This window comes from Mercenaria mercenaria, chromosome 16, assembly GCF_021730395.1.
Source record: "Mercenaria mercenaria strain notata chromosome 16, MADL_Memer_1, whole genome shotgun sequence".
Taxonomy (NCBI): domain Eukaryota; kingdom Metazoa; phylum Mollusca; class Bivalvia; order Venerida; family Veneridae; genus Mercenaria; species Mercenaria mercenaria.
In genome coordinates, this window is record NC_069376.1 from 55,541,879 (window position 1) to 55,673,947 (window position 132,069).

At 35.7% G+C, this 132,069-nt stretch overlaps 4 protein-coding genes and 1 long non-coding RNA gene across 14 annotated transcripts in view; 2 read left to right on the forward strand and 3 right to left on the reverse strand.

The window, feature by feature from the left end:
• The first annotated feature begins 4,964 nt into the window (after positions 1-4,964).
• On the forward strand, positions 4,965-5,678 carry LOC128549346 (uncharacterized). The gene has a single exon (XM_053525953.1). The coding sequence runs from the start codon at positions 4,965-4,967 to the stop codon at positions 5,676-5,678; it is 714 nt and encodes a 237-aa protein (XP_053381928.1).
• Positions 5,679-16,734: 11,056 nt separating this feature from the next.
• LOC123539727 (uncharacterized) lies at positions 16,735-19,031 on the reverse strand. Its single transcript, XR_006684062.2, has 4 exons — positions 18,928-19,031; positions 17,604-17,729; positions 17,257-17,338; positions 16,735-16,810 (listed from the first exon to the last, which is right to left on the reverse strand). It is a non-coding gene; the product is annotated as an uncharacterized LOC123539727 (long non-coding RNA).
• A 6,978-nt stretch (positions 19,032-26,009) lies between these two features.
• On the forward strand, positions 26,010-80,281 carry LOC123540479 (solute carrier organic anion transporter family member 4C1-like). Of its 5 annotated transcripts, none has more exons than XM_053527146.1 (15): positions 26,010-26,120; positions 30,509-30,569; positions 53,530-53,730; positions 54,023-54,152; positions 54,716-54,997; positions 55,396-55,557; positions 56,918-57,020; positions 57,927-58,048; positions 59,747-59,926; positions 63,110-63,199; positions 69,553-69,748; positions 70,264-70,414; positions 74,609-74,781; positions 75,682-75,746; positions 78,232-80,281. In XM_053527146.1, the coding sequence occupies exons 3-15, from the start codon at positions 53,623-53,625 to the stop codon at positions 78,534-78,536; spliced, it is 2,067 nt and encodes a 688-aa protein (XP_053383121.1). In that variant the 5' UTR covers positions 26,010-26,120; positions 30,509-30,569; positions 53,530-53,622; the 3' UTR covers positions 78,537-80,281. The 5 variants fall into 5 exon arrangements, with proteins under 5 accessions (XP_053383121.1, XP_053383122.1, XP_053383120.1 ...); XM_053527147.1 differs by lacking the exon at positions 26,010-26,120 and adding an exon at positions 26,827-26,877; XM_053527145.1 differs by lacking the exon at positions 26,010-26,120 and having other exon boundaries at positions 30,293-30,569.
• A 1,357-nt stretch (positions 80,282-81,638) lies between these two features.
• Positions 81,639-114,510, reverse strand: LOC123540476 (myb-like protein X). 5 transcript variants are annotated; one of them, XM_053527142.1, is made up of 14 exons: positions 114,194-114,510; positions 104,234-104,369; positions 102,272-102,316; positions 98,881-100,068; positions 95,602-95,698; positions 93,779-93,857; positions 93,284-93,346; positions 92,386-92,543; positions 90,190-90,228; positions 89,224-89,256; positions 84,210-84,338; positions 83,797-83,895; positions 82,884-83,053; positions 81,639-82,847 (listed from the first exon to the last, which is right to left on the reverse strand). In XM_053527142.1, the coding sequence occupies exons 1-13, from the start codon at positions 114,206-114,208 to the stop codon at positions 82,894-82,896; spliced, it is 2,241 nt and encodes a 746-aa protein (XP_053383117.1). In that variant the 5' UTR covers positions 114,209-114,510; the 3' UTR covers positions 81,639-82,847; positions 82,884-82,893. The 5 variants fall into 5 exon arrangements, with proteins under 5 accessions (XP_053383117.1, XP_045181490.2, XP_045181492.2 ...); XM_045325555.2 differs by having other exon boundaries at positions 81,639-83,053; XM_045325557.2 differs by lacking the exon at positions 102,272-102,316 and having other exon boundaries at positions 81,639-83,053; positions 114,194-114,509.
• Positions 114,511-122,226: 7,716 nt separating this feature from the next.
• LOC123540304 (splicing factor 3B subunit 6-like) overlaps positions 122,227-132,069 on the reverse strand; it is a 10,327-nt gene continuing 484 nt past the window's right edge. Inside the window, exons 1-4 of one of the 2 annotated variants that reach the window (XM_053527148.1) lie at positions 131,218-131,286; positions 126,037-126,155; positions 124,945-125,083; positions 122,227-123,581 (exon numbers count right to left, since the gene is read on the reverse strand). In XM_053527148.1, coding sequence (XP_053383123.1) covers positions 123,474-123,581; positions 124,945-125,083; positions 126,037-126,155; positions 131,218-131,271 — 420 coding nt within the window. In that variant the 5' untranslated portion in view covers positions 131,272-131,286 and the 3' untranslated portion in view covers positions 122,227-123,473. Of the gene's footprint in view, positions 123,582-124,944; positions 125,084-126,036; positions 126,156-131,217; positions 131,287-132,069 lie in introns of those variants that run through there. The other variant, XM_045325206.2, reaches the window with a different exon arrangement.

Genomic DNA, 132,069 nt, shown 5'->3' on the forward strand with positions numbered 1-132,069 from the left:
ATTATTGAAATTACCATAAAAACTTGACACCAAGATGGCTAAAATCATCTACTATATCTAGTTTAGAATTATTAAAATAGAAAGAAGGAATATCTTTTCATTTCCTATTTGAAAACACAATGACTTTTGCTTTCGCCGTGTTAACTTCTAATTTCCATAATTCACAATATGAATACATTGCATAAGCTAATCGAAAGTCATCTTCAGACTCTGCAAATACAATATCCATTGGTAACTTGTTTTTACCATCAGTATGGCGGCCATATTGATTTTTAAAATTTGTGACCTATATGACAGGTATTCTAACACGAGTTTATAGGTAAACTAATACGAGTTTATAAGATTTCTCTGATTATCAATACGCACTAAGTTTAAGAATTACTAAATGTGTGACAGACAGCCAATGCTTTGGATAAATCCATTAGTGTTGCTCTGACATATTGATTTCCAACGATGTCCTTTCCCGACTTCAATACAGTTATTTGGCAGTCAAATGAAGTCCTGAAGGTGGAAACTATTTTTAAAGAATTTTGTTAATTAATCGCTCAGAAATCTTTCGTAGATTTTGTCGGTAGGATGCTCAAAGGCCTTTATACTCTTCAATAAATAGGTAATCATTTAGTACGAGGGTCCTGCAATGATAATAATAATAATAATAATAATTATTATTATTATTATTATTATTATTATCTCAAATGCAAATTCAACTCTATGATTTACACCGAAATCGAAATAAATAGTCTACTTTTTAAATACTTCAAAATAAAAGCTAGTAGTTACTAAATTTTGTAAACTTGGATAATAAATAATGTATCTCTAAAATGGAACTAATTCTATGTAATCGGTCTTTTCATTTCTTAAATAAATCTCTAACAGAATTTACGAAAGCTGAAAATATCATCAATGATTGCTTAAATGTGATTGACAAACCTTAAACTTCTCACCAAGAAGCAATTCATAATGGATAAATGGCTTTTAAAGGAAGGGCATGTCTATTAACAATCTTTATTCAGTGAAAATGGTCGCAATCACTGTTATTAATTTTAAAAAAAAGAATGAATGTTGATGTACTAGCAAAACTTAGCTGATGTCAGATACCTGTCTTTTCATGTTTAATGAAATATTAGTGTCGGGAATTCGTATTTCAGTTGAGAGACAAGATATTAATTACTTCTTTTACGAGCGTATAACCATATAACCCCTGCGGGGAACACCAAAGAACAAGCAAATCTGTTTAAAGCAAGTTATTAGGAACTGAAAAAAGAAAATGTTAAGACGTCATTTACCGTTTTATGTGAACTATGTACGGAAACAAGTGATATTTGTTAGTAATTGAAAAGTTGAGATAAAGGGCAATGTGCATCTATGGTCTCTATACATTAAACTACTTAACATGTATGTTTTGGTATTATTAATGTACAGTAATGACTTGTACGACTGAGTTAGTTTCTAAGGCATTGACCATAGAAAACTCTTTTAATTATTTATCAGATGAGAATACATGAAAGTTTTATCTCTCTAATACCTCTTATTTGATATTCAATTAAAACTAGAAAAAAAAAACTGTTTTATAAGTAAGCGCCAATTGTTAAATATGAATTTTCAAACTTTCTTCATATTAATGAAGCATGTGTTACTGTGATATGTATAGTCTCTAAGGGAGGATTTCTTATCCAATTCCTTTTAAATGTAATTTAACATTTTATTAAATGGTTCTTTTATGTCTTACATCATTTATATGAGTTCTGTAAGTTATCTGTCTTTGGTTAAATCTTATCGATCTCTTCATTTAAGAAATGAAATGATTTTTTCGGTGTTCATGCGGAATGAACGACAGAATAGGATCGTACTAAATACATTTCAGAGACCATAACCCAGCGATATGTGAAAAAAACGATTCAGATATAATAGGATAAACAAAAAATGAACTGTGCAGACGGATAACACGTACTATACAGATCATATTCAATAGAATATATACACAGGTTAGACCTCTTGAAGAGATCATAGATCCCTATATTAACGGTGTATGGGATATAATAATGCATAATTATATTTATTGATAGAGCTTCAAGCGCCTGTGCACAGACAACAACCACTGTCCGTTATCTTATAGAACGAGTTAAATGTACGCGAACCTAGCTGTGCATATATATCGCCTTTGCGTTCTGTTCGCTTAATTAATTTTTGTTGCAGTCATGCTACTATTTCTGCTGCAACTTTTAATTGTTAAATTATTTGCTTTATTTCCAACTAGTTTCATCATGGAAATGTTCCGAGTGGGGTTCAAACCTACATCCTTTAACCGAAAGTCCACTGCCTTAAGCCGCACTCGGCCCAGCCGCCATGAAATGATAAACATTAGAAACTCATTTCAGGGATTAAATAAATCACTATGTGACCTTGACATTGATCGAAAGCGGGCGAAGCACATCACCTTTATACAACTGAATATTTGTACTAAGTTTAAAATAGAACTCCTCGTTTCCAAGTTACAGCCTAGACATCAAATCCAAAACACACGAACATACCGTAGTTACAATTCATTTTGGCACTAACCAGATTCTAACCGTCACCGCTACGGCGACAACTGACAACAACAAAGCCGGATACGCCACCATCTGCGCTACCGCAATGACTCCAAAAAGTATTTGACGGGTCTGTTCCAAGCGAAACAAGCCTAACAGTAGAAGATTTACGGTAAATACATTTCAGAGTTCATAACCCAGCAATATGTGAAAAAAATGCGATTCAGATGTAAAAATGCACATTTTGATATTGAAATATGAAGAATGTGATTTCATGCCACATCAAATACCTGCATCGATCAAAACTTTCATAGGAAATGTTAAATTAATTACTGGTTATCTCATTCTTCGCAGCTGTGACAGATATGATACCATTCTTCAAACGTGAAAAGAAAACTGTTGAAAATGGGCAAGGAGTTAGCCTAAGGTTTGTGCACTCTGATATTTGTTGCATGAACAGACTCAATCAAATCGAGTCTGTAACTAATTTGCTTGGTTGCATTCTGTGCTCCCAATTGATCTTTTCGCAGATTTTATTCCATATCAGGTTTTCACAAAATTTACTTTCCTTGTTGCCATCAGCGACATGGTGTCCTTGTTGCCATCAGCGACATGGCGTCCTTTTGCCATTAGCGACATGCTGTCGAGACAAATAAGAACATTTAAAGGTCCATTACTAAGGGAAATTGAGTTGGCAATTTTTTTCATAGCCAGTGCATAGACTTCTGCAAGACACTAAATAATGAAGATTGGCAGGTCAAATTTTACAGAAGGTCTTTGGAACTCAAAGAAATGTATGTGTATTATGTTGAAATTTCAATGAATCGACAGAATGACCCCCCAGGTCTTTTTAACTTTCTTCATACTTCATAGAAAAATAATTGTACATATACTGCGATTTATTTCGAATTTCTACATACCAACTTTCATTTTCCAATAAAATAAAATAGTTTCTGTGCTTTTTAAAAGAAATTAAAATGTTCACTTTCCTTAGTATTGGACCTTTAACCGATTAGGCGTAAAATGCCTTAACAATTTTAATGGTAATGAACGTTTGATTCCCGTGTTGTGTTTAAGAACCCTACTGTAAGAAAAGAGAAACAACATAATTATAATGCACAGAAAATTTTATTACCTATTTATTAAAAGAATGTACTTGGAAATATAACTTTGTTATACAGTGTGTAGTTGATCTAATATGGAATATAGATCTAAGCTGCCAGCATATTCCAGATAAGGTGAGAGCGAAGCTCGAGTCCCCATAAGGAATTTACTGGCAGCTTATGTTCCATATTAGGTAAACTACACATTGTGTAACTAATATTTTTACATTCTACATTGATTTACAATGTAATTTTTCTACATTGACTAGTAAGTTATATAACGGATGTGCGACGTCATACTTGGCATGACTCCTCATCAGTAATCAAGGTGTTTTTTCGCGCTTAAATTACCACGGTTAAAAATCTAGATGTGCAGTGACTGAACCCCCAGAGCGTCAGCCCGAGCGGTTAAGTAACTAGGCATCTGTGCGATCATTCTCGCAATACAGATATTCCCTCATTCGTCTCGGGATTTTGACGAGGAATGCCACACGCCTTCTCATAAAGTACCATTACTGGTTTTACCAGGAAGCGCACTCGAGAGTGGTTCAAAGAAACTTTAAACTTTAATCACTGTCGAGCTAAAATAGATAAGTACAAAGTACAATGATAAACCACAAGGTCTCATTCTTACATGCTCGTTGAAATATCTTTAAAAAATCATGCTGGACGTTATTTAAGGCGAATTTAATTAAACGTCAGACGTCATGCGGAAATTATACGCTATAATTGGAAAAACAGCATCACTTCTTTTCTTTACCTTGTAAGTATTTTTTCCAGTACTTAACATTTGTCTAATATCGAGTTTCAATTTAGAGAGACTACACCCTTGTCATATCATTGGTTAAGAACTCAATACGGATGTCTTGAATTCATACACAACTTCTATAATTGTGCATTAAACAAGAAGGGACTAATATTGCATACTGCGTGTTGAGACCTACCGGACAGAATGCCAGTCTTAACTTTTGATAATCTTATTTATGTAAACTGTGACCAGACTGGATATATTGAGTGTCATCTTGCATACTGGATTTGGAGAATTATACCCATTGTTCTGATTGCTATTGGTGTCACAGGAAATATTTTGAACGTAGCAGTCTTGTCCAGGAAAAACCTGCGCAATAATTCAACATGCATATATTTCCTGTTTCTAGCTGTGTCCGATACATTCGTGCTATGTACGGGGCCTCTTGTTCATGTAGCAAGAATTATGTCAGGAGTTAATATTTATACTTTGTCTGCATTCGTTTGCAGCCTTTCGGAGTGGATCATTTTTACTTCAGGTACAATTTCCTGTTGGCTCATTGTTCTTATTACAGCCGAAAGAACTATGGTAACGCTGTTCCCCATTAAAGCGAAGCTAAAGATGACACCTCAAAATGCAGTTCTTGCCTCAGTTGCTGTAGTAATGTTCGCTGCATTTCTCAACGGACATTTGCTTTACGCTAATGTCCTAACTGATATAAATATTAACAGAACAGTGATCAACGAAACAAAGTGGAAAGTTGTGAAATCTTGCGTTCTACGACCAGGTAAATACACCGATTTCTACAACGCTACATGGGGCATCATTCTTGTTATAACTAGCTCAGTGGTACCCATAAGCCTTATCGTGACCGGAAACGCAATAGTTGGAATTTCTTTGATTAAACGCAAACGAGCACTTCTGGGTATCGCACAGACAGACCGGAAAAGTAGTAACCTTCCTCATCAGCAGTCTCGAAAAGTGTTTAGTACAAAGATATTCTTTATCTTATGTGCTGTCTTCGTCGTCTCAACCGTGCCTTACGGTATATACATAATATTACTCGAGTACAATAAAGAAGTTGACGAACATACATTTGCAAGGTACCAGTTGACAAATATCCTAGTAAGGAGCCTGCTGTGGTGTAACTTCAGCTTCAACTTTCTCCTTTACTTCATGGCTGGGTCGTTGTTCAAGAAGGAATTCAAAACTATGATTGACAGTGTACGTGGATTCTTACAGTCACTCATAGGGAGACGCTCGGCCAGTCCATGGACAGGAACTGAAGAACGTTACTAAATGTCGAAATCACATTCAGAGAAATCATCTCTAGTGGAAGTCAGCTTATCCCAGACTTTATGTATATTACTGTTTTTCTTTTAGTAAATACGTGTTGTTGAATATAATTTGATTTTAGATCGAATGCAAATTAAACGAGATCATAAACGTACACAAATTATGTCAACGATACTGAAGAGCAGGCAAAACTTCAAGATGCTGATTATATATGGGCCGTTTCATGAGAAAACCTGCACGTATTAGTGACATAAAGATCAAAATTGGGATAACAAAATATTCATGGGGAACATCCTTTGTCCTTTCAAATTTGAAAATTTGAAGTAATTATCTTCACTATTTCGAGAGTTACAGTGCTTTAAAGTGAGACACCAACGGTATTTTAAGACGTGACGTTGAGAACGTCACAAAGACAGTATGACGTCGCTATGCATGTTGTGTATTTTTCAAGTCATTAATGCAACATATTATACGAATCGCATATTAAACATCATACATTTGAATATTTAGGAACAGTTTAAAATGATTTTTCTGAAGAATAACTAATCCGTATGTTTTTGGTTACATGACGGACCTTTTATCTATACACCTCCATATTTTCGTGATGCATACATGCTTTGAAATTATTGTTGCCATGGCAATACAAATGATATTTATTTGTTAAATATGGTAGAATTTAATTTGCCTTTGATAACTTTATTACAATAAAGTTGTTTCTAGATTTTTTATGAACATAAGAAAAACAGTGATTTTCCAGTATTTTAAACAACTTACTATACAATAATTATATCATGTTACTAATACAGGTTTTCTCATGGAACGGCCCATATATTATAACTGAGCCGCACCATGAGAAAACCAACACAGTGCGTTTGCGACCAGCATGGATCCAGACCAGCCTGCGCATCCGCGCGGTCTGATCAGGATTCATGCTGCTCGCTTTCAAAACCTATTGCAATTAGAGAAACCGTTTGCGAACAGCATGGATCCTGATGCGCAGGCTGGTCCGGATCCATGCTGGTCGGAAAAGCATTATGATGGTTTTCTCACGGCATGGCTCATATATAATTATAGATGTAATGATAAACATTCATTGTCCATTTTACTATTAACATAAGAAATCGGCCTTGCAAAATATTTGTACATTCCAAGTAAAAATACAAGTAAAACATTTTCATCAAGGGCAGCATTTTTATCAAATTTACGGATGGTGTTGTTTCATTAGTAGAGCAGTAGCTGCACAAATAAATATCAGCTGATACGTAGACTGAAGATACAGAGCAAGTGTTACAAGATTCTCTCGTTAATGAAATGAAAATCGCTCAATATCTTGTAACACAGTTTGAACGAGTACCGAGAATGGGTGATAGGCATGGCGGTAGGGGTAGGAAAGTTGTTGCAAAGTTTAACTTGTGTAAAGAATGGTGCGTAAGTCTGGGAAATCACTGGATAAGACAAAATATCACTTGCATGAGCAGTTTCCAAAGGGAGTTGTTACGAAGCAAAACGCGTTGATCCATAAGATATAAGAAGTAAGGAATAAGGGACAGAGGCCTTAGTTGTCATACGACATTTTATTCATTGATGGAAAAGCACATCGAGAAAACGGAAATAGGGATTTGGAGTGCCTATCGTGGAATGTCAACGGATTGACTGATAACAAAAAGCAAAGGTAAAGGATTTGTTAGCATACCAAATTGTTGTGACACAATATTTTTATACAGAATTTGGGCTAAGCAAGGCTGTAAAATCGATGTAAGTGGCTTTGTTTTTCATAATAACTATAGTAAATCTCAGCATAGTAATTCAAAAGTATGTAGTGGTGGGTTGCATTACTTTATAAAGATGCAATAAATGTGACATTGAAATTATACGAAATCATAACGATACGATAATTTGGTAGAGAAAATATATATATTTGAGAATGATGTCTATATATGTGGATTTCATTTGTGGTGAGAAGATTCACCAGCATATACTGTGTGTAATGTTGACCTGTTTGATACTGTCCAAAATGATGTATACTCAGTAGAAAATACTAGTGAAATTACTTGATTGGTGACCAGAACAGTCGTGTTGGAAAAAGAAGTGAATTTGTTGTTTGTGATACGTTCAACAATGATATTGATTATGATGACTGTGAACCAGATTAACTATGGTTTGATTATGAATTTGAATTAGCGAGAAATCTATATTTTTGCTTTACGAGATTTTAACACTTTTAGAAACAATGATACTAGGGAGCAATTATGTTTATTGAAAGGCAAATATAAACATGTTGTTAAGGTTAAACTTAATCGTTACCAGGCTTCTAAAATTATGGAGATGGAAAAGCTACGGTTCCCACAACGTAAAAAGGTCTGGAAATATTTTAAATAGAGACAAGCTGTTAAGAACAATGTTTTTGTTGACTCAATTTTTATTTTTTTCCGAACTTTGTATCAAACAATATGTTTCAGTGTACTAACGTTAAAGAATTTAAACAAAGAGTAATTGACCTTTTGTACAAAGGTGGTATGCAGATAAGCAAACAAGTTCTGTTTTAAATTTATATAACAATATAAAGAATATTTTGTGTATGTAATTTATCTAGATTTGATACCTGTAATTTTAGAACATATATTAGCAGAATACGGATGTCCTCACATTCATAATCTGGTTCCCTGTCCAACATTGGTTCCCATTCAAAATGGCTTCCAATTACTTTTTTGAAGCTCGCAGGGGACCAGTCTATCACATTCATTACTTGTACAGACTGGTCGTTATAGTGTAAATAGAATTGCTTGAAATGAAAGATATTATTATATTTCAAGCTGTATTTTTATTGAGGATGAATATTACTATTTATTTTGATATGTCCACTCTACAATGATATACGCAAAAATATATTTAAAAAATGCTACTACGTAAGGCCAAGTGTGTTAAACTTTGTTGAAATGTTGGCATGTGATAACAAGTGATCTTTCTGAATCTAGCTTATCATATTCAAGCAGCAGCAATGTCTCATAGAACTTGTATGACTCATCGTTAATTTTGGTTAATTCTCTTTGTACTACTGTACAGCCTTAGTATTAATATTTGATTTGTAAACCATGCTTTATATTGTTTCTTATGCTCATACAATATGTATATTTCATATACCTTAATAGGGCGTGGACGGTAGCTTGCATAAAAGTTTCACTATCGTCCATGAACAGGCTCAATTAATCAAACCGACCTTGCAGCATTTTCGTTTATGTCGTGTTGTGCGACCTGTGGTTTTCCACTTTTCTATTTTATTTATGTATGTTTACTGTATGGAAATACTGAATGTTCGAATGATGATGTACTATGTACAAGTTTATAATAAAATTTCTGTTAGGTTCTGTTCGGTTCTGATGCTGTAACAGAATCGATAAGAAGTAGGTTGCGATTCTATTAATTTAAACAAAACAATTTGAAATAGTATTTGTTTCACTTTCAATTTATATGTATGACTTAATGCTAAACGATTTAAACTGACTGTATCATTTATTTAAATACATAAATTTTATAGTTTATTTATGTCTCAATCATTTACAAACATAAAAATTTGCATACATATAAAACAATTGTAAGTGACCGTTCTAACTAGAACAACGAGAGACAATATACAGACTCCAGTTAAAAACATACATATTCAGGTACATTTTATTGGATTTCATTTGTGAAATATGTTTGTTTATCCTTTTTGTCAGAGTGAAACATGCTATTAAGTTCTTTCAGTACTGACTGAGGATGTTTGAAATGTTCAATTACAACAGAAGAAACGCGTCACAAGTCATTTTATTCCACCATAGAGTTGACACACCCAATTTAGTCTTTATACGAACAATAAATTTTTATAGACATTTTTGTATTTGATAAGCCTTAAAGACCCACTACAGAATAATTATATTCTTCTGTAGTTTCATGATAATAATTATGCAAGATTTGCATTGAAAAATTGTGTGTTCCCATGGCGAGTTACTTTTGAGCTGACCGGCATCGCAAAAATCCTGCATAATTGATTTAAATTACCGCAAATGGTTTGAAAGTCAATTTCCTTATTTTTGATCAGGTAACTGAAATTAACTTATTTATCATATATAAGTTCATACTGCTTTGATTAGAATAAGGAACGATACAGAGACGTGACTGCCTTGTTACAACGCACTGCTCATGACGTATGAGCGGCAGTAAGCCATAGTTTATATTGCTTAGTGCTGCAGCAAAGCTTATTGCTTGGCTGTGTGTAGCACAGTGCTTCATAATTATATGTATTTCGTATGGCTTAATGCAGCAGTTGTGTTGATATTTTCATAGTTGTTTTAACAAAACAATGCTGTCAAATCACAAATTTACGGTGATCTGACAGTAGTTATATTAAGAAAATCATTGACTGTTGAGTAAAACATAATTCCAGTTATTTGGAATTTTACCTAAATATAACTTTAAAATAATTTTTCAAACTTTGATTCAGTATACAGCTTTATTTTTTATCTAAAATGATAACAAAGTATATTATACACCCTTCTCAAATGCGCTCATTTGATTGGTCGAAACGAGTGCACGCGCGGGTCCGCAAAAGCGATATTGACCTGCAAATGTTATAATGACTCTTGTGATATCACTTTTTCCTATATGTATGAAATATGGGCCAGTCAAATGAATGCATGTGAGAAGGGCATATAATATAACAATTACAGACTTATGTTGAGGTCAATATGTGTATTTATTGACCTGTAAAAATGATATTGACCTCGGATTCGTCCTCGGTCAATATTACTTTTACAGGTCCGTAAAGACACATATTGACCTCAACATAAGTCAATAACTGTATAATATCTCGTCGATTTGTTATATCATTTTGCCTCGGGTATGTGAGCTCACTTACTGACGCAACAAGCTATACGAAATTTTTATTGGAACTTTTCATATGCTTTACTTTGTTGGGTACTTTGTACTTTCATGGTTTACTGTACTGCGTTGATTTTCGACATTAAAAAATCGTTGAGGTATTACTATAAATCAAACTTTATGACTGTAAAATTTGGTTTGTTATTAAAATGTATATTTTTTCAAATGTGCATATAGTGTAAATAACTGAGTAATTAAAACGATACTGGAAAAACTTAAGTGTTGTGTTAGATTTGTTTAGTGTACAGTTTTGATTAAATAGTTTGAATTCTTCACAGGCCAGTGTTCACTTAGACCGTCAGTGAATTAAAATATATATACATCTGCATGTAATATATGAAATTCTCTAGCTCGATTATTGGTGTCCATTTTTCAAATTATGAAATGGTCCTTTTTCGCCATTGCAGTCTATAAAGTCATTGAAAGTAGGGCTCATACACCTTTCAAAAATACAAATGTACGGTATTTGCATACAATGCATGGCCGTAAAGAAACTATGTATTGTATGTATAGTAACTAGATTACCGGCGGCAGGCTTCGAGCGGTGTCCAAAAATTGTTCAGCAATTATTTGCCAGTATTCAACAAACACGGTCAGAATGTTTAAAGGCATTATATATCGACAAATTGTGACCGGCTAGACACGCGAGAGGTATGACATTTAATTGTCAAAGGCCAAATTAGCATTGTACGCTCTTTAAATTGGAACACTTGTTTAAAGCCTTTATCTGATCTTCATCAAACTGGGTCAGAATGTATATAGACAATATCTCGGCCAACATCGTTAACCAACCAGATTGCCCACGTCACTTCGTAGTTATGGTTGTTTATTCGCTCCATAAAGTGTTTTCAGTACCATAGTTTTGACGAATGTAATGTGTGACAATTTGTCACTATAGTTTATTCTTGCATAAAAACTACTTTTTTCACTGGCTCCGCCCATGTATTAACAGGAGAAAAATCGTGTGCAAACAAGGCAATTCACGTGCTGTTAATGCATGATTTTTATCTTTAAAATGCTTTCCCAGTGAGTACATGTATTTCTCCGCAGATTGACATCTGTTATATGTGTCTTGTTTCTTCCATTATAACCTCTTTTTGTAGCATAAAAGATGCAATTTAAACCATAGAATGTTTTGTTGTATCAGTTACCAACGCCAAATTCACTGCCCCCAACAATGTTCGTACTCGCTTTTCCCCTTGTTTACTCCCCTTTTAGAACACGGCGTCGTTTCAGTTTTTGTAGATGACTGAATATTTAAGAATCGCGTGTAACTTGTGCGATAGTTTGTTTTAAGGAATCATATTGATGATTTTGGTAAGTATCAGCCGGTATGTTTTTATCTAATTTCTGGAAAAATTTGTATAAACAGCTTGAAAGCTTGACACTACGGCCGTACTCATCCGTACTCCAACTGCGTCCATGTCCGTACTCAATATAACTCGAATGTAAAGTTATTATTCGCTCCAGTTCACCAAATTGTGAAGTTAAATGAACAGTTATTGGTAATTTAATGTTTGCAATAACGAGAGATAAAACTCCATGATGTGCTTTTGATAGTGTTGTTTATTTCTGGGCCCTGGATACGGATATTTAAAACATGTTTACCGCAGAATGGTAATTAAAACATGTACCGGAATCGTCAAGTCATCACATATGAAAACAATACATTAAGTCGTCGTGTAATGTTTTTTATGCAAGAATAGCGACAATACACGTTTGTTTTGTGTATTAACGTCTGCAGAAGCCCTTAGGATCTGTTTGTGACCGAGACCGCTTCTGCAGACGTTAATACACAAAAAATCGTGTGTTATCCCTACATTATATCAGTTCTATTATTTCCGTATTTACAAATCGAAGCTTAATGCGAAATGAGTACATATATATCCTCCTTACAAATCTCCACGTGGAGCAGCAAGCGTAATTCGGATTTTAAGTACGCAACGTGCAACTCCACAGCGTGTGTTATGCGGACAGACGCTTTAGCTACTCTACCAAAACCTTCCTGCCGTTTATCTACTACTAGTATATGACATACTCACAAACGAAACTTCCAAAATACATGTAGTTTCTGTCAGCCTTATGGGTAACTGTAGAAACATAAGAGTTATTAAAGTAAACCATTACAGATGAAAGCAAACATTAAAGGAACTAGATCGAGTGTATTTCTGTAGCAAATATATGAAACAATCTCCACCCGACATATTCGAGCAATTAGCTACAATTGAAATAGCAGTCATTAAAATCATACATGGCGTTTTATAGAAGAAGCCGGAACAAACGAACTCTAAAAAAAGAACGCGGACCGAACTGTGCCGCGAATATGCACAGTAAGGCCTGATACCAATCCCTGCTGGGAAGATTCATCAAAATCAGGCAAAGTCAATGTACAATATGTGTGTAAAATATGGAGGGTCATAACTCCTTATTTAAAAATCACCCTACCGGAACATGTTGACGATATGTACAGCTAAACTTAGTACAAATCACTTCAAACTCCAGCAAGAGGATTTGGAGATGAAGTCCAAACAAGGATCTCAATATACAATATGAATAATAGGGCCAGCATGACATTTTCTTTAAAAGTATTCTAAATAGATTAACAAAAATATCAAAGATATGAAAATGTAAATATGTAATCTTTAAATCCTTTGTATCAGTGCATCAAAGCCACATGCCGAAAAAAGAATTCTGCAAACATCATATTATTTTCAGATAAAATAGAAAACATCCATTAATAGAGAACAGTTTTAGACACGTATTTTGTACTTTTATATACATGAGTACAGTTTTTCATGTACTGGACTGTACTCAGTATTAAGCCAAAATTACAAGCACTAGTCCTTATACTTCCAGTATTGGGTTTAGCATTCAAGTTACAAAATGGAAAAGGGTTTATAAAAAGATTGAACAGAACCGTATAGGTCTATCAATGCACTATAGATGTCTACATACATAAATTACTGATACCTGTATATCTGTACTGATTCAAACACTTTTGAACGTGTACATGTGCATGAAAAGAGTGCTATATAAATGTGGTATAATAATAATATCTTGCAAACTAGTTTGATTTGTGTGAATACATTTCCAAGTTCTTTGATCAGATATCGGCTCTATGAGACAGGGTGAGGCGAGTTTTCCTTTACTCTTCATGCTCTCCGGAAATGATATTATGATAGACAACATAAATACATAGATGACAGTTTTCCCTAAATTAATTGAAACCGTTTTCTTTTGTATGCCGTCGATTGCGCAAAAACAAGGATAAATATCAAACAGGGAATGCCACGTTCCAAACACGCAGCCTCCCCAAAACGAAACTCACAGTATGCAGATGTGCACACGCACGCGCGCGCGCACGCACACATTTACGCACGCACGAACACACATACACGCATATACAAAGCAAACACAAGAGGAGAAAAAGAACAAATAAAGGAACACAGTGTGGCAACACCTTGGAACGGTCAGTGGCAAAAACACCACTGGGGAGCTTAAACCGGTTTATGGTGCGCACCCAACCCCACTTTTACCCCCACCATGTTCCAAAGTCGCAGGACAGAGTAAATAAAAGTAATCCCCGCTAAGTTAATATCTAACACACGCAGTGGAATCAAAAGACATGACATGTAAAACACAAACATGCTCCTGTACAATCATATAAAAAGCAAACTTTAAGGACCCAAAACGTATGTACTCGATGCCTTTGCAGATGACAGAGCAACAAGAGAAAAACCCATAAGGACCCGACAAAACAGGCCAGAAGACAGAAATCAAAACAGTTTAGTCCTGTAGTACTACCTATTACAGAGTCCTCCCCCTCCTCCGTTCGACACAATCAAAGAGAGTAGCGTATCGCCCAACTGTAAACGTGTTAAACACTTAACATGCGTGTGTCTCAAAACAGTTAGGACGTAACCCTTTTAATAAAACTTTTTATAATTTTACGAAATACAGTTGGAAAATTACAATGACCTAAAATCTTACGAAGTTTGTAAACCCCCGGGATTTGAAATACCTTCTCGCAGAAGTGTTTTTAAATTACTACTAAATTTTAAAACCAAATCAGAATTACGATAGTAAAATTTAGATAGAAAAATAGTTACGCAATTTGTAATAACGGTAGCCTTGCTGAAGAAGTTTATTTGTAATATATCGATTACATGTACGTTCATTGAAATCCTCAACATGACTACACGCTCAGGCAAACCGAATCAATTGAGAAAATTATATCCCATAAGATGTAACCTGAATAGGGGAAATTTACAATCATCATATTTTCCAAATCCCCAGAAACGCTACAATGCTGATGGATATAGCACATTCCCAAACCAGCTTTAGAATGACCCTATATAACAGCCTGGCTTTTATGTAAATGACTCGGACAAAAATTGAGCGAGATATGTGTTGTTGGTGTGTACGATGTTATATATATTTTCATTTTTAAGTAATGTAAATACATTTCAAACATGTCCTAGATTTTATTTTGACTTCTATGATGATTAACATGTAATAAACTGCCTTCAGATAAGTAGCTTGTTAGGTAAATTATCAGATTTATACTGACTTTTAGATAAAATATACTCAGTTCTATGATATTAGACAAAGAGAATTAATTATGTTCAGTTGGTTTACCAGCAGCTTCCTCAGGACTATCCTTAACCTTTTGACAATGAAGCCCACAGAAATAGTTTTATCACTGCTGAAATTTGAATTTCAGGGGCAAGTGGGCATAGTATTATTTCTTACACTGCTGATGCAACAGGCTTAACAAGTCAAATGGTTTATCACGGCCAGAAATTTGTACAAACCGGACAGAAGTTGCGAAATTGGCATTTGTGCAGGAAAGAAGCGTTTACCATAATGTCCAGTACTGGACAGGTATAGTGACCATGCACGGACACAGCCAATTTTCTCAGAGGGGGTGTGATCCCCTGACCCCCCCCCCCCCCCCCCCCCCTCTGGAAATTTTGAAATTTAGCACTTCATTTTTTGCATTCTGGGGCAGTTTTATGGACTAACCTGTTAAATTTGGGAAAAATGATAAAATCAAGCTTTCTTGAAGGTAAAATTCTTAGTTTCTTTTAGATAAATAATATGAATTATGTCGGGGTCGTATGTAGCAGCAGCCGCATATACTTTACATGCAGTCCTGATGTTGCCTTTTTCGAAAAACAATTTCTTTCCTTCTTGTTTTCTTTCCTTTTTTAAAGATTTTCCAGAGGGGGTCCGGACCCCCGGTTCCCATCCCCCCCCCCCCCCCCCCCCCCCCCCTCTGGATCCGCGCATGGTGACATATCACGCTTTCTGTTTATGCAGGTAAACTTGTGTTTGGTTAAATTTCAACAGAGCACAATTGTCTGAACAGTGTACAAACTCATTACTGTTTTTTCAGGCAAGGGTGGAAAAAAGTGGTAGAAAATGAAAGCAGTAACATTTTTATTAAAAAAAAATAAACAATGAGACAAACATTTCCAACATCTTTGGACGGTTCAAAAATCCCATGTTAAACATACGACAAAGCCCGAAACGCGTGAAAATGTTCCGAATGTAAATCGGGTGAAGTAAGCGCTCTATGTATGCGTCTAGATTGATTAAACTGGGCGAGTCTATTTTATACTTACTTATTACTTGAGGATGAAAAAAACGTGTTTTTTAAATGTTGCTCTTAAACAAGGGTGGCGGTTGAACTACTAAAAGTACAACAACAGTTAATTCACAACAAATCGTATAGTATGTTTTATAATCAGTAGAAGCTAGTCGTATTTACGCTTATGAGACCTGTTTCACCCACAAGTAAAGAATTCACAGGTCCATCATGAAATATTTTCCCCAGCACGTATATACTTGTCCTATTCAAAATGATCGCGGCCGATGATGAGGCCGCGATCAATAATAAGGTAAGGAATTCATGGAAAACAAAAGAAAAAGAATTACATTAAACTGGTTTGCCAGCAGCAACATCAGCATTAACCGTAATGTTTTGACCATAATGCCCGCAGAAATAGTTCTATCACTACTGAAATTTGAATTTCATGGGCAAGTGGGCATAGTTTTATTTCTAACACTGCTGATGCAATAAGTTCAATACTAAGGTTACAAAATAAATAAAAACAAAAGAGAATGAATTACATTTAATTTGATTTGCCAGCAGCTTCCTCATAATTAAGCGTAATCTTTTGACCGTCATGCCCGCAGGAATAGTTCTGTCACTGCTGAAATTTGAATTTCAAGAGCAAGTGGACATGTTCTTATTTCTAACACTGCTGATAATACAAGCGTAACGATTAGGTCAAACATACTTGAAATACAAAGGAGAATGAATAATATTTAACTTGTTTGCCAACAGCAATCTCAGCATTAGCCGTAATCTTTTGACCAGCATGCCCCCAGGAATGGTTCGATCACCGCTGAAATTTGAATTTCAAGGGCAAGTGGGCATAGTCTTGTTTCTAGCACTGCTGATACCACAAGCTCAAAACCAATGTTACAAATTCTTTAACAACAACAGATAATTAATCAATATAACTGATTTGCCAGCAGCAACCTCAGCATTACCCGTAAGCTTTTGACCGACATATGCCCGTAGGAATGGTTCTATCACTGGTGAAAACTAAATAACATAGGCAAGTGGGTTACAAATACTTGTAAAATAAATTACATTTAAATGGTTTGCCAGTAGCAGCCACAGCTTCCTCCGTTATCTTTTGACCATCAAGCTCACAGGAATGGTTCTATCACTGCTGAAATTTGAAAGTTATGTCTATGTGGGTATAGTTTTATTTATAACACTGATGATGCCACAATCTCTATAATAAGGTTAGAAATACTTAAAAAACAAAAGAGAATAAATTTCATTCAATTGGTTTTCCAGAAACAACGTCAGCATTTTGGCATAATATTTTAACCATCAAGCCCACAGGAATAGTTCTGACACTGCTGAAATTACAAATTTTGGGGAATTTGAGCAAATACTTATTTCTAACACTACTTATGCTACAAGCTTACCTGAAGGTTTTATATATACAGTTACATCTTAGCAGTCTTGATGAATTTAAATCTAACTTGGTCTGAAGTATTCTTGCTTGACATCTCTTTTTTCCCCCAATGGTTCCGCTTGGCCCATGTTATGGACTGAAAGGGATAAAAATAGAAAATACGTGTACTCATAATCCACATCTCTCATCTGTAAATTTACAGATAATCTATAAATTTTAGATTTTTCGATCTGTATATTTACAGATTGTGTGTATGAAAACTGTTGAAATTATATTTATTCCCAAAACCGCCGCTTGAAATTAATTGTTTTATTTACAGTATGCATTTATAAAATTAACGTCATTTGTGAGTTTCAGCCATTTTTATTGACTTTAGAGTTTTTGGCATTTTCAAAAAAATCTAAGTCTACAGAAATGACTGAAAGTTACAATTGACCTTTTATTTATGCGTAAATCAATTAATTTCAAGCTGCGATTTTGAGTCCAAGTATAATTTTTGCAGTTTTCAAACATTTGAACTGTAAATTTATAGATCATAGATTATCTGTTAATTTACAGATAATCTGTAAATATACCACTTTTCTAGACCTGTTTAATGATCTCAAAAATAATTGGGGTCATCTGCAGGTCATGGCAATCTAAATATATCAAATTGTATCCTAAAAAATTTAATATCTGTAGTTTATGCAAACTAACTTCACTTTCTTAACCAGAATCCTAACAGAAGTAATGTAAACACATTTCCATTTACTCATCTCTATCAAAGGTTATCAGCTCACTGAACAGCTGATTATTTGTTTACATGTTATGTACGCTGATATTGATGACGTCATACACAACCTGTTTTTTTACAATTTAATATTAAGAAAAAGCATAATTCCACAAATCTCCGATAATCATGGTAATCCTACATCACCAACACATTATAAAATTCTTGTATCTAAGTCAAATGTACCACATGAAAGGCGAAAATTGTAGAAATAAAAATGTAAAAAAAGAATCGTGTGAATTAGGTCACGGTCATCCGAGATGGTTGTAACTTACGGTGTTACGAAGATGGTCGAAACGTGTTACGTGACCCAAGTTTTTTTTCTTATTTAAAAAAAAAATATATATATATATATATATATTATATTGCTATATATAGAATATTTTATCATTTAAATAAAGTATTAGTGTATCACACATCTACGAACAAAAAAATCTGAACAGGATCGAAAACCTGTCACGTGACTTGCTCCATGCCCCACACGCGCAATAAATTTAGCATACCAATACTCTATAAACCCACCGCCTCCTGGCGGCGGGTAACAAAGCGGCGCAACAAAATTTACCTGTGACGCCCTAAAAAGGAGCAAATTATCCGGTTTGATAAATTCTTATGTAAAAAGTCCGAAAGTTAATAAAGTTTTGTTGTATGACTGCTACAATAGTGATGCAATTCAAGTTTCTTCACACTGCAACACATATTTGATTAAGGATGCCGTCGGTGAACGGTTGAGTACTCAATGACCGGAATTTGACCGAAATCAGAAACAAAGTTATATAATGCTTTCAGCGGAAATGTCTTGCCCAGTTGTCACATGTAGAAGGTTAGTGGTGTGGTGCCTATCTGCTCCAGCTATAGCTTTCCTCAACATTCAAAGTTGGAAATATGACCATAACCATTTAGGCAAACATTCTAAATTGTATGCTTCAAATAAACACTGTGGCTACCTGGTCCTCCATAAATCAGAAATGTTGATTTGTAAAATACGAGAATTAAGGATTTACGAGCGTTTTTTTCCCTCAAGATGTCCGCCATTTTGAAAAATGTTTCTTTGAATATTTCTTTGGAACAAAATTCATGCTGATAATAAATGCTAAATCATCAAAATATAGCTAATAATGAACCATTTGATCAAAAAGATTCTACTCGTTGCGATTTTTTACCCTTTTTGTTGGTCGGTATTTGCCTTAATCTGAAAGTCAGCCGGTATCCAAAAAACATAAGCAGATTGGGGAGGGGAGAACTTGCGGTCCTGACCAAATACAGGAAGACGTATATATGTATCAACAAAACATTTACATAAACAATAACTGAAAATGATAACTACAAATTCTTTGATCGATTGTGTCAGGTAGGGTACATGGCGTAGGTCAAGAACACGACATCACGGTGCATGATTATCACTCATAGTGAGAAAACAGGATTCTTGCAATGGATTAAATGCCGTAAACTCCGAAAATAGCATACTTTTCATATTTCCCCATATGGAATTCACCATCACATTTGAGGGTTTTACTGCACAAAGTATTTTGATTACCTCCGTTTCATCCGCTTAACAAAATTGCTGAACAAAACTCTTTTCGTTTATTTGAAAAGTCGTAATACTTAAAAAAAATATATACATTTGGAAACTAAATATACATAATGACTAGTTTAAATAAGATAGACTATCATGCCACAATTCTGTGTATCAAAATTCGGATGAGTTTGGGTCTAACTATTTATCACTAAGGACCCCTAAAGAGACACTAAGGACAATTACGGGTGCACAAAGGACCGCTAAGGAGGAACTAAGGACCACTCTGTGATATTTAGACAGTGTACTACAAGATTACATGGCCATCATCCAGTAGAAACTCGAATGTGGAAGTGTAGTAACGGACCCATACCAGCACGGATATATTGACCGTCCAGAACGAGTCGAACGCACAAAAGCACGTTTCCTCACTAGGGACTTCAACTCCAGACATAAAGGCTGCATCACAGAGATATAACATAGTCTGGACCTACCAACGCTCCAGGCATGAAGACTGCATCACAGAGGTTACACAGTCTGGACCTACAAACGCTCCAGGCATGAAGACTGCATCACAGAGGTTACACAGTCTGGACCTACCAACGCTCCAGGCATGAAGACTGCATCACAGAGGTTACACAGTCTGGACCGACCAACGCTCCAGGCATGAAGACTGCATCACAGAGGTTACACAGTCTGGACCGACCAACACTCCAGGCATGAAGACTGCATCACAGAGGTTACACAGTCTGGACCGACCAACGCTCCAGACATAAAGGCTGCATCACAGAGGTTACACAGTCTGGACCGACCAACACTCCAGACATAAAGGCTGCATCACAGAGATATAACACAGTCTGGACCGACCAACGCTCCAGGCATGAAGGTTGCATCACACAGATGTTACACAGGCTTGAACTACCAACACTCCAAACATGAAAGCTGCATCACAGAGATGTTACACAGTCTCGACCGACCAACACTCCAGACATGGAGGCTGCATCACAGAGATGTTACACAGTCTCGACCGACCAACACTCCAGACATGGAGGCTACCAACATTTCAGACATGGAGGCTGCATCACAGAGATGTTACAGTCTCGATCGACCACCACTCCTGACATGGAGGCTGCATCACAGAGATGTTACACAGTCTCGACCGACCAACACTCCAGACATGAGATGTTACACAGTCTGGACCGACCACCACTACTGACAAAAAGGCTGCATCACAGAGATGTTACAGTCTGGACCGACCACCACTACAGACAAGAAGGCTGCATCACAGAGATGTAAGGCAGTCTGGACCGACCAACACTCCAAACATGAAGGCTGCATCACAGAGATGTTACAAACCAATGTATACAAAAATTGTGATATTTAAAATCTCATTCTTCGTAAATGGTACAAGATGAGTGAAAGTGTCGTGCAATCTGACACCATTGGATGATTTAAAGCTGATCATTTTGAATAACGAATTACTGCACACTCCCACTCGCAGAAGTACCAACAGCAGCGAGGTAAGGGAGATAATGCAGTGTGATTCAATATTTGAATTGTAGGTTTGGCTTCTCGTTATACGTTATAACGTCGTAAAATTGAAATATTTTAATATACGGAAACTGAAATACTTTAATATACGGATGTAGTGTATCATCTAAAGGAGGTATGTTTGCTTTCTTATGAGTTCAGTTTAATCTACAATGTTGTAATAGCTAGCCACATGCTATATATATATATATATATATATATATATATATATATATATATATATATATATATATATATATATAAGCTAGAACAGGTCTTCATGTGATGTCTTACACGGGCGACGAGGATGGGATTCGAACCATCCCATTAAATATGGTCGCATGTAAATATTACTATTATGGACGAAAATTTATCCGCGTATGCAAATTGTACAATTTGTTGACAAGATTATGAATATGGACTATTATGTTAGATACAAAAACAGGGAAGTATTAAGTGAAGACATATCAAGGACAAATTTTCATATTCATTTTAATTCACTTCTTTTTCATGCATTTGAAATATGTAAATAAGAAAATTGCGTTGCTGCGTAATAAACATTGATTATAAATTCTAACACGATCCGCAGCAATTGCTATATAAACATATAGCGAAACATACATGAATCTACGATAAAATATGGATGGCTGTTACATTTCACCCCCCAATGATTGTAACATAAGAGATTCTACTTCAGTTCCATTACATACGAATTATTTCTGGGCCAAACGGTTGAAAACAGCATTTCAAAAACATAAATATAATAAAAGTCATACTGACCTATGTGTAGGTCCGTAAAACACGCTCTGATCTCTACGAGCGAATTCAATTAGCTTAATTATGATTCAGCGGTGACGTCATAAATGTATGACATAAAGTATGACGTCATAATGATGTGACGTCATATAAAAGTTAATCTCGTCACTCCTAATACAGGGTCAACTCGCCTATTTTGGTGATTCTGTTCATAATCAGTTTGCGAGCTGTTAGATTACTAATTTATAAATACTTCTCAAAATTCTGATAAAAAAGAAATAAATATATATACGTTCCATTGGCTATGCAACACTTTCTAACCATATGGGGTAAATTGTTACAGCATATGACCCGAATGACGTATTACGCTGAAAATGTAGTACTGTAAAATGCGAATTATTTGTGTTGTTAGAATCGAAATAATGAATATGTTCCAATAATTTTATCAATTAATAAAACATGGGCAGTCGTTTGGATGCGAATAATTAAATCACTCGTGCTAATCATTCTAATAGAAATAAGCAATATATTTTTCTTATTCTTATTATTGTTCCTTCTCAAGGGAAGGAACACTTATGGTGAACATGTCACACTTGACTGAGCAAGTAATGGATACAAGGGTATCGTCAAAGGAATCCGATTTCCCGTAGGGCGCCGCCATCTTGGACTCATGCATATTCATTACAAATAGCCTCTAGCCCGGTATGTGTTTACGCATAATCAATCTTTATTTCAGTCTTTAGTGCAATACAACAACCTAAAATAACAGAACAACAAGACAAAATAATAAAGTTTAAATCATGTAACTCCTCAATTGAATATATCATGATAAAGAATCGAGATTAATGAAATGAATATGCATCATCTAAAAATAGACTCCCGCCAAAACATTTTTACGTAATGAAATTGTCTATGGTCACGTGATTTTTTAGCTTCTAACGTTTCAGATTTGCAAGTGCTTTCTTATGCGTACTTTTTTTTACCCTTCGGAAGTTCCTGATTTGTTTTTCGACTCGTAATTGCATGTATGATATTTCTTTGTGTTAAGCGTGCAGATACTCGCTGGTGTAGTCGAGACAAATGCTTCCAAATAGCATAATATGTACTGCACTTAAGAAATAATAAATCTGTTCCTATATTTTATCAGTTAATAAAATATGGGCAGGAGTTTGGGTGCGTAATAATTAAATCACGAGTGCATAGCACGAGTGATTTAATTATTCGCATCCAAACGACTGCCCATGTTTTATTAATTGATAAAATTATTGGAACATATTTATTATTTCGATTTTTACAACGCAAATAATTCGCATTTTACAGTACTACATTTTCAGCGTAATACGTCATTCGGGTCATATGCTGTTACAATTTACCCCCTATGGTTAGAAAGTGTTGCATAGCCAATGGAACGTATAGATATTTGTTTCTTTTTTATCAGAATTTTGAGAAGTATTTATAAATTAATAATCTAACAACTCGCAAACTAATTATGAACAAAACCATCAAATTAGGCGAGTTGACCCTGTCTTAGGAGTGACGAGCTTAACTTTTATATGACGTCACATCAATATGACGTCATACTTTATGTCATACATTTATGACGTCACCGCTGAATCATAATTGAGCTAATTGAATTCGGTCGTAGAGATCAAAACGTGTTTTACGGTTCTAACATAAGTCAGTATGACTTTTTATCATATTTATGTCTTCTGAAATGCTGTTTTCAACCGTTTGGCCCTGAAATAATTCGTATGTAATGGAACTGAAGTTGATTCTCTTATGTCACAATCATAGGGGAGTGAAATGTAACAGCCATCCATATTTTATCGTAGATTCATGTATAGGCGATTTCGCTATATGTTTATATAGCAATTGCTGCGGATCGTGTTAGAATTGCTTATATTAAAAACAACAACTTTGGATTATGGTAAAACTGTTAATACTTAGATGAGTTCTTAAATAGTTAAGTTTGCACCAAAAAAGACAGAACATATTATTCTCATTGCATTATTAAACATTTGTAACATTATGCTAAAACAATATCCCTTAAAAAAGAATATTTTATATGTGCTAGAAGGAACCTTTTGGTAAGCTAAATCTTGTAGTTACCTTTCTTTTCATGTTATAAACAGGCACTTGTAGGCACGCCCGCAATAATGACATTGGCGGATGGATATACATCTAATGGGCGCCGTTCAGATAAAATAGTCAGCTATATCAATGAAGTGGGTCGGGCTTTTTATGGTTTGAAACCTTATAGATAACCCCGTTTATCATGTTCGTAACTGTTAAACTACGCATTGGACCCATCTAGTAATTTTTACACCTTCATATTTTACAACTTTCCAGAAAAAAACATGCATTTTTTTCTAAAGAATTTCCTTGCAAAGAATTTATTAATTATTACATGTCGTTGCATTTAGTCGTCCGCCGGGTTCGCCGAATGAATGAGTGCCGTCTTGTTTTCTCACTGGAAGAGGATATTTCTGTGTAGTTTCGGTGGCATGTTAGCAGTGCTCGCGTTCTGATCTTTTCTATACAAGAAATTGGCAACTTCTTGCAATATCTGGAATTCTGTTGTTTTAAAAGCACAATGTAACAGCGGGTGGACTTCAAAATATAACACGTTTTCCCACGTTGTATAGCTTCGGATTTCATAAAGACAAGTATTTGTATATATGCAAGTGTCATTGAGCTGAAATACATGCGTACACAGATAAAGTGTTGTCCTATTTCCACAAGTATCAAGAATATTTTATTTCTTGACATGGGGGTAGCACGAGATGCGTAAGATATAGAGTAGGAGAGAACACCACGGGCAAAACTAAAATGTGGTTGTTTGTCACACACGCACGCACGCATCCCCCGAACCCCACAGTCTCGTCCTAGGACAAAATCGTCTGCGGATGGGTTTTGTCCGCCTATTAAAAAAATGTGTGAAGGCGGTTTTGTCCGTTGGGGATTTTGTCCGGATCCCGGTCCGACCACCACTCCAAGAACGGCGGCGCGACCAGCGGCTGACATTCTTATACAAGGTGGTGTACGTGAAGAAAACGGACACTTAAGGTTAAACATTTCGAATTCGAAAATCATAAATTATAAGGGGGAAAAACATTGTAGGAAACTACCAAGAATGTTTAAAACAAATGTCTGCAAATAATGTGAACTCTTAAATCTCATTCCACGTAAATGGTGCAAGTTGAGCAAAAGTGCCGTGCAATCTTACAGCATTGGATGACTTAAAGCTAACGTTTTGAGTGACTAATTTCTGTATACTTCCACATTGATCTAGCAGTGTTGATTTTTTCCCACAGCAAGGTAATAAGGTGTAAGAGAGATAATTCAATGTGACTCAACATAGTATGTATTTGAATTGTAGGTATGGTTTCCCGTTATACGTTATTACATCTTCTAATTTCACTAGCGAAGATTTCTAATCTTAATTTGTAAATGTAAATCGCTGGCGGAGAACAAAGGTTTTAGTTTTAATCTGTTACATTAAGCATTCATATATTCTAAGCAGTGATTTTCCACAGGCCAGACGAATAATTAACACGGCTAATCGTGTCTCATCAATACGCATATACTAATGTTCCTAATTAATATGTTAAGAAAAACGGAACTACGCGGTCTTTATTTTGTGGCCCAAGGGTATTTTTATTGACACGACACATGGGCGGCCTCAGATGGTAGTATACCAGGCTTGCTTTCTTTTTTTTTTTTTTTTTTTTGCAAAACTAACGATATTCAGAAAAGTTATTTTCATGAACATAGTTTTTATTTTCATCGAATGGCATTAAAATGAAATAAAGAAGTTGTCGGACGTTCTGATTTTGAAACATTTTCTGCATTTCAGAACGCCAAACGATATCCGAGATATCTACAACTGCATAAGTCGGAGTAAGATGTGATTGGGACGGTGCCGAATAAGTATATAGTAGGAAACTAAAGTTTAGGTATGTTTTGCGCGATATATGTTTTGTGCAATGCATGTTTAAAAGAATACATGTCGAAATATCTCTGGCAATATTCAAACACGGGTATACACGTGTCTGAATTCTTCTTTGTATTAATTGTCAGAGAAATACCGACATGTATCCTTTTAAACAATGGAAAATGATACATATAGCGGCATACTCGTTCGAGTTGATTTCCAGAATTTGCATTTAAAGAAAGAACGAAACATACAAAGGAACATGATTCTGATCTGCAGAGAGCAACTTTAAATTAATTACTAAGAAAAGTATTTTAACTGTAAATCAAGGCGTTGACAGGCTCTCCCTCTTTCATACTATATTGCCTCTATCCGCCCTTCAAAATGAGGTCGTATGTAAATATTACAACTATTATGAAAGAAAATGTGCGTGTGCAAAATACAATTTCTTGACAAAATTATGATTATCTGGAACTATTATGTTACATACAAATGGAGAAGTATCAGGTAAAATATATCAAGATTAAATCTTTAAATTTATTTCTTTTATTTCGATTCTTTTCTATTCATTTGGAATGTGCAAAAAAACAAAATTCACGTTGTTGCGGAATGAAAATCAGACCAAATTAACACACATCCAGACTGTTATAAATTATTTGTTGGGAACTAAAGTGCCCCAGTTAATGATTTCAGCGTGTTTTCAAGGAGTACATTAAGAGAGGATTTTAAATTGTTTGTACGCAGATGTATGTAATATGGAAATGTAAGCCGTAAAAAGGGTAAATTGAGTTTCTATGATACATGTATTATTCTAATAGAATTGAGCAATATATTTTTCTTAGTATTATTACAGTTAGCTTTCTTGTCATGTTATAAACAGGCACTTAAATAGGCACGCTCGCAATTATGACATTGGCGGACGGATATACATCTAACGGGCACCGTTCTGATAAAATAGTATCTCGTCAACAATGAACTGGGTCGGACTTTTCTCAAAGATAACCCCGTTTATCATATCCGTAACTGGTAAAGTACGGACTAGACACAACTAATAACTGTTACATTATCATAATTTAGAACTACTATTTCAGAAAAAAACTGGATTTACACAATTTAATAACTTTCATTCAGAATTGTATATTCAGAAACTGATTTTTTCAAACATTCATTGCAGAAATTATTAGTATAAATATCTTGAATCTGGGTCCGGTTCGGCGAATGTATGAGTGCGGCCTTGTTTCTCATTGGAAATTTCTTTCAATGTTTATATCAGTATACTGACACTTGTTTCGTAAAGTAATATACATGTTTTACATGCTGTTCAATTTTCATGTCAAACAACTCTTTCTTTCTATGATTTGGTGTTGTTTGATTTTTGTTTCTCAAGGCCTCCATCAAAACCTTAAGTTAAGCCCATGAACGGATATCTACGGAGTCGGAAGCACGGTAATATGTTGTATTCCCGCCATCTGAGTTGGAATTATTTTTGATCAGTGTTTTATATGCATGCAACGACAATGCCCCGACTGCTAGAAAACAGTAGTTGTTTGAATTTGTCATGCTTAGACAAAATTTAATGCAATCAAGTTTTGTTTTGTACAAAATTAACTATTACTAGTCAAAATTTGCTTAAACAAGAATTTCAGTTTGGCGGGGTAGAATTTCCAATAATGGATGAATTATGTACAGAACAACACGTGACTGGATTTGTCTAAGTATGACACAAGCTATCATTTCCTAGAAGTCGTGGAATTGTCATTGCATCCAGATAAAACATCGATCAAAAATAATTCCAACCCAGATGGCGGGGATTCAACACATTACCGTGCGTCAAACTTCGTAAAACTCCCTTTGTGAGCTTAACTTAACTTATTTGCACTTTTCACTGGAAATAGACCATCTTTCGGTCGGTTGCCATGATCAATTCGACAAAGAAAACGTCCGCTCGTGAACCCGTGTAATACTAGAATATTTCACCTTCCATTACACCAGATGACTCTCGCGCAGGTTCCTTTAAGCATTGTTAGGACTTAAGTCATATATATATCTGTGCGACTATCTAATCTATAAGATTCTACATCCTTGTTACATAATCCACATCCTCATTAGATAGAAAAGGTCGATGACTTCCCTGTAATTGAAAAGTCAAGTATCCATATTGCGATTCAGAATACGAATCGCTATGTGCATGTTATTTTTTTAACTTTACACAAAGTAACAAAAATTAATAAGTTTAAAGTTACATTTTTTTGTTTTTAGTGTCTTTTTAGCAAAAAAATAAATCACGGGAAATAAACTTAAAACGAGTCTTTTTTTTTTGTTTTGTTTGAAACCTTACCATATGCACTCAGGGAGAGGTACGTTCCATCTATATATACATTAGGCAACATTCCACGCAGGAGTCTCCACATACAGTTATAGGGACAGGGAGTAGTTAATTTTAGAATTGCGCAAAATTGTATTGATATCAGTGCGAGAATAAATATAAAATTATATGTTAGAAAAATGTCAGGGGTTAGTAGTGTATACTTAGCACTAACGAGTAAACTATCGGTTTCAACACATTTAATTTTGAGGCAAAATGGCCCAAATTGCGCACCTATATAGTGAGACTTGTCCCGTATTATCTGCAAATGACTGACCTAAAGTGTGTGTATCGCATGAGACAAGACGTAAACATATATCAAATAATCGTTCACCATTTTTCGAAAATTTGAGCTGAATCTAGATCCTGACTTTTTTCATTCCAGTGGTAATATTTTCGACCCGACCGAGCTTTCTAGGAACATTAAAAAGGTATACAATAGTAAATGAATTTGCTATATTTTCTATATTAAAACGTATAGCCAGGCACATTTTTAAAAAGAATTATTAGCCTTATGTTAAATGACCTATAAACCACAAAAAAAAACAGGATGAAAAGTAGGGGTCATATACTCTCTATGACAGATGTTTTGTCCTATGGGTCAACACTATAACTTTAAAACTTACAGCTAAAAAATTTGTTGCATTCCTATAAATGCAAAAAAAGCTTCTTGAAAGTGCCACCAAAATGTCATGTATAGGTCCACAATGAAATAAATACAGGAACAGGTCACCTGTTCTCAGCTTGCCTATGCACACAGAAGCAAGGTAAACAAATCTCAATGAGATTCGATGGCTCGTTGTTTTTAAACAAAAATCCTATCGTTATACCGACCCATCGAGACGGACGGAAATAAGTAGCCAGCTGAATATAATGCCTATAAAATACATTTAACTCTGAACACCAATACGAAACTAACCTCTGTTGATTAAAAGAACCCTCTGCCACCAGGAACATGTTATCAATATTTTTCCATCGTTTGGCATCGAGATAAAATTAAATTTAAGAAAATAATTTTTGAAGTCTTTGCAACGGCTGTGTGATTTTCATAGTCACGTGGTATTTTTGATGTATTGCTAAAATTATAGTAAGTTAAAGAGCGGATGTACAGCGGTAACACTGTCTGAGTACAAAATTAGTGGTCTCAGTTCGAGGCGCTACTCCTCCAGCTAAAATTAAGCGTTGCTTTCATGGCGGCTTTACACCGGTACACTGCAGAACCAAGGCAATTAAAGACTTCGAGAACATTCTGTACCTTCCACTGTTCTCCATCTTTTGAAGGAGTCTTCTATACTGAACAAACATACTCATTTAAACTAATGTACGCTTTTAAAGGCTATTTTGCCATTTATGTCTTGAACGAAATTTCTACCGAAGTTCGGTAAAAGGTAAAGACAGTATTTATCACAAATTATCATCATAAAATATGTTAAGATATATTTGACAGTCGATATCATTTACTGAACTGTCATTTAATACATATCTCACCTGTTTAACGTGTTTCCCTTGGGGCAAATTTGCACGCGTGCGGTCCAATAAGGAAGGCAAACCGAAAGTGACACTAAGTTTACCTTGGACTATTGCTTCACCACATCTTCGAAAGTTAGTTTTTAGGAAAGTATTTCATGTCCGGCACAAATGTAAGAGTTCTACGTAATATATTATCAGGGCCTCAGTGTTCCATTAAACAAAGCAAACACAGCTGGGAAACGTCCGATCTGAACTCGACCAGTTATATGTCAAAGTTTAAGCCTGCTTATGGTGTACATCCGCTGTCAATTGATCATTAGGAGTTTTTTCTTACAGATCTGCATACACTTTGACAAACGACAACAGTACTTATAATAATTAAGACAGAGGTTTTTTTCTCTTAGCTTGTGTTTATCAATTCATATGTGGAAACTAATTGACATATTCAACAACATGATGTGTGAATTAATAAAATCTAATGCCTACTAATTCAAGCTGAATCATTTTATATTAAACTTAAGTGTTTTGTATTCGTTATGCAAACTAGTATTTGATCTTCTTTTGTATTCTATCAGAAAACACAGTACTGGATCTTACTAAGTCGAAAAGTGGAGTAAACTAGTATCTCATTCTAAGGTAAGTTATATTGTTTACTTATTACTTTTAGTGCTTTTGCTGCTGCTGCTTTTAAGTGTTTACATCGATTCTACAAAACAAATGAAAGAAGTTGTATATTTAACCAAGTGGTTTGTTTTAGGATGCAAAATTGTGTTTTTATCAAATCTAGTTTCGTTGCTATATTGATAGTTACTTAATTTGGTGGTAAACTGGTACAGTTATAAAGGAAATCCCATTTCCATCACTAACATTACAACGGCTACTTTAAATTTAAGAGTTAACAGAATTTATTATGACTGGGCATTAGCCGGATAATACAGAATTTATCGCCGCGGAGATACATGGACCATTGCCTCAGTGATACAGTGTAATATAGAATTTATCGCCTCGTTGATACCTGGGTCATTACCTCAGTGTACAATATTTATCGCTACGCTCGATAATACAGGGTAAGGGTTTATCGCCTCGGTTTTACGTGGAATATCGCCTCGGTGATACAAAGTTGATCGCCTCGGTGTTACATGCCATGGTTAGTCGCCTCGGTGATACATGTTTTATCGCCTCAGTGATACAGGGTTTATCACCTCGGTGATACAAGTTTATCGCCTCGATAATACAGAGTAAAGGTTTATCGCCTCGATGATACATGGTTTATCGCCTCGGGGTTACATGGTTTATCGCCTCGGTGATGAAGAGTTTATCGCCTCGGTAATACCTCGATGATAGTTTTTAGTTTTATTTTATTTATTCCATAAGGCTATTAGCCCATCATGGCATAACAAGCATACATACAGATATGACGAACAGTGAAAACATATATATAATTACATACACTTCAATGTGGAGAAGGTCTGACAAATATTTTTTGCAACCTTTTCATTTAACATAAATCATTTAGCATATGTTAATATAATATTTCTTTTAATGTATCAACTACACTTGTATATAAAACAATGATATAGTAGACACATTCATTCTGATAAAATTTCAGGAATTACACAATCTATAAATTCTGCATTTCTTAGTGAGAATTGACGGTTATGCAGTTGCATAACATTTATATTGTCAAACGATAAACACATTAATATACATATGCACACACAAAAATACTAACTGCGGCTAATGATACAACGTCTATCGCCACGGTGATACAGGTTTATCGCCTCGATAATACAGTATTTGTTGCCTCAATGGCAAATGTTTTATCGCCTAGGTGATACGTACTTTATCACCCGGTGACGCAGGGTTTGTCGCCCCAACGGTACATTATTTGTCGCCTAGGTGACGCAGGGTTTACTTTCTCAACAGTATTGTTATGCTGTTTAAGCGTGGTGGTTGACTTTAAGGTGATCAGTCGGTCATTATTTGTTTCAAATTACAATGACCATTTACATATATGTTCAATGAATATTTGATATGATTATGTAACCAAATTGCAGGTATAAATTTAGGATTATAAGAATAATTTCATCACAATTTTAAAGGTTAGAATCGGAAATAATATTTGTGGCATCAATGTAACAGAAATGCAAGATTTTTAATTGCTATTTACATCTTTTAGTATATTTTGCACAGATTGCAAAAGACTAAAAAAAGTTTTTCAAATTTTGAAAATTTCAAGAGTTGTTAAAAACGGAAATCAAAAGAAATACACCATTTTTTTCTCTTTAAACTGAAGTTATTACGGTTATTTAAAACAGGCATTTCTGATATGGATGTGTTTCTTATAAGTAAACCTTCTTATTCATTCGGTGAATCTCAAACTGAACAATAATCTGAAGAAATGTGGCTTAAATTAACGTGAAATTAAAGAGAAAATCATTCCAATTTGAACAGCTTTAGTTAAGTGGGTACTTCAGTTTGTAAGCAGTTAACCTAATCTCATCAAGAAACTGATCATAAGATGTTAAGAATAAGTGCACAAATATCTTTATCAAATAATTGAGGACATTTGTACCATTTCGCATTAGATGGTGGGATAAGAAACAATTTCTAGAGCGTCAAACTTCCTTAAAGGGTTATAATACTAGAAGAATATGCCTGCGGATTAGTAAGCGTATCCATACGAAAAATATAAATTCTATAATATATCAAGATAGAACACTAAAAGTGAATTGAATTAAAAGAAGTTGTCACCATGTGAGACTGTAGTATTGTCTTCTGTCGTAATTAAATTAAGTATAAACGTTGCTCAAAATCGTGAATATTTTTTTCAGGACAACAACCGCCCAAAAATAATGTCATAAGAAATTTAGCTGTATAAGGTACAGTAGGACTAAATAACTTCTGGATAATGGCGGAAAGAAAACAATCCTAATTTCCTCAGTTAAAGTGGCATTTTCATGTTTTATGTAAGCAAGTTCCTGTTTTTATTTCATTGTGGACCTATACTTGACATTTTGGTAGCATTTTTGCATTTAAACCTTATTACCCATGTGTTCATACCCACATTTTAGCTGTCAGTTTGGAAAAAATTTCATGGTGTTGACCTGTCAGACAAGAAATCTCTCTTCTTAAAAGATACATTATCCCTACTTTTCTTGGTGGTTTGTTTGGCGGTTATAGGTCATTTGAGAATATAAGCCTAGTAATTCTTTTTTAAAATGGGCCTGGCTATGTGTTACAGCTCTCAGAAGATAATAAATCTTATATACAACATATAGAAAATTTATTTACACCTGTAAATCCAGTAAGATTTAAGAACGATTTAGCATTTGAAGTGGATCTTACACATAAGTATTATTATAAAGATGATTCAATGGGTGCTACACATAGAAACTTATATGGAGGCTGACACCTTAATTATTTAAGTGGTGGAGAACTAGCCTTGAAATATCCTGGTCTTCGCATAATTACAGTCCTTATCCTAAATGAAAAATTTTAAGTCGCTCCGTTTGCCAATATGGGCGTGTTCACTAGAAGTGTGTAAATCACTGAAGGTATTGGAGGATGGTGCAGGCTTCAGAACATTCTCCACATCTGCTAGTTCTTCAACGTACAACGTGTTAACGTGTAAATAGTATCCTACACAAGACCTCAGTTTAAAGACACATCCGAAAGACTGTTAGTTATTTAAGTTTAAAGGAGTATGTGATAATATCGCGAGACAGATTTCCGTAGCCCTTCGTCTTACCACTACAACCCCTGACACGCGCCACTTTAAATAAGTGCCAATTTACTTGTCAGACCACGAATAGTTGATTTCTACGGACAGCTCTCCGACATTTGTAACTGTTTTTATTCAGTCAGATATTTTATTTCCAGTTTATTGAGTGCATATGTTTCAAGTATGCTCTAATTACTAACAAATGCATGTAGGGCAAGTTTTAGACTAGCCACTAGCCTGATAATAAAGAATTTGTCACAAAATTTCAACTTTTGTATTTTTTTCTCTTACTTTATGTTATAATGACAAATGCAAGTCTATTTTAGAGATTTTTCGCAGAGAACTGTTTGTAATATGAAATTGGACATAGGATATAGACTGGCTACATTCACAATTTTAAAAATAAAAATTAAAGAAACAATATACCGTAGTCTAGGAGCTAGTCTAACCAAGTTTGTAACCATAGTTTAACTATTGTGACATCGAACTTCCTCTAGTTAACGGACATGGCGTATTTTCTAAACTATACATCAACTAGCGTTTGAGCGTGGTTGCTCCAGTTCCAGAATTGCGGAGTAAAACGGGGATGTCGAATTACAGCATTCCCTGTGTTTTGTTCGAATATATTGTTTACTACTATAAAATAATAGCTGAAACAAACGGACATATATGGAGTGTGCCTAAATTAAAAAGAGGTTTTTTTACTGGCACTAAAACCTTTTTTGAGAGAACAGTGCGATAGTATCCGATCATAAGCATGTGCAGAAACACTTCCTATTTCTTACTATTCCATATAAATAACTAGATGATCACAGCAGACCATAATAAATAGGAGTTAACAACGTTGGGGCACTTAAAACCTAAAGTTAGATTGAGTTTTATGATTATAAATAAACTAATGATAAAACAACAAAGGTACACGTGACTTGTCGTGGCAACTATCGGGAACGGTACAGAGTACGTCGAGGCTTAACGTCATTTGTCCAGTAAACTAAAATCGTCTAAAATTATCTTTTTATCTTATATAATTTATGTATTTACGTGAAACATTTAAAATCAGTCACATTTGAGAAACATTTTATGACATTTTTCACTTTGTATATTCCGTTGAGTTTTATTTCAATTTAATTTCTAGTTTTACATTTGCATGTGTTAGATATCGCGTTATTTCAACAATCTGAACCAAAAATGCTGGTTTTAAAACTATGTGAATTCATTCATTTGGTTGTGCAACCAAGATAGGCAAAGGGAGGTAATAATGATTATTCAAAACTATTCAAACTTGAATTATTCACCAATTGCAGTTAAAGCCCTGCTCTGCGGCTATTCAAATTCTTTTGTGTGTATGCAACCCATGATTACAATAGGTAACAGTTAACTGCCATGTGCCACACTGTAGCACGCAAAACCACAGGTATTTCATATAGAATTTTATATAAGATAGACTCTAACTTGACAGGCTTCACAGTTCATAGTCAGGATTTTCATGCTTTTTCAGTGACAATTCAAGGTTAAAAGGTAGAACAGGAGCAGGGCTTTAAATAATTATTATATACGTATTTATGCAAATATTTAACAAATACTAATAAACTTTGATAATGTGACAGTTGAGTCCAATAAGTCCAGGGATGTTCAAAGATAATCCGCCATAGATCTATTGAAAAGCAATTATTGGATTTACCTGTATTGGACAATAAACAGTGTCGATTGTATTCAGGTCAACTGCCACATTATCAAAGTTTATTAGTACTATGCCCCAACGATAACTTGATATTTACAAACATGACTATAAATAGATTAAAATGGAACATAGGGAATTCAGCATTTTTCTAGCATGTTACAAACTAAATATTTCCGGATTTTGTTCAAATTACAAATTAGCTCAATGGTAAAGCATAATGTCCATGGTCAACAGATCTTTTGGCGTGTGGGTTCGAAACTCAGTATTGAGAATTAATTTTTATTTCACTTTTGCATAAAAATTAGGTTTCCATCATGAGCTCTGTGACAATACGACAGAGAGGTATCTAAAGCCGATATGGCCGATCAGAATAGTTTATTATATATCAAAGATGATAGATTAAATGCATGCACTCAAGTCATGCAAATAATGAACATGCTATTGTGTTATATAAAGACATATATATACAAATTCAAACCATCAAAGAAAGAAACAAAAGTAATGAAATAAAAATTAAAACGAATAGAAAAAAAACAAATCTGAAAAAAAAACTCTTATGAAGATTCGAACCCACAAAACGACTTGCTTATATCCAATTGTTGTCTGCAGTTTACCCAACTGAGCTATGTTGCCATATACATAAGAACTATTTAAAATGAAAGAATTGTCAAGTAAATGGGTAACCATTATGAATTATTATTTCGTCAGTTATCATGAAATAGACTCGTCCTCGCGTTTCGGCGGGAATCGCGTTATCATTGGGGATTAGTATGTCACAAAGTTTTCAAATTTATACTTATGCTAAAATAACTCGATCTTGATTGGGAAACCGTTAAAGGCTAATTAAGTTAACATAAATAAGTGTGAATGATCAGAAGTTAAAGGTTAAAACAAAGCCGATACTTGACCAAAATCTGATTAAATGATGCATACTTGTACCGATCCCGTATACAGTATAGGTTCACTTACAACTATGAAAAATCATCGAAATCTGCAGCAAGATTTTGTTCAAATCGCATTTTGGTCTGCCTTGCATGCACTCCCTTTTTTACTATACATGTTGAATAAATGCGTCAATAATAAACTGAACGATAATCGATATTCATTGTTAAAATTAGAAATCGGGTTCAAAAAGACGGACACTTACAAGTTTACACATGCGCGGCCTGTTAAAATCTGTGTTAAATAAAACACTAACTTAAAAGTAATATTTTCCGGTATTAACACTGTTATGCACGCTTGCATGAACGAAGTTACATACCCTGGGCACATGCCGGTATCTTCGTATTGAATTTTATATGATCGCATAATTGTCAATACTGTGTATAAATGATGTCGTCTGCAAACAGACACTGACGCTCAGAAATATTGGAAAGTTCCTCTGATACAAACACAGCAGGAAGAGTCTAAGGAATTTAAAACATGAAGGTAGGCGTCTAGTTCATATTCTCACACATTTTATATTAAACTGCATATATCATGATTAATTGTAACATTTCACGCATCATTCACTTTTGTACAGCTTTATCTGTGTTAACAGAAGTTGATAGAGCTCAGCTAAAAAACTATGTTATGCATTGTAAATATTTACCTCGAAAGGGAGTCGGAAAAAGGGTGTTGGGTTTTATATCACCGGTTTGTTTTTTTATCGGTATTTAATAAGGCCGTCTTAAGTAGTTGAGTTAATATCGAAACTGTAAAGATCACGGAAGTAAACACTCGCGGTCACTGAATATTTTGTTAAAGACAAGTTACAAGCTATTGTGTTTTTAGCGATGAGGTTTTGATAAAACATCTAACATGTGTGAATAGCTTTTTTATTAACTTATCTCCTTGGTAACAAACGAAAATCTAAATAAGTTATGTTGGAACTTGCGTGATTAGTTTTACGAACCCAAGCTACTATATGACATCGAATTTTGGTCTTTAATGTCAAGTTGAAACACAAAAAAAATATGAAAATAGAACTTGCCAAGCAGCAGAAATGCCATTATCTGATCATTAAGATACATTTGAAGCTGATGTAGTTTGTTGGTAATATAATGCCTGCAGAGATAGCGAGATTTCAAATGTCATGATTTAGTTAGTTGATTATTTAATACCTGCAGAGATAGCGAGATTTCACATGTCATGATTTAATCCATTGATAATATATAACCTGCAGAGATAGCGAGATTTCAAATGTCATGATTTAATCCGTTGATATTATAATGCTTGCAGAGATAGCGATATTTCAAATGTCATCATTTAGTTCGTTGATACTATAATGCTTTCAGTGATAACGATATTTCAAAATTTATGATTTAGTCCTTTGATAATATAATGCCTGCAGAGATAGCGATATTTCAAATGTCATGATTTATTTCGCTGATACTATAATGCTTGCAGAGATAGCGGTATTTCAAATGTCATGATTTATTTCGCTGATACTATAATGCTTGCAGAGATAGCGATATTTCAAATGTCATGATTTATTTCGCTGATACTATAATGCTTGCAGAGATAGCGATATTTCAAATGTCTTGATTTATTTCGCTGATACTATAATGCCTGCAGAGATAGCGAGATTTCAAATGTCATGGTTTAGTTAGTTGATTATTTAATACCTGCAGAGATAGCGAGATTTCACATGTCATGATTTAATCCATTGATAATATATAACCTGCAGAGATAGCGAGATTTCAAATGTCATGATTTAATCCGTTGATACTATAATACTTGCAGAGATAGCGATATTTCAAATGTCATGATTTAGTTCGTTGATACTATAATGATTTCAGTGATAACGATATTTCAAAATTTATGATTTAGTCCTTTGATAATGTAATGCCTGCAGAGATAGCGATATTTCAAATGTCATGATTTATTTCGCTGATACTATAATGCCTGCAGAGATAGCGAGATTTCAAATGTCATGATTTATTTTGCTGATACTATAATGCTTGCAGAGATAGCGATATTTCAAATGTCTTGATTTTTTTCGCTGATACTATAATGCCTGCAAAGATAAAGATATTTCAAATGTCATGATTTATTTCGCTGATACTATAATGCCTGCAGAGATAGCGGTATTTCAAATGTCATGATTTATTTCGCTGATACTATAATGCTTGCAGAGATAGCGGTATTTCAAATGTCATGATTTATTTCGCTGATACTATAATGCTTGCAGAGATAGCGATATTTCAAATGACTTGATTTATTTCGCTGATACTATAATGCTTGCAGAGATAGCGATATTTCAAATGTCTCGATTAATTTCGCTGATACTATAATGCCTGCAGAGATAGCGAGATTTCAAATGTCATGATTTAGTTAGTTGATTATTTAATACCTGCAGAGATAGCAAGATTTCACATGTCATGAGTTAATCCATTGATAATATATAACCTGCAGAGATAGCGAGATTTCAAATATCATGATTTAATCCGTTGATACTATAATGCTTGCAGAGATAGCGGTATTTCAAATGTCATGATTTATTTCGCTGATATTATAAGGCTTGCAGAGATAGCGATATTTCAAATGTCTTGATTTATTTCGCTGATACTATAATGCCTGCAAAGATAAAGATATTTCAAATGTCATGATTTATTTCGCTGATACTATAATGCCTGCAGAGATAGCGATATTTCAAATGTCATGATTTATTTCGCTGATACTATAATGCTTGCAGAGATAGCGGTATTTCAAATGTCATGATTTATTTCGCTGATACTATAATGCTTGCAGAGATAGCGATATTTCAAATGTCTTGATTTATTTCGCTGATACTATAATGCCTGCAAAGATAAAGATATTTCAAATGTCATGATTTATTTCGCTGATACTATAATGCCTGCAAATATTAAGATATTTCAAATGTGATAATTTAATCCGTTGATACTATAATGCCTGCAAAGATAACGATATTTCTAATGTCATGATTTAGTTCGTTGATACTATAGTGCTTGCAGAGATAGCGATACTTCCAATGTCATGATTTAGTTCATTGATACTGTAATGCTTGCAGTGACATTGATATTGCAAATGTCATGATTTATTTCGCTGATACTATAATGCCTGCAAAGATAACGATATTTCAAATGTCGTGATTTAATATGTTGATACTATAATGCCTGCAAAGATAGCGATATTTCAAATGTCATGGTTTATTTCGCTGATACTATGATGCCTGCAAAGATAGCGATATCTCAAATGTCATGATTTAATCCGTTGATACTGTAATACCTGCAAAGATAGCGATATCTCAAATGTCATGATTTAATCCCTTGATACTATAATACCTGCAAAGATAGCGATATCTCAAATGTCATGATTTAATCCGTTGATATCCTCGATACTGTAATACCTGCAAAGATAGCGATATCTCAATGTCATGATTTAATCAGTTGATACTGTAATGCCTGCAAAGATAGCGATATCTCAAATGTCATGATTTAATCCGTCGATATCCTCGATACTGTAATACCTGCAAAGATAGCGATATCTCAATGTCATGATTTATCAGTTGATACTATAATACCTGCAAAGATAGCGATATCTCAAATGTCATGATTTAATCCGTTGATATCCTCGATACTGTAATACCTGCAAAGATAGCGATATCTCAATGTCATGATTTAATCAGTTGATACTGTAATACCTGCAAAGATAGAGATATTTCAAATGTCATAATTTAATCCGTTGATACTGTAATACCTGCAAAGATAGCGATATCCGAAATGTCATGATTTAATCCGTTGATATCCTCGATACTGTAATACCTGCAAAGAGAGCGATATCTCAAATGTCATGATTTAATCCGTTGATATCCTTGATACTGTAATACCTGCAAAGATAGCGATATCTTAAATGTCATGATTTAATCCGTTGATATCCTCGATACTGTAATACCTGCAAAGATAGCGATATCTCAAATGTCATGATTTAATCCGTTGATATCCTCGATACTGTAATACCTGCAAAGATAGCGATATCTCAATGTCATGATTTAATCAGTTGATACTGTAATGCCTACAAAGATAGAGATATTTCAAATGTCATGATTTAGTCCGTTGGTATGATAATGCCTGCAGAGATAACGATATTTCAGATGTTGACTATATCCCACCTGTAATGTTATGAAATATATTTTATGTATTGCTCATTTTGAAAAATAAATTGCGTCAGTATTTCGATTTTGATTTGAGAAAAGAATAATCTAACTTAGTGTTTTGGTAGCTTTCTTCTCAATTTATTACATGAATTTTCTTGTTATATTAATGCACTCGTTTCTTTTAAGGCACTTTGTGATAGAAAACGGAAATCTATGCCACTTTTACACGTTCTTGTTGAATATTAATACGAAACGTAGCATTCGTTTCATTATCTATACAACAGTAAATATACGTATGAAGGATGTTTACTACTTTCACGCCCTTGCCAAGGAAGGCATCTGTATTTTGCTCTGGGAAAAAGTTCTGACATTTTGACATATTTGGTCATTTTAGCTTAATTCATCAACCATATTTACTGCTCTCCTGGAATAAACTGATCAATGAAAGGAACTTAGTGAGCACGGATCGTTTAGACAGTCTTTTGTATTGTAAATAGGAATATGGAATGTGCGTCATATTGCAGATCTCATCTAGAGAGAAAATTGAAGATTACCAAACTACGTCATAGCTTTATTGAATGAAAAAGTACAGCAGATTTCAGGCAACTGTACCGAAAAAGCTGAACACTATTATCGTAACCCAACGGACGAAGAGGGAGGGGGGTATATTCAATTCTTTCATCTTACGGTAGGTAGGCTGGTCAATTGGTCGTTCCGTTGCAATAAACTGGGTCGCGAACTTCTTCCGCATATTTTAAGTGATTTTAAAAATGACATTTAATACAATTGGTAAGCATAAAGTATGGATGTGTGTGACATATTTTTATGGTAATTTTAAGCTTTGCAAGGGCACGTGCGCGTTTGGCATGATTGGTTTGTGTGAGTTTCGAGCGCGAACTTCTGGAGTTTAAATGGAATGTAGCTGTGTGCTACTTGTTTTAGAGCCGGTCGAAGTACTGCTGAGTTATGCGCTCTTAAATTTGGACAAAATTTGCAGACAGCAGAGTTTGTTGTGCGAACTTCTTCCAAAGTTACTAATGTATTTTAGTGAAACTTCACACATGATTACCACGAAGAGTATTTATGACATATTTAAAGCGTCGGTCCAAGTTTAGATTTGAGTATGACGTATTCTAGAATGTGTTGCGGTATTGCACAGTCATTGCACCCTTGGAATTTCACAATAAAATCAATATCCTCTAACAAAGCGGATAGTGGGGATAGTGATCAAAGTCACTAGTTTATAAGATGTTACAAGCACCTGTCACAATGTATCAACCGTAGATGTTTTCTTGATTTTAAGTAAAGCCTAACCTTTCTATAAATATCACCCTTGAAAAGCAAGATCTTTGTTCGCAGTTGGTCTCTCAACAGGCGTAAATGTTTTTCATATTTAAATACGAAGGGAAATTAGTGACCTCTATAGGCCACTCTTATAGTGATGGTCTTTATTCGATGGTGGTCTTTGAGCACGGGTTTGACTTATTGTGATAATCACAATGGAATATGTTGGCAATTATGTCTTTGAATCAAATATCGGTTTCATTGTAACAAACCGTTTTAAGATTTTTTGTATGTTAAAGTAATCAATCTCAGAACGTAACTTGATCAAACCTCTAGACGGTCTTTAAGAACAAATTACAAATATCCACTACTTCCATCGATTTTCATGTCAACATTTTCCTAGAAATTCATTTACTAAAAGGATCTGAAAGTTTACGAGTCTAAAGTGTATTTGAGTGGGGATTAGGGTTGAGTGGGGATTAGGTTATGTTATGACAGAGAAGTGTGTTGTTCCCAAGAATACTGTGTAATAAGGGGAGATAATATTATGTCGAAAGGGCTTGGAATATGCAAATGATGATAGTTGGTTATGGTCAGGCTCGAATTAAGTTTTCGGAATGGGATGCGTTCTTTTGATTGTTATATGATATATTAGAGATTATATTACGATCTACAAGCAAGATAATATGCAGTTACGAATAGTTTATGTTTCATATAACTACTAGTATGCAATCTTTATTATGTTAAGCGCTAAAACTTAAAATATGCAATCGGTAGAGATTATGGTAAGGGCAAAGTCTTTTGGGACCATTCAGTGTTATTTCTTTGTAAAGTGTCACTTAAGTTTCTTAAGGCAGTGCTGCTAGGGGATTTGAGGAATAGTACATATTGATTTCTGTTGCCACTTATGAACAGACGGCAATAGTTTTGCTTGGTTGCGTTCTATGTTTGCAGATTATCTTGTAATAACAGAATCCGGTTAGGATCAAATTTCAACTGTCGCATTGCATTGTCGTGTTGAGTTGTGTGTTGCGCTGTGACATACAATGTGGCACTAACCGGGTTCCGTATGTTATAGATTTTACTGAAAAACATGTATGCAAATAGTGTAATTTAAGTTACGCTCGCAGATTTGACTCTGTAACCCAATGTTATATTATTGAGGTAAAGTGCTAGTTCATGTATAAATTAATTTATACATCGTCTTTCCCCGAAATCCATTGACAGTGTACATTTGTAAATGGTGAACTATTGCAGATCTTCTTTTAAATAGAATATAGCCTCATTTCTATAGGGATGGTAACGAAGCCTGGCAACGAATCAAGAGGTCTGTCCACAGAGATTTTTTGTAGAAAAAAACTTAAATGTGTAAAATCGATGCTGCACTAGATTGGAACATTCCCTATCGCATGTTAGTTTTAACATTTTCTTATTTAAAATCGATTCTGCAGACCGTTAGATATTTGAGGTCAATATGATGAAGAATGTTGATATGAATAAAAGACATGTGTTATAATTAGAAACTGTTTCAACTACACTTGAAAACGAGACAGTAAACGCCTGGGTATAAAATTATCCAGATTTTACTACAAGAATTATATACGTTGCATGAAGCATGTGCTCATTTGTCACGTGTGAATATTCTCGACATGCTGTGGTAACAGATTATAGTCATCTACATTTGTCTGCGAGAAAACATCATGAATTATGAATTTCACTACTCAATATCTCCCACGAAACATTTTGTAATTTCTTGTGCCGCGGTCAATACTGAATTCTACTCCCGAGAATAATCATGATTGTTACAAATATCAACGCCTGTACTTCGTATGTTATTAAAGCTTCATGTATTGGTTATTAGTTTCCAGGATAAGAGAGCACTTGGTTATTGGTTCTGCATTAGGAACATGTTCTGTCCATAATAATTTCTAATACGTCAATCAAACTCTTCTCTCCATATACTCGATTACGTAAATTTCTTGCGCGATAAGTTTTGATTGAGCTTTTCTCGCTCCGGGGCTTAAGGATCATCAAGAACATTTCCCCTGCAAACTATGGTTGCTGATTTGTGTCTGACTATGGCATGTCAAACGTTGCTAAATTATATTTGTATGTCATTATTATTGTATGTTTTTTTTTTAATTTCAGCAACCAAAGGTTGCTCATTCATTATCCCCGTCATTGTGGAGAGTGGGGTTATTATTGTATGTTTGTTATTGTTATTCAATGTCTTGTCATTCATATTCTAAAAGTCATTATTGTTATTCTATATTTCGTTATTCTTATTATATCTTTGATATTATTATTCAATGTCGTGTCATTCATATTCTAAGTCTTACCATTGTTATTCTATATGTCGTTATTCGTATTGTATGTTCGATATTCTTACGGTAAACGTCATTATTGTTATTCTATATTTCGTTATTCTTATTGTATCTTTGATATTGTTATTCAATGTCGTGTCATTCATATTCTAAGTATTACCATTGTTATTGTATATGTCGTTATTCTTATTGTATGTTCGATATTCTTATGGTAAAAGTCATCATTGTTGTTCAATATCTGACGATTCTATTTACAAACGTGTCATTCTTTTTCTATGTTATGTGATTGTATTTGTATAGCGTCGCTGTGTAATTTATATCGCGGGAAATCGCACATACAATAAGAATATCAAGCTTACAAAAACAATAATGAATATACAACAATAATAACGTCTTTTACAATAAGAATATCGAACATACAATAAGAATAACGACAAATAAAATAACAATGGTAACACTTAGAATATGAATGACACGACATTGAATAACAGTATCAAAGGTACAATAAGAATAACGAAATGATAGAATAACAATAATGACTTTTACCATAAGAATATCGAACATACAATAAGAATAACGACATATACAATAACAATGGTAAGACTTAGAATATGAATGACACGACATTGAATAACAATATCAAAGATTCAATTACAATAACGAAACATAGAATAACAATAATGACTTTTACCATAAGAATATCGAACATACCATAAGAATAACGACATATACAATAACAATAGCAAATTTTAGAATATGAATGACACGACATTGAATAACAATAACAAACATACAATAATAATAACATACATATATAATTTAGCAACGTTTGACATGCCATATCTGACATCATGTTTCGTTTCTTTCATGGCCGCGGAATTGAACATTACGTACAGATGGTATCTAAAATTTTAAATTATGAAAAACGATTTTTAAGACCGATTATAATATTTTTAAAAGTCTTGATTTTCCAGTTTGACGAATGTTATTTAAGATTTCCAGAAACTCCCTATATAATTTCCATGTAGCCTCCCTTGCAAGTATGTTGTCAGATACATGCATATTGTATGAGACAACTAAAGCCTACTAAAATAAATTCAGATCCACTATTTAAGCTTAAACCATTCAGTTACTTCATTGCTCCTTTAACTTGCAAAGCAACTGAACTATTATCATTCGTTATCATTCAAGATAACGAGTAACGGTTTCTTACAGCTCAGTACTAATAAGTTAATTTTAGAGAATGGCAATGAAATAAAAAGATGTCGCATCCAAGTCCATCTATGCTCCCCCCCCCCCCCCCCCCCCCCCCCCCCCACACACACACAAATGATACCGGAATGTCATTTGGTTCTGCAGAAATCTGTCTATTTGAGTGATTTCTCATTAAGTATGTATGAAACGCCTTGATTTGAAACATAGTCCAACAGCAATTCTGTTGTTGTATAGGTCTATAACATTTTCAGATATTTGATAAACATTTCTTTTGGACGAAAGAAATATTACTTTTCTCTTTTTATATTTCTATAGGTAAATATTCCCCCCCCCCCCCTCCCACACACACACACACACACACACACACACCAGAGCCGGTGATATAAGTTTTAACATTGGAAGAGGAGTTTGAGATATAAGCTCTAACACTCGAACACTAAAAATGTCCGACATATAGGCTCTAAAATTGGAAGAGTTTAAAATATAAATTCTTACACTGTATGAGTTTGGGATAGAAGTTTGAGTATTAAGAGGAGCCTGATGTACAATTTTGAACACGCAAATAACATAATGTAAGGTTTAACACTGGAAGTGCCTGATGTACAAGCTATAACGCTGGAAGAGCCAGAGATACAAGCTGTAACGCTGGAAGAGCCAGGGATAAAGCTTTAAACTAAACGAGCCAGAGATTCAAGCTCTAACATTGGAAGAGCCTGAGATACAAACTCATACACTGGAAGAGCCAGAGATATCAGCTCTAACGCTGGAAGGGCCAGAGATAAAGCTCTAAACCAAACGAACCAGAGATTCAAGCTCTAACGCTGGAAGAGCCGACGATACAAGCTCCAACACTGGAAGAGCCAGAGATAAAGCTCTAAACCAAACGAGCCAGAGATTCCAGCTCTAACGCTGGAAGAGCCAGAGATAAAGCTCTAAACCAAACGAACCAGAGATTCAAGCTCTAACGCTGGAAGAGCCAACGATACAAGCTCCAACACTGGAAGAGCCAGAGATAAAGCTCTAAACCAAACGAGCCAGAGATTCCAGGTCTAATGCTGGAAGAGCCAGAGATACAAGCTCTAACACTTGAAGAGCCAGGGATAAAGCTTTAAACTAAACGAGCCTGAGATACAAACTCATACACTGGGAAAGCCAGAGATACAACCTCTAACACTGGAGCCCGTCCGCTTAGCTCAGTAGGTAGAGCGTTGGTCTACGGATCGCAGGGTCGTGAGTTCGATCCTCGGGCGGGGCGTATGTTCTCCGTGACTATTTGATAAACGACTTTGTGTCTGAAATCACTAGTCCTCCACCTCTGATTCATGTGGGGAAGTTGGCAGTTACTTGCGGAGAACAGGTTTGTACTGGTACAGAATTCAGGAACACTGCTTAGGTTAATTGTCCGCCGTTACATGACTGCAATACTGTAAAAAACGGCGTTAAACCCAAAACAAACAAATCTAACACTTGATGAGCCAGGGATACAAGCTCAAACACTGGAAGAACTAGAGACTCAAGCTCTAACACTGTATGTGCCAAGAGATAAAGCTCTAACACTGGAAGATCCGGAGATAAAGCTTTAAACTAAACGAGCCAGAGATACAACCTCTATCATCGGATGAACCAGTGATACAATTTCTAACACTTGAAGAGCCTGAGATAAAAGCTCTATCACTTGATGAACCAGTGATACAATTTCTAACACTTGAAGAGCCTGAGATAAAAGCTCTATCACTTGATGAACCAGTGTTACAATTTCTAACACTTGAAGAGCCTGACATAAAAGCTCTATCACTTGATGAACCGGTAATACAATTTCTAACACTTGAAGAGCCTGCGATACAACCTCTATCACTGGATGAACCAGTGATACAATTTCTAACACTTGAAGAGCCTGAGATAAAAGCTGTATGTGTCATGAGATACACGCTCTAACGCAGTAAGAGCCAGAAATACAAGCGCTAACGCTGGAAGAGCCAGTGATACAAGCTCTAAACTAAACGAGCCAGAGATACAAATTCATACACTGGAAGAGCCAGAGATACAACCTCTAACACTGGATGAGCCAGGGATACAAGCTCTAACACTATATGAGCCAAGAGACTCAAGCTCTAACACTTAATGTGCCAAGAGATAAAGCTCTAACACTGGAAGATCCAGAGATAAAGCTTTAAACTGAACGAACCAGAGATACAACCTCTAACACTGGATGAGCCAGGGATACAAGCTCTAACACTTAAAGAGCCAGAGATACAAGCTCTAACACTGTATGTGCCAAGAGATACAAGCTCTAACGCAGTAAGAGCCAGAGATACAAGCTTTAGTACTGGAAGAGCCAGACATACAAGCTCAAAACTTGAAGAGCCAGAAATACAAGCTCTACAACTGGAAAAGCGACAGAATAAAGCTCTTACACTCGAAGAGCCAGAGATACAAGCTCTTATACTGGAAGAACCAAAAATACAAGCTCTAACACTGAAAGAGCCAGGGATACAAGCTCTGATACTGGAAGAGCCAGAGATTCAAGCTCTAACACTGGAAAACCAGGGATGCAAGCTCTAACGCAGGAAGAGCCACAGATACAAGCTCGAACAGTGGAAGAACCAGGGATACAAGCTCTAACACTGGAAAGCCAGAGATACAAGCTGTAACACTTGAAGAACCAGAGATGCAAGCTCTAACACTGGAAGAACCAGAGATACAAGCTCTAACACTGGAAGAACCAGAGATGCAAGCTCTAATACTGGAAGAGCCAGAGATACAAGCTCTAACACCGGAAGAACCAGGGGTACAAGCTCTAACACTGGAAGAACCAGAGATGCAAGCTCTAACACCGGAAGAACCAGGGATACAAGCTCTAACACCGGAAGAACCAGAGATGCAAGCTCTAACACCGGAAGAACCAGGGATACAAGCTCTAACACTGGAAGAGCCAGAGATTCAAGCTCTACCACCAGAAGAGCCAGACATACATGCTCTAACATAGGAAGAGCCAGAGATAAAGCTTTAAACTAAACGAACTTGAGATACAAAGTCATACACTTGAAGAGCCAGTGATACAACCTCTAACACTGGATAGGCCAGTGATACATGCTCTAACACTGGATAGGCCAGTGATACAAGCTCTAACACTGGATAGGCCAGGGATGCAAGCGCTAACACTGGATAGGCCAGGGATACAAGCTCTAACACTGGATAGGCCAGTGATATAACCTCTAACACTGGATAGGCCAGTGATACAAGCTCTAACACTGGATAGGCCAGGGATACAACCTCTAACACTGGATAGGCCAGTGATACAAGCTCTAACACTGGATAGGCCAGTGATACAAGCTCTAACACTGGATAGGCCAGTGATACAAGCTCTAACACTGGATAGGCCAGTGATACATGCTCTAACACTGGATAGGCCAGTGATACAAGCTCTAACACTGGATAGGCCAGGGATGCAAGCGCTAACACTGGATAGGCCAGGGATACAAGCTCTAACACTGGATAGGCCAGTGATATAACCTCTAACACTGGATAGGCCAGTGATACAACCTCTAACACTGGATAGGCCAGGGATACAACCTCTAACACTGGATAGGCCAGTGATACAACCTCTAACACTGGATAGGCCAGTGATACAACCTCTAACACTGGATAGGCCAGGGATACAAGCTCTAACACTTGAAGGGCCAGGGATACAACCTCTTGTACTTTGAATAGCCTAAGAAACAAGCGAAATCGAGAATGTTATTATGTGGAGGATTTCTATTGAGTGAAACCGATGAGATTATTCTTGAAAGTGAAAACAAAAAAACAGTCAAAACAGTGGTCACTCTGCATGTTCTCGACATTGTTAAATCATGTGGGCGGTCTAAGTTTGATTTTTGTGCAGTACCGCAGTGGACGGTAAACAAGAATACATTTAGTCTGGCCTTCTTGAATTTGTATGCCGTTTGGAGAAATGTAACACTGAACTGCATGCGAATTGGGTCAGTAAATTTAAGTCACGTAGATAAAATTGAAGAAAATTAAGATAAACGGACGTAGTTTAAAATCCAGAGCGGAAATGGATTAACTTTAGACTTTGTTTAAAAATAAATGTTTAATTTCCACGTGTAAAGCAGAAGGATAAAATTACCATACATAAACCTTTGAAAACGCTATATAGTGATTTCAATGTCAAATGGTTGTCAAACTAACAAGATTACATACCTGGGGAGTGGACAGTAAAAATGTGTACTTTGACCATTGTATAATTATATAATCAGCTAATAGTGTATTGGATTGGTCTATTTCTTCCGAAAACTTGCAAATAAACAAAAGTTAATGGATTATTTCATATGGCCTATTCTTACACATTTTAATGTCACTCTGACTGACTATGAATGCGCAGGTATATACATGAAAACTTGGTTTTATCTTACAACGTGCATTGTTTTACACTAAATGCTGTATGGATATCTAAACGGAGGATTCATTATTGTAATGTACATGCATACTCGGAATTATTGAGGAAAACATGAATTCCTCAAACACGTTGGACACAATGGAGGTACGCTTCTTATTTTGTATTTTCGTACTTTTTACATCATCAACAGTTTGTAACGTATACAGAAAAAAGTAGTAGACGAATATCCGTCCAGCATGTCCAGTAAATGCACGTTTGAATCTCTTTTTTTTTAAACACGTACGCACCGAACCACCAGTAGTAATTCTTTATCGGTTCTTAATTAATTGATTAAATGAAAAAAGCAGTGAAGAATGTAAATATTGGTATATACATGGGCGCATATACATGTACAGACAGAATAACAAGGTAAGATTAACAGGATGATAAAGAATGACAAAAACGTTTTATCTGCTTTATTGACTAAAGGTTTTAATTCAGGTTTGCAAATAGTAAAATGGACAGAGCCAATTTTTTAAGAGTCCATATTTGTTCAGTTTTTCAAATTGGTCGCATTAGTGGTTCTTTTCAGATAAAAAATTATCACTTTACAGAGTTTATAAAAAAAATACAAGGTAAAATAGAGGCAACACAAGAAAGGTAATTGGTTCTGTTTAAATGCCTTCTTAGCTTTTATATTGATAATATTCTCCCTAGGTACAGCGAAAGTGGTGGTATTTACAGATTATCTGTAAATTTATACTTTCTATCTATAAATTTACAGGTTTGGTTAAATGACATTTTTCCTCAAAATCGCAATTTTAAATTAATTGCTTTATTTATATTATGCATAAATAAAGCTCATTTGTGAGTTTCAGCCATTTCTGTTGACTTCGATATTTTTGTTGTTTTTGTTGTTTTCTTTTTCAGAAATGAACATGAAAAAAAATATCAAAAGTGCTTCCTTCTCTGAGTAACGTGTTTAAGATGTAAGATAGTCCAATGTCCCTAGATAACCTTTATCTTCACGGAACATCAAATATTACCGCAAAATTCATTAGAACCCTAGTACATAGTGATATATATTGTAACAAATGCATCAAAACGCACATATACATGTAACAGTTCTTTGAAAGTGGAGCCTGCTTTTACACGTGTCTCTCTATCCAGAATCAGTGTGGTCCCTTCCGAAATTCAAGGCATATATTAGTTAATCGACTGTCGTTTGCGGAATAATAAACAGGTTCTATACGCTGTTCAGTTTTCATGCAAAATAGCGGTTTCTTTCTATAATTTGGTGATTGTCGAAATTCTATTAGAAAATAAGGACCCAGTTCTGCATTCAAGAAAAGCTCCTCATAAATGACGGCCGGACCCACTTCAAAATTCTTTATTGTTATCCTAAAGTTAAACAAAAATGTACTCGCTTAGTTAAATGCGGAATGTTATCATGTACGAAATAATAATAATTTGAGCCGCGCCATGAGAAACCAACATAGTGGCTTTGCGACCAGCAATGATTCACGCATCCTTGCAGTCTGGTCAGGATCCGGCATGATGTTCGCAAACGGTTTCTCTAATTGCAATAAGCTTTGAAAGCGAACAGCATGGATCCTGACCAGACTGCATGGATGCGTAGGCTGGTCTGGACCCATGCTGGTGGCAAAGCCACTATTGATTTTCTGGTGGTGTGGCTCATTTGTCAATTTCCATTTCATAGGCTTACATTAAATTCTGTTTGAAAAATCATCTTAAAATTCATAGGCGGTATCTCTCTTTTAAAATGTCAGAAATACATTATATGCATAACGTATTACGATCGACGTCATTTTGAAATATAGCTCCTGTACAATTATCGGTAATATATCCATTGTGATGAGGCCACCCGTATGAATAGTTTGAAAATATTAAAGGTAAAATACTGAAACTTAAAAAAAAATGGAGAGACTGATCGTTTGTGCCTGGAGGTTGTCCAATTCCCCCCCCCCCCCCCCCCCCCCCCCTCCCCCCACACAAAATTCAACAGCTTCTCCTGGAAATTGTACAAGAAAATGTCTGTCGCTGTCAAGTATCAAGTCTAAATTGTGAGAATTTACATCGAAGGGTCTAGTTTTTAAGTGGTGAACTGTCAGGGCTGTCTGTTTAAGTGTCGGTTAAGCAGGTCAAACATGGTGGTGTTGACGGTAAGGTAATAGTGCTGTTCAGTATAGTTGACAATACCTGGCGATATGTTAAAGACGCGCCACAAAATAATTGTATTCTTTTGTATTTCCATGATGGTAATTATACATGATTTGCATGAAAAATATAAGATATACAAGTTCACAGTGAGATATATTAGGTCAAGACGATGTGTTTAATGTCTTAAAATTTTATTGAATTAATGTAGCAATATGTACATAAATCAGCGTATTTAGTTAAATTTCAATCACATTTTGTTTCTATACAGTGTAAGAGTGTAAGATAGTTATCCATCTATATTCTTAAAGCCATGCTGAAAAGAGATCGACTAAATAAGTTTGCAGATGAAGTTGGGGAACACATTTATTCAGGAAAAGCCTATATTGTCCACCTATAAGAACTTGTAGTATAGCTGTATATTACATGTATTATAAGAATGACTTTCATGAAGTATTTATGGTTGAAAAAAGTAGGTCACTAGGTCGTGGTGGGTCTTTTACGTAGTCGATTAACAATAATATAATTTTATGCTTATTCTCATTTTCAGAAGCTTAAATATTTTTTTCTAAATGATATTATGCAAAGTGTCAGCTTAATGCATGTAGAATTTTAGTTCGCTTGTTAAAAGTCTGGGAACATTCCACGATAAACGAAGAAATGTAATGCATTCCTCGTGTCTGGATGCTTTTAAACAATATTTGTGTGTTTGCAAGTGATGATGTGTGCGATTTCTTACATAAAATATATTGTGCCAGACTCCCTACAGCGAGTATCTCCAACAGCTGCTATAACATAATCACGTTTCGGCGGTAACGGATCACGTTGCTGTTTTAATAAAATAATTGAAATCAAATTGCAAAGTATTTTTGTTAGCATTTTAGCACGTATATTAACATCATTTATTTGGAATAAAAACACACTCAAATCAATGTTAAAAATGTAATAGTTCTGCTTTATAATATCTAGATGTGGGAAAATGTTACGTCTCTGTTGTAACGGGAAAATATGAAACAATACATACACTTGAAGCTGACTATGTAATTAGTCTATCATGTAACTATCTCCACAATAATTTCGCCAAGTTTTCCGTTTTAACTTGCTTCGACCATTTAAAGACATGAACGTACATCAGCCAAACCTTAACGAACTGAGTTTGTCTTTAATGAGTTTCTGTGACATTCGTTGACTTTTATAAAGGATATATATAATGTCCTTACATTCAATCATTTGTATGTATGTATATATAAGACTTAGTGATACAAGCCCTCTTCATGTATTTAGATTTAACTTAACTTCATGGAAAAGTTTTACATCAGCCATTCCTTAACGAACTGAGTTTGTCTTTAATGAGCTTCCGTGACATTCGTTGATTTTTATAAAGGATATATATAATGTCCTTAATTCAGTCATTTGTATGTATATAAGACTTAGTGATACAAGCGCTCTTCAGTATTTAGATTTAACTTAACTTCACGGAAAAGCTTCTCAAATACCATTCAGTGCAATTAACTTGAGAGTGTATTCCGTCCACATCCTTTTAACATTTCAATACAGTTTTAAATTCATGATCTCGTTCTGCTAGAGTAGTTTAAGTAGATTTATATACAGTTGCTTATTTATATATACATGCATGTTCAACCTATCTCTTGCGAGTGAATGCGTAAGAAAACTTTGGAACTGATCTCACCTGCACGAGAATGTCTCATTTCAGGTCGCTAAGCGGCACTTGCAGTTGGGCCGTCGGTCCGAGCCGGCCACGGACGACGAGCTTGTACCTCTTGCCCTGTCTACCGACTCGGACACAATGGAAGATCAAACCATTGATCAGGCACCAGACACATTTCAAACACCGCCGTCATCCCCTCCGCATGAAAATGGATTCCCTAACGGAGACATTTTATATAGGGAAAAGGTATTATAACTTGACACATGATTTTTTAATAAGTCATATTACTCAAGTTGTTTTGATATATTAACCTTTTTAAAGGAAGTTTCGCCAAGTCTTGTACTTTCTATTTTCATGGGTTGATTTTCTTAAAATATCCAATGTCGATCTTTCACTAAAATACTTCAATTTTAAATACTTTCTTCAAATGCAGAAAGAAGAAGTAGCTTGATGTTTGACTGTTTAAGCCGCAGAATATCTCAACAAATCAAGATATTTGAAAGTGTCCGTGTTTTAGTATCTTAATCTGTGTTACTAGGTTAGAGACAAGGTGAAAGATGATCCAGAAACCCGGTGTGGATATTGGTCGTGTCGTCCACAGATTCTCCAGAAGTGCAACAATCCAAAATGCCTGCTTCTCTTTTTATCCTTCTTCTCCATGGCTCAAGGTATATCCTTTCGTTTTGTACGTTTTGAAATATTTGTCACTAATAGACAGATATTCACTTTTTATTCACCCGGTGTCGAAGAGCAGGGAGGCCAATGAACTGTCCACCAGCCCATACGTCCGTCCTTCCGTCCGTCACACTTTCATATGTACTCAACTATCATAGTGTCTGTTCAGCTGAAATAAACATTTCTAATACATATTCAACATGAAGTGGTGTGTATAATATCGGGACGATAATGTCCGCTGTCTTTTTCTTGGGCTATGACCCAGTTATGAGATGGTAATTTTACAACTAACTCAGAACATTGTGCACTCATCTACTTCGATCTACAGTTTCCATCCAATTAAAAACGGATTTTCATGCCCAAAAACTTAAATGGTTCACAGTATTCAAAGGCACACCTAATAATAATATAAGCTTGTATCTCCTAAGAATTCAGAAGCTGAACATTTTTGTACCATCACTGATTTAACATGAACATTAAACAGCAGTGCCTGCGAAATGACGCACCGGTAGTTGTTGAAGAACTCAACTTGTTTCTCCTCTGTCTCTGTTTGCAGGTTTTGTTGTCAATGGTATAAATAATGTGAGTACAACATCAGTCGAAAGAAGATTTCAGTTGCCAAGCAGTCGGGTCGGAATGATTTCAAGTTCTTACGACTTGTCGGCCGCCATCTTGGGCATTTTTATCAGTTTCATGGGTTCCGGGCGTCAGAAAGCGAAATGGTTAGCTTGGGGCTGTCTGTCAATGGCTGTGGGCTCTTTTATCATGGCGATGCCTCATTTTACGTCAGGGAAATACGAATGGGGACAGGATATATCCCTAGCTTGCAGTAAAGAAGGTAATTATTTCAAAACAGGAAATTTGAATTTTCAGCGCCTGTGCGCATGCGTGTAGTAAAACCCGCTTACATCATAATAACACTTGCAGTATTGAACTGCAAATTAGACTTAACAACTTATACGCATTCTGGTAAAACGTTTGACTCTTTGGATGCTTAATGCAATATGAAAAAAATCCTCCACGTACACGTGTCTGTATAATCGTACAAATTTAATATCTCTTATATCAACTTTCACTAGAATACTTTCAACATGTTATGTTATGATATGAGTAAGTATACACTGCACCCTCTTTGTAGCAAACACAGAAAACGTTGATTGTTGGCAGCAGTTTTACAACGGTTGAACGATTCTGTTTTCATGTGCAGTTACTTTACGTTTTGTTGTTATGTTACAGATTCACCGGTTGATTGTAGTAGTGACTCGGAATTGCAACACTATCTGTATGTTCTGATTTTGGGGCAGCTACTTCACGGTCTGGGAGGTACGACACTGTACACAGTCGGTGTTTCCCTTATTGACGACAGTGTTCCGGCCAGTAGTTCACCAATGTATATAGGTAAGGTAAAATACCTTTTCTTGCAGAGGTCTTACCCTGAACAGCATTTGCAGCCTTATTTTTAAAACAATTATTTTGAAGCAAATTTTGTTTATGAAGTTTAGTCTAATTCGATCTGTTTCATTGTGGGAATGGTCAACGAGACCATAGGGCCATAGATGTCAATTGCCTCATTATTGTTGTAGCTCATAGGCTCAAGTACTCAATGATTGTACGCGATAAGTTTGGATGAAAATGCTGTTACAGAAGTAAAAGATAAATTTCTACTGGCGATCTCTTATTTTAAGTATCGCTGACAATGAGTCTTCACATTTCAATCTTATTTCGTAAATGCCAGTTACAAAGTTTATATTTGAAAAGAACCACGGGAACAAATGCTTGTTAGGCCAACACGGTTACGGTCAGAAGCTCATAGGCTCGAACCTCAGGCAAGGCATGTGTTCTCTGTTGTGAATGCCTGACGACGGTACGTGTATGGCCATTCGTTCTCGACAGTTGGTTCATATGGGGAAGTTGCCAGTTATTTGTTGAGCACTGGTAAAAAAATCTTAAAATACACGTATTCATAACAGACAGCTGTATCAGTGGAGTAATGCTGAAAAACACAATAAACAGCACAAAGCATGACATATTATTGAAAATAAATCAAAGAACATGCCCATTGCTTGTCAGTAAAACATATCGATTAAGGATGTTAGAGGACTATGCTGGGAATAATAATTTTCTTTATTCATGAAGTAAGATAGGTTAATGTTACTGCATAAACCAATCTATAAAATAAACGAGATCTGAAAATCTGACATGGTTACTTGAAGAGAAATCTTGATTTCTTTCCCGATATATAGTCAGTCTGTATACACCGCGAATTTGATCTATTTTGATAAACTGTTATAGGTGTTTCAATGAAATTATACCAGGTCAGTTCACGGCCACTATTCGACTAAACACTAAATGTCATAATACAGCCTCGGACAAATAACATTATTTAACAATGTCAGATAGAGTTCCTTTTCGTCAGATAATGTTATAAAACCGTGACTGCTTGCAGAGAAACTGTATCACACTAAATAGCCACAGTTGCATCTTTCGTTTGAAAGAGAAGACGGACCGCTGGATAACTGAACTAAACTTGTCGTTTTAAGTAACATCATCTAATGTCCTGTGGTCACTTGTCCCCTGGACTATCGAGCAAGATCTCGATGCCCTGCTTCCGTGACACCGCTAAAATCATTGGCGTAGGAGCGTTTTCTTGGTGGAGGGGTTGGGGTAGGGGGCCCAAAAATGACAACCAGACTTTGATCTTACATGAATTTAGAGAATATAGATGGACTTATACATGAATTCATGTTTTTTTTTTCAGGTATATTGTACGCATTTGCGACGCTAGGACCAGCAATGGGTTACATCATTGGCGGTCAGCTTCTAGAGATTTATGTAGATTTTGATACAGTGCCTTCGTCAGAGTAAGTCTGATGCTTATATTGAGTAGATTTTGATACTGTGCCTTCGTCAGAGTAAGTCCGCTGCTTATATTGAGTAGATTTTGATACAGTGCCTTCGTCAGAGTAAGTCCGCTGCTTATATTGAGTAGATTTTGATACAGTGCCTTCGTCAGAGTAAGTCCGCTGCTTATATTGAGTAGATTTTGATACTGTGCCTTCGCCAGAGTAAGTCCGCTGCTTATATTGAGTAGATTTTGATACAGTGCCTTCGTCAGAGTAAGTCCGCTGCTTATATTGAGTAGATTTTGATACAGTGCCTTCGTCAGAGTAAGTCCGCTGCTTATATTGAGTAGATTTTGATACAGTGCCTTCGTCAGAGAAAGTCCGCTGCTTATATTGAGTAGATTTTGATACAGTGCCTTCGTCAGAGTAAGTCTGCTGCTTATAGGCTACTGAGTAGATTTTGATACAGTGCCTTCGTCAGACAAAGCCTGCTGCTTGTATTGACTACAAGTTAAAAGACGTGTCCTCAGATTTTCATCAAAACCTGAATATCATTTTATGTTACGTTGTGACAATTTCAGAACTGTTAACAGAAATTACTTCAAAAAATGACCAAGGTCTTGTATGCAGAAATTTGACACGCTTATGTTGACAAAAAATAAACGTTTGCAACTAAAAATAGCTAGATGTATTATAGAATGTATGTTGAATATGAAAAAAATGTCCTGGAAACTTTAAATGTTCTTAACTGTTTATGTGATAATATGCATAAACATACTGAATATTCGTTACTATTTATATATGTATACGTGTCTTTGCCATACTATTTTGTGTTTGTAAATGGCCAAAGGAAACTTGTTTACTTATTTTGCCATAAACTTGTATACTTCTATAAAAAACAGTTTGATTTGTTTATGATTTCAGTGTCCGAATCAAGTCCGACGATCCCCGCTGGGTCGGGGCGTGGTGGATAGGTTTTATTATTGCATCCATGTTATTTATTGTCGCTGCAGTGCCAATTTCACTGTTTGGGGCGGAGCTACCCTGTAAGTATACCGTATTATTATTTTCGCTGCAGTGCCAATTTCACTGTTTGGGGTGGAGCTACCCTGTAAGTACTGTCTTATTTATTGTCGCTGCAGTGCCAATTTCACTGTTTGGGTGGAGCTACCCTGTAAGTATACTGTCTTACTTACTGTCGCTGCAGTGCCAATTTCACTGTTTGAGGCGAAGCTACCCTGTAAGTATACTGTCTTATTTAATGTCGCTGTAGTGCCAATTCAATGTTTGGGGCGAAGCTACCCTGTAAGTATACTGTCTTATTTAATGTCGCTGTAGTGCCAATTCAATGTTTGGGGCGAAGCTACCCTGTAAGTATACTGTCTTATTTAATGTCGCTGTAGTGCCAATTCAATGTTTGGGGCGAAGCTACCCTGTAAGTATACTGTCTTATTTAATGTCGCTGTAGTGCCAATTCAATGTTTGGGGCGAAGCTACCCTGTAAGTGTACTGTCTTATTTAATGTCGCTATAGTGCCAATTTCACTGTTTGAGGCGAAGCTACCCTGGAAGTACTGTCTTATTTATTGTCGCTGCAGTGCCAATTTCACTGTTTGAGGCGAAGCTACCCTGTAAGTACTGTCTTATTTATTGTCGCTGCAGTGCCAATTTCACTGCGTTGGGCGGAGCTACCCTGTAAGTATACATAATACAGTTATTATATTTTGTCGTATATTAAAATGATCATTTGTACTGAGTTAATGCATACAGGTAGACTTTAAAAAAAAGTAAAATATCTCTAGCACATCAGTTGCCGCTCGTTCACAGCTAGACTGGAACGCTTTGAAAGCGCACACTTTCTGAGATTCTACAAAAAAATCCCGGAATGTTCTAACTAAACTGTTTAATAATAAGATTATTCTAGTTGTATTACGTACATTTTCTATTTTTAATTTTAAAATTGGACATAGTTTTTACTTCTTTGAGTGAATCAGTTATGATTTTACAAAACCGTTAGAAAATTCGAAGTACTTCATTCAAAAGAATTAATTTTTTATACATTTTATTTGTTTAAAATGATACAATATGATGTTTCCTTTTTTTAATTCCTGCAATTTAAACCTCATTCTCAAACAGGTGATAAAACGGCTTTAGGAGAGTTTTTGATTAACACATAAAATTCAAACCTAATAGACACGCATATAGACTGGATAAGCAATAAAACTGTTAGGTAGGCATCAACAGCTACTAGAAAAGTTGCTTCGACAGATTTATTCTGTCGATCTTCTTCATGTATAAGGTAAAACATGTTTCTTAACGAATGTTGTTTCAATTTGTGCCATTCACTTTTGACGCGGTTGTTCCGTTATGAATACACATATGTGCGCATGCGTTTCTTTTTTATGAATTTTTACGCAAATAAGTGTGATTTATAGTGCTAGGTCCTCAATCATATATGTAAGACCTATTTTTCTGCAATTATTTAATGAGAAATTTTATAAACATTACACGTGCACGCAAGTGTACGCACGTGTTCGGTATAGACTGGCACTAAAACTGCTGTGCCTAAACATACTTACTTTCTAAAAATGATGCTTTCAGTGTGAAAACGATACCTTTCTCGTGTCTTCCATTATACAAGGGGCCAACGAATTTGTATTTGCAAACTTTTATCTCAAATAAATCTATTTTGTATTCAAATGCTTTTTCAAATAATTCGTACTTTATCATGCATTTCTTTTATAGCTGCAAAGCACGTGCGTGAAACACGTGTATCTGAGATGCACGGGGACGACGGGACAATGATTTCATCAGTGTCGTCTGAGGGGAGAAAACTCCGTGACCTAAAATTCTTACCAAAACAGATATTGCAACTTCTGAAAACGCCACCATTCTTGTTCATAACTTTAGCAGGTGCTACTGAAGGTCGGTTTAAGTGTACTTTTTACGTTATCAAATATCATATTAAGTCATAGTGCGGGCGTTTCTATACTTTAAGATATATATTTCATGTATGGGGTTGGTGTACGGGTGGGCATTTTAATCGTTTGAAGTGATTCACATACTCCGATTTTTATTTCTTTTTTAATTCTTTACACAAAGCTTCCATTTCATATGTACTCGACGCCTTTTTAGCCCACCATCATCAGATGGTGGGCTATTAAAATCACTCTGCGTCCGTGGTCCGTCCGTCCGTCATTCCGTCCGTCCGTCCGTCCGTCCGTCCGTTAACAATTTCTCGTTATCGCATCTCCTCAGAAACTACTGGGGGGATTTTGACCAAACTTTGTCAGAATGATGTATTGGTACCCTAGTTGTGTCCCCCTGAAAATCAGACTGGTTCAACAATTTATGAGTGAGTTATGGCCCTTTGTTTATTTCTATAATTTACATAGATTTATATAAGGAAAAACTTTGAAAACCTTCTTGTCCAAAACCACAGAGCCTAGGGCTTTGATATTTGGTATGAAGCATTATCTAGTGGTCCTCTACCAAGATGATTCAAATTATTTCTCTGGGGTCAAATATGGCCCCGCCCTGGGGGTCACATGGTTTATATAGACTTATATAAGGAAAAACTTTGAAAAAACCTCTTGTCCAAAACCACAGGGCCTAGGGCTTTGATATTTTGTATGTGACATCATCTAGTGGTCTTCAACTAAGATCGTTCAAATTATACCCCTAGGGTCAAATATGGCCCCACCCTGGGGGTCATATGGTTTACATAGACTTATATAGGGAAAAACTTTGAAAATCTTCTTGTCCAAACCACAAAGCCTAGGGCTTTGATACTTGTAATGTAGCATCATCTAGTGGTTCTCTACCAAGTTTTTTCAAATTATCCCCCTAGGGTCAAATATGGCTCTGCCCCGTGGGTCACATGGTTCATATAGACTTATATAGGGAAAAGCTTTTAAGATCTTTTGTCAATAACTACAACATTCAAATTTGGACCACATGTATATTTTTGAGTGGCAAGATGAACCTTGACATGAGTTGACCTTGATTTTGACCTAGTGACCTACTTTCACATTTCTGTAGCTACAACCTTCAAATTTGGACCACATGCATAGTTTTGTGCACTTGAAAAAACTTTGACCTTGATTTTGACCTAGTGACCTACTTTCAGATTTTTGAAGGTACAGGTATCAAATTTGGACCATATGCATAGTTCCGTGTTTCAAAATGAAATTTGACATTGATTTTGACCTAGTGACCTACTTTCACATTTTTGAAGGTACAGTCTTCAAATTTGGACCACATGCATAGTTTTGTGTTCCGAAATTAAATTTGACCTTGATTTTGACCCAGTGACCTACTTTCTCATTTCTCAAGCTACAGCCTTCAAATTTGGACCACATGCATGGTTTTATGTACCGAAACAAACTTTGACCTTTACATTGACCTAGTGACCTACTTTCACATTTTTGAAGGTACAAGCTTCAAATTTGGACCACATGCATAGTTCTGTATTCTGAAATAAAACTACATGGACCACATGCATAGTTTTGTGCACTTGAAAAAACTTTGACCTTGATTTTGACCTAGTGACCTACTTTCAGATTTTTGAAGGTACAGGTATCAAATTTGGACCATATGCATAGTTCCGTGTTTCAAAATGAAATTTGACATTGATTTTGACCTAGTGACCTACTTTCACATTTCTCAAGCTACAGCCTTCAAATTTGGACCACATGCATATTTTTGTGTACCGAATTGAACTTTGACCTTAAGATTGACCTAGTGACCTACTTTCACATTTCTGTAGCTACAGGCCTCAGATTTGGACCACTTGCATAGGATTGTGTACCGAAACAAACTTTGACCTTGACATTGACCTAGTGACCTACTTTCACATTTTTGAAGGTACAGGCTTCAGATTTGGACCACATGCATAGATTTGTGTTCTGAAGTGAAATTTGACCCTTGATTTTGACCTAGTGACCTACTTACACATTTCTCAAGCTAAGCCTTCAAATTCGGACCACTTGCATAGTTTTGTATACCGAATTAACCTTTGACCTTAAGATTGATCTAGTGACCTACTTTCACATTTCTCGAGCTACAGCTTTCGAATTTGGACCACATGCACAGTGTTGTGTACGGAAATGAAATTTGACCTTGAGCTAGTCAGTAAGTCTTGAAATTTGGAACACTCAAAAATGGCACTTGGTGGGCGCCAAGATCACTCTGTGATCTCTTGTCTAGTTCACATTTTTTTTTGTTGAAATGTAACCTTTGTTAGATATTGACATATCTTTGTGAAAATTGGACAAAGTATTCAAATGAAACACAACAACAGTAACAGCTGGGCGTGCCGTGTCAGTTATTATACGGTAACTCTAAAATAAAAAAAGTAATTCAGCTATCTGTGAAAAGTAGTGCCGACAATTTGCGGTGAACCATACACTTGCCGAGGGCTAAAAGACGTCATTATTGGGATCTAGGAAACTTTCGTGCAAGTGCGGATTAGTAGATTATCAGATTTTGTGTAGAGGTATTATGTTAGAGTTTTGCAAGGGGAAATTTCAGCGCCGCAATATTTTTTCCGCGAAAGAAAGATTATGTTTCTCGATGCAAGTCTCTTCTTTTTGCATATTCATTTTTACATGTAAACAGCTAAACTTTTATTATTGTGGCCGAGTAAAATTGAAAGTGGGATAGTTCGGACAGTGAGCCATATGTGCACAAAGTCTAGACTTAAACGCTATGTTGGTGTTATAAGTTACGTCACATACATGGGATGAAATTTACACATTGATTTGAATTTTTTAGGAATGATCCACCGCGTCCATTGCAACTAAATAGAGTTGAAAAAATATATGTGTAGAAAATGAATTTCATCGGTTTCATATAGCGTCGGGGAATTACTGATTATGTGACTTTAAAATTCTATGGTTGACTTTTCTGCAGCCGTTATGGTTAAATGAATTTACGGCCGATTGTTGACGTTGCTACGTTTTATTAGGGGAAAAAAAAATATTTAACATTGTGGCCAGTTTTCATTTAAATCGGAGATAAAAAAAAACATGAATAGAGTTAGAAATATTGTCAAGTATGATGTAGAAAACGGAACTGCTTTAAGTAATATTCCTTTCTCTATTTAAGGGATGATAACGTCTGGGTTTGCAACATTTATGCCAAAGTTTATACAGAACCAGTTTGGTGTAAGTGCTGGCTGGGCTGCCATGCTTACGGGTGAGTATTATTTCTTTTTTGAGAAATTAGTGAAATGTTTCAGAAAAGTTACTAAAATGTGATAACAGACTAACAAATCATAAAAATGCAACCTTGCCATTGGTCGGATTTAAAACGAGGCACAGTAACAACCAACCAGATGCTGAGATTTTGAGACTGGTTTATGTCATAGGACGCTGACATCAAAGCAAAATTCGTATGCCTTAAACAAACAAAGACACTTAAAATTATAAAATCTTTTAGGCGGTACGCTTTTACAAATGGCCAATCGTTGTAGTGTCTTTGCCCTATAAAATATGCACAAATATATAAATATTATACATAAATAATATATAAATATATATATACATTTGTATTTATACATAAATATCCGTGGCCGAGTGGTTAAGGTCGCTGACTTTAAATCACTTGCCCTTCACCGATGTGGGTTCGAGCCTCCCTCGGGGCGTTGAATTCTTCATGTGAGGAAGCCATCCAGCTGGCTTAAGGTGGTTCTACCCAGGTGCCCGCCCGTGATGAAATAATGCCTAGGGTCTTCCTCCACCATCAAAGTTGGAAATTTGCCGCAGGAGTGGAGTGGAGGGGAGAGTATTGTTTTATTACCAATCATGGGCCACATTACATGACATAATAATCACGTAGATAAAGTATTTGAAGGAAATAATAATACTAGTAACACAAATAAGGCATGATTCGTATTGGTGTGAAAACAACTATCTAAGGCTTAATAATTCTAACAGCGCCTACTACAAGGCTTCTCCCCCCACCCGCAAACAAAATACATGTAGTATACCCAATAGGCCTAACACCTATATACATGTATGCAAATACACCACAAAATAATATAAGCTTCAGATGAAACAGTCTGTTGTCACACTCAGGCACTATTCAAAGAATATTTGTCAGACTCCAAAGCATCAAGGGGCTATCTATAGTTTTGCAGACAGCTATCTATAGTTTTGCAGACAGCTATCTATAGTTTTGCAGACAGCTAACTATAGTTTTGCAGACAGCTGTCTATAGTTGAGCAGACAATTAATTTAAATAACATTAGATGTACAGATGAACTAAAATATTTCCTATGGAACTTAAGATAAATAAAATATCAAAACGTGTTTATAAGGCTTGTATAATATCTATGGTATTGCAGATGATGTTACATGTGGAAAAGATTGTGTAACAGTATAGTAAAACTCGAGACTTATCATCAATACTATAAACATAAAGCCTGATAGAGACATCAGACTGTTATGTAACTTATACACGAATATTGGATGTTCTAAAGATCTTGATTATGAGATATTATTTAAATTCCCATTGCAAAAGACCTTGCGCAGTTCGTTCCACAGAAGCCATCCAATAAACGACTCCTCAAAGTTTGCACTAGACCACAGCCAGGCAACGCATGACGATAGTAGGAGAAGCATGTCGAGTGAACCGCCATTTAAGGTAGTTCTGCACGTTTGGATCGAAATTATTTCTACAATGTAGAATTTGATTAAACACTGATTTTTCAAAACTTCAGAATATACCTAGAAAATTAAGCAAATAAAAAAGATAGGATCGTGTGCTTGATTTTTTGCTAGACTGATTTGAAAAATAGGGACCTCATGCAATATTTCATAATGAGAGTCTATGGGAAAATCATAACTTTCTTAACATTTTCGCGAATAGAAATTTTTCTACAATGTAGATTTTGATGAAACTTCTCACAGTTGTAAATAAAGACACGGCCTATAATTTAATGAAATAAAATATATAGGTCCGTGTGCTTATTTTTGAGATATTTGACCATGATTAAAGTAAACCGGACATTTCACGCTAATTTTAGGACGTTATTTTGAATTATTCAACATGTGATATGTTTTAATATCATATTTTGACTTTACAATATAGCAACAGTACCATTGTAATAAATTTACTCACAGGTTGCAATTAATTCATAAAATGATTTTCTGTTCCGTACGCCGAATCCAGTCTTTATTCTACGTTTTCCGGAAAAATGGCGTCACGCCATCACTTCCGGTTTATCAAACGTGCAGAACTACCTTGAAAGAAAAAGATGACCGTTCTCACGCCAGACCACTCCAAACATCCTGCATAGAAAATAGAAAAACGAACAGAGCAAAGCAATATCATTCAATAGTCTTTCTGATGTTATAAATCTTATACAAGAAGTTAGCTAGCAACAAAATAACATTAGCATTTTCTGAACTCATTAATCCTACACATTTTTGATTACAATCCATATCTTTAAAGTGTCTCGAGTACTTATTTATTGCCTCAAAAAATTCAAGTCTACGACAATCATAAGCAGGACAAAACAGAGAAATGAATTTCACCCTCCACACAACCATAATGACAAGTATTACAGATTCTCTGATCACATGGCAAGTTCTTATAACGATCTGTTTCAACATGATGTCTATGAGCACTAATTCTAAACTTAGTAAAGAAAACTCTTACATCCTTTTCATGTAAAATATTAAAGTATGCCTCTCTACAAAATTGCTGTTTAAACTTAGCATTAGTTCTTAATTTACCCATATTGTTATTATTACAAAATGACAATGACTCACTCCACTTTGATTTGTGCATACAAATCAACCTATTCTTGACAACAGACAGTAAATTATTATCATTCAAGTTTGTATGTGATATGTTCAACTGGTTAAAAACATGATAAACACTTGAACACAACTGGGTTTGTTACAGTCATCAGATTTTTACTCTCTATGAAAGTTTCTAACAACAATGAACTGACATTACCAACACTCAGTCGTTGGAAATATTTCACAGTATTACAAATGGCATCTACAGCCATATGACCTATGATTGTGTCGGTGCGACGTTTAACCCAACAAAAACAAAAAGAAAACAAATGCATTGTTTATTTCGAGTGGCTGAATATGGTACTTGTTTGAAGTGAAGCCTACTTATTATTTTTCAAACATTATGACAAAGTTCATGTTTGTTATGACCGATTTGATACTATATTTGATGAAAGTGTTACAAAATGTGTCATCAATTTCATGTCTGCTTAAACCTTGAGCTTTCAACATACTGATGCATATTTTTCTTTCAACTACTTCAACTGCGTTCCTGTAAAATGTTAGGAATTGTGTTTTAAAGATGTACACTTCCATATCGCCATTACAGAATCAAAACATTTAATATAATACATCAACAATCTTGAAATATTATTATTTAAGTTTGTATTTCTGTTTACGTTAGATAGATATTAGATAGATATTATTCTGCTTAACTAGTACAGTAAACAACATTGCTGCATGTATTGTGTGTTTCAGAAAGAAAAAATGACTACATGTCTAGAACACACATAATCATGTGTATTTTATTAGTCCCCTACTGGTGGAACACCGGAAGGGACTGTATAGGAATGTCTCCGTCCGTCCGTCCGCCTGTCCGTCTGCATATCTGGATCCTGCAATTACTCAAAACGTACTGAAGCTAGGTTCACACTTGGTATGTTAATAGAGTATGCATGTACATGACTTATGCTTGTAGGTCAAAGGTCAAGGTCACTATTGAAGGTCAAATAAAAATTGTTTCCGCTCCATAACTTTTATATGCATCGATGGATTATCATAGTGCTACGCAAAAATGTTCCCCATGATGAGACAATGTGTCATCAATTGACCCATGCTTGTCGGTCAATTGTAAAGGTCACTGTTGAAAGTTTTCCACCTGTAGGAAGCTTCTGTATCGCCACTGCAATACTCAGTCACTTGTTTTTCTTGTTTCAAAAGAAAAGACGCACAAAATTACCCTTTAAACCAAACAGTGTTTTATGGTCTTCATATGTACATGATAACTACTTAAAACTGAAAGAAATAGTCATTAAACAAACAAGTTTACATGCAGGTTTAGCAAATAGGTCTGCTTGATTGTTGAATAGAGTATATTAGCCTTGATAAATAGATTGTTATTGTATATTTTTTCTGTGCCTGCAGTTTTATTAGCCCACCATCATCAGATGGTGGGCTATTAAAATCACTCTGCGTCCGTGGTCCGTCCGTCCGTCATTCCGTCCGTCCGTCCGTCCGTCCGTCCGTCCGTCCGTTAACAATTTCTCGTTATCGCATCTCCTCAGAAACTACTGGGGGGATTTTGACCAAACTTTGCCAGAATGATGTATTGGTACCCTAGTTGTGTCCCCCTGAAAATCAGACTGGTTCAACAATTTATGAGTGAGTTATGGCCCTTTGTTTATTTTTATAATTTATATAGATTTATATAGGGAAAAACTTTGAAAACCTTCTTGTCCAAAACCACAGAGCCTAGGGCTTTGATATTTGGTATGAAGCATCATCTAGTGGTCCTCTACCAAGATGATTCAAATTATTTCTCTGGGGTCAAATATGGCTCCGCCCTGGGGGTCACATGGTTTATATAGACTTATATAGGGAAAAACTTTGAATGACCTCTTGTCCAAAACCACAGGGCCTAGGGCTTTGATATTTTGTATGTTACATCATCTAGTGGTCTTCAACTAAGATTGTTCAAATTATACCCCTAGGGTCAAATATGGCCCCGCCCTGGGGGTCATATGGTTTACATAGACTTTTATAGGGAAAAACTTTGAAAATCTTCTTGTCCAAACCGCAAAGCCTAGGGCTTTGATACTTGTAATGTAGCATCATCTAGTGGTTCTCTACCAAGTTTGTTCAAATTATCCTCCTAGGGTTAAATATGGCCCCGCCCCGGGGGTCACATGGTTCATATAGACTTATATAGGGAAAAGCTTTTAAAATGTTCTTGTCAGTAACTACAACATTCAAACTTGGACCACATGTATGGTTTTGAGTGGCAAGATGAACCTTGACATGAGTTGACCTTGATTTTGACCTAGTGACCTACTTTCACATTTCTGTAGCTACAGCCTTCAAATTTGGACCACATGCATAATTTTGTGCACTGGAAAAAACTTTGACCTTATTTTGACCTAGTGACCTACTTTCACATTTTGAAGGTACAGGCATCAAATTTGGACCATATGCATAGTTTTGTGTTTCAAAATGAAATTTGACATTGATTTTGACCTAGTGACCTACTTTCACATTTCTCAAGCTACAGCCTTCAAATTTGGACTACATGCATAGTTTTGTGTACTGAAAAAAACTTTGACCTTGACATTGACCTAGTGACCTACTTTCACATTTTTGAAGGTACAGGCTTCAAATTTGGACCACTTGTATAGTTTTGTATTCTGAAATAAAATTTGACCTTGATTTTGACCTAGTGACCTACTTTTACATTTCTCAAGCTACAGCCTTCAAATTTGGACCACTTGCATAGTTTTGTGTACTGAAATGACCTTTGACCTTTACATTGACCTAGTGACCTACTTCCACATTTTTAAGGTACAGGCTTCAAATTTGGACCACATGCACAGTTTTGTATTCCGAAATAAAATTTGACCTTGATTATGACCTAGTGACCTACTTTTACATTTCTCAAGCTACAGCCTTCAAATTTGGACCACATGCATAGTTTTGTGTACTGAAACAAACTTTGACCTTTACATTGACCTAGTGACCTACTTTTACATTTTTGAAGGTACAGGCTTCAAATTTTGACCACATGCAGAGTTTTGTATTCCGAAGTAAAATTTGACCTGGATTTTGACCTAGTGACCTACTTTTACATTTCTCAAACTACAGCCTTCAAATTTGGACCACTTGCATAGTTTTATGTACCGAAATGAACTTTGACCTTAAGATTGACCTAGTGACCTACTTTCACATTTCTGTAGCTACAGGCTTCAAATTTAGGACCACATGCATAGTTTTGTATACCGAAACAAATTTTGACCTTGACATTGACCTAGTGACCTACTTTCACATTTTTGAAGGTACAGGCTTCAAATTTGGACCACATGCATAGATTTGTGTTGTGTATGGAAATGAAATTTGACCTTGAGCTAGTCAATAAGTCTTGAAATTTGGAACACTCAAAAATGGCACATTGGTGGGTGCCAAGATCACTCTGTGATCTCTTGTTCTTTTTGTGGAGAGGGGAGCAAGGGGCACTTAGATTTGCCTTTATATGTATGTATGTCCGTCCATCCAGATGTCCATTCGTCCGTCCAAATGTGTGTCTTGCGTATCTCAGAACGTATTTTCCCTGGAATCATCAAACGTCATAAGGCTGCTATTTTGCATTATTAAAGCAACATTGGTAATGTTTATTCTCTTTAATATGTTTTATTGCTGTAGTTTTGACGAACAATGTCACTTTTTGCTTGTCATTGGCCCCTATCTGCACTACAGTGGCGGTCATTTTGTTGTTGTTATCGTTTTAGTTGTTTATACTGACATTTCTTTTTGCAGGGTTCATGGCTGTACCTGGAGCTGCCGGGGGACAATTCTTCGGCGGGTATTTATGCAAATGCCTCAAACTAAAGGTGAAAGGATGTATTCGTGTTGCAATCATATGCTCTAGTTGTGCAGTGTTGGTATCGTCTGTCTTGTGGATCAGGTGTAACCCCGGCAACGTTGCCGGAGTATCACGAGAATATTTAAACAGGTGAAATAATATTTCCATATACTGATTAGCATGCTGATATTTTCATGTTAATTTCGGTTGGTCTGTTCCTTGTCTGTAGTTGGTTTCCGGTTTGTCGCCAGCCTTTTTGATTTACGGTTTGTTATTGACTTCCGGTCTATATTCATGGTATAGTTTGAAACAATCATAACTCATATTTCTCCGTAGCCGAGTGGTTAAGGTCGTTGACTTCGAATTACTTGCCCCTCGCCGATTGGTGTTGGAGCCTCATCCGGGACTTTGAGTTCTTCATTAGAGGGAACCATCCAGCTGGCTGAAGGAGGTCGGTGGTTCTACCAAGGTGCACGCCCTTCACAGTATGAAATAATGCACGGGCGGGCACCTAGGGTCTTCCTCCACCATCGAAAGCTGGGAAATCGCCATATGACGTGTAATTGTGTCGGTGAGATGTTAAACAAAAAAAACTAAATTAATCTTTTCCCGAGCTCTACATGAATTAAACATTATGCTGAAAACAACATTCACTTACGTTGCAGTACAAACACGGTGCTACCCGAGTTAATACACACGTGCAATAAAGATTGTCGATGTCATACGGAATTGTACGAGCCGGTGTGTGATTCTAACGGTGTGCAGTATTTCTCACCATGCCATGCCGGATGTTCCATAGAATCATCAAATTCTGAGGTTTGTTTTAGACTTATTTATAAAGTATATAAGGTTACTAAGTATTTTGATTTTTAACAAGGTTGTTTGATAGAAACTATAACCTCGAGCTGTGTCTGTTTTTCATTAAAGATAGTTATCTGGAGATAAGAAGAAGAAGTCTGGGAGTTAGAATTTTTTTGTCAATTATTTTGATTTGGATAGCATTTAACAGACTGCCAACTGGCGAATGAAAGTACCTTCTAAATTTCTCAAACGCAGACATAAATCTGGCGCTGCGCCTGTTTAAACAAATAATTAAAACTTGTTATTCAACTGATGTTAAATGTGCGAATTCAACTGTAAACCTCATCAACAACATTATTCATTTAGCAGTATCAGCTTTACATGCCTCCTTCCTTACGAACAGTGAAAATGCATGTTTAACGTGGTTTACACAACATATGTTAACAGTTTTATACAATTTACATTTTTACCTGTGAACACAAACTTTTTTGAGAAAGTTGTATAAAGATGAACTCACTTCTATCAGAGGATATCAAATTAGCAAATTTTCTTAGAATTTGCAGTGATATTTTTGGCAGATATAGACTAATATTTACGTTTTTCAGTGAATTGTCGACATATTGGAGTAAAATATATCTGGTATTTTCACAGTGAAAGATATCAAATAGATTTTTCAGTGGTAAGAAACTATGAAATGGGTAAATTTTGTCAAATGAAGAAATAAAAAGAAAATTTGTTTTGGTTTACATTTAAAATCAAAATATCTTTCACTCGTGAATACCATATCTTACATTTTCACTCGTGGCTATGTTCACTCGTGAAAGATGTTTAGCCGCACCAAGAGAAAACCAACATAGTGCGTTTGCGACCAGCATGGATCCAGACCAGCCTGCGCATGCGCGCAGTCTGGTCAGGATCCATGCTGTTCGCTATATTGCAATTAGAGAAACTGTTAGCGAACAGCATGGATCCTAAACAGACTGCATGGATGCGCAGGCTGGTCTAGATCCATGCCGGTCGCAAATGCGCTATGTTGGTTTTCTCATGGTGCGGCACACAATATTACACTGATACAAACAAAGTGTCCTCTATATATTTGAAACAAGTAAATACATATTTGATATTCAGATTCAACAACATTTAAGTGGCAATGCAATAAGAAAAGACATATTAAAACAAGAAAATAAATTTATTATGTAAACATAAATCTACTTTGTCAAGATATGAATCTAACGTATATGAATTTTAAAAGCTGGCAAAGTATCTAGGTTTTGCCATTGTTAGTGACATTGCCAAGCAATTTCTGTAGAAACTGGCCCCGTATAATTTGTTTGTTAAATTGAAGGACATAACATTCAGTCCAGTGTTATCATTCTCTCCTAGCCGTTTGAAAAAGCTCAAAAATAAATGTGCGGTAGATACGACATACGAAATTTTATAAGATAATGTTGTAACAACTCTTGCTCGACATAAAAATACATTCATTTCAGTTTAACATTTACTTAAGATACCTCATTTTGTTATTACATTTCATTTCTGTCAAAATTGCAGGCAATTTTCAGATTGAAAATTTATATAACCATAAATTTCTCTGTTACAGTTTAGCTAGTTACAGGAAATATTGATTTCTTAATATAATTTTCAGGAAGAAAAGTTGTTGGTCTACGGATCGCGGGTTCGATCCCCGGGCGGGGCGTATGTTCTCCGTGACGATTTAATAAAAGACATTGTGTCTGAAATCATTCGTCCTCCACCTCTTGTTAATTCATGTGAGGAAGTTGGCAGTTACTTGCGGAGAACAGGTTTGTACTGGTACAGAATCCAGGAACACTGATTCACATTGGTTAGGTTAATTGCCCGCCGTTGCATGACTGAAAAACGGCGTTAAACGGCGTTAAAACCCCCCCAAAAAAAAAAAACAAAAAAACTGCATGTTCTGACCTAGTTTAATCACATTACTGGCGAGCTTAACCGGGAGGCAATGAATCTGTTAAATTCGTATATTGATATACATGCATCGGGACTTCTTTGTTGGCTGTTGAAGAAGAGAAACTTGTACGAAGCAGAACTGTTTGAAATGCGCAGGTGCTTTCATGTGTTGCAGTTTTTTGTCTGTAGCTCAAAGAAATGTTCGTTGATGTAAACAACTGCTAAATTTAGCAGACATAATATTCATGGACTGTGTGTTACAGATGGAAACATGAAATGGTTCGAAAAATTTCCTTAGATTTAATGCAGTTCATCAAGTTCAGTTTTTAGCTCACCTGTCACAAAGTGACAAGGTGAGCTTTTGTGATCGCGCGGTGTCCGTCGTCCGTCGTCCGTTCGTGCGTGCGTCCGTGCGTCCGTAAACTTTTGCTTGTGACCACTCTAGAGGTCACATTTTTCATGGGATCTTTATGAAAATTGGTCAGAATGTTCATCTTGATGATATCTAGGTCAAGTTCGAAACTGGGTCACATGCCTTAAAAAACTAGGTCAGTAGGTCTAAAAAAAGAAAAACCTTGTGACCTCTCTAGAGGCCATATATTTCATAAGATCTTCATGAAAATTGGTCAGGATGTTTAACTTGATGACATCTAGGTCAAGTTCGAAACTGGGTCATGTGCCATCAAAAACTAGGTCAGTAGGTCTAAATATAGAAAAACCTTGTGACCTCTCTAGAGACCATATATTTCATAAGATCTTCATGAAAATTGGTCAGAACGTTCATCTTGATGATATCTAGGTCAAGTTCGAAACTGGGTCACGTGCCGTCAAAACTAGGTCAGTAGGTCAAATAATAGAAAAACCTTGTGACCTCTCTAAAGGCCACATTTTTCTTGGGATCTGTATGAAAGTTGGTCTGAATATTTATCTTGATGATATCTAGGTCAAGTTCGAAACTGGGTCATGTGCGGTCAAAAACTAGGTCAGTAGGTCTAAAAATAGAAAAACCTTGTGACCTCTCTAGAGGCCATATATTTCATGAGATCTTCATGAAAATTGGTCAGAATGTTCACCTTGATGATATCTAGGTCAAGTTAGAAAGTGGGTCACATACCATCAAAAACTAGGTCAGTAGGTCAAATAATAGAAAAACCTTGTGACCTCTCTAGAGGCCATATTTTTCATGGGATCTGTATGAAAATTGGTCTGAATGTTCATCTTGATGATATCTAGGTCAGTTTCGAAAGTGGGTCACGTGCCCTCAAAAACTAGGTCAGTAGGTCAAATAATAGAAAAACCTTGTGACCTCTCTAAAGGCCATATTTTTCATGGGATCTGTATGAAAGTTGGTCTGAATGTTCATCTTGATGATATCTAGGTCAAGTTCGAAACAGGGTCATGTGCGGTCAAAAACTAGGTCAGTAGGTCTAAAAATAGAAAAGCCTTGTGACCTCTCTAGAGGCCATACTTGTGAATGGATCTCCATAAAAATTGGCCAGAATGTTCACCTTGATGATATCCAGGTCAAGTTTGAAACTGGGTCACATGCCTTAAAAAAACTAGGTCAGTAGGTCAAATAATAAAAAAACCTTGTGACCTCTCTAGAGGCCATACTTTTCGTGGGATCTGTATGAAAGTTGGTCTGAATGTTCATCTTGATGATATCTAGGTCAAGTTTGAAACTGGGTCAACTGCGGTCAAAAACTAGGTCGGTAGGTCTAAAATTATTAAAATCTTTTGACCTCTTTAGAGGCCATATTTTTCAATGGATCTTCATGAAAATTGATCTGAATGTTCACCTTGATGATATCTAGGTCAGTTTCGAAACTGGGTCACATGCGGTCAAAAACTAGGCCAGTAGGTTTCAAAATAGGAAAACCTTGTGACCTCTCTAGAGGCCGTATTTTTCATGAGATCTTCTTGAAAATTAGTTAGAATGTTCACCTTGATGATATCTAGGTAAAATTCAAAACAGGGTCACGTACCTTCGAGAACTAGGTCAATAGGTCAAATAATAGAAAAACCTTGTGACCTCTCTAGAGACCATACTTTTCAATGCATCTTCTTGAAAATTGGTCAGAATTTTTATCTTGATAATATCTAGGTCAAGTTCAAAACTGAGTCACATGAGCTCAAAAACTAGGTCACTATGTCAAATAATAGAAAAAACGACGTCATACTCAAAACTGGGTCATGTGGGAAGAGGTGAGCGATTCAGGACCATCATGGTCCTCTTGTTTTCTTTTTATTCAGATTGTAGTTTCATTCGTTTCTTTTCAGTCATACAGCTCATGTTCATGTACTGCGCCTACGCCAGAGACCAACGTATCCATGGTAACCGTTGGAAAATGCGAGGATGATTGTAAGATGTTATATGTGTTCATGCCAATGATATTTGTATCAATATTTCTGCTCTTTGTACCTTCACCACCAGCCGTGGCTGCCACTCTTAGGTAAATATATCTACAGAACTTTAAAAAAGAATGTGATTGTAACGTTCGTGTTACTGTTCCAATGAAATATTTCACAAGCACCTGACTTTGTCTCTTCTGATTGATTTTGAAATTGTTCAGATAGAAGAACGTTTGTTGGCATCCTTTTTGTCAGCGTCAGCGTCACTAAAAGTTTTGTACGCAAGCAGGTTTTTTAAACACTACACTATCAAATGCTTTCAAATTTTACGTGTTTTACAGTGAGATGACCTCACAGGAAAAGTTACACAACCACAGCTTATTTTTTTTGTCAGAATTATGCCCTTTTACCTTAGACGTTTTGAGTTAAGTTTTGGTATATAAGAAAATTTCTCAGAAGTTAATACGCCAAATGCATTCAAACTTCACACCATTTTTTTGTATTGGCATAATGAAATGGTTTCACTTGGCAAGTAAAATAACACTAGCGTTTTTGGTCAAAATTATGTTATGTATTGTCAGAGGTTCGTTCCTGCATATACATGTTTTCATGTTTGTATTTACCTGCTAGATTTTTCAGTACTATCCTTCGTAAAGAATTACCATATACTCATCGACTGCGTCATCAAAATAATACATATGAGCCGCGCCATGAGAAAACCAACATAGTGCATTTGCGACCAGCATGGATCCAGACCAGCCTGTGCATCCGCGCAGTATGGTCAGTATCCATGCTGTTCGCTTTCAAAGCCTATTGCAATTAGAGAAACCGTTAGCGAACAGCATGGATCCTGACCATACTGCGCGGATGCGCAGGCTGGTCTAGAACCATGCTGGTCGCAAATGCACTATGTTGGTTTTCTCATGGCGCGGCTCAATTTATTTTCTGTGCATGTTTATGTAAAAGTCTTACTGCATAATGATTTGTTTCTGTTCTGACAGATGTATCCATGACAGTCACCGGACACTTGGCCTCGGTTTGAAATGGTTCATAGTGAGGCTTCTTGGTAAGTGACAGCCTTACTCTAAATGTTACAATCAATGTCGAGATAAAGTCTGTTTCAGTATTAAAATTTATGATAAATGTTACAACCTTTGCTAATAATAGAAAAGATGATTCAGACAATACCAGTTTTGTAGAGTTTACCCACAAGCTTTATTTAACATAAACGATAGAACTTTAAGATGATATTACGAGAAACCAACAGTAACGGGTAGAGTCATCACGGGCTAATCTAAATATTGCCCAATCAGGGGAAGAAACTTTTACAAAAGTCGATAATCAAAGGAGAGACTACTAGATATTTGCATGAATGACTGGCTGCAAAAGATGCAGCGCAGCATAATATAAGATATGAATAAAAATGAAAAAAAAACATTTACGTGACAACACAACCAGCCTGGAACTGATCAGAAATTTAAGATTATAAACCATTTGATTTTAGGAAATATCTGCCTGAATTATTATACCCCAACAAAACGAAGTTTGGGGGGTGGGGGTGGGTGGCGGGGAGGGTATATAGGAGTGAGCTTGGCTGTCGATCGGTGGGTCGGTCGGTCCGTCCGTTGGTTTTGCATGGTTTCCGGATGATAACTCAAGAAAGGCTTGACCAATTTAAATAATTTTTGGTACACAGGTGTAACATCAGAAAATACAGGTCAAGTTCGAATTTGGGGTCAGTAGGTCAAAGGTCAAGGTCACAGTGACCCTGAACAGTTAAACGGTTTCCGGATGATAACTTGAGAACGCTTGGGCCTAGGATCATAAATTTTGGTACACAGGTGTAACATCATGAAATGCAGGTCAAGTTCGACTTTGAGGTCTGTAGGTCAAAGGTCAAGGTCAGAGGGACTCGTAACAGTTAAATGGTTTCCGGATGATAACTTGAGAACGCTTGGGCCTAGGATCATAAATTTTTGTACACAGGTGTAACATAATGCATGTCAAGTTCGACTTTGAGGTCTGTAGGTCAAAGGTCAAGGTCACAGTGACTCGGAACAGTTAAATGGTTTCCAGATGATAACTGAAGAACGCTTGGGCCTAGGATCATAAATTTTGGTACACAGATGTAACATCATAAAATACAGGTCAAGTTTAACTTTGAGGTCAGTAGGTCAAAGGTCAAGGTCACAGTGACTTGAAACAGTTATCCGGATGATAACTTGAGAATGCTTTAGCCTAGGATCATGAAAATTGATAGGGAGGTTGGTTATGACTAGCAGATGACCCCTAATGATTTTGAGGTCAGTAGGTCACAGGTCAAGGTCACAGTGACCCGGAACATTTAAACAGTTTTCGGACAATATCTTGAGAATGCTTGGGACTAGGATCAGGAAACTTAATCTGGAGGTTTGTCATGTCAAGCAGATGACCCATATTGATTTTGAGTTCCAAAGGTCATTTAAACCTTTTACGGACAATAACTTGAGAACGCTTGGGCGGAGGATCATGAAACTTCATAGGGAGGTTGATCATGACTAGCAGATGGCCTCTATTGCTTTTGTGGTCAGTAGGTCAAAGGTCAAGCAAGTTCGACTTTGACATTGGCTTAGTTCTGTGACAAGGCCATATTGTGGGGGTATAATTCGTCACTCCTGTGACAACTCAGTTTATTTGGCAATGCCGTTAGCGGGGCGGGTGGATGATTTCAGTTCCGTTCGTTTGCGAGTTTGGGTTAAGATATCAAAATGAAACGTGGCCTTAAGCAGTTTATAATAAGACTAAAGTTGGGATTGCATATGTTACCAATAGAAGTTAGGTCACGGTCACTGTTTCCGTGAAAAAAATAAAATTGCTTGGATTGATGTTTTGAAATTTAACTTGGCCTATAGGTAGATTATAGAAAATTCATGGTTGGGATTGCATATTTGGAGTTAATAGATCATGGTCAAGGTCACAATAACTTAAATAATATGCATGTATACTTTGAAAATTCTACCATTGTGAAGAGTTCAAAGGCGATGTTCTGTTGTACGTTTTTGAATGCAGAAATTTTGGATTGTGGTTCTCATCCCTGAAGGTAACAAAAATAGAAAACGATATTTCGTTGGTATCATCAAAAGGTGGTTTCCGGTATGACTGAAATGCTGTCACCGAAGGTGGTGCTTAGAAAGCTTATTATATAACTAGTTTTTAAGCTGTCACTAAAACAGAAACATGAGGTGTTGCAGTGGAACTTGGTATGTAGGCAACTTAGTAGGACAGAAAGGCTGGAATTTGTTTCTGTGACCTCTAGGGTCAAGGTCACATTAAGGTCATTGGCAGTGTTTCTAAAACTAGAAAATATTTGAAAAATTTGGTTTTCATGGATTTTCCACGTCTTTAATTTAATATATAAATTTCCAAAAAGAATTTTTAATAAAATGTAAATTGCAAAAATCCGTGACATATACTTCAGTACATGTACTTCTTTTAATTAATCTTTTAAATTTCTTTTAGCCCTTTATCATCTTATTGGCAAAATACGAATGAACTTTCTTTGTTCATTACAGGAACTGTTCCAGGTCCAATCTTGTTCGGTGCAATTATTGATAATACATGCGTTATATGGCGGGAAAAATGTGGACAGCGTGCCTCGTGTTGGATATACAACAATGACAAACTAAGCCTTAACTTTTTCATATTTGTTGTATGTTTCAAACTAGTTTCAATAACATTTTTTGTGCTGGCTCATCAGATGTACAAACCGCCGTCAGAAAAAAAGGTGAAATATGTAGTAAGTGATAGCGAAAACATAAATTCTGATTCTGTGGTATCAGGCGTAACCATAGTTACTGAGAGTGACGCTGGAATTTAAAAAAAAATAACATAAAATGAATTGGAAAGTCTTTCTTGTGGCGCAAAGTTACACTGCTGTGCGACATAATTAAAAGCGTTTCCGCGGAAGCAGATGTGGTTGTAACATTGATCAGGAAACCACAAAACTAACTTTTTTGGAAACATGCACGTGCCAGATTGTAAATCGATCGTAAGTGTAGGCTATATTGAGCACTTTTTGACATAAGACATGACGGGCTAAAACTGAAATGTCAAGCTGTTAATATAGAATGAGCGGAAATATAAGATCCAAAATAATGCAGCTGTTTTTAAAGGGAGTATATTTTAACCTACTTACAAAATCCCTACAAATTGTGATCCATATAATATGCATGTATGGCAAAGGGCCTATGCACATGCAGATTTATCAATGGCACCATCGACCAAGCTGAAGTTGTATTCATTTTTTAAAAAAAGGAGAGGTTAAATCGAATTTTAAATCTGTGTGAGGGGTATCCCTGCTGTGGGTGGAAAATTTATTGCCAAGAATTCATTTCGTGCAATGACAGTTAATTATGTTAATTAAGGAGCCCGCTTCCAGACTTAGCCAATGTCAGTTTCTTTTCCGAAATTAGAAAGCAGTACATTTATTCATGTGTTCATAAAATCAACTGGACTTGTACTTTTGTATTAAGCAGACATCTCTTTTAAACATTTTTGAGATCATGATCCATTTCTTGAATCGTGTCCCTTTCAGATTGTAGGTTAAACTTTCATTTTTTTCATTGCCGAGTGATGGCCGGCTTATTTATCTACTAACACGTAGACCAGTTGTCTAAGTGCACGGCAGGCATCGCACAGTCATACAATAAGTACATGTACATTCAATCTGGCGACCGCAGCCAGTCGGTCAATTCCATAAACAATTTAGCCCGGAGATAATATACATGTAGCTACTATTTGGATTTCACAGGATATTTCAAATTTTATAATGACTTTTTGTTGACGGATTTAAATATAAACATTTAATAGAGACATCAACAATCAAAGCTACTGATTCCTTAACAAAAACTATATATACTATACAGATTACAGATAACATAACCTTTATAAAATGTTGATAGCGCTTACAATTGAAAAGTGGGTAAGTAGTATACTTGATACAATATAGGGATACCACACTCTAAATATACGTATATTTGTGATGGTTTGTGATTGGAATTACTCGCCACATGAAGTAAACATTCGCCACCTGTATTGCCTGGTAAATATTCGCCACCTGTATTGCCTGGTAAATATTCGCCACCTGTATTGCCTGGTAAATATTCGCCACCTGTATTGCCTGGTAAACATTCGCCACCTGTATTGCCTGGTAAATATTCAATGTAAAAATAATGTTATATTACAGTTTATTTTACAAAAAGCGACCATTACACAAGTAATTTTTTGTTGGTATAGTTGTCCAAAATTTCTTATAGTATGAAAAAAACTTTCAACATTGACACTTTTTAACAAAATACTATTTTTAAAAAAAAAGTCAGGAAAAAATACCAAAAATCTGTGAATGAGTGGCTTAAAATCCGGTTAACCTAAGTATCTTGATTTAGTTGCAAATCAAATGCCAGCAGCATTTCTTAATTTAACTGTGATATATGTTTTTGCACATTTTACGTTCGCTGTTATGTGATATATTTTCTTCTAGAGAGAGATTATATTTTGTAATAAAATTTCTATATTATTTGTAAAGTGAAGAGAGACATTTGAAATAAATAATAATTATGTAAATTCCTTGAGTCATATCTTTTCCCAGCAAAGAAAGAACAGGTGTTATTTTAAGGCCGTGTTTTACTTTAAGATTTAAGCTCACCTGAACTAAAGGTTCAGCGTGAGCTATTGTGATGGGGCTTTCTTCATCATCTGTCGTCCGTCGTCAGCTTTTCCCCTTTAAACGACTTCTTCTCCCGAATGGCTTGACCGAATATCCCCAAATTTGGTCAGTAGCATCATTAGAAGGTCATCTCACGTGTATTAAAATTGTTTCGCTTCACTCTTTTTGAGGGCAGCCTAAGCTAATTACTTCAGGGGCTGCCAGAACTGAAAATTGGAAAACTGTTTTCCACTAAACACAGTCGTCACCATTCATGATTCTGTGTAATCAATATATTCAAGGTCAAATAGTGAGTTTCAGGTGAACGACATAGGACCGCTATGACTTTCTTGTTTAGAACTCAGATCAAAAGGATTTAAAATGACCAAGACAACACATTCTTGACTAGTTTCGACCTTTATGTCTTCGTCAGAAATAACAACGTACAATACAAACGACGTCAGAACTCGTCAGCCGTCACAGCGAAAGCGACCAGTCTAGCACAGAATAATGCATTTTTGATGAAAAGACATGTATCAAAAAGTTAATAAAAGAATACCAACTACACGGCACCGAACGAGTAGCAAGTGATTAAATCGTATTTGATTATAAACAGAAAAAAAACTTTCAGACTGCAAAAGCAATGTCGTTATGAAGTTCATATACCGACAAATCAAGTTTTCTCTGAGTCGATCCATCACAGAGCTATATTGGTGTATTGAGACAGTTTTCAAAAGTTCTTTCCGCTCTTACTGAAGGTTTGTGGTTCCACCGAGGTTCTGATCCTTGCCTGATATTGTGTTAACTTCGAAAGGACGCCAGAAATATCTCTCTACCATGAAACAAAAGTCTCCATATGGCTTCAGCTGCGTGGTCATATAAATCCATTCTCAATAACATGGAAAGCGGCCTCCGTGACCGAGTAGTTTAGGTCGCTCACGTCAAATCACTTGCTCCCCCCCCCCCCACACACACACACTAATGTTGCTTCGAGCCTCACTTGGTGCGTACTATTCTTTATGTGGAAGTCATCCAGCTGGCTTACGGAAGGTGGAGGTCTTCCTCCATGAAAAGCTAGGAAGTCGCCATATGACCTATATCAGTGTCGGTGTGACCTATATCAGTGTCGGTGTGACGTTAAATCCAACAGAACCATGATAACTTTAAATAGCTTAGAGCTGATGATCTGATCGGATATAATGAATACAGTATCGTATGTGTAGGAAAATTGTAAAGTCTACACGTACTGTTGTAAGAAACAAATTAATATAACCATTTAGATATAAAACAGTTTAATAGAAAACTATTGAAGAAAGTACATTTTTCTTATAAAAGAAGTCATTCTTAGCAATACAACTTTCACCAAAGATGTTATGTGTCATTACAGACAAAAGAATACATGAAGGTGAAAATAAATGCTAAACGTAAAACGGTGCATTTTGTAAAATTCACACAAAATGGAAAATGCTGATAGTAAAACTTCCATTTATCAGATAGGTAGATCTAACTTCTGATATATCCTGGTGGAGTTATCCCAAACGTCGAATTCTCAAGCAACCATTTCTCCAATTGGTATTTCTGGTTTCAAGACGTTTTCTTTAGCATTTCTGTGTTTTAATATTATTGTTGTTGTTTTCGACAAAAAATGTTCAGTCAGTTTGTAAAGCTAACAAATTAAGTAGATCTAATGGAAAGTTTTAAAAACATATCTACAAGATGAATGTACGTCAGTAAGATATGAAAACAATATAAACAGTCATAACACTCACATATACAAGTTAATACAATATAATATATCACAGATAGGCCAAAATTATTTATCTATTGTGCTTCGTCACGATATAAGGACCACCATTCTTCTTCTCTTATTGAGAAGTGACCTTGAACGTTCGTCAGTGCAGCTCATTTTTGGGATACTTATTTTATTATTTCCAATTTCGCATACAATTAATCTCCAAACACGTATGAAAATCCCATTGACGGAATTCAGTTAAAGAAGTATGAAAGATACTTAATAGCTAGTCAAAGTTAAAAAAAAATGACTCAATTAGGTGGTCCTTTTTGTCGTGACGACTCACAGTTTAAACACGTCGCAGCGGGGCCAGATTATCAACATATTTATTCCTATGAGATGAACACGGTGACATTAGATATCATATGGGCTACTATACTAATTTGAATTTTGTTTTGAATTACGGAATTGAAACTTTACGCAACTCTCATGGAGAATTTATCAGCTAGACAATTCAAAAGGGAAAATTATAAAATTGAAAATAGAAAGCTGGAAGTTATTATGACAAACAGAATAAAACAAGATCCTTTTACTAGATACTCGTATGTTCAGTTAAAACTAGCGATGGGAAACGTTTTTTTTTCACGAAGTAAGAAATAAAAGCTGTCCGTTTCTTAAAAGAATATAGCCCTATAACTAATAATCCATTCAATGACGTTTTCATTTTCCATTTTCTCAATGTCCTAAGCTTCTTTCAGTTTAGTTTAGTTTAGTTTAGTTTAGTTTAGTTTCAATGCCTCATGCTACTGCCTGTGGCGATTGCTCCTCCTTTTTCTTTGGTGACGTCACTTCCTTCATGCAGTCATATATTGCCTTTCGGGAGCCAGGGGTGTTTTGTAAATAAGCAAAGTAAGCGGCTCTCATATGAGGTCGGGTTGTCTGATGGTATTCATCTAATCTGAAATAAACAAGAACGACGGTTAATGGAGCTAACTTCCAATACTTCATAAACATTGAGGAAGGGTATGAAAGGAACGACAAGTGACTAAAAGATGCAAACGCTCTCCTGGTCGATCTTCACATAGGCCATTTCGACGCCCCAGAATTAGAAGGGCGTAAGTGGAAAATCATAGTTTTCGGCAAAACGAAAAAAAACTGTCTATGACAGATACGCCCTTCTAATTCTAAGGGCGTAAGTGGACTTTTCTGGTACAGCAATTAAGTGCAGATACGCCCTTCTATTACTAGGATTCTGAAAAACTTTTCACTTACGCCCTTTTATTATTGGTGAATTTGGTCAACACAGCAGTTTGTGACGAAATTTTTTTTTACAGAATTATGCCCCTTGGTGTGTAGTTTCAAAAAATGTATGATTCATAAAAGGGCGTAACTAACACTTACGCCCTTCTAATTCTGGGGCGTCGATTTGTCTTGTTTTTTTAAGAAAGTGCAAGATTCATATGCTCTAATTCCAGAAGCGTCCTCCGATTCTTCAACGCGCAAATTGTAAATTATCAAAACTAGGACCTAAATTTAAAGTCACATCCGCTGAAGGACTGCTTTATTTTTTTCGCCGAGGACCGTGCAACCTGAGAATACGTAAAACGTGATATTGCATATAAACTCCATATAATTATGTATCTTTCCGCATCTCATTTGACATCCGAATGTTTAATGCCTTGGATAAATAGTGCTATATACCTATCTAATTCCATTCTGTAGAAATCCTGTTTTGTTCTCTCATAGTCTGATTTCTTTCTGTCGTCACCATAGTGACTGAAGGACTTGGTCATTTCGTCCCTGAAGAAAAGGAAATAATATAAAATTCATTCCCTAGCTGTCACGCTAGGTGCAGTTTAGGCGGTAAACGAGTGCGAAGTTACAACGTAAAGGACGTGTGTGTGTGTGTGGGTGGGGGGGGGGGGGGGGGCAGGGATTAATGATAGGAAAGTAAGATAACAGAGTCAACATCCACTTGCAATTAGCTACTAGCGACTACTGCGAGCATTTTTTGTCTATAAATTTAACCTACTTTTTTGGGGGAATAGGTTCCTAATATCACATTAATCCCAATAGTTTAAGTAAAAAGTCTATAATGCTACAACAGAACCAACCTTAACATAGGGACATCTCCGTAATGTAGTTCCTTAGTTGTAAGTTCGGCGTTAGGTGGCGCTATTACAGGGAATTTTGGCAATCTCGTACTGCCTTGCTTCGCTTCCGGTCTCTTCTGACGTGGGGATCTGAAAACGATTTACAAATATTAGTAACGTATAGGCATATTTCGCTTGAACTGAATACTGAATACTATTTTCGTTTTTCTTTCTAACAACTACTGGTACTAGATGCAGGCATATTGATGCGCCGAGCGTTAAGTTTCATATGTGTTAATTCCATTACCTTATAACACGGGTATGAAACGTTGCCCGCGGCACAAAATGTGCCGCACTGAAATGAAGGCATCGTGCCTCCGGAGGCGCAGGCATTGCGCAGGATGTTTACAAAAATAACGAGCAAGGTGAGTAAAATTGAGTGTTTTTGGTTATTGTCTTTTTACAGTAAAAACTTTTTAGAAATCGGGGAATGCAGCGGGATGAAGTTGTGTCTTGCCGACAAATCCATGCCCAGTTTGTGAAGAAATATGTAATATTGTTATTTTGCGCGTGTTTTTCATTGGATATAGTAACGTGAAAATTACAAAAGCAGTGAATATTCAGAGTCATTTCATATCCTGCTGTAAAAGGAATGATGTATTTCTGTAGTATATTATATAAAGGCATGACATCTGATCGACTGAGATAAGATACATGTGAAGGAAAAGGCATATCCCCACGTTCTGTCGACTTTTCAGTCCAGTGCCGCAGGCATCTCGATGGTGCCGCAGACATCGTGCGAGGCGCAGTCATCTTGACTACTATTTTAGTCGGTAGTACGTGTAATTTCGACCTGAAAGATGTATTTAAGTACAAAAATATCAATAACAATGTTGTTCCTCCAGTTATTGTGTAAGACAAATCTTCTCAATCCGAACTTTGTAATATAAATAGCTATTTTAAGAAGTTTGCAATATTTTTTCTTGCTCTTTTGGGGGATGGGACCAGGTGCCTCCCAGTTGAGAAAATCACGTCATTTTATATCGAATTAGGATTATTTTCTCCTGAAAAACAATATTCAATTACCAAACATTCCCATTTGTAACAATTATTGATGCTAAGTTCAAAGCAAGGTATGGAAACTAGCATTTGAGCACAAAAACTGTCATAACTTTTTTCAGTTTTCAACTAATTTTGATGTTTTTGTTTCAGCATCAAGTTTTTATTTTTCACAGCAAAGAGCTTGTATTTTTAGTTCTTTGTTTACAGTTTGGGCGTACTATTTTGATAAGCGATGAGCTGAATTTCGCCCCCCCCCCCCCCCCGAAAAAAATGGCGAAATATCACTGTTTTGGGGTTTTCTGAAGACACAAAAAACGTAAAAACATGAAACTTCCCTTAAAACGATACCGTTCCCAAGTTTTGTGTGGAAAAGAAACAATGAAGTTATCTATAGTTACATATCTTGTTTATATTATATTTTCAGATGGATGTACATGCATTCAGTGTATATAAAAAGGAAAAAGAAAATCATTTTACCTTATGATCAGACGAAAATTTTATGTGTACAGTCAGTGCACAGACCTAAATCATAGTTGAACGACTAAGAGTGAGTAAAATATGTTAATATTTTTGTAGAATTTCAGAAATGATTAGAACAAGTTAAGCCCCATTTCGGACATTTTTTTCATTGGTTCTTTTCAACACAAAACTTTGGAACAGTATCGTTTTAAATATTCTTCGTTCGTATGTAAATATCTTGACTTAACAGTGAAATTTGTGCTGATATACTGTTATAGAAAAACATAACGCGAGATAAGCGAGAGAGATTTCATGTTTGTGTGTGTGTGTGTTTTTTGGGGTTTTTTTGCTCACCATTTATTCATTTTTATTATTTTGTTTTTATTTATTTTTATTATTTTTGGAGGGGAGGGGGCGGGGTTGAAATTCAGCTCGCCGCTAATAAAACAGTACGCCTAAACTGTAAAAAAACCTCGATGCTAAAACAAAAACATTAAAATTGGTTGAAAAATGGCAAAGATTACAACAGTTTTTGTGCTCGGACGCTGATTTTCATACCTTGCTTTGAACTATAATCATCAATAATTGTTACAAATGGGATATTTAGTAATTGAATATTGCTATTTTACGGGAGAAAATGAATCCCAACTTGATACAAAATGACGTGATTTACCCTGGCCCCATTCCCAAACACAACGAGAAAAAATACTGCAAACTTCTTAAAACAGCTATTATATTACAAAGTTCGGATTGAGAAGATTTGTCTTACTACTATAATAACTGGAGGAACAACATTGTAATGGATATTTTTGTACTTCAATACATATTAGAAGGTCGAAATTACACGTACTACTGACTACAATAGTATTCAAGATGACTGCGCCTCTCGCGATGTCTGCGGCACCATCGAGATGCCTGCGGCACTGGACTGAAAAGTCGGCAGAACGAGGGGATATGCCATTTCCTAGGCATGTATTTTATCTCAATCGATCAGATATCATGTCTTTATATGATATACTGCAGAAATACATCATTTCTTTTCCAGCAGGAGGTGAAATGACTCTGAATATTCACTGCTTTTGTAATTTTCACGTTACTGTATCCGATGAAAAACACGCGCAAAGTAACAATATTACATGTTTGTTCACAAATTGGGCATGGATTTGTCGGCAAGACACAACTATATCCCGCTGCATTCCCCAATTTCTAATAAGTTTTTACTGTAAAAAGACAATAACCAAAAACATTCAATTTTACTCACCTTGCTCGTTATTTTTGTAAACATCCTGCGCAATGCCTGCGCCTCCGGAGGCACGATGCCTTCATTTCAGTGCGGCACATTTTGTGCCGCAGGCAACGTTTCATACCCGTGTATAAGCTAATGCGGACAACTACTGCAGTATCTAAATATATTTTATGGCAACATAACTTATTTCTAGCATATATTTGCATTTGGAGAAGGTTACAGTCGTTTTGTCAATTATAAGTGTATTCAGATAGAGGAAACTAATGATACGAGGAATGATTAAAAAGGTCAGGAAAGGTACCCAACCTATACATGCATGCGAGATGTTATGTCACAACAAATAGAAGTTGTCTGGAACAGAGGCCGTGAATTGCAAGAACGAAAAAAATTCGCTGTGGAAACTGAATGTAGTTTTATATGTTTCTCTTGTTGAAATACTGCCAAAAGTCCATAAAAATATAGGACGATCAATAGTACAAACTTTACCATGGCGATTTCTAAAAGGAGTTATGTAATAACATAGCCTTGATATGTAAATTCTCCAGTCAAACGGGTATAGTGCTCTTGAATGAATTTCGTAAATCTTCACATTTTCTGTCAATCCAATAAGGCAATCACCGAAAGCATAACATGGGCATTCCGTTGAAAGAGAAGTGGTGTTTGAGCGTGTTAAGTCTGAAAGACAGTGCCGAATGTAGAATATACCATTGAATAGTGAGCCGTACCATGTGAAAACCAACATAGTGCATTTGCGACCAGCATGGATCCAGACCAGCCTGCGCATCCGCGCAGTCTGGTCAGGATCCATGCTGTTCGCTTTCAAAGCCTATTGCAATTAGAGAAACCGTTAGCGAACAGCATGGCTCCTGACCAGACTGCGCTGGTCTGGATCCATGCTGGTCGCAAATGCACTACGCTGGTTTTCTCATGGTGCGGCTCAATTTGTCTAACAAAGAATGACGTATTCCAGCACTGATTTCATTAACACATAGAACGTCTATCATACAATCTTTTATCACATTTTTGAATAGTAACTAACAATACATGTAACGGAATGACAAAACGCGATGGCGCAAAAAGCAGAGTAAATCATGTTAAAGTGACCATGCAGAAATCATGACATACCAGGTGATCAGAGACCACCAATTCACTTACTAGGAATAGGGTAAGCGTATACATGGAAATGAGGTCATGTTTGTCCGTTCTGATTGGTCAGTAAACAAACCCAAGGAGCGATTTTTTTGTCAAAATTTATCTTTTTACTGCATTTACCGTATTTTATTATACCTTTTTGCGACTTTTTCCCGCCATGCCAACGATGTAAACAGGGGTTGATTTCATTTACACGAAAATTACTTACATTTTGGCTTGAAAAAAAAAATGTGGTAACAAATACATGTTTTCGATTTATGGATGGCCGTACACGCCATAGTGTGTCTTTACATGTAAAGAAAATAACTTAATTTACTTGGATTTGTAATTAATGTACACTAATACCCAAAATCTTCGACGGAAGCATGGTTGTGAAACTATTTTTGTTTTATTTAGAAAATATAGATTATATGTACATTTAAAGAGTACTAAAACCAACCTCCGCGCAGGGATATTGTCAATCTTGTACCGATAAGGGGAAGTAACACTGTGTTAGAGTTTGTACTTAAACCCGCCATTATTATTCACGTTGCCAACTAAAAAGCTGTTGTTGTTTTTTTTTGTGTTTGTTTTTCAAACGCGAAAAAAATGAACAGACGATGCATAAACAGGTGACAATACGAAATATTGCATACATTTCATTTTTTTGCGTACAGACTGTTGTTTTACCCCGTGGGTTTTCGGTTGTTGTTTTTTTTTGTTGTTGTTGTTGTGTTTTTGGGCGTTTTTTTTTTGTTACTATATGTCATTTAGAAAATCTATAGCTAAACACTGTTGTAACTTTAAATCAGGTCGAAATATTAAAGAAATATTTTGTTTCTGTTTTTCTTTGATAATTGTCGTGCTCTTAATGCAGGCAAGCGGAGTTTGAAACTTCTGTTAGAAAGGGGAAGCAATTGTGGTTTAAATGAATTCTGCATTTAAGTGTTATTCTTAACCGTTAAAGAAGTTTTTTGGACCTTTCGTCTTTTTTCACATTAATTTATCATTTTATCTTTTGCTACGTTTTTTTTTATTCTGACAACATTTTTATCGTGGGCCAATCTTAAAAAAATTTACAATAATATATTCCACGTTTACAATATTTTGCATACATTTATGAAAACTGACACTTACTGTGAATCGTGGTCATTGTTAGTAGGACTGGCTCTGAATTAAAGAAATTCAACATTGCACGTAAATATGAACAAGACATATAAAGCGTTAGACAAAGTACATTGTATGTTATTTCAAAAGGTGCACTATTATAGCATTAAAACAATAACATATTAGGTAACAAATAGATGAGGAGATATTTACAGAAAATGCTGACAATTCAGCGCATCGCGGAACTTATGTAAGCCTATCCGATTTTCATCAACGTGTAGATACAGTAGTCCCACACTTAAGTGAAGTTAATTTTTTAATTGAATTTTAAGTAATTGTAAGCCAATGTTTGGAACCCTGTCATACAAGAGTCACATGGTGATGGACGTAGATTTGTGTATGTACTCCTTTCGCGTTACAACATTGACAACGCAATAGTAGACAATATCTACTGTCACACTCTTGCGATCAATGCCACGGCAGACAACATCTACTATCACATTAATGTGACTACTGCTACGGTAGACAACATCTACTGTCACATGCAGGTGACCAGTGTCACGGTAGACAACATCTACTATCACATTAATGTGACTACTGCTACGGTAGACAACATCCACTGTCACATTCCTGAGACCAATGCCGCGGTAGACAACATCTACTGTCACATGCATGGCATGTGACCACTGCCATCTACTGCCACATTTATATGTCATGGCTGTATTGTGCGGCTGGTTCGTAGTCTCATGTGTACAACCATGTGATCTATAGATCTATAGCATTGTGGAGGTATGTGTATACAAGTTTCCATATAATTGAATTAAAAATGATTAAAAACAGTAGGAAAGAAAAAGTAAAGATTTAAAACTCTAGGATGTTACGTGCAAACGGACGTTAATGATTATTAATGGGAATCATAAGAATTGTATGTAAATCACCTGCGTGGTAATCTAACAAAGATAAAAACTAACAATTTGTTATTAAAAGGCAACTTACGTTTTCCCACTTCTGTCCGTGTTAGAAGAGTCTCGGCCTCTGAATTGTAAATGCATTAAACAAAGCATTAGACGCTCTAAATTTCTATGTTATATACTACATACCATAAACATTTTGTCTGAGGCCAAATTGCCAGGTAAAACAAAATATTTCTTTCAAAAATGACTTGTCTCTAAGTTAAACGGCGTGCCTTGATAAATGTGCACGGTCCGTACAAAGATTGGTTAGGGTGCTGTGTTTGAAGAGGGAGTCTAGTCGATCAACGTTTTTATCAAACTTAAATTCATGGCTTGTGGTCTAGCCGAATTAAAAATGATATTTCGAAAGCAGAGGACTGAGTCAAAACAAACCATAAATATAAAAAGATTCTGCAATTCGATTACCTAGGAATAGACACCCTTGTAATAAGGCTGCGGTTTTAAAGGGCTATCATTTTTCTATTTTTCTATAGTTGGCAGTCTGATAAAATTTTGCTGTCTTGTCAATGTGTCTGTTGCTCCAAATATAAACCAATGCAGGTTGATTTTTTGCACGATCTCAAGTATGGCTAAACATGGACTGACTCAAAGTGTCTTGGCAACTTTTAGATACCAAGCATTTATTTAGAATAGAACTGTTTGCCTTAATTTGATATAAAAAATGTGTAGAAGAAAATAAATAGGGGAAAACTTCAGCTAGATTGTCCCCATCATCCCCTTAACATTAAAAAATCACAGATACAAAAGCGGTGTGTCTAATTATATCATATGAACTATTAGAAAAGCTAAAGCAAAATCGTTAATTTTGAAATGTTAAATATAACTCAGCAGATAATAGGTTTTATATAAGCATATTTGTAAAACTAATTGATTTCCTCGGCTCTTTCTGGGAAAATCTTTGTTCAGTGATATTAATGCCAAGAAATACCAAAATCCTTTTATGGATGACAGAGTTATGGACAGGAAAGAGACCCTGTAAACTTTTGACCTCTTAGTCTGACATTGACCTTGAAAATAGGGATCTGGGTCACGTGCATGACACGACGTCTCATTACGGGGAACATTTGTGCCAGGTCATTTCAAAGTCCCATGATGAATGGCAGAGTTATGGACCGGATACCAAGTGTGACGGACACTGTCATTCATAACAGGAATTTGGTATTACTTTGCATTAATGTTCCCAATAATGAGACTTTCCATGCTTAGAACCCGTACCCCTAGATCCAAGAGTCAATCTGTGAACAACATTTTACTATAGTCTCAATGGTAGAGTTTAGCATGGCTCAGACTTCGTTCTGAATTGTATCTTTTAAAGCTAATGCAATATCCTTGATCACATTCTCATCTAAACAAAGAGTTCTGGCCCCGTGTTCACAAAACATTTTCAGTCTCAGCTGAGTTTGATAATGAAACTTAATTTCTCATTTATATCAAAATAGCATGTTTAACACAAAATTTTAAGTTAATAAGCATTTTAAAGTGATTATTCGGTATTGATGGTCAGTCTCATTTGGAATTTAAGCTTGAAGTTTTAGTAAAACTGATATTAAAATTTCAAACTCAAACTCAGCTGAGATCGAAAAATGTTTTGTGAACACGGGGCCAGAAAGATTATGCAGCTTTCATAATAGAATTATATTACTGAAGATACTTTAAAAATTCAGAAAGATCGTACACCTGAAGAATGAGGTATAAGTTACATTTGGATCTTGCAAAATAAAGTAGCAATTTACGGGGGGAAACCCCTGTTGCAGACAGTAGGTTTAACGGCACTATTTTATTGCATACCAGTCTATTTCTACATGCTCGAATCATGCAAGGTTGCATCTACAATTCTATATAACTTTTTGTAAAGCAAAACCTAAATTATGTCCAAAACGTAAGTTACACGGCACTACACAACTTTATATAAAACTAACTCTACAGGAAATATTAAAAAGCAAAACCTATACAGTTTACATGGAAAGACCAACGACATAAGCGTCAGGACGCAAAACAATTTGAGCCGCACCATGAGCAAACCAACATAGTGCGTTTGCGACCAGCATGGATCCAGACCAGACTGCGCGGATCCATGCTGTTCACTAACGGTTTCTCTAATTGCTTTGAAAGCGAACAGCATGGATCCTGACCAGACTACGCTGGTCGCAAATGCACTATGTTGGTTTCCTCATGGCGCGACACATTTTATATATCAATTACCCAGACAAAAACTTACGATTTTGGCTTCGATGCGGCGTGCATTTGTTCAATCCTCTTCCTCCGAATCTCAGCTGTCTCCAACTTGGGTAAAACATTTCTGTCCATGCTTAGACTATCACATGGGTCAACCAGTCCTATCGATGTGCATCTTGTTGTGTACATCAATTCTTTTGTCTACAGGAAAAGGACATTAATTCAGGGACATTTTTTTCTGTCATCAAATTAATTACAAATATTTCTTTTAATCATTTTGTTACAGCTTAACTTTCATGACCACTTAGATCGAATGAATAATGCGCGGGAAGACTTTCATTTCAGGACAAGAATGTGCATGGACATATCATTCAATAAGTGCGTGAATAAAACAATTCAGTTGCATATACGCTTATTCAACGTATTATCAAGTTAAAAATATAAGTTTATACTTAATTCGTGTAAGGAGACAGATTACAAGCATTTAAGATTAAAGGTCCATAATGCTTAAAATATTTATCTTAAAATCAGATAAAACAGCTTTCCCAACAGATGTTATGCATACTTACATGGTTAGAAAATCACAACTTTTAATATTGCACATGAACTGTTATAGTTAGAGTCATAAAGGGAGGTAATAAAAATAATAGATTCAATAAAACATTCTGGTATATTCAGTAATATTCAAACCTTTGACAAATATTAAAGAAAGCAATAATCAGAAATACGATTTAACAGGAACTTAATGTATTTTATATTCATAGCGGAAACAAAGTAATTATGGGCCTTTAAATAGAAACTTTTTGTAAATCTGACGTTTTTCAAGTGTGTAGCGTTTGTTTGCTACTGTAAGCGACTCTGTATACGAGAAATATAGATACAGGACAGCTCTGCTTTATACCAAACTTTATATTCAATATGAGATGTATGTAGATACTAACATCTTCAGTCTCAACTGGTTTCTTTGCTTCAGCTGGTTGTGTTTCTTTATATCCAAGATCAGGCTGTAAAAGTAGAGATTTTCATAAGCATGGAATAGATATAAAATATCTGATGTACCGATTAAATTCACATACAATTGCATTTAACATTTAATAACCGTTAATCCTGCTGATAGAAATAAACGTATAAATTTACGGTGCACAAGCAATTGTTACGCTTAGCTTTAGCGTATTGATCTAATAATCTATATCATACATAGTAAAAATACATAAATAAGTTTATCTAAATAGTTTGTATTATATAGTACCATCTATAAAGAAAATATGCATGCTTCAATATTTTAAAGAAATGCCTTTCTCGAGATAAGTGCAATAGTAAAAGTAGTATGTCATGGTATTAACTTCATTATTTTAATGTACATGTATTGTTAAAATATGAAGCATTTAAAACATTTCAAATTAAAATAAATACGTCCTACATGGGGTGTCACCTACCATGTTAATTAGATAGTTGGCTGTATATGTGTTATAGTACGGCGCCAAGTCTGTAAATACAAAGGGGTAATGGTCCCGTCTGAAATGATAACAACAATATTTGCATTTTAGATATGAAACATATATATAATACATGCAGCGCCGTAGCCACACTGAGGCAAACCGAGGCAGTTGCCTCGGTTAAAATTTGAGAGGCAAAAACAAAAGAAGAGTAAAAAGTAGGCCTTTCACACTGATGAAAACTTCAGTTATAAAAGTTCAGAGAAGTATATTAATATCATGAGAACATAACATAATATATCTGCCTCATGACATCATTGAGGCAAGGTGAGGCGGAAATCCACATTGATAGCCTTGTCCATGCCCCCTCCCCAAAGTTGGCTGAGAAGTGAGCTACTCATCAAAGTCGAACCCAATTGTGTATTATATTTATCAAATTTAAATCCAAAAATGCACCAGAGGTCACTATTTCATACTGAATTTTCAAAATGTTTCAGGGAAAAAGCCCCCTGAAAATGAGGGTGAATCCCCTTTCATACCTTAAAATTCAGACCAAAAAAGGCACTAGAGGCCACCATTTCATACTTGTAATTCATTTTTTTCCAGGGGGAGAGCCCCCTGACCCCTAAATTGAGAAGATCCCCCTACAGTACCTCAAATTTTAGACCAAACAATGCACCATAGGCCACCATTTCGTATCTGTATTTCAAAATAAGAGAACCATCTGACCACCACTAAACTGAAGGGGAATCCCCTCCAATACCTTAAAATTCAGACCAAAAAAATGCACCAGAGGCCACCATTTCATAGTTATCTTTACACCAACATGGACACAGTCCCCCTCCAGTACCTACCCCTCCCGGGTTATAAACTAATAAACTACTAGTATACTAAACAAGAGGACCATGATGGTCCTGAATCACTCACCTGTCCCACACATGACCCAATTTTCATGAAGATCCATTGAAAAATATGGCCTCTAGAGAGGTCACGAGGTTTTTCTATTATTTGACCTAAAGATCTAGTTTTTAAAGGCATGTGACCCAGTTTCAAAATTGATCTAGATATCATCAAGGTGAACATTCTGACCAATTTTCATGAAGATCTATTGAAAAGTATGGCCTCTAGACAGGTCACAAGGTTTTTCTATTTTAAGACCTACTGACCTAGTTTTTGACCGCACATGACCCAGTTTCGAACTTGACCTAGATATCATCAAGATAAACATTTGACCAACTTTCATAAAGATCCCATGAAAAATGTGACATCTAGAGTGGTCACAAGCAAAAGTTTACGGACGGACGAACGAACGGACGTCCACGGACGCACGGACGACGGACGCCACGCGATCACAAAAGCTCACCTTGTCACTATGTGACAGGTGAGCTAAAAAAGCATTTTGTATGTCTTACTGATGGTTTTCTGATTTTATTGCCTTTCAATTACAAAAAATGATTGTATCCGAGACTATATTAGAATAGGATAAATCCCCAATTATCCTTGTTATAAATATATTTTTTCTTAAAATATGAACGTTCTGTGAAATATAGGGCTAAAGGGACGATTTTACTGTGATATAAAACAGTTTGAGAGTGCTTCAGACCGCACCAGAGACGTCCTGGGGAAAAAATCCGGGAGGCATGCCCCCGGATCCCCCTAGGTTGCCTCGGTTAAAATTTGTGTCTGGCTACGGCACTGACATGTATATGCTTGCAATAACAAAAAACAGTAAAATATGTAGAAAGCATTTAACAGAATCACCGCCATGAAAATACTTATAGTACTTTCCCTTTACATAAAACGCAAACTAAATCAAAACTTACACTTTCGGCTTTTTGATTTTCTTTGATTCTTTTCTCAAACTGTCTTTCAAACGTTGAAGTTCTGCGTGGAAGAATTCTTTCTCCTTTCGTCTTCTTTCTGTTGTAAAATGTGAAAAAAAAACATTGAATACATAATGAAAGCAAAACGTTGTGCACAAGTTTTGGTTAAAATGACCAAGAATGAATACACATGGACTTCACAAAATCCTCAGTCTTAAATGCTTATATATTAATCGCTTGCTTGTTTTAATGAATTATGCAAAGAATGTACAAGCCAGACTCTAAATACTATTGTGCAAAAAGCTCTGTCGGTACGAAATAAAAACATACGAGATATCTACACGTGAAGAGAATGTTTAAACAATCTATCGATTAAATATGCATGTAGAACTAAACATTCACGAGACTTTCATTCTAACTACAACACGGCTATTTATAGACGAAACTATTTATAGACACAGAAAAGTAATGTAGACGTTTTATCAATGGTACGAACTGATGTGGCTGAATTAGGGTCGTTCTGTTTTACAACATCGCTTTTGATAGCCATGCCACGGAATATAGATATAATTTATTAAAACGAATACATCTGCTTTATATGACAACATAATTACTATTTATGTATGCTCAGAGGACGGTTACTAGCAGATAAGTCGAAAGTATGACCAAACGTAGCATGGGCTTTGCCAGACAATTCATCATATTATTGACTGTACACTAAAGTTTGCGAGATATTATTTTTGTAACGGACATTTAATCTATACACTATTCGTAGCCATGGGTTTCTCGAGTGTATCCTAACATCTTATTAAGTTTTACTTTTATTGTTGGAATCTATGAACAATGCCGTTATGTCACATATGGTAAGCATTTTTTTAAAAGACCACATGCTGTAAGGTATCAAAATCACCTGACACGCTGTAAAATAGGGCCTGTCCCAAGCAAGAGTAAATTTTTTAAAAACTTTTATGTTATAATGTAAACTATTTACAAAAACATAAAATGACAACGAACCAAAATTGTAACTTGATATCACAAACGGCTTGTCTTTAACCTTTACCCTGCTAAATTTCTAAAAAGGACTGGTCCATCATTCAATTTTGGCAGTACCAGTTACCTTAATTATTTATTAAGATTTATTGTGACAGAATTGTATAATTCAACTTTTGGTTTTTAAATTATGGGGATTAACTCCATTTTTATTGTCATCCAAACAAAGCATCTGCGCCAATTTAGCTGGCAAATCAAACTACCTTTTATTGCTAGTGGAAATGACAGTACTTATTTGATTCGGGTGAATTTTTTTACTGAATACGTCAATACAACTGAGTTTCAATCCTTTACCTAACTTAAAAGACGAATTAATGCAAAGACTGGTTGCATTTTGTTTTGAACATCCCTCCTAACGAATAAAATACGTCACTAAATATATCAATTGGACAAACATATCAAAGATAACAAGCATGATCAAGGACATATGATATAGTTTCCAGTTTAGTCAATAAAAAAATAGACAAAATCGAAAAAGAGAATTGAAAGTGAGATTAATACGGTGGTATTAGGGAAGAACGGAATAAGAATAACAAGCACAGTTGTCGTGCATTAATCACATATCATGAAATATTAACTAAATGTGAACATTTAATATCAGTTTGAGCTGTGCCATGAGAAAACCAACATAGTGTCTTTGCGACCAGCATGGATCCAGACCAGCCTGCGCATCCGCGCAGTCTGGTCAGGATCTACATTGTTCGTTTTCAAAGCCTATTACAATTAGAGAAACCGTTAGCGAACAGCATGGATCCTGACCAGACTGCGCGGATGCGCAGGCTGGTCTGGATCCTTGCTGGTCGCAAACCCACTATGTTGGTTTTCTCATGGCACGGCTCAGTTTAATTTGATAAAAATTCAGGCGACAAATTTAGTACATTAATTGTTGGAGAGAAGCTTAATTTGTAATTTGCAATTAATCGTGAAATTATTACAAGAAAGAAATGATCGTGATTTGTATTGTGAGAGTGATGTGGGAAGTTTTCAGTAGTTTGAATTAGATTTTAAAAAGCCAGCACACGAACGAATTTGTGATACTAAGTTACAACATGCATAAGGAGAGAAAGTGCCCACTTGTGAATCTAGAAAACATTTCTAACGCTGGAATTTAAATTAAGTTTCGCAATAACCACAGAATTAGTTGTTATGAAATATTTTGTAACATACTTAGTTTTGTTTAGACTTTCTTTCACATAATACAATAATTTTAAATTTGTCTGTGGTTTGAATTCATGTCAAATAATACAAGAAAAATATCAAAGTCATTTTTATGCGGGTTGAAATTCCAAAAGCATTCGGGTGTGTCTCTGGTATCATTTTAAATGTGTTGAAGATGTCCGAGATCGATTTATTAATAGCCAAAGTCTGCATAATACTAATTTCAGGAAATGGTATATATATGTAGGGATTGAATCTCATTTCATAATAATTGTTGTTCTGTTATAAACAGTTGTATTTTAAATAATCTGCTGTCAATATGTAATACGAAGCTCCACATATAAATACATGTATCGTTAAAGCTACAAAGGATATCTGATATGGGTAAATAGCTGTGTTTGAAATATATGTAAAGAAAAGGAACTAGAATAATACAAGGTAATAACTGAAAAGTGGAAACTACAACATATTTCGTACGTAATATAAATGAAATTACAGCTGAAAAAAAGGTATTTTAAAGGATAGATGATAGGTTTGGTGGCAGCTTGAATGGCGACTAAATACAGAAGGATAAAAAGGTTTGGGTAAATCTAGAAAGATAGGAAGCACGTGGTATAAAGTATATGATATACCTAGGAAACAGAATAACAAGTAACATCAGTCGAATATATTTCCATTTTTAGAATTAAAACAGTCTTCCCGGTTTATCCCCAAATATCAATATACAAATACATGTTTAGATATATTCGTTTGTAAAACTGAACAAAATTCATAACACAACACTAACTTTTACCATTATTAACATGCAATTAGTTTGTGTGGTTAATATATGTTAGTGTATGTGCGAAAAAGCCGTGCAAATAGCATGAAACAAAACGTCAAAGCAGGTTATCGTGCATGCGTATTTGTTTTCATATAGATATGCTTTCAGCTTAAAACTGTAAAATACTCTTTGATAGTTTGATACCAACTATTACATCAGTTCCGCCATTGAGAAAACTCTACAAGATTTTCTAGCTCTAAAGTCTCTTATTCCGTATATAAAGTAAGACCAAAGTCTTCTGAGATCACCTGTTGAGAAGCCCAAAGATGTCCTAGCTCGACTAGGAGGTCTTGAACTCCTCAAAGTTGAAGTTCTTGAAGAAGACCGCGTTGCCATGGTTACGTCACGTGAAGATGATTTGCCTTGAGATGGATATCGTGCACTCTGGGACTTCTGACGTCTTTCTTTACGTTGGTCTGCAACGATTTCACGTGGGGACAAACTTTCCTTTTGATTCGATCGTGGATAACTTTGATGGGACGGTGACGAAACAGCAGGTTTACTAGAGCTGACGGCTTGTTTCTTAGGATAAGTTGTGGCAGTAGATTTCTTGGGTTCTGCTTTTTGTGGTGGTTTTTGTGTTTGTTCATTGTTCGGACTTTTTGCTTGTAAAACGTTTATGGTTACTTTTGTTTCTTTTTCCTTTTTAGATTTTGAGGATTGCGACTGCGCATCATCGTCATCTTCGTCTTTCTGATACTGAGGATCATCTCTCCAGTTCTTATTTTCATCTTTTGTCTCTTCCATATGTTGCAATTGTTTAGTATCATCTTTTGCATTATCAGCTTGTTCTTTCCTTTCATCTGACTTTTGCTCCTCTTCATATGTTTCTTTGGTTTTATTTGTTTCAGCACGCTCTTCTTCGTCCTCAGTTTTGGTATTCTCTTTCTCGGCATCAATGGCGTTTCCACGCGAATCAAGTGAAGACACAGAACTTCTTATTTCTGATAACTTTTCATCGTCAGTTACATACTTTGTACTAGATTCAGGCTCATTATATGAAGTTTTGTTTTTAGATTCTTTTACGGTTGAGCTTTGCTCGTTTTTCGGGCGCCGACTATTCAAAGAATATCCGGAATTATTGCTGACTCTGTCAAATTCTACATCTTTTTTATTATGTCTAGCTTCAGTCTTTTCATTATCCCCCATGTTCTCAGGTTTGTTTCTATCGTCCTTGACATTGTTTTCTTCGATATTAGATTGATCAATCTTCTCTTTGTTTTCACTGACTTCTTCTGCCTCGTTTCTGGTCTTTTGTTTATTTTCTTCTTGTTTATAACTATTCTGTAGTATCTCTAAATCATCATCTAACCCATCTTTCATATCATTGTTACTTGTTTCGGTATTATTCTTCTCTTCGTTATCCTTATTTGTGATTTTGTCTTCATTTTGAGCACGTTTAAGTTTTTCTTCATCAGACTCCATAAGGTACGCATCTGAATTACATTTACCAGAAATTACTTCATTAACGCTTTATTTTTTCAATTTTGTTCATGAATACGTACATAAGGCATGCACTCCTAAAGATATTAAGTGCAGAAATAGTCTAGAACTTTTCAAGTACCATTACACCCAATTTGAACCGCAACATCTAACGGAAAAAAGCATTATTCAATAAACGAGTAATATATTGATTAACATGCTTGCTGTTGTTTCTGATTTCTGCAATTTGCTTTTATTTTTTTCTAGTGACTCGAATTTAAACGAGAGCAACAATAACTGTAAACCAAGCTGGACGTTTTCTCGTCACTTCGTATGAATCGGTGGTCTAAAGTTTATCATACAAGTTCAATGCTTAGAAAAATAGAATTTCACAAGAAATAGACAAGAGGAATTACATTAACTCGTTTAAGTCAAGTTTTACATGATTAAGGAATATAATTTTTCTCAATATCATGCGTTAAGTATACTAATTAAAACCCATAACAACCACTTAATTCTACATCCGCCACACTTTTAGTTCCCCGGGCTATGCCAATAGCATGAAGCCAAGCGTTCAAGATAACGCAACCCTCCTCATTGGAATAGCACGCCGTTTTAGACAATTATAACTACTAAAAATTCAACTGATAAACTATGTTCAAATAGCACGACGAATTTTGTTTATTTCAAGATCTGTTCCCTGAAAAAAAGAGGATATGTTAGAAGTAAACCTGAACAAAAACAGATTAGAAAAAGCAACATAAATTAGAACTGTAAGCAACTTGTAAAGGTGTAACTGCAAGCAAGTCTCAGAAAGAAACAAGATAGAAAACAGTGAAATGTTAAGAGAAATAAACCAAAATGTACGAAATGCTGATTATGCGCATGCGTGAATGAAAGGATTGCGGATAGAAATTGTTGCGCATGCGTGAATTTTTGTACTGTTTCAAGTTTATTGCGGGTGTCAATGTCACGCGTGTGTTAGGAGTTGCATTGCTTGCAGTTAAAGTTAGCTGTTAAATCATTGAAAATAAAGCAATATCTTGAATATCAAATAAGTGGCTTTTAGCTGAATACTTCTCTTAAAAATGTTAAATGTGTTATTAAAAATCACCGTTAGGAACACACACCTTCCACATCCTACAACTGAGAAACAACTGAATAAACATTTTCTCAAAATGTAGCTTTTGTAATTCCTTTCGAATGAAATGAGTAAAGAACACAGTTTCATCTAGCACATGTAAGAAACCTTGGAAAACCTCGAACTTCAGGCATGAGACAGATATCCCAAAAGGGGTAAACAAGTTTTAATTATGCCTTTTTGTTATTTTAATTCCGTTCGGTTAAAGTACGTAGATTCAGAAATCCATACTCGCTGCGAAATCTAACTAAGACTATGTTTAAAACCACTGAGTTAGTTTCTATGAATGCACCCTTATATCACTTATATAACATCTAAATGAAGAAGATGTGGTGTCTGATATTACGAGTGTACAATGTGATGTGCGGTGCCGGATGTTGTAAGTGTGATATTTTAGTAGCATGATTAAGATGCGGTACCGGGTGCCATGAGTGTAACATCTAATAAAAAGATAAAAGATATTGTCGGATGTCACGACTGTAACATCTTATAAAATGCCGGATGTTGCGAGTGTAGCATCTATTAAATATTGACAATATACTAGTAACTGCGCCATAAGAGTAACATTTAATAAACTGAAGAGTAGGTGCAGTGTTGGATGCTGCGAATGTAAAATCTAGTAAAATACTGGAGACGCAGTGTCGAGTGTAACATCTATTAATGTCCCGATTGTAACATATAGTAAAATGATTAAAACACATGCGTCGGATGCCGCGATTGTAACATCTGAAATGTGAACCTATTTCCAATATACAATATATTTTTCAGTCCAAGCATGCGGTAGATAGTTTGAGATAATGGCAGTATACTAAAAAGCAGACAGAATTTAAGCGTTTCCTATAAACCATCAAAGCATGCAAACTGAAATAAGGCCATCAAAAATATCAAAAATTTATGTCAGACACTTGTCGTTCTAACGATTTTATCATGATTTTTTTCGAATACTTATAGTCCAGTCCAACAACTAAGTTTAACTGGAAATATTTTAACAAATTCGAGATAACAGAAGTTCGAGAGAACGACGAGAAACAGACACGATTTGTTTGGCCTTATTGTGTTAATTAGTTATTGCCTACCAGCGCTACTTGCTCTGCTAGTTCTACTCGTCCTTGACCTTCGACCTAAACACCCACCCGAATATAAACAGACAATTAGTTTATCAAAAACCATAGGTTTAAACGTCATATAACATGTTCACCGAACCGTAAACAAAACCGAACCGATGTCATTTTTATTTAGTTTTGGAATCGGCTAAGGCCGAATTTCGTTTCGAATATGTAGAAGCATAGCATTAAAAATAGACTAACTTGGGTGATATTGGATATCAATTATACAAATGCGTCGAAGTCACCTTCAAAAAATAAATTCGTAAACACAGAGACGAGTTTGAGGAATACCACAAGTTTGTGAGAATCCTGTGCGATTTGCATATTTGCATTAGTATAGGGGATAAAAAAAGACAGACATGTGGAAAAACGTGACCTTTTTCACCTTTTCGAACCAAATTCGGTAACTGAGGTAGGGTTTGAACTCGTGCATGTTTTCGGTTCGGCCATAATACATTCTTTTTGTTTCGATTCAGTTTTGGTTCCCGTTCGGTGCATATGTGAAATGGCCTTAGCTAAAATTAAGAAATATTCTATTTTGAAATTAATCAGGTCTCTTTTATGATACATATTTTTATTCCAAATTTCATTACCGCTATTAAAAGTAATCTAACATTTCGTTATAAATTTTGAAGTCTCAGTTATGATGGCAGACCAAATGGCATTAAAATGAATTTTGTTAGAAAAAGGACAAAGAACTGCCATGAGCTATTAATCTTTTAAAATAAATTTGAAAGGAAAGGCCGCGCCCATTATAACCAAATTTCCTTAACTTTGTTTTCTCCCATGAAATGGCGGTGTAATGTTGTTTATTTCCCGGAAAATGTGTTCCCTTAAGCATGAAGTAATATATATCTGAACATAAAAGTCTGTTCATGCAAATGTCTGACTAAATTAGCAAATGAATAGACTGTAAGTCAATAAAATGCATTTTAATGTATTTTTAGTCCATACTACACTGGAACTTTGAAAACTGAAGAAAAGTCTACCGGTATTACAAATGGAAGAAAATATCAAAAATGATAGAATAGAGGCACTTTTCATTATCAAAAACCTGATAAAAGATCTCCTTTTAGAAGTAGAAATCTCACACAGTCTGTAGTCTATATGCCAAGATAATAGGATAATAGTATATCGCAAAGTCTTGGTTAACTTTACAGACAAAATGTCAAGTTTATCAATCATGACTTATAAAAAGTAAAAGTTGTTTCACCAGTGTTTGACTAGTAGTGTATAATAATAGCTTTCGCGTCAGCTATATATAGGTACGATTAAACAGTTAATGTTGGATAAGTGCACTAGTCACTTACACCTCTATTTCTTTCATCAATTACCAAGCAAAGAGAGAGAAAATAACTAAAAACGTTCCGGAATCAAAGAGATAGTAAATGAAACAAAGCCATATTAACACACTCAATTTGCAACGATCTATGTAAAAGCTTAAAGTAAAAAAACAAACAAATAATCAGTGGCATTTAATTTAAATAACAAAACAAAAGAATATATACAAAAGGCAGCACGGTGTATATTTTCCATGCAACGTTTCAATGCTTTAAAAGTCGGATAGTCTTGGAACCTAAACACACGAACGGAAGTTCAAATTAACGATTTGAATGAATAGTATCTTTAATGTGTATATTTTTGTAACCATGGTAATCTTAACCCTAACATTTAGTCAGTATATTATACATATTATACACTAAATGCGTGCGGACATGCAAAAAATTGTGTATTTTTGCCCTGCGCTCCGCTGATAATGATTTTGTGACATGCGCAGAACGACTGCATCAAAACTATAATGAGAGGCATCGGTATCTATATATATGCGACATAAACACAGGTTTTAGTGTCCACAACCTGCAAATTAAGAATGTTATTGTGATTAATTAAACATATATAAACACAACTTGTGTTTTGAATGTGTGCAAATACCTTCTTCTTCCAGGTCGTCATGCTCCTGGTCTTGACCCTTGTTTTCTTTAGATGTAGGGGCACGATCGTCCTTCACGTCCTTCTCGTCCTTCTCGTCAAAGGTGACTTTCTTCTGTTGATCTGTATCTTCACTTCCCTACAAAATAACAGAACATGTTCTAAAAACACATGCTTGCACGGCCGGAGAAAGACACATGGCTCAAAAGTTTTAAACAGTAATGTCAAAACTTGCAGCCAAGAAACGAGATGACTCATAATGTAACTTGGCCAATTTCAAGGTTCGATCTATTCAGACGTTTTCAGATAGTTTTTAGGCTCATTTCTGAAAATGGCGCCATTTTTCGGTTTCTCTAACAGATACGCATTTCCCGATTACCCTAAGTTGTCGCATGCACGCAGTTCATTGACTTTTAACAAGATATCAGGGGAGGTAATTACATATTCTTCCAATCTCCCATTCAGTTATGTCGAACGAATTTTTTTTTGTATGATTCTTAATTCTTTATACTCATGATTAATTATGAAAGTGTGGAAAGGGATTCACATCCTGTTATGTCAAAACATATTGGAAACCACTATAACTGAATATAATGGAGTCTTTGTTTTCTCCTTCCAATCGATTAGAACTGTAAAATATATCGTAACATGATTTAAAACAATCATTCTTCATGATTTATTCATTCAAGAACGTGTGTGCAATTATACTGTATACTAAAGACACTAGACAATTACACTCAACAACTGATTATCTATTTTGTATATCGATACAAATTAGAGAACGTACGTTGACATGGAACTATCATTGTTTATAATTTTATCAGGATTTAATACGACTTATTTTGGTAACATGAAGTATTTTCCAAGTTTGCTAAAAAATTGTGTTCTGTTCTGCAAAAATCACATAACGTACACACTTACTGGCTTTTAAGTTTTTACAACTCGTTTTAATAAGGTACAGATTTCAAATATTAAACGTTTTGTAAAAGTCACGTTTGGTATGAACTTGGTGCCATTTGTGTTTAAACAAGGCTTTCCGAAAAAGTGCAAATACAGTACTAAAGTGTTAAGAACTTTGAAGTAAAAGCCTGTGTCAAAATTTAACATATTGGTCGTGTTTCGATTAAGAAATAGCGCGATTCATGGATTTGCCGATCCTATTCTGTCGTTCATTTCGCATGAACACCGAAACAAATAATTCATTTCTTATATTGACATAATTTCCTTTCCATTGTAAGCACAGTTATAATAATAATTGTACAAACATTTATGGCTATTAACATTTAAAATCCTTCGTTTGCATTTTTGAAATAGACGGGGAAAAAAGCAGCTTAAAAACGTGACCTGATTTAACCTTCGAACCATCGTAACGAGGTGGTTTCACTATGCAGGTTTTCGGTTCGTAATGACTTTTCGTTTTGTCGATTCATTTGGTCCGATCGTTATAATGGAAATGCATTAGCAATGTAAAATATTGTCAGTTGTGAAATTACAGTTCTTTTATGATACATGAGATTTATACAAAAATATCAACTTGACCAGCTTTGAAAGTATTAACAATTTTTTAAATTGAGTTGCAGTTAATGGAGACAGGGACCAGGCTGATTATCAAAGTTTTAAAAGACAAGAATGGGTTATTTTATCAAAGTTTAAAGAAGGCAGGCCTTTGCCATATTCTTAATGTCTAAATGGGGTAACTTGGGTCCTTTTCATCAAAGTTCTGTAGTAATATTGCTGGCACGTCTGTTCATGCAAGTTGATAATTAGCAATGAATACATGGTCAATATATTTTGAAGGTTTTTTAGTGCAGCATACTATATTCCTTCAAACCATTTACAATGGAGATTCCAATTATAGCATGGGACTTTCATCTATAAAAGCTGTCTCCTTTTAAAAGTAAGATCTTCAAGAGTATATCATGTTGCCGATATGCATTATTGGTAAACGAAGTCTTAGTTTAAATTTCGACGGTGTTTACATTCAGGGTGGACTTGATATAACGTAAGAAATTGTTAGTTGTCAATGGGAGATAATGAACTCTACGCTTTACGCCAGCGTGAGTGTAGGTACGAAAAGATTAATGGGTAATATTCACTTCGCCCTATTCTTTCTCATTGAAACACGGAGAAAAAACTAAAAAGTTCGAATAACTACAGATATAACTGATATACATAGCTGTATTTAACATATTTCAAAGTGGATCTTAACATATTAGGTAAAAAAACAAACAATTATACTGATTTAAAGTTAATGCTTAAAAAACTGAAGTAATACAAATGCAAGGGTTCTAGAATTTCATGATTGTCGGATATTTTTAAACAACGGATTCAATAACGTTGAATAATAGTATCTTAATGTATTTAATGTATTATTTCAACTATGTAATCTTAACACATTTAAGTCAATATTATATTTTACAGATACCGTGGAATGAAAAATTGTGTATTTATGTGCCATCGACAAAATTTTGTGACATTGAGAACGTTGATAAAATTTGATACGTTCTTTATATCGCATCACTTTTAGGTCCACATCTGCAATTAAATTTTTGGGTGTAATTAAGATGTGTATACCAACTGGATCGTTGACTGTTGGGGCAATTTCTTCATCCAGTCTCATGTTCCTGTCTTGATTGTTCATAGTGTAGGGTCAGATTGCCTTCTCGCCAGTCGCGACGTCAGTTCGGTCCGATTTCATTTCCTACATAACAGATGTTTTGCCACGCTAGAGGCATTCAAATAACTTGGCTAAATTTTTAAACATAGTCAAAACTTGCGCGAGAAACCAGAGCCTAGATTCTTCAATTCAACGTTCATCTTCAGAGTTTCAATATTTTAGCTCATTATGAAAGGCAATTCTTCTAAACAATACATTCCATTAACGCAGTTAGTGACATGCAGCGGTTATTACTTTTAAATACTAGCTATTACATTTCCCAATCGATCATTTTATGATACGTTGTGTGGGGAAGTAAATTTTGAGTTTATGTTAGATAGTTATACTAGATTAATAAAAGTGTGCAAGGATGTCACACTGTTATGTCCAAACAGCAATTTGTACCACTAACTGAATTCAAATGGATTTTTTTTTTCAATGATTGAATGTAAATAACGTAACATGATTTTACATTTCTTCATGATAGTTCATCAAAAAACTCTTCCAGTATACGTATACTTAAAACACTAAAATTACATAACAATTCTATTTTGTACACGAAAAAGAGGTCTTGCGATATGTTTCATTATCAGATTTAAAGATATGTTGGAAATAAGTATTTTAAGTTGCAAAAAAGTGTTCTTCTGCAAAAAAAAAATAAAATAAAAACTAAAAAAAAAAAAAACGTTAAAAATGATAATTGGGTGAAGTTCAAATAACTTCAAAAATCTTTACAGTGTAGAGAACTGTGAAATAACCTTCAAAATTTGATTGTGCTGTTTATTAAGAAATAGGGTTCATGTTTCCCTACGTAGTATTTGAGAACAGAAAACAAATAAGTCATTTTATATTTACAATTATATTTCTTATTGTAACGCAACAGTTATTTAGCTTGTACAATTTTATGCTTAACATAAAATCCTTCCCGGCATTGAAAAGACGAAAACTGCGTTACGGAAATTTTTCTGCTAGTGATCGTAACTGGCCTCTAAGAGCGATGTCGTTAACTTTGGACATTTGTGGACTGTTCTTACCAAAAATGACGTCTATCATGAGTGGATGTAACATTTGTCAATAGTTATATTTCAAAATCCGTTATGCATGAAAAAAAAATTCACTCCTATGACAGGTTTGTTTTAACTTATCTTTAACGAACGTGTGCTGAAGTTTAAAAAAGACCAGGGGTATTTCGCAAACTCTAAGTAGTGGGTTACATTTGTTCAAGTTTAAAAACCTCTCATATGCATATAGTAAAATGAACTGTCCGTTCACAAAGTTTGTAGTATTCTGTGCCTTTTACATCTAGTGGTTATTAGGGACAGGGATATTCTGGTTAAGTTGCGACATGACCAACTCCTTTAATGTGCATGACAATTGTGCCCAATTTCATCTAAATTCCCGTCAAAAGCAAACTTTGTCCACTAGAGTATTCATTGATTTGCGTTGACCTGTATTGGGTGACTTGACTTGGGTCCGTAGGTGGTTCTGGCGACGTTCATGTGGTGACATATCTGGCATATAAAAATTAGCTTTATAGTAGAAGAATGTCGGACAGGTCTTTGGACCCGCCCAGCCGTAGCCCAGCGCCAGGGGTTCATATTAATTCGCCCTTTTTCAAACGGGCGTATAAAAAAATGTTTCTTAATAACTTCATTGTATATAACTATAAACGTAGTACTGTATACATTTATTCAAGTCAATTACATGGTGAACGAATTCATACTGATTAAAAGTTAAGTGTCTTAAAACTGAGTAAATTAAAGGTTTAAATATTAGACATTTTGCGTGAATTTATGTAAACGAGTCACTTAAAGTGTTGATAAAATGCTATTATTTCATGTTGATTTAATAAAACATGATCAAGTTAAACTTTTTGTTTAATCTGATACTGTTACTAATATTGATGTGTATGAAGAAATTAGGCTACTTTTGTTTTTTATAGCTTTATAGTAGCATTTAGGTATGTCATAAACGTTTCAGAAAAATTGTGTTAATTACTGACGGATCGTTTGTGTTGGCATTTCAATACATTATAACATTTAATTTCTTATTGTCCTTGTTCTCAGTTTTGATGCATTCGGCGGAGACTAGTTCATATTGTCAAAATGTTTTTTACGCATTCAATTTTAAATATTGCTAAATTTAACAATAGCAAGACATTTCTGTGCAGACCCAATCCTCAATTTTCATTCTTGTTATTCTTTCAGTCAACTATACATTACATGAAGTAAACTGCATAATAAACATACTATTACTGAACGAGTTTGTATGACATACATTAACTATTGCATTAAGTTCAATGATTTTCAGTTTTGTTGGGTATGTGCATAAAAAACAAAACAATTATGGAGAATCTGGAAGATTTTTCCATATCATTTAATTTGTTTAACGTAGATCCCTGTGCTACCCCATTTTACATTTAAATTCAATACGAGATGTAGAGTGAACCACACATTATGTAAAGCAGCTAGATGGTTTCTATCACATAAAATTCACGCCGTAATTGAAGGTCGAACTAATGATCATGAGGGGCAAAGGTGATTTATGCCGACTAGTACATATTTGGTAACGTAGCCACAATCATTTGTAAGAATAATCCTTCTATAGACTTACGCATTAAGATGTGAAAAACGAACCTATAACACTTGCAACGCTTCTGACGGTACTTTTCACTAGAATAAATGTGAGACTAGCTTACCATTTGTGCAATTACCTGTCAGCATGACTTATGTATTTACTCGTTTGATTTAATGTATAAATACCATAGTCATCAGTATCCACTAGCAATTGTAAAGAATTGGTTGTTCATTTGAATTAACTGTATTTTCTTACTCTGACAATCGAAAATCTGTTGTTTGGTTACTAAAAATAGCACAGATAGGACACCATCCATATTACAGAAACGATGAATGGGTCTTTCCCAGTATTGCCACTTAGAAGATCAGCCTTTAGTCAGATTCGAGGACCTGGCAATATAGAACTATTAGGTTTTGTGTACGTGTAAAATGTTACTTTCCGATTAAGAGAACCTATTGATACCATTATTCATTTATTGGCAACATTTTTAAACGTTGATATAACTATAGCTTCAAACATTCCACAATTATATTCCTCTCTCTTTAATAGTAGGATAATGCTTTGAAGGCAGTAATTAATGTAATTCTCCTTTTCTTTCTGTTTTTTAAATTGTTCAGCAATGTTGTATGAAACACAATGTATATATAAACCATAAAATTCAAGCTTCGAAGTGCAATTATCAACTACATCCGTGCAGTCAGATCATAACCTGCACTGTTCGCCACTCAGTCAGTATCTTTTTGGTATGTACCCCTTTTAACAGTTAATGGTACTGTCCAAATCGAAAGACGGACAAGTTCATTATAGAAATTTAGCAGGGTAATGGTTAAAGATAAAATATAAATCCCTTCAGCGAAACATACCAGTTTCTTATCCGTATTATATTTTCATCATACGACCGTGCGTTATGCAAAACAAACAAAACAATGAATCTGCTAAGGAACCAACCAATAGGGTACTTTAACAGTATTGTGACTGCAAAGAAAATTTGATTCTATCCATTTTAATTTCCCTTATTTTTGTAAAGACATTATGACGGCATGACAGATATGAATTGTAGTTTTATGTTGTAAAGTAATTTAACGTGGCAATTTAAGTGCAATCTTTTAAATACTTATATACCATTTGAAAAGAATTCTCCGCAGAATTTGTAAAGACGGATTTTAACGTTATTGAAAAGTTTGTATATCCGCCTATTAAAGCATTGGTGTATTTTCATATGCTGACAGCTTTTACAAATGTTGTCTATTTATGTGTAAGCATCCGTTTCAGACAGACATGATAACACGTTGTAGAATAGAAAAGGAAATGAAAGGACACGAGCCATTTGAAAAGAGTGAGGAGGTCCCCATGTTAAAAAAAAAAAGATTTCATTCTTTAAGACACCGCTCAATCTATTAATTTGCGTAAATATATTTTTGCTGATGTTTGCATGTTTGCATGTGTGAATTTATTGATAAAATGAGATATAGTTGTTTAAATAAATGTGTTATTTTTAAGTTTAAGAGTATTTAAAGCCACGAAAGAACCTGGCCGTTTTGTTTCTACCCAAACACTTGAAATTCTGTGTAGGATTCCGTTGATACTACTCAGACAAACTTAATTTCACAAAGGTTTTCCGGCCATTCTAATTTTTTTATGAAGAGAATTGTTTTTTCACTTGTCATAAATAATTCACGTGAAATTAATTGTCTACAGTGTTACCTATAAACAATTTGCTAAAACCAATGTCTTTCCAATAAGGTTCCCACAGATCGGCCCACTTCTCAAACTTGGCGCAGCTCAAATAATCCACTGGACAGTTATTAAGGGGGCCAAATGCAATTTCCTTTTAACCTATTTGCTATTGCTCTAAGAGGATATTACAAAACTGAAATCTTTTTCAGTCTATTCTTGTAAGAAATGTTTCGATCAATAATATTGTAATTATTCATTTAACTTATTATGGGATATTGAAAGGCAGAATAATGAATGTATCGATCCAACAGAACTGAAGACAGAAGTTGAGCTCGCAGGGTGGTAGAAGTGGTGCATGCCACTCCTTTTAAAGGTCTACCACTCTTATGTGTAAGAAAAACCGAGAGGGGGTCCTAAGAAATGTTCGTAAATGGGCTCAACGGAGACAACAGTTAATATTATATTGGGATAAAATAATGAATAAACGGGTTGTAAACAGGGGTAATTGTGAACCAATTAAGGACAGTGCGCGTTATGCTCTTGTGGTTTATGATAAAAAGAAACATTTAAATTAAACAAGAAAAAATGCTGTTTTAAGACAAGTACAGATTCCTAGGTCTTACACAGTCTGTTAAGATTAAACATTTCCCATTCTTTTTAAAAAAAAAAATATGTCAACAAGCCCATTACAAAATCATCTTTTCCTCTTTCTGTGGCCTCCTTTTACTGTGGCTTAGTCGTTAGAGTCAGAGGTAACAGATATTGTAATTTTTTTCAGAAAGTACTATCAAAGATGATTGATTTTAAGACACTGACGACTGATGCCAGTCTAATTTCTAGGGTATGTCTATTAGAATGAACTTTGAAAATGACCGTTTGAATGGTTGCCAGAATTTGAACCGAACAAATGGTCAGTGGTATTGATTGACAATGTACAAAATACATATAAAACTAGAATTAATTATTTAAACCAAAATGAATCACTTATGCACAGACACACAGTGGGTTGAGGACAACATACTTAAAAGCTTCATTGATAACAATTTGATTAATATCTCAGAGGCCGCCCTAGCATAGTCGTTTGCCTTTCTTTTATCTAAATACGGCTACATTATTCTTTTCTCAATATATGTCTTTACATTATGCATGTTGGAGTTATGAATACATGCACAAACTGAAAAGGCGCGCGTCATTACCATAATTAAAATCAGAACTGGAAACAAGTTCTTTATCTTGTGAGAACAGATCGAAGTTGAAAGGGGAAATGCTCTTGACAAATCTATTATACTGCGTCAAAATATAATTTTGAAGTATGAATCATGAATGCTGAGAGCTTTTACAACACAACACGTGCATTTTTCTCGAGCAGTTATGCTTTTAAAAGCGCAGAGTGGGCTTTTAAAAGCAGATCGATTTTTTTACAAGCGTTTATATACATGCAACAAGCGTCTATATACATGCAACAGATGCCAAACAACGCTAGAGCACTTAAGATAAAATATATACGTGTGACATTTTAGATAAATGTCTTGGGGAATTTCGTTTCGTTTTCAATTTTCTCTTTGTTTAGCTAGCAATTATTGAACTTTATTGAATAATGAGACGAAATTAGACTATTACAATTCTTCAATAACAGTTGAGAATGTCGAAATATTCAAGGTTAAGTCAGTTTTGAAATTCGTTAAATTAGTTCATTGAAAGGTTAATTGGTATTTGGACAAATAATTTGTCTAAGTATAATTTGTCTTATCAAAATGAAAAAAAAAACCATCGTACAGACAACTTTAATTGTTAAAGGTATAGTCCGTTATCGTGGTCTACATACGCTGACGCATATATCAAAACATTATTAATCAACACCACAGTCTCACTGGTAACATCGCGTAGAAACGCAAAATGCGAAAATGAAATAACAGTTAACAAGCACGAGCGCGTCTGTATCAAACTCTAGCGGAGTGAGGCGGCGGGTTGGAATGGCATATACTTTTTAAAAGCATATTACATATACTCGAATTTCAGAAGCTTTTCCTAGTCCATGTAATGCACAGAAGTGAGGGAGTCCATTTTTAAGATGTTCACTTACTAGTTGCTTATAAGCATTTTTTTGCGATTGCTTATGGCATTTCGAGGTGATTACCGTACGTCACTGCCTCAGCTTCGGAAGATAATTTTTCCGCCAGGCCCGTTTTGAAATATTCATGATTTGAATATAGCTGCGAAAATAAAAAAAAACACGAAATGGCACAATTCAGCCACCATACTGAAGAGTAGAGCTATATTTATTTTCGAGACTGTGTCTCTGTGTCAAAACATTCTTTCTTCTATTTGTGTCTTGTTCAGATCATTTATCAACCTCATGTTAAACGAGAATAGCTCGATAACCCTTCGCTGATTCACGTCGCACTCTTTTTCTTGTAGATATAACAGAACGTAATGTTACCCCAAATGTTGAAATTCAAATATGACATCGACAATACATAAATTAAGACTATTATCTCCATATAATCGGTTAATTTTACGCTGTCAATGTATTTACACTGATCAAGTTCTATATCTGCATTGATAAATTTGGAATGAATACAGGAACCATAAATGTGCTTATATCATGATTTTGTTAAGGGAAGGCAAAAATCATTAATCGTTCATCTACGTAATTAAAATGTAAATATTACACAAATTCATTTGCTTCTTACATTGAATTGTTACCAAAGATTAAGAAACATTTGCATTTTAAAAACTTATCTAAAATGTTCTGAAGTTTATACATATATGACATAAATAAAGTAATAATAAGAGATATTTTGGAAGAGGTATATCATAAATATAAGTAATTCAAATCCGATAATCTTAATACCAGTAATGCCCATTGTGTTTTATAATACTTCGATCCAAAGATTAAAATCGCTTGGTTTAAACCAAGTTTACTCAAATCGTCACCAACAAAATGTACTTCCTTTAAATGTTTTAGCGCAATTTTAATTGAATTGTAATTAGTAAAACCAAGAACATTTCTTGAAATATTTTTAATAAAAATTATAAAAAAGAAAGCCTACCTTCTGCTCGTCCATGTTTTATATCACTTTTGTCTTTTAAACCCCAAGTAAACACAGGAGTGTAATACAATATCAGGTATTGAAGGAATAAACTGGCCTATTAAAGCGTCGCGCGTAGTCCTAGCGACCACCCGGTGTACAGGTACAATATTCCCACAGTTGTTCTTTTACATAATCCATGCAAGTTAATCTTCATGTATTATTTTGTTACAGGAACGTACTCTGGTTCGACGAATATATCAAAGGGTCGAGGAAATCAAGCCGAAATTCGCAAACTTAAGAAGTATTCGTCTTGAAAGCAATTCGTTCGCAGTTGGGGACGAAAAAATGAATATCTTAATTCGATGAGTGTTTGATGTAAAATACACATCTGATAAAGAAGTGCCAATCGGTAAAACTATTTATTAAACATATCTACAATGTTGATATTGTTCATAACTTGAAAAAAATTCGCTGTACTCTGTAGAGATATTTTGCAAAAATTCTAAAGACAACTTTATATATATAAAACACTACTTGTCCATCAGTATGAATAGCTGCTTCGGTGCGGACTGTAAGTGGGCAGGAAACAAAAGACAGTTTTTTTGAGAGCTTGCCAACTCCCCAACGAATATTTCATGTAGGTCACTTGGCGGTCTCGGCACAGACACAATAAAGAAAAACTATGTTTTGTGCAGGTGACTTCTTGGTATAAAGGACATTCTAAGACCTGACTTAGTGACCGACTTTTTGCTCCTACATGAACTCGTTTCTAACTTGATCTAGAACAGACTGACGAAGTTTCATATAAACCAGAGAATGTGTTGTCCCTATAGTGTGAGACTCCAGTGTTTTCTAGGATCTGACCCAAAGGCCTAGTTTTTGGCCCAATATGACCCAGTTTCAAACTTGACATTGACATTACCAAGTCGTGTATCGCTACAAAATTCCATCTGAAGGTCAACATAATTCAGCCGCACCATGAGAAAACCAACATAGTGCAATTGCGATTGGATTATTATTGTTATTACCATCATCATCATCATCATCATCATATCATTATCTCCTCCACCAGTCAGTCAGAATCGGTTCGCGATGCAAGTCCTTTCCTTCCTCAGTATGTCTCCTTACTCCATCCTGGTTAAACTCGCTGAAGCCATCTGAAAGATTCAAATTAGTCTACATAAAGAACTTTTACACGATCCGAGTATTTTAGTGCAACACACATGGAAAACCTTAAGTGTTGTATTTGGCCTAAAACATGAAAACTCTACTAATGTTATTACTATTAATTTAAGAAATGAGCCACGCCATGAGAAAACCAACATAGTGGCTTTGCGACCAACATGGATGCAGACCAGCCTGTGCATCCGCACAGTCTGGTCAGGATCAGTGATGTTCGCTTTCAAAGCCTATTGCAATTAGAGAAACCGTTAGCGAACAGCATGGATCCTGCACCAGACTGCACGGATGCGCAGGCTGGTCTGGATCCATGCTGATCGCAAACGCACTATGTTGGTTTTCTCATGGTGCGGCTCAATTATGATCTATATCCAACACATAAAATGCTGCCTCTGGGGTGTCAACATGGGTTTTTAATGTGTTTAACTTACTGATCTAGTGCTTGAACCTAGATGACCATGTCTCAAAATTTACATGGATTTCAAGACAAATATTCCGACCCGGTTCTGATTGATAAGACTGAAAATGATCTCGATCTCGAGTGTTGACAAAGCGCTAGTAACGTTGTTGTTTAAACAGAGGCCTTTGGGGCGTTTACATGGTTTTTCTCTGACTTTGTGACCTAGTTTTATACGAAAGATGACCATGCGAGTAATTTGACCTAGATTTCCGACAAAAATTATAGGTGACCTCAAAAATTTTAACAAGGTTTTCTATCATTTGACCTAGTTTGACTCCAGGTGACTTTTTAAGTTGACATTGATTTCATAATGACATTCTGTCAAAGGAATGTCAAAGTTTCGGAAAGATCAAATAGAAAATGTAGGCTTTGGGGTGAAAACGGGTTTTGTCCAAGATTTAATCGAGTGACCCACTTTTAGACTCAAGATCACACAGTTACAATCTGACCTACATTTTATACAAACAAACATTCAGACCATGGTTCATGGAATTCAGGTAGAAACAATAAAGGGGTTATACTCTTTGGTTTAATCTAGTGACATAGTTTTTTTTTTATTTAGAGACGTTAATACTGATCAGGATTTTATTAAGGTGCTTGTCAAAAGTTTCATGATGATCTGGTGAAACAATGTAGTATCTAGAAAGTTTACAGGGTGTTTCTTATATCTGACCTAGTTAACGAACGTTCTGACCAGGTGTTGTGTAGAGTTTAAGACACAAACTGATTACAGCAGACAATAAATGATGAATATGGACAGAGGGCAATCACAACAGCTTACTTTGAGCACTCTGCTCAGGTGTGCTAGCAAGAGCTATCAAAGGAGAGAGAGCGCTCAACTATTTCGATGCTGGATAGTGAAACTGGGCAAATCTGAGGAAGCTGGAGCTGTCACTCGAGTGTTTAATGACTCAAACGTGGATGAAGATATTGGACAATAGCTTGAGTCTGTATCAAAACTATCGAGTGATATGAGAGATAAAGATAAACATGGAGTTGGGGTCATGACCCTGGTGGGGCTTAAGCCTTAACCACTTTCTTGGTACCTTGCAAGTACAGACATACAGGTGGGCAAACAATTGTTGTTTTATCAGCTGCTTCCAAAACTTCAACTGCCAAGATATTAATCTATGAATTACTACTCCATGAAACTCGAAAAGTATTTGTATTTTTACCAAAAGCCACATTTACGAAAATTCTAACACACTTGTAAGGCCTTCATTTCACCATAAAGTGTGAATGTGTCACATTAAAGAAGCAGTAATAACTGAAGTTCGTAAGAAACAAAATTACATAAAATATTAACTATCTTTGAAAAATATTAAATATTCATGAAGACTGTCCTTTAAAATACATGTAAATCATTTTAGTGATCAACAGATTTCTTGTAACATTCATCTGTTACTTTACAGAATATAAAACATTTGTATCAGAATTTTCAAAAGTCATTTTTTTACCTACTGGTTCATCTGCAGATTACAGTGGTTGAAATTAGAATGAGAGCTTAACTCAACAATCAACAAACAAGATGGCCATGGTGGCACTTTAATCATTCACCCACGTTTCAAAACTTAAAACAGGCTAGGAAGTGTTCAACTTTGGTAGAGAGCCATAATATGCTCCAGGTGTTGAAAGTTCCAGATGCAGTAGAAGTTGATATCATGAATTAGTGTGACAGATCATATACAATTCAACACTATATGCTTTTAAAAATACACAGAAAATTGGAACAGACTCAGGGTGTTTTGGAATGGCTTTGTTTTTGTTTCTGTTTGGTTTAACCACAGGTGTTTGAAGCACAATCAATAACAAGAGCACCGCCTTGAGGGTGCAGACGCTCATCTGATTTTTTTTGTCTCTGTATAATAGAAATATTGTCCTACCCATGATTTTCTAATTCCAAAAGGGGCCATAATTCTTGCAAAAAGCAATGCAGAGTTACAATACTTGCTGCGCAGAGTAAGCTTTTAATGGCAAATAACTGCTCCAAATTATAAAGCTATAACTTTGACCGTTAAGGAGAAAAGTTGGCCTACACGCAAAACTTAACCAAGAAATCTGATATTTTCTAAGTCCAAAAGGGGCCATAATTCTTGCAAAAAGCTGGATGGAGTTACGTTTCTTGCTGTACAGAGTCAGCTATTGATGGTGAACAAGTGTTGCAAAATTTAAAGCAATAGCTTTGATAGTTTAGGAGAAAAGCTGACCTAAACATAAAACTTAACCAGGCAACGCACACACGAATTGATGACAATAACTCATAAAAAAAATCATATGTATAATGCAGTTTAGATCTCTTGAAGAGATCATAGACAGTATATTAAGTGAGTGGGATATGATAATGCATACATTCATTGATAGTGTTTCAAGCGCCTGTGGTTAAACCTTGCACCGACACATATAGGCAATTCGATGGTGGAGGAAGACCAGGTGCCTCTCAACGCATTGTTTCACCACGTGGGCGTGGGTGGGGGGGGGGGGGGGGGGGGGGGGGGAATAGCTTCCTCTCATGAAGAATTCGTCCAAAGTGAGGCTCGAATTTACATTGTTGAGGGATTTATTTATTTTGTTTGGTTTAATGTTGCACCAACACAATTATAGATCATATGGCGACTTTCCAGCTTTGATGGTGGAGGAAGACCCCAGATGCCCTCCCGTGCATTATTTCATCACGAGCGGGCACCTGGGTAGAACCACCGACCTTCCGTAAGCCAGCTGGATGGCTTCCTCACATGAAGAATTCAACATCCCGAGTGAGGCTCGAACCCGCATTGGTGAGGGGCAAGTGATTACACTGTTGAGGGAATATGAGAGGTCTCTTCATATGTGTTATCTGCATCCATGAAAAGAAGTTGTTTAAAGGTAACTTATATCTAGCTCTAGTGGTCCCTATAAGAAGCTGGATTGATGTTTGGTGAAGATTCAAGAGAAGAAGTTGTTTAAAGGTATTTCTTTTTTTAGCTCTAGTGGTCCAAGCTCTCTTATTTGACAAACAAGAGGACCATGATGGTCCTGAATCGCTCACCTCTTCCCACATGATCCAGTTTTGAGTATGACGTCGTTTTTTCTATTATTTGACATAGTGACCTAGTTTTTGAGCTCATGTGACCCAGTTTTGAACTTGACCTAGATATTATCAAGATAAAAATTCTGACCAATTTTCATGAAGATCCATTGAAAAATATGGTCTCTAGAGAGGTCACAAGGTTTTTCTATTATTTGACCTATTGACCTAGTTTTTTAAGGCACGTGACCCAGTTTCAAACTTGACCTAGATATCATCAAGGTGAACATTCTGACCAATTTTCATGAAGATCCATTCAAGGGTATGGCCTCTAGAGAGGTCACAAGGTTTTTCTATTTCAAGACCTACTGACCTAGTTTTTGATTGCAGTTGACCCAGTTTCAAACTTGACCTAGATATCATCAAGATAAACATTCAGACCAACTTTCATACAGATCCCATGAAAAAATGGCCTCTAGAGAGGTCACAACGTTTTTTCATTATTTGACCTACTGACCTACTGACCTAGTTTTTGACGGCACGTGACCCACTTTCGAACCTGACCTAGATATCATCAAGGTGAACATTCTGACCAATTTTTATGGAGATCCATTCACAAGTATGGCCTCTAGAGAGGTCACAAGGTTTTTCTATTTTTAGACCTACTGACCTAGTTTTTGACCGCACATGACCTGTTTCGAACTTGACCTAGATATCATCAAGATGAACATTCAGACCAACTTTCATGAAGATCCATTGAAAAATATGGCCTTTACAGAGGTCACAAGGTTTTTCTATTATTTGACCTACTGACCTAGTTTTTGACGGCACGTGACCCACTTTCAAACTTGACCTAGATATCATCAAGATGAACATTCAGACCAACTTTCATACAGATCCCATGGAAAATATGGCCTTTAGAGAGGTCACAAGGTTTTTCTATTATTTGACCTACTGACCTAGTTTTTGACGGCACGTGACCCACTTTCGAACTTGACTTAGATATCATCAAGATGAACATTCTGACAAATTTTCCTGAAGATTTCATGAAATATATGGCCTCAAAAGAGGTCACAAGGTTTTTCTATTTTTAGACCTACTGCCCTTGTTTTTGACCGCACGTGACCCAGTTTCGAACTTGACCTAGATATCATCAAGATGAACATTCAGACCAACTTTCATACAGATCCCATGAAAAATATGGCCTTTAGAGAGGTCACAAGGTTTTTCTATTATTTGACCTACTGACCTAGTTTTTGATGGCACGTGACCCAGTTTCGAACCTGACCTAGATATCATCAAGGTGAACATTCAGACCAACTTTCATGAAGATCTTGTGAAATATATGGCCTCTAGAAAGGTCACAAGGTTTTTCTATTTTTAGACCTACTGACCTAGTTTTTGACCGCACGTGACCCAGTTTCGAACTTGACCTAGATATCATCAAGATGAACATTCAGATCAACTTTCATGCAGATCCCATGAAAAACATTGCCTTTAGAGAGGTCACAAAGTTTTTCTATTTTTTGACCTACTGACCTAGTTTTTGACGGCACGTGACCCAGTTTCGAACTTTACCTAGATATCATCAAGGTGAACGTTCTGACCAACTTTCATAAAGATCTTGTGAAATATATGGACTCTAGAGAGGTCACAAGGTTTTTCTATTATTTGACCTACTGACCTAGTTTTTGATGGCACGTGACCCAGTTTTGAACTTGACCTAGATATCATCAAGGTGAACGTTCTGACCAATTTTCATGAAGATCTTGTGAAATATATGGCCTCTAGAAAGGTCACGTTTTTTCTATTTTTAGACCTACTGACCTATTTTTTGACTGCACGTGACCCAGTTTCGAACTTGACCTAGATATCATCAAGATGAACATTCAGACCAACTTTCATACAGATCCCATGAAAAATATGGCCTTTAGAGAGGTCACAAGGTTTTTCTATTATCTGACCTACTGACCTAGTTTTTGAAGGCATGTGACCCAGTTTCGAACTTGACCTAGATATCATCAAGATGAACATTCAGATCAACTTTCATGCAGATCCCATGAAAAATATTGCCTTTAGAGAGGTCACAAAGTTTTTCTATTTTTTGACCTACTGACCTAGTTTTTGACGGCACGTGACCCAGTTTCGAACTTTACCTAGATATCATCAAGGTGAACGTTCTGACCAACTTTCATAAAGATCTTGTGAAATATATGGACTCTAGAGAGGTCACAAGGTTTTTCTATTATTTGACCTACTGACCTAGTTTTTGATGGCACGTGACCCAGTTTTGAACTTGACCTAGATATCATCAAGGTGAACGTTCTGACCAATTTTCATGAAGATCTTGTGAAATATATGGCCTCTAGAAAGGTCACGTTTTTCTATTTTTAGACCTACTGACCTATTTTTTGACTGCACGTGACCCAGTTTCGAACTTGACCTAGATATCATCAAGATGAACATTCAGACCAACTTTCATACAGATCCCATGAAAAATATGGCCTTTAGAGAGGTCACAAGGTTTTTCTATTATCTGACCTACTGACCTAGTTTTTGAAGGCACGTGACCCAGTTTCGAACTTGACCTAGATATCATCAAGGTGAACGTTCTGACCAACTTTCATTAAGATCTTGTGAAATATATGGCCTCTAGAGAGGTCACAATGTTTTTCTATTTTTAGACCTACTGACCTAGTTTTGGACCGCCGGTGACCCAGTTTCGAACTTGACCTAGATATAATCAAGATGAACATTCTGACCAATTTTCATGAAGATCCATTGAAAATTATGGCCTCTAGAGAGGTCACAAGGTTTTTCTATTTTTAGACCTACTGACCTAGTTTTTGAAGGTACGTGGCCCAGTTTCGAACTTGACCTAGATATCATCAAGGTGAACATTCTGACCAACTTTCATAAAGATCCCATGAAAAATGTGACCTCTAGAGTGGTCACAAGCAAAGGTTTACGGATGCACGGACGGACGACGGACACCACGCGATCACAAAAGCTCACCTTGTCACTTTGTGACAGGTGAGCTAAAAAAAACTTTGGAGAGGACCTAATAATGATGCAACAGACCAAGTATGATAAAGATCCAAGAAACGATTCTTGAGAAAAAGTTGTTTAAAGAGCTCCAGCAGCCCCTTAAAGGGGTTAAGCACCCACATTTGATCAAAATTGGGAGAGGACCTTCATGCTACAGACCAAGTTTGAAGAAGATCAATCAAGCTGAGTAGATGTCATTTATAGGTTTTTCTATTACTAAAGAGCTCTGGCAGCCACCTAAAAGCGGCCAAGCTGAAACATTTGAACAAACTTAATCAAATGCAAACATTCGTGGTGTCCCTTTTCACTAGGCAAACAGATGTAATAACTCAATTCATTTCAAAATGTAAACACTTCATCTATAAGTGACATTTTTTATTCATATCATTTACTCACACATGAAGTGGAACAATATACAAAATGAAAAAAAAATGATGAAAATGATGGATGAAATGGATCATTTTTACCCAAAAACCCTTATTTCCAAGTCGGAGTAAAATTTTCTAACCATTCCGTTCAAAGACTGAACTGGACATTAAATGAAAAAAAAAAACCTGCCAAAGGTAATGCATATTTAGGGACATATCTCCCAATATACAAAACAATATCATTTTTTAGAAGATAGACCCATAAAGTATATCAGAATTCATGACTCTATACTATATTTGATACTTTTCAGATCAATATCAAGTACCGATATTTTTTTAAAAATTTTCCTACAATTTTTCTGTTCAGAAGACTGATTTTCAATATTATAAGCAATTTTTTTTTATGCATAAAGTAGTACCTAAATCCCCCACTAATTGCTAACAAACAGAAGTACTTCAACATAATTAGAATTAGACAAAAAACTGGAGGTGTTAACTATTACTTAATATGTTCACCGCAAAATTTTTATATCACTTTAACATTTAAACTTGTAGCTTTCTAAAATTTCAAACAACAAAAAATAAGAATATACAGTAAAACACTAAGAGCTTGAAATCACGTGGGTATGAGCAAAATGCTCAAGTTATCCCGGGCTGTGTACTAGATTAATTGCTCCAGCCAGGCCAGGTGCTCCATTAATTGATTCTCCAGCAAGCAATGTTTCGCTGTGTTGTAAATATGAGCAATGTTAAAAACACTGATGACTTCTTCTGTGTGTAACTTAGAAATGTCTTCAAACCTAAAAATGCATGTACATTTTGTCCTTGGAAACATTTCTGATGAAAAATCAGTCTGCTCAGAAACCCTGAAAGCAATCTTGTAAGTTTACCTTAAAATTTCTCTTAAACAAAGGTATTGGATATTATAATTCAATTCTTCACAGGAATATCAATTACTTTACATGACAGCTTTAGATAAAGCTTCAGAGCCCTCTCAATCACCTTTTTAATTTTTTTTACATCAATGTCTAGAAAAAAGCCAAGTTATGCTATTAATGTCATAAGGTTGAAATACACTTTCGGCATCTTTTTTTTCTTGAAGATCTCTTCAAGCTATTATATAATTGTGAGCACACTCTTCAATGTCCAGCATTATTCAATTTTCACAGGAATTGAAGACTTTCACTACAAATTAACAACACAGATCAGTAAAACATAAGCCAGTGTAGTTCCTAAGCACTAAGACTTAGGTTTACTGGCGTGTATATCTGGTGTACTCAGTCCATATTTCTGTTTCATTTTGTCTAGTTCTTCTTTCTTTTTATCAGCATCAATTTTCTTGAATGCCTGTAAAAAGCAGAATAACAAGTATTAGGCACAGCTACGCATTTGAAGAACAAATCTAAAACTGGTATTGATTAACCCTTAGCCTGCTGGCAGCAAGTGATTTGCCTTTGCGAGCAGTGCAGATCAAGATCAGCACATCTGTGCAGGCTGATAATCATCATGATCTGCACTGTTCTGTTCGCTATTCAGCAAGTAAATTTTCAGTGAACACCCCTTTGAATTATAACTGAATGATGGACCAGTCCATTCTAGAAATTTAGCAGGGTAAGAGTTAAGGAAATTGAAATATACATTTTAGATTTATTATCATGAGAAAGCATTCACTTTTTGAAGAAAAAAAAAATCAAATTGTGATGCTGTATTATGACACTCCAATTTTTTTTAAAGAACTGTAGAAAACTCTTTCTCCATTTTAAGCACTGTAAAATGTAATTAGAAAGCTAGGCTCACTTAAAATCTATTTCTGTACTGAACAAATTACATGTAGCTTTAATAGCTCTGCAAACAATGACTAAGCCAATGATATAAAATGAAAAATTAAACCTCATCACTAAACATGATTCTTTTAGTTACATACAAACCATCATTCCAGCAGTGAAAAGGAGTAAAGTGTCATTTACTATAAGAGTGTACACAAATATTTTCAACCAATTTTCAAATATTTTTCAACACTAGCTGTAAGATCACATTACCATTAAGTTTAGCTCTTACAAATAAGACCAATACAGTATTAGTGAAATACCATATTTTGAGATCTGGTATATGTCCCTACTATTTGTGCGAGAAAATAAACAGCTGCATATACTGTGACCTGAGGCAGAGTCCCTGGTCAAAGACAAATCCCCAACAGAAGCTGCATTTTCTTAAATTACCTCAGATTAGTCAGATATGCAATGTTAAGTAATTTGTTTAGAAAGTCAAAGCACACAGTAGATGGAATTTTTTTCTTTTTCTAAGATTGATGTGTCCTTAAAGGTATACTTGTGCTAATTTCCCAGCAAGAAAGAGGTAGGGACTTTTGACCAAGGTTGGCAAAAAAGCTGAAATACTCATAAAAGACAGGACGGTGGGAAATACTGGAAATTCCCAGGAAATACTGCCTTTTAATGGGAATTCCCGCGAAATACTGCCTTTTACTGGGAAATTATGACCTTGCATTAATTTCACTGATGAAATTGTTAAGGGGAACATAAGCCATATCTACACTTCTCTATTTATTGGTAATTTAATGTCTCCCTGTTAAACATAGCGTTACTGTGAGCATACATGTTTTTTCCCCATTTCATGAACATGCTAAAGTAATTTTCAGCATTTTGAAATGTAGCCAAATCTAGTGTAACATGACTTTACGTATACTATTTACCTTATTTGACTGGTAGTATAGTACCACTAGGTATCTGTTACAGACGTTAAAACCGGACAAATGATCACAGGCATTTTTAGCATCAAAGATGTCTTCGTACACAACAAAAGCTGTTCCTTTTGTGTCAGGTGTATTACCTCTGAAAAAAATAATGAAAAATCAATAATGCTCAAATCAACACATTTAAAATAAATCTGTTTAGAAATTAGAGGGTCCAACTACGTGATAGCATAAAAGGGCAACTTAACAATCATTTTAAAGTAAAAAGGCTTATATAAATGTACTGATAAAAACGAAACTTTTGACATTTTTTTATTTAAAACAAGAGCTGTCACTAATGGTGACAAATGCCCCCGCAGCGCCTTGACCTTTGACCTGGTGACCCCAAAGTCAATAGGGGTCGTGTACTCAATAAGTACTATCAGCACGTGAAGTTTGAAGGTCCTGGGTGCAGTGGTTCGCGAGTAAAGTAAAAATTATCAATAACATTTTAAATGTGACGTTTGTAATAATATATAATAATAACGACTTTATTTCATGAGGCTGCACATTTGGGCAAGCCCAATCTTCCATATGCGCCTCTAGATATATATTTTTACAAGATTACAAATATTTACAAGGCATAAGCATGATAACAATACTTTTTTATACATACTCATCAAAGTGTAGAAGTACATAAAATACAATGCATAGTTGTTTTGTTTGTTTGTTTGTTTTTACTACATATCATTTTTTTCATTCACAGTACTTAACAACATGACTCAGCGGTTGTCAAAAACCTGTATATACTGGTAGTTTTTAATGTGTCTGCCACTCAACCTAGACGTTATGGGTTCAGGCCCAGCAGGTAATGACAAAGCTTTCCAATCATATCAGTACTACTTTCCCATGAAGCAGACTATTAAAGAGTATTTAAAATAAACTTCAAACTTCATCACTATCACATTAAAATATTAGTAAGCATAAACTAACATGTGATGGGTTACCCATAACTCATCTCTAAATCACATAAAATTGTAAACATTCGACATCTGCACATTGTGTAATAGTATGTAGTTAATTATCATTATGCAGATGTATGACAGTACTTACACTCGTATCTGTCTGATTGCACCATACTTTCCAAAAATATCATACATCTCTTCTGCAGTGATTTTGTATGGTAGATTTCGTATGTACAAGATTCTGTTGACTTCCGGCGGAAGCCGCACCTGAAAATAAATTTTCAATTTATTTCATTGTTAGACAACATTATAAGAAACCATAAAAAATATTAGTAAAACTATGGATGCTCCCCAAAATATAATATTAAATGGGACAAAAGTGGAATTCATCGACTTGGCAAATTCCATCCAGTGGTTGCCGGGGAATACTCTAACAAGAAATGGTACTACAGTACACTAATGTTGAATAATCTAAGGGCAACAACTCAGTGATAAATCACCCAACTGGAACATGAAGACAATTTGCGCATCTCCTCTTAGCTTACCTGAAGCTTACTATGAAGACTCGATTTCCAGCTGGTTGTCCAGACAAGAAATGATACTACAGTGTACTGTTTTTACCCCAACAATACAGACCCTGACCTTTGACCTACTGACCCCAAAATCAATAGGGATCATCTGCTGGTCATGACTAACCTCCCTATCAACTTTCATGATCCTAGGCCCAAAAGCCTTCTTAAGTAATCATCTGGAAACTGTTCCGGATCCTTGTGACCTTGACCTTTGACCTACTGACTTCAAAGTCAAACCCGACCTGTATTTTATGAAGTTACACCTGTGTATCAAAATTCAAGATCCTAGGTTCAAGCTTTATCAAGTTATCATCCGGAAACAGTTTAACTGTTCCGGGTCATTGTGACCTTGACCTACTGACCTCAAACTTGAACTTAACCTGTATTTTATGACATTACACCTGTTTACCAAAATTTATGACCCTAAGTCCAAGTGTTCTCAAGTTATCATCCGGAAACCGTTTAATTGTTCCGGGTCATTGAGATCTTGGCCTCTGACCTACTGACCTCAAAGTCAAACTAGACAGGTCTGTATTTTACAATGTCACACCTGTGTACCAAATAAATATTTAATTCTGTCATGAAGGACCAAAATCATGGATGATGAATCACAGTACACAGTCATGTAAAGTTACTGGTTTTATCGTTTGCGCATATTTGCGTGTAGACCAGAAAATTCGTAACTTTTGACATTATTTGATGATTTTTACATAAATCAATGAGGAATTGAATCTCCTTTTGATACATGTAAGTTTTATTTGAATTTATGGTCAATTATTGAAATAATCGGCATTTAAACCTATAGCATGTAAAGCGTCGGCAGCGATGAACATTTCATCGGAAATAATTTGCTTCAACTATTTTGGTCTTTCGAGTGTTTGACGCGAGTGGGAATATTGCCCATATGAAAAAGTTATCTCAATATTTCCTAGGATCGCGTCTAATTAGTTGGACTAGATGTACACCACACGTTTTTTAGTCAACAACAACGGACAACCATATCAGGCCTAGAAAAGTGGTATATTTACAGATTATCTGTACATTAACAGATAATCTATGAATTTACAGATTTTTCGATCTATAAATTTACAGATCAAATGTTTGAAAACTGCAAAAATCATACTTGGACTCAAAACCGCAGCTTGAAATTACTGATTTACGTATGGTACGCATAAATAAAGGTCAGTTGTAACTTTCAGTCATTTCTGTTGACTTTGAATTTTTTTTGAAAATGGCAAAATTTCAAAGTCAATAAAAATGGCTGAAACCCACAAATGACGTTAATTTATGCATACTGTAAATCTATCTATCTATAAATACTGCATGACACCCTTGCGAGTATTTTATGCAGGTGCGCCTCAGTGCATAAGAGTTTAAAAGCAGGAATGTACAGGAGAAATAAAGTAATACATAAAGTATTTGTGAGAATTTGACACAAAGCTGATAGTGCTAATAAAAAGGCGAAATGTACAGTAAGAGGATTAAAAACAGCCTGGTCACTCAGAAGTCCTGGCCCAGTTTGGTTACCCCTTGCCTAAACTGGTCCAGGGTAGGTGCTTGAGCAATGTCAGCCGGCAAAGAATTCCAGAGAATGATGGTAGCCGGGTAGAAAGAGAACTTGTAATAATTACAGGGTGTTTGAATTTGCCGGAAAGATAGGGAATGCATGTGCCTAGTGAGCCGGGTAGGAGGTAAAATATAAGATGGCATCGGCACTGCAACCAGTTCATGGACAATCTTGTAAAACATCAGTAGCCTGGCATCATTTCTTCTGTTTGCAAGGGAATGCCACCCCAATTGCTTTAACATGTGTGTGACACTGCTGTAATTTGAATAGTCACTGGTGACCCATCGAGCGGCCCTGCCTTGGACCATCTCGATTTTATGTATGTTGAGCTGTGTATGTGGACTCCACACTGAGCTGCAGTACACTAGTTGTGGTCTAACAAGGGTTTGGCAGGCAAATTCCCTAATATTTTGCTGTCTGGAGGGAATATTGCGCTTAATGAAGTTAAGTGTTTGACCAGCTGTTGAAGTGACCTGGTTTATGTGTTTGTTCCAGTTTAGATCTGAAGTGATGCTAACACCAAGGTATTTTGCATCACTCACGGTTGCTAGTGTCTGCCCATGTAGTGTGTAAGTGGATTTGTTAGGGTGTTTAGACTTGGAAATATTAATCACTGTACATTTGGATGGGTTGAATTCCATGTCCCATGTGTGTTCCCATTTTTGTAACCTGGTTAAGTCCTCTTGCAGAGTATGTTGTTGTGTAACATTGTTGACTGTGATATAAACAGCAGTATCATCAGCAAATAACCGGACCTGTGAAACAATATTTTCAGGCAGGTCGTTTATGTATAGCAAAGAGAAGAGGGCCGAGGACAGAGCCCTATGGGACACCAGATGTGACCGGGACCTCATCCGACTTATCACCATTGACTAAGACGGACTGACGGCGACCGATGAGAAATGATTTGACCCACTGTAGTGTACAGTCCTGGATGCCATGTTGGTGCAGCTTATATAGTAACTTTAGGTGATTAACCTTATCAAACGCCATTGAGAAGTCGAGGAGTATTAAGTCTGTTTGGTGACCTAGAATTAAATTCCTGGATAGGTCCTCGACAAGTCCTAATAGTTGAGTTTCGCATTACCGTTTTGACCTGAAGCCATGTTGAAGGTGATAAAGTATGTTGTTGACCTGGAAATGTTTAGTGATGTTTGATGCGACAATGTGCTCCATAACTTTGCAAAGAACACATGTCAGGGAAATGGGTCTATAGTTAGTAGGGTTGCTTTTGTCACCTTTCTTAAAGAGAGGAGTATCATTCGCCTTGGACCAGTCGGAGGGGATAGTGCCTGTTTCTAGAGATTTTTGGAAAAGTTTGGTGACCAGGGGGGCAATTTGTACACTTAGGTTTTTCAGGACTACCGGTTTTAAGTTATTGGGACCGCAAACTTTGTCACTCTGTAATGTGGACAAAAGCTTTTGGACACCATTTACACTGATGGAAATTTCAGGCATTTTGGGGTATTGAGGCTTTGGGGCATTGCTAAACAGGTATTTAGTTTTCATTAAGCATAGCTGACTTAGTTTTAAGGGATTCATTGGAGTGAAGACGGACTGGAATTGGCGGTTGAGAACATTTGCCTGGCCCCTGCTATCTGTGATAAGGTTATCATTTTCAGATAGTGGGGCAATGCCTTGGGTGTCCTGTTTAGCATTTTTGATGGTTGAGAAGAGCTTTTTACGGGAGAAGTTTTGACCTGGTTTGGGGTTATTTGGATCACCTGAGTGTGCCTCTAGGACATACTCTAGGTAGTTTGTGTGGGCCTGCTTTATCTCCATTTTGACCTGGTTTCTGAAATTTTTGTACTGATGTTTGACCTTTGAATTTGAACTGTTTTTCTGTTTTTTGTACAATTTATTTCTTTTTCTGATTTGTCTCTTGATGCCTTGGGTGATCCAGGGAAGAGATGGTTTAGAACCCAACCTCTTGGAGGGAATGAAAAGATTTATTCCTTCATGGATAAGATCTTTAAATTCTATCCACAGCTCTTCAATGGATTTGGAATGGAAGTCACTAAACATAGAAGGTGACTTTGATATTACAAACTGTTGGAAATTGACCCAGTTGGCTTTCCGAAATAAGTGTACAATACGAGGCTTTTGTTTATTAAGACGGGGTTTGACCTCAGAGGTAATTTGGACAATATCGTGATCCGAGATACCAGCTACTGACTTTACAGATTTAATAAGGGTAGGGTTGGATGTGAAGAACAGATCTAGAGTGTTATTTAACCTTGTGGGGAAATTTACCATTTGTTGTAATGAGAAATCATTTACTAAAGATATGAAGTCTTCATAAAGTTTGGGGAGGGAGCAACCAGGCTTGACTGTAGGGATGCTCTCGTCCCATGCTAATTTTGGGAAATTAAAGTCGCTGGTAAGCCAAACTTTACCTTTAAGTTTGCTTACCATTTGTAGTGACTTGTACAATTCTAAAATGCTATTTTCATCATATTCATGGCTTCTATATATAGTATGATGCTAGATAAAGAGGTTGTGATCCAAACAATTCCAGTTTTAACCAAATGATTTCACAGTTTGTTTGTAAAATTTTCATTTCGGAGACTACAATTGAGTTTTTAACCAGTATGAAGACCCCACCCCCAGATTTACCTGTGTTCCTATCACGTCTGTAGGGGGTATAACCTAAAATATGTGGGAAAATTTCACTATCGGTATGTTTGGATGTAAGCCATGACTCGGTTCCAAAAACTATATCAGGTTTTTCTGTGTCAAGGAGAGTATGAAATTCTAATTTCTTATTTACAATCGATTAAAAATTTATGGTCATGACTTTTAGGCAGGAGAAAAAGTTTTTAACATTCTTTTTCTCGGTTTTGTTTGGAATAACGGGAACTGCAGGATCGGCCAATAGGGTGAAACTATTTTGGGATTCATGGGATGACAATGAAGAGTTTAATAATGTGGAAAAATTTAATGACTCACAGTTCGTACAGAGCCAGGAAAAGGACTGATTGCTAGATACCAAATCAGAATATTGAGATTGACTGAATCCTTCGCAATGAATGTGGAACCAGATGTTACAGTTGTCACACAAGATGGCAGGGTCATTGTCAAGGACATTTAGACCACAAGTTCCGCATAGATAATCTGGACCGGGATTTAGTTCTACATCGGCAGACAGAGTCAAGACAAGAACAAATAAATAACTTTTAGTCAGTCTTACCGAGTTTGTTGGTTTTATTTTGCTCACCAGACGACCAGCTAAAATTTTTATCATAAGAGAGTTTACTGGGTTATGACGAGGCCTGATGAAGAGGCTACCCGTGTCGACATCACCTTGGGTTCCCTGTAACAGTGACTTACAGATTGAAAATAAAATAAAGCATGTCAGAATACCTGTAAACATTTCTACTTCCTGCAAGTTTCAGCTACTTCTGGTACAGGAATGTTTATATTTGGACAAAGGTCAAGGACGAATGGCGGGAATTCAGCTGATCTGAAAATTTTTACCAAACCGACAACCGCAACCAGCAACCTCCCTGGAATGGATTGGACTACTATTAAAATAAGTTCAATTTGATAAACCTTAACTAGAACCAGAATATCGTTGCGAAAAAGGCTGGTTTCAATGAAAAATTGGAGAGCGGAAAAAAGCTTGTTAGTTCAGCACGACGCGAATGTGGGACTTTATGTACCAGTCCACTTATGTACCAGCCCTTTATGTACCACTTTATGAGACTTTATGTATCACATATAAAATAAAATAAAATTAAAAAAAAATCCAGCATTAATTGATCTCTATGAATTGTTCCTTATTCCAATTTTGTGAAATGCATTGTTAAACTGTTTAATCACTTTAAATATTTAATTTAAGTCAATTTAAAATGTTGGCCCATATTGTTGATTTAATCAATTTCACAGTAAATTACAACCAAATTATCACCTATTATCACCTATGCACAGTAGGTACATAGATAGAAAGTATAGCTACTATATAATATATGTGGTACATTAAGTCTCAAAGTGGTACATAAAGTACCTGGTACATAAATGAACTGGTACATAAAGGATCGCA

Bases quoted from the DNA above. Each gene is read 5' to 3' on its own strand.
- LOC128549346 (XM_053525953.1), top strand. From the start codon at position 4,965: ATGGTAACGCTGTTCCCCATTAAAGCGAAGCTAAAGATGACACCTCAA.
- LOC123540479 (XM_053527143.1), top strand. From the start codon at position 49,770: ATGAATTCCTCAAACACGTTGGACACAATGGAG. The intron at 49,803-53,529 runs GTACGCTTCTTA...GTCTCATTTCAG, and splicing joins ACACGTTGGACACAATGGAG to GTCGCTAAGCGGCACTTGCA. The intron at 75,747-78,231 runs GTAAGTGACAGC...TGTTCATTACAG, and splicing joins GTTCATAGTGAGGCTTCTTG to GAACTGTTCCAGGTCCAATC.
- LOC123540476 (XM_053527142.1), bottom strand. The intron at 100,069-102,271 runs GTAGGCAATAAC...AATGTAATTCAG, and splicing joins TAGCAGAGCAAGTAGCGCTG to ATGCGTACCTTATGGAGTCT. The intron at 89,257-90,189 runs GTAAGTTGCCTT...TCTTTAATTCAG, and splicing joins ACGGACAGAAGTGGGAAAAC to AGCCAGTCCTACTAACAATG.